The 119,639-nt window shown below is 35.6% G+C and overlaps 1 protein-coding gene and 1 non-coding gene across 6 annotated transcripts; one reads left to right on the forward strand and one right to left on the reverse strand.

Moving 5' to 3' along the window:
- Nucleotides 1–18,390: 18,390 nt before the first annotated feature.
- On the reverse strand, nt 18,391–101,042 carry Smarca1 (SNF2 related chromatin remodeling ATPase 1). 5 transcript variants are annotated; one of them, XM_027940048.3, is made up of 24 exons: nt 100,746–101,042; nt 95,613–95,699; nt 93,347–93,513; nt 92,920–93,020; nt 92,716–92,816; nt 89,662–89,841; nt 85,255–85,410; nt 83,976–84,107; nt 82,458–82,526; nt 78,034–78,143; nt 76,352–76,578; nt 75,204–75,325; nt 71,102–71,254; nt 69,875–70,007; nt 68,935–69,083; nt 59,336–59,455; nt 51,999–52,109; nt 51,636–51,749; nt 41,239–41,361; nt 36,902–37,034; nt 34,023–34,141; nt 33,702–33,914; nt 20,171–20,281; nt 18,391–19,088 (listed from the first exon to the last, which is right to left on the reverse strand). In XM_027940048.3, the coding sequence occupies exons 1-24, from the start codon at nt 100,917–100,919 to the stop codon at nt 19,017–19,019; spliced, it is 3,177 nt and encodes a 1,058-aa protein (XP_027795849.1). In that variant the 5' UTR covers nt 100,920–101,042; the 3' UTR covers nt 18,391–19,016. The 5 variants fall into 5 exon arrangements, with proteins under 5 accessions (XP_027795849.1, XP_034493107.1, XP_034493105.1 ...); XM_034637216.2 differs by having other exon boundaries at nt 18,391–19,157; XM_034637214.2 differs by having other exon boundaries at nt 18,391–19,157; nt 20,140–20,281.
- LOC114096542 (small nucleolar RNA SNORD112) lies at nt 95,828–95,899 on the forward strand. The gene has a single exon (XR_003583443.1). It is a non-coding gene; the product is annotated as a small nucleolar RNA SNORD112 (small nucleolar RNA).
- Nucleotides 101,043–119,639: the final 18,597 nt, after the last annotated feature.

Below are 119,639 nucleotides of genomic sequence, written 5' to 3' on the forward strand. Positions count from 1 at the left end.
CCTAACAGAAGAGGTGAAAGATTTATACAATGAAAACTACAAAACCCTAAAAAGAGAAGTAGAAGAAGATCTTAGAAGATGGAAAAATCAACAAATCAACAAATGGGCCAAAGACCTGAACAGACACTTCTCAGAGGAGGACATACAATCAATCAACAAGTACATGAAAAAATGCTCACCATCTCTAGCAGTCAGAGAAATGCAAATCAAAACCACCCTAAGATACCATCTCACTCCAGTAAGATTGGCAGCCATTATGAAGTCACACAACAATAAGTGTTGGCGAGGATGTGGGGAAAAGGGTACACTTGTACATTGCTGGTGGGACTGCAAATTGGTGAGGCCAATTTGGAAAGCAGTATGGAGATTCCTGGGAAAGCTGGGAATGGATCCACCATTTGACCCAGCTATCGCCCTCCTCGGACTATTCTCTGAGGATCTTAAAAGAGCGTACTATAGGGATACTGCCACATCAATGATCATAGTGGCACAATTCACAATAGCTAGACTGTGGAACCAACCTAGATGCCCTTCAATAGATGAATGGATAAAAAAAAAATGTGGCATTTATACACAATGGAGTAATACGCAGCACTAAAAAATGACAAAATCATGGAATTTGCAGGGAAATGAATGGCATTAGAGCAGATTATGCTAAGCGAAGCTAGCCAATCCTTAAAAAACAAATGCCAAATGTCTTCTTTGATATAAAGAGAGCAACTAAGAACAGAACAGGGAGGAAGAGCATGAGGAAAAGATTAACATTAAACAGAGACGAATGGGGGGAGAGAAAGGGAGAGAGAAGGGAAATCATATGGAAATGGTAGGAGACCCTCAATGTTACACAAAATTACATATCAGAGGTTGTGAGGGGAAAGGGGGGGAAACAAGGGAGAGATTTGAACAACAGCAGATGAGGTAGAGAGGGAAGATGGGAGGGGAGGGGAGGGGGATAGTAGGGGATAGGAAAGGTAGCAGAATACAACAGTCAGTAATATGCCATTATGTAAAAATGTGAGTGTGTAACTGATGTGATTCTGCAATTTGTATTTGGGGTAAAAATGGGAGTTCATAACCCACTTGAGTCAAATGTATGACAGATGATATATCATGAGCTTTGTAATGTTTTGAACAACCAATAAAAAAAAAGAATAAGCTGGACTTACACTGAAGTAAAAAAAAAATCCCTAAATCTCAAAGGCTTAACCCCAAAAAGTTTCTCATTCATCAAGTCAACTTGTAAACCAGCCAACTTTCCAAGGTAGTAGTTCTGTATGAGGTGATGCAGGAATTAAATCAGCTATGATTATTTGACTCCATTATCTCTACAGCCAACCTCCATACCCATACCCATGAACCAAGGTGGGGAAAGGGGCAGGGGGTTAGTGAGTAGAGAGGGAAGAAGGGAAGGGGGGTAGATAGAATACAGCATTACAGAGAATTTTCTCTGCCTCAACCAGGAGGTGGTGGCCCACATCACTTTTGCTCACCATTTTATTGGCCAGAATTAGTCATACGGCCATGAAAGGGGACTGGAAAGTATAATTTTCTGTTGTTCAGAAGCACCAGAGACAACAAAAGGCAGGGCTGAGGTGTGAAACTGACAATGCAATGATTAATTCATAGTCTAAACATGGAACAGTTGACTCTCCCCAACTTCCAATTCCTCATGCACCAGAATTCTAACCCAGACAAGCAAAAGAAGGCTTTTTTTTCACTGGAGAAATTAAATGGTATTCCATGCTTGTATAATTATATCAAAATGGAATCTACTGTCATGTATAACTAAAAAGAACTAATAAAAATTAGTATTAGAAAAAAGGTCTCTGCTTTCTGATTTTTGAGGACCTCTACCAGATCACCCTAAAGTGAAACATATTAGTTGACAAGCTTAACCCACACAAAACATTCCCAAGTGGAGATATATATATATATATATATATATATATATATATATATATATATATATTTTTTTTTTTACTGAATTATTCTTTCATATGCAGACACTCAGGGATCATTAGGTATTTGAGAAAATTTTGCAATAGAGAAGAGCTCAATAATGAACAGGAAAAAAGCTTCAAGAGTCAGTCATGGTGGCATACGCCTGTAATACTGGCAGCTCAGGAGGCTAAGGCAGGAGGATTGTAAGTTCAACGCCAGCCTCAGCAAGCCTCCAAGAGAAACAGCAATAATTCAGGGGGAAAAAAGAGAACTTAAATAGCAATAAAAACAAGAAAATTTTAAATAGTGTCATCAGAGATTCAAAATATTGCCTCCCTAAAATATGGACAAAATGCTATAGAAAAGAACCAAAAAAGAGTATGTAATTGAAAAAGTGATTTCTAAAATAAAATTTTGTGACAAATTTGAGCATCAAGTTGAGGAAATTTCCCAGAAAATAGAAGAGATAAAGAAATAGGAAATATGAGCAAAAATATAAGAGAGATGATCAATTAAAAAATTCAAATCTGATTAGTAGCAGCTTCAGAAAATAGAACAGAAATACAGAGGAGCAAAATTATCAGAATAAACCACACAAGATAATTTTATAAAACTTTATGAATAATAGAATTTCTATATCAAAAGGGCCCCTTCAGCATTCATTGCAATGAATCAACAAGCACAACAACACCCCACAATAAGCCATATTACTGTGAATTCTGAAACACCAAAAATAAAGAGAAGGTGTTAAAGACTTCCAAAAAGAACAAATTGGTGAACTCCAAAAACAGAGGAATCAGACTGGGATCATATTTTTCATTAGGAACACTGAATGCTCAAGGACAACTGAATCATTTTCAGTTCTGAATGAAAGAAAAATACTGTCAAATGAGAATTCTGCACCTATAAACCTATCAATCAAATGTGAGAATAGAATCAAAACATTTCAGATTCTTAAAATCACAAATTTTATCTCATAATATTTCTTAAGAAGTTATTTTTGGGCTGGGGATGTGGCTCAAGCGGTAGTGCGCTCGCCTGGCGTGCGTGCGGCCCGGGTTCGATCCTCAGCACCACATACAAACAAAGATGTTGTGTCCGCCGAAAACTAAAAAATAAATATTAAAATTCTCTCTCTCTGTCTCTCTCTCTCTCTCTTTCTTTAAAAAAAAAAAAAAAAGAAGTTATTTGAGGATCTATTCCAGACAGAGTAGTAAGCCAAAAAAGACACTGAGATCCAAGAACTAGTGGGTCTACCTGAAGAGTACAGCAACAGAAGTCATAGGATTAATAACAAGATCATGGCATTTGCAGGGAAATGGATGGAATTAGAGCAGATTATGCTAAGTGAAGTTAGCCAATCCCTAAAAAACAAATGCCGACTGTCTTCTCTGATATAATGTGTGTGACACAAAATAGAGTAGGGAGGAAGAGCATGAGAAGAAGATTATCACTAAATAGGGAAGAGAGGTGGGAGGGAATGGGAGGGAGAAGGGGAATTGCACGGAAGATGGAAGGAGACCCTCATGGTTATACAAAATACATGTATGACGATGTGAGGGGGAAGAAAAAAAAGAGAGAGAGAAATGTGTCACAGTAGATCGGGTAGAGAGAGGTGATAGGAGGTGAGGGGAGGGGAGGGGGGATAGGAAGGGCAGCAGAATACAACAGACACTAGTATTGCTGTATGTATAAACGTGGCTGTATAACCAATGTGATCCTGCAATCTGTACTCTTGGAAAAATGAGAATTCCTACCCCATTTGTTTCAAATGTATGATATGTCAAGATCATTGTATTGTCATGAGCAACTAATTAAAAAAAGGATTACTACTTTCCATTGGGAATGGAGAGCAATGAGGCCAGATTGGAGCAACATGATGGAGGATTCCAGTAGGGAGCTATCCATAGAAAACAACAAAAATAAGGAGATTTTACACCATCCTTTAAAAAATGAAACAACAAAGTGAATAAGACAGATAATGCCTTGGGGTTAAGAAAGAAACCATGGAAGCAAAAACTCAAGTAATACAGAGTCCATGAACCTTCTGGAAAGAAATGCTTAAGGTTGAAATCCATCCAGGCAAGAGACAAGCAAAATAAAAATTTTATAAATAGAGATTCTTTGGTAAAATAAACTGGTGTTCTTGACATTAAATCCATGTAAATATAAAACCAAAACCAAGCAACTATGGAATTTGAGGTTGCAGGAACTACCCACCTAAGGCACTGTGCTCAGTGGAAAAATTATTCCTCAGTCTCCCCTGTGGATGTGGTAGGCAATGAAATATAAAAGGCAGTTGGAACTACTTGAAGGCTTTTGACCTTCTCCCTCCTCTTCTTTCTTTGTTGCCTAGAATGTAGACATAAGCAGCCATCTTATGAATTTGAAAATGAAAGTCACACACTAAACATGTCAAATCTGGAAACCTGAGGAAGCTGGATCCCAAATGACTTAATGGAGCCCTGACCATGACTGATTGCTACCTCCAGTCGTCCGTTAGGTGAGAGACTAAATCTTTATTTGTTCCAGTCACTATAGTCATGTCTCTACTAACTGGCAGTCAAACCCAATTCCTAAATGACTGCTAGAACATTAAGTAAATGGTATAGACCTTGACAATGTAGTAAGTTATTATATAAAACAAAAATATTGGAAGGAAAGAGAAAAATGTGTGATTTCCTCATCTTTCAAAGCACGGAGCTGATTGATATGATTTAAAATTGAAAAAAGGAAGAAACAGAGTAACACTAACATCTTGGTATTTTTCCATCAATGTTTTTCCTAAAACTTGGAAGGATTTGTTAAAAACTAATATCCCTTATGGGGAATAAATTTTTTCCCAAAACATACAGTTCTTTCCATCTGGCATAATTTAATGTATTCTGTTAAATCCTAGTAAAATAAATTGAGTGATTTTTATTAAAAATATGTATAGTAGGAAAAAAAGTTTTATCAAAAATTGGATTCCTTTGATTTATCACCTATCTATAGGTGTGCAGTAAGAAATTTGGAATGCTGTTAACTCACATGATTGTTATCAGGGTGCTGGGATTTGGTGTGGTTTTAGCTCTCAACTTTTTACTATAAATCACTAGGATTTTTTAAACAAAACTGTACCATTTTTAGAAAAACTATAAAGTAATTTGGAATGAGGGGATTAGAATCAACAGTCTCCAAAGATATCAAAGCTCTAAAAATCTATGATTAAATGTTCTATGAAGATAACACAGATCCATAATTCAGTGATAAAATGTTCCATGATTTTTTTCTAAAAGAATATCATCATACTGACTCATTTAGCCTCCTTTGATCACTGATCTTTATCTAGACTCAAGACCTGTTGGAAAATCACTAGATGATCTCAAATAACTAACTTTAGGAAGCAGTGTGTGCCACAGTCTGGCTGGGCACAATCAGGAGCCACTTGTCAAAAGAAACTAACTTTATTTTTAGAACCACACACGCCAAACAAAACAGCCTCTCAGGAAAAACCCTCAGAGCCTCAACTGCCACCACTGGCTTTCCCCAAGCCTCTCTCTCCCCCACAAGCTTCTCTCCACCTCCCACAATCCTCCTGCTCTTGAGGCCCATTGGCTGGGTCACGTGCGCGGAGCCAAAAAAGTCCCCCAATGAGCAGCTCCGTGGTCTGAAAGGGCAGGGAAACAGCCCAATGAGCATCACCGCAGAGGAGCCAATCAGCTAGATGTTGCTGGGGCCGCTGTGAGCCAATCATCAGCCGGCAGCTGGAAGTTTGCTGGGGCCCCTTCGGCTGTGGCTCTCAACAAGTGTGTCCTCATGAGCTCAAAACATTTTTTAATGCAAATGAAAATTTAAAAAACAAGAAGCATGCTATTTCTTCCAAGAAAAAAATGAAAAACATTAATTTACACACAAAGTAGTTGTAACATTTTCATTATATTATCATTCCTCTCTTTAAATCAGAGTCCAAATATATTTTCTAGTAGGAGCATCAACTATTCCTTTAATCTCCCAGCTCTTCAATACCTCTAAGTCTTTGCACAAACCCTAATGCTTTCTCCTTCACCTGTAATAGGCTAAATGTCATTTACACTGAAAACTCAGTATCTTCTACCACATCAGGTATATAGATAGCATTTGGAAAATACCTCTGTTATAATGGCTCTCTAGGTCACCATGTGTAACTGTGTATGTTGTACACTACACAAGGGCACCCTGATGAGGGAGCAAGTGAAAGCTAAAATCCAGTCTGAGCTCAGCTGCCAACCCAGGCTATACCTGCCTAGAGGGGATCTCTTTACTAAATTTACACAAAGACACCTTTTAAGTTCATAATGATTCTCATAGTTGTTTGAATTGAAATCAGAGTCTTCTGCTCCTCTGAGACTGTGAACTCATCAAGGGTAGGGACTGTTCAGTTTTCATCCTTTAGCTCCAGAATTCCTCAATATCTGGCATAGTTTAAGAACTTAATGTTTTGCTTAATGTATGAAGAAATATAAGATATAAACAATTTCCTTACCCTCTTTACATCCCATGCTAAAAAAAATATATTTTTTAGGCACACTCATATATTGCTGGTGGGACTGCAAATTGGTGCGGCCAATATGGAAAGCAGTATGGAGATTTCTTGGAAAACTGGGAATGGAACCACCATTTGATCCAGCTATCCCACTCCTCAGTCTATACCCAAAGGACTTAAAAACAGCATACTACAGGGACACAGTCATATCAATGTTTATAGCAGCACAATTCATTAAACTGTGGAACCAACCTAGATGCCCTTCAATAGATGAATGGATAAAGAAAATGTGGTATATACACACAATGGAATATTACTCAGCATTAAAAGAGAATAAAATCATGGCATTTGCAGGTAAATGGACAGAGTTGGAGAATATCATGCTAAGTGAAGTTGGCCAATCCCCAAAAACCAAAGGCTGAATGTTTTCTCTGATATAAGGAAGCTGACTCATAGTGGGGTTGGGAGGGGGAACATGGGAGGAATAGAAGAACTCTAGATAGGGCAAAGGGGTGGGAGGGGAAGGGAAGGGGCATGGGAGTAGGAAAGACGGTAGAATGAGATGGACATCATTACCCTAAATTCATGTATGAAGACATGAATGGTATGAATATAATTTGTATACAACCAGAGATATGAAAAACCATGCTCTATATGTGATAATGCATTTTGCTGTCATATATAACAAATTAGACTTAAAAAATAAGAAAACGGTTTTTTAAGTTTTACAGGAAAAGGGGAATAAATTAAAAGTTCTATTTAGTGAGCAGCATCTACATGACAGTAACCCCGCATATATTATTTTGTGCTTCCAGTAACCCTACTCATTATGTCGTATTAGGAGTGATTGTCAAAATATTTAATAACCATTAAACATGGGCAACCACCAATCGATGCACACTGGCCCAGTCAGAATAAAGCTCAGCTGTAAATAACTGTTCCACCCATGTGTTAAGTGTCAGTAGCACATTTGCCCTGACTTTATCATCTCCACATTACATATGGGTAAATGAATGCTCACAGAAGTTACATAATGTGCCAAGCTCATATAAGTTACATAATGTGCCAAGCTCATATAGCTAGTTAAGTGGAGAGGCTTGGACTAGACCCCAGATGAATCTGGTTGCCAAAAGCTAAACTCTTCCCACCATACCATGTTGCCTCTACCTTGTCTCTAAATCCTGGGAGGTATGGGAACTCGGTATTAATTTCTTGACATCTAGTACAATATCTATTCACTGGACTATTTTACCTCCCCAAATAGGAATAATCAGAGTTTACAGCTGTAAGTTATAAACTAAAAGTAATGGTCCTCAATCCACAAGTCACACACAAGTAGTCATGTTGCTTTATAGTCACACTTGGTATTTTAATAAATCTGAGTGGTACATTTTTATTATTTTATACATTGAAAGGGTTAGCAACAGGAGACAATATTTGAATAATGCTCCTGCATCCCTCCACATTCCCTAAAACCTGTATTCTTTAAATCTAACTATATAATGCAGTTCCTTTCAGCAAATACACTTCAACTGTTGAAGAATATACCGAATGTAATTTTGTTCTTTGAAAGTCCAGGGCAATACTTTGCATCTGTACATTTTTCTATTGGTTGATGAAACCTAGCTTGTTTCAAGACATCATATGTTCTATGAATCATCATATGCTCATTTAGGGACCCTGATTTACTCAATGCTTGGATCAGCCACTGCATAGGATTATGGTTAGATGCTATACATCATGCCAAATTCCTAATAGGAATGAAAACATTCAACAATGTTTGGTTTGCTTTGAGGTTGTTTTCTATTATAGCCCTGTAGGGGATTCTAATAAATTTGTTTCTACTATGAAATAAAGTTCTTTTCTATAAAGCAAAGGGGATTTTTTTCTTTAGGTCAGTTTTACTGGAACATAGTACTAACCTACAGGCAATGTAATCATTCTGATTTGTGACCAAAATTTATTTCCATGGCAAAAGATAGTGAACCTAAAGAAAGATTATCACTTTGAAAATGCTTTTGTAAAGACACAAATTCTTGGTATTTTACAGAAATAAAGTTTGACTGCTTAAAAATGCAGAAATTATGAAAAGACATGTTGAAATTGTTTTAGAAAAAAATCAACCAAACTAAGAAACACATTATTTACAACCACACTGATGCAAGTACACATAGAACATATTGAACATGTGCCTTTTTTAAGCTTTGGATCCTCTTTCCATCCAAATCATGGGAGTGACTTTCAAAATATTTAACAATCAGTATGGCACAGACATCAGTGAATCAAAATAGAGGCTAACTTTAGGCCTGGAGCAGAAGCCTTTAGTTGCAGTATTCAGAAGATCTAAGGAGTCCTGGAATGAATCAGGTTAGTTGGGGTGAGGGGAGGTGGTCAAGGGGCTCAAAGAAATTGCTATTTACTAAAACTAAGTATCAGTCCAGCTCATTAATTACCAATACATATTATCAAATTTAATATTATATTAAATATTACTAGTAGTATTAAAAATAACCAATATGGTGGGTTATGTCTAAAAAAGCAAACCTGCCATTCAATCAATACACAGTACTCAAAACGTTCATCACCATCTACCAGATTCCAGGTTTTCTGTCCCATTACTCTACTCCTAGCCTTTACTGCCTAGGCAGTCATGTTATTTACCATATTAGTCTGCCCTTCAACTGGCCACAGCCAACAGAACTTAAGATGGATTCACAACCCAAAGGCTAAAAATTCATAGACTAGCTACCGACCCTTGTTACAAAAAGATAACTTGGCCAGCTAATCAGATCGCCAGTCTTAGGAATTTGGGTTAGAAAACATGAAGAGACTGATGCCAAGTGGCAGTTAGTCCTTTTAGAATGGGAGAAGTGTTGAAAAAGGTATCACTACATACAAAGAGCATGAGAGGAGCTGGTGCTAGACACAAGTGGAGCAGCTAATTACAGAAAAGAATGTGGACATCACAAACAGCACATAAGGGAGGATGGCAATCCAGGTGCCAGGAGGGACAGAACACAGGAAGACTTCTGTTTGGGGCTTATGAATTGAGGGGTTCCCAGGAACACAACTGGCAGATAATCTAGAAAAATTTTCTTGGTTTGAAACTACCAACAATACAAAACCTCACTTCTGCCTGACCACATAAGATCCAATTCAAGCTGGCACCCTAAAACAGCAGTTTTCAAAGTGTGATTCCTGGACCAGCAGCATCAAGAGCACCTGGATACTGGTTAGAAATGCAAATTCCTACTGAATCAGAAATTCTGGGGGTGGAGTTCAGCAGCTGTGTTTTAATAAGCCTTCCAGGTGAAATCAAAGTTCAAGTTTAAGAACCAACCCTGTATTTGGTTTCTCCCAGAGAGCCAGCATTACCTGGAAGCAGACTGCTGCTGCCCTCGAAGCATCTCAGGGGCAATCCTCTCAGAAGCAGATTCTCTAGTTGCTCTGAAGGGCTGACAAAGGAACTCATTTCTCTGCAATATATTTATGCCTACTGATTCGCAGATAATTCATCATCCCCAACCAGAGGCAGGATGCAATGTATACTCTGACCAACAACCACAGGCAGGCCCAGGGATTGAAGATTTTAAGACTTCCCCTAAAGGTTATAGATACTGAATCTGGCAGGCAGTTTTTAATGTGTTCCTTTCACATTGGCTCTAGATGAAAATGGGTTGTCTCTCTCCCGGAAGTGGAGAGAGTATGTATTTGTGGTTAACATACAATAAGTTGATTGTTTTAGGCAGAGGCAGGCATTACATATGGGAGAAAGGTTATTGTACTAATGGGCAAGAAACAGACTATAAAGTGATATTGGTCATAGCTAGTTAATCCACTACCTGACTGCAACCTGCTCCTCATGCTGCCAAGTTTTATACATGGCTTCACCCTCTAGCTATAGGGTGTGCCCATGATCCAGGAGTAGCTTAATCAGTAGAGCCACTTACCTACAATGTGACCTTTTGTGGAAGATGATCTGTACCTGTATGATTCTCCTGCTCAAAATTTGAAGACTGCAGCAGTTACAAATGAAAGTGCTTACCAAAAAAGTATGCCCTAATCTACAAAGGATGACAATAAAAGTAGAATGCATTTCACAACATGAAGTTCAAGAAATAAAATCGGCAGGACATCATTAAGACAAAAGACCCATCTAGACAGAAACCAAAGTTCTGAGAGAATGATAATGACAGAAACATCGAGAGAAACATCATGTAGCCTGGAAAGAAATGAAAAGCAACTGCCTACATTACTGTTGTCTGGTGCCCTTCTGATACTCACCTCTTCTTATCTGAGTAGTCAGATTAAGTCTACTAGAATGTCTGCAGAGGGGCCTTTTTAGTTTAAGAGCAAGTGAGGATGAGTATCAAGGTGACAGCATAAAGAGAGACAAAAAAACAAAGAAAGAAACAGACAGTCCCTGTGGCTACAAAGCTTGAAGAGTATTCTATCAGAGAAGGGATCATGACCACAGCTCCTTTTTCCAGGAGTTTAGCCTGAGGTCCAACTGAAAATGATGAACAAATGAATGAATTAATGAGTACACAAATTAATAAATACACTTAAATGAATACATAAAATTAACAACATTAATCAGGATGGAATGAGGTGACTCTGACCAAGGCCCAGTGGCAGAAAGTGCAATAAAGCTTCTGAGATCAAATCACTCAGAAGAGAAGGCACCAGGAGGCCAACCCTTGTGTGGAGCCATATAGTCAAAACAGGAACTGAAGGACTGGATCTATATAATGGCAAATCCAGCAAACCAGGTTTTCCTGTGTCTTGAACAAATTAATTGGTTTTTCTGAAGCACTCAAGTGCTTGAATTTCAGACGTGTTTTTGATGCAGCACATTTGTCTAATGGTGGTCTAAGTGATGATCTCACTCAGGGGACAGTGAGGTGGGAATTAGAGGCATTTTGCCCCAGACACATTTAGTCATATCAGATGACACTGAACAGTCCAGCACCAGCAATGGCAACAGTGGTAACTAAGGGAGCACAAACTTTAAAAACTCTGATGGCAGCAAAAGTAGTAAAAAAGTTTGTTTGTTTTTTTTCCTAAAGCAAACTACTTAAGCAGCAAAGAAGGGATTCTCCTGCCTCGAAAGGGCTTGTCTGAGTTCTGGCCTGGCTACAGGATCAGGGTAGTAGGACCTGGACCTCAGTAAATGTTGGATCTCAGGGCATTTCCAGACAACATACATAATGTTTTGATCTTATTGCCTATTTCTGACCCTGCCCCTTTGACCTCAAGCACATTTCTGTTCTGCATTTTGCTCTTTCCTCCACTCAAGACTACAGACTATTTGGGTAATAATAATTCAAATTTACTAGGAATTTAATTAAATAGCCCTATTTTAACTTACAAGGATGTCTTTGAATGCAAAGTAGGGATTTGACACCTTGAAAGCAGCTGAACTCATGAGATACTGAGTCCAACCAAACTTGCCAACCCACAGAATCACAAGTTACATGGCTGTTTTAAGTTTGAGGGTAGTTTGTTATGCAGCAAATGCTGATACAAATCATAACTAAATAAAGCCAAACAAATACAGTTTTTTTTCAATGACCAAAGCTAACAATTCTGAATACAACTCTGAAAAAAGTATTCCTTTAGCATAGTAATATCTACATTCCTGCATACTGAGATATAATCATAGTTCCAGTTCCACGAGGTTTAGGCAGTGCGGCAAGCCACAGCACAGGCCTAGCATTGTGGAAGATCTCCACACAAGGAGAATTATAGCATGCAAATTATTCACAGTTTATATTGCTTAAAAAACTACATAATAATACAGGTGTGGTGGCACATGCCAGTAATTCCAGTGACTTGGGAAGCTGAGGTAGGAGGATCACAAGGTCAAGGTCAGCCTCAGAAACTTAGTGAGACCCTGCTTCAAAATAAAAAAAAAAACTGAAAGGGCTGGAGATGTAACTCAATGGTAGAACACCCCTAGGTTCACTCCCCAGTACCAAAAAAAAAAAAAACCCTACAAAATAAATCTTAAAACAGTCCTTCCATACTCAAATTTAAGCAGATGTATATTTTATAATAGCTTATAAAACTATCTTTCTTTTCATGGTATCATGACCACGTTTCCATTTCTCAGAAAAGACTCAAAATACTTTGACACTGCTTTATAATAAACCACTGTTCTCAAGGACTCAAATTTACTGATAATGTCTCACCAATAATCACAAAAAAATGGATATAGAAACTGGCCAGGCTACATCATCTGAGCTGTCTAAGCTGCCCATATTGACTTCCAAAGAAAGGGAATCAAAGCTCCTCTCTGGTCTGTTCCCCAGCCTCCTACCCAAGTGGTGCAGGAGTGATGAATTGATGAGTCAGATTCCTAGGCACCACTGAACAACAAATATGTAATGGGTGGGGCCTTGAGAATATAAACAATCCCATATAGGCAGAAAGCCTCATTTTGGAGCTGGTATTATGACCTTTTTTCTCACTGAAATGGCAAATTCTGAAATTTGATTTTGGCCTAAAAGAAATGCTAAGCCATTCATCCTGTTTGATTCTCAGTTCCAGGCTATTTCTACCCTGGGTCTCTTGTGGTTGAGCTCAGCTCAGTGGAGTGCTAAACCCAGATTGGGGGCCATTGTCCCAGTTAATAAAATGTTCCTTTGCCACTCTTTAGGCATATCCATCCCTTGTGGAATACATAAGGGTTGTAGAGTTAAAGCAAGATTTAAATATTACCACTGATTCAGCCCTTAACAGCAGTTGGATCTCACAACTATCCCTAACACTGACATGGTCTCATGAGGTAAGAGCATCCATATGCCTCTGGAACTGACATTTGGCAAATAAAGTTCCACATAAGAGATGGAGGCTCAGTCCTCAAACTTAAAAGCAGTTGTACTGCAGGCCTGGGATAAAAATCACCCATGTGTAACTGGTAGATGTGGTTTTAGTGGAAATATTCATTTTAGGAGCTAAGATAGCCTTGTCTGTGACTTCAATCAGCAGAAGCACCAAGGTTCCAATGAGCTAGGTCTCCCTAGAATAAGCAGAATTCTAGTGTGTGACATTTTTGGTCTATTGGATCATTTAATCTAAATATCCACACAGCCAACTAGACAGTAGGCCCAGAATCTGTTCCTCTTAGTCTTGTTTTAACCTACATCCAGAAATAAGGAGAAAATGATAGTGATATAAAGGTCTGAGTTGATATGGGCCTACTCAAGTTTTCTAAATCCATTCCCTAACACATGTCCTCAAGTTGATGTTGATTTGGATACTGCATAAACCTTAATCTACAAATTTGTAGACAGAAGCTAGACAAAAAAAATAACCTTTAGTGATTTGTAAATCAGATAACACTCTGATTGCTTTCCTGACAAGAATCTTGGGTAAGTGTATAATTGTGTTTGTGGGTTTCAAAGACCTCAGAGTGTGGGTGCAATCATTGAAGGGAGGTTGGTTTCACTAATAAAAATAGATTAAGTTCTTTACTTCATGGAGAGAGTGGCTTACTCCTGGACTGAGGTAAAGAAGAAAGTTTAATGGAAGAATAAACAACCCAAACTCAAAAAGGCTTAAATAATGGCTATACCCAGCATGCCATGGCTTTAAAATTTGGTTGCCTTAGACACATTTAAAAGCCTTGTATAAAAAGGTAGTGATTACAGGATATTTTTTGAACTTTATTATTTTGACTATAAGATATTTTTTAAAAATTTTAGTTGTAGATGGATACAATGACTTTATGTATTTACTTTTATGTGGTGCTGAGGATCGAAACCAGTGCCTCATACATGCTAGATAAGCACTCTACCACTGAGCCACAACCCAACCCTGTAGAATATTTTATTTTATTTCTTTTAGAGAGAGAGAATGTTTTATTTATTTTTTAGTTTTCAGCGGACACAACATCTTTGTTTGTATGTGGTGCTGAGGATCGAACCCGGGCCGCATACATGCCAGGCGAGCGCGCTACTGCTTGAGCCACATCCCCAGCCCCCTGTAGAATATTTTAAATGAACAAAAACTCTTGTCTAAAAGATAGTGTCAGTTTTAGAAGTGGTGAGTGGCAAACAAGGAAATAAATAGGAAATGACAAGGGGAAAGAAAGCTTGTGATCTTTAAAGCCAGGATAGAAAAATGTGAAAGGAGAAACAGATATACCCACAAATATACACTAACTGCAATCAAGAGGGGCATCTACCCAACTGTAAACAACATAGCTAATTCATACCAAGAAACAGAAAATGGAATGCCATGGCAGTCTCCACACATAATGAGTAAATTGTCATATTCTGGCAATGCTCTGATTGCCAATACAAACCTAAATGATCAGTACAAAAACAATGACATCTGGAGATTTACAGTTGATTTTAGGAGAGGGATAAATAAGATACCAATCCTACTGATGATTATAGTCACACACCAAATATTCTAGCAAAGATGGGGCTTCATGTAAAGATATTTTGTCTTAGATATAAAGCAAAATGGTTTTGGTTTCTATCACTGAAGGAGATATTTTAATTCAAAACTGTATTCATGATTGGAGGTAAACAGTTTTCTTTGAATAGTCCTTACCATCATCAATCTCACAAAGATAATCAAAAACTGCTTATATAATCTGGTAGAACCCCAAATATTGATGAATTCTAACATCTATTATCACAGAAAGATCATAAATTAAGCAGGTCTTTGGGGCAATACGGAAGACCTGAAAAACCAATTAAACAAATATAGCTTGCTGACTACAATGACCTAAATGAAAGTTTTCCCAGCAGGACAACAATGTATCAGGAAAAGCACAAATGATCAGGTCACTAGAACAACAGATGTAAAAAGCGTAGCATCACCAGAATTCCATAATGGTTGTGTACCACAATATAGTGAGAAAAGCTGACACTTGGTTCAGCTCTCTAAATGAATCACTAGAGCAGGGAAAGGGTAACAGCACTGAGAACATAGTCTGGGAACAAGGTTTGGCCTTAACAAACACTTGGGAACCTTGTAACCTCTGCAGGAGAATTTCTAATACACATAAGCTATTGGTAGTATGAGAAAATTTTGTTAATGGAGATAAACCAGAACCTAGTACTTTGTACTAGTGCAGAATATCCTGTTTAAGCACAATACTAAGTCTTCATAGAGAGGTAGAACTTCTAAGAACAGATTAATGATATGCTATTCTTCAAATACCCTCTATCATTTTAGGAATTAACTAAGGGCTACAAAGAGCTATGCATACATGGGTGTCTTAATTTGGATTTCACCAGAAACAGAGGCTGAGACAAAGATTCTAATGTGAATAATTTAAGAATTAACCTCAGGAAACACCTACTGGGGAGTAGGAAATGATACAGGGAAAGGAAAGAAGCCAATAATGACTGTATTATTCAGATATCTACTCCTGTGGGTAACTGGAGTTCAATCACATGAACTCTGGGGAACCATATAAATCGTGTATCTTAGTTACTTTTCTCAAGGAGTGAAAGCTGGGGTACATACACACCAATTCCCAAATGTTTTTAGATGAGAGCCATTCCCAGAGGTGTTAACTCCCAGCTCTTACACCCTATCAAGCAGAGGTCAGAGAAGTCTTTCAGGCCTTCTGAGGAAGCCTCAAAGAGATACCAATAGTTAAAAATCAGCTGGTGTGCACAGAAACGATAAGGCCAAAGGATAGGGGACACAACAGACAGCATTTGCTACATAATATTTGAACCACAGGAAAATCTTACCCCTTGTCTATTGGGTAGGATAGTTTAGTTAGAATAAATGAAGAAGACATGGGATGAAATAATCATAGAAGTTTGAAATTGATGGCAACTTGATTTCAGGAGCTGGTAAGGACACCTAGCTGGAGAGAAACCAATGTGGACATCAGCATTAACCATGGGCCTTGACACTGACCTGGATAACTTAACTACTTCATTGGCTACCACACAACGGAGGAGGGACAACAGACCACAGTGGTGACCTTTGCCAGTAATTATGGGAAACATCACTTTATTTTAGTGACAGTGGGTAATTTCACCAGTTGAACATAGGATTTTCAAACAAAAAAACCTAATAAATAGGATACCTGCGAAGATTCTAGATCCGTAATTTATCTTAACTGGAAGGTCTCAAAGGACCAAATCAACCAAGGCAGATATTTTATGAGGGCCTCTCCAGAAGCCCTAGGATTACTGGGAAACCTGTTCATCTCTGATCTTCAACAGATAGAGGCTTTGAGTGAAAATAAATCCCTCAGTGTCCCTGTTCCTATGCTCAACATTCCTCCTTGCATTCTTCCAAAAAGTAATCAGATTAGGTCAGATTCCAGGACAACCATTGGACTGTTTTTGCTGGTAGGCAGGATCATTGTACTTTTACTCTCTTTTGCTTCCCCTAGTCTCTCTCCCCAACATGGCAGCCAGACCTAAGGATACTACCCTGTCAATCTAGGCTTCTTGTTTGAAATGAAATTTCTTTGCTGGAACTTTTGGGAGTTTAATTCCTCTGTGAAAATTTGACAATAAGAGGGGTCTCATATTCAGACTTAGGGAATTTTGTATCTCCAACATGGTATTATTTGGGCTATGTTATCATCTGGTGATTATTGTATGAGTCTTCTTGGTAGTCTAGGTTCAGTGATGTAGCTCTATATCCTTCAAGATGAGAAACAGGGTAGGTGGTAAATTTTTCGCCAAATATATAGTGTGATCTTTAATTCGAGTCCAGAGTAAAACCATTTCCTAAGTTTCTAAGGATGATATCACAAGCATTCATTGACAGCCTTGAGGGCGGGTGAATTTCACATCTCTTTGGTACAAGGAAGGCTCATAAGAACCAATGTATGGATCAGGGAAATGGCCCCAATGAAAAGGCTGGAAGAACTTACCTGTAAATTTCCTCCTTTAAGGTAGACAGTCACATACAGTTCAGCTATTAACCACTTTGGGTTAACAGAGAAAGAACAAGAAGTGAAGATTGTTAAATTTCCACCAAAGTGTTCAAAGACCCTAAAACTGTACCTGCTCCCACTCTCTATCTTTATTCCTCCCTGGGAAAAGAAAGGCCAAACTGATTGATCACAGTCCAGGCCATCAGTGAGTTGTTTTCTAATGCACAGAACTTGGGGGTACCAGCAAAACTCTCATAGGTATCATTGTATCCAGCTCAGGTTACTGATGGTAGTTTTCATCTCACTGGAGCAGGAAATTCTAAAATTTAATTTGGGACTTAAGAGCTCTCTATCAGCTGAGCTATATCCCCGGCACTAAGAGTGTTTGATTGGAGTTTGGAGCCAAGGAGCAGCGTAGTGAATGCAGTAATGTAAAACATTCCATTTGTTCACCTATATTTGTCAGCCTTCTTGCAGGTACACAGGACCATGTGGCTAGTTTGGGGGCAATGAAATGTAAGAGGATGTGACATGTGACACTTCTGGGCTGAGGCACTGAAGAGCCTACATGACATTATCTAGTCTCTCATTTATTTCCCATAGTGGCAGCTGAAAAGTGGAACAGCTACAAAACAGCAGATCATTAGTCAGTCTGGAACCTTGAATGACTAGGTAGAGTAAACCCCTCCCATCCCACATCTCTCTGACCTGCATGGGATATGTAGTGTGAACAAGAAATTAACAACTCTCAGTTTGTGAATCCTATGACACATTGAGATTGGTACCCAAGCATAACTGCATTCCTAATGAATACAGCTACCCTTCTTATGTGATGCATAGTACTTATTTCATACTTTTGATTTATTTGTTAATATATCTACATGTTACACCCAGACTCCTGTGAACTGGCTCTATGGGACAGAAGATGATGCACAAGTCAGCAAGCAAAGCTTTAGCTTTTGACCAAATACATAGTAGTGAGCAATACAATTGAATAAACACAACTGCTTTCTACTGCACAAAAAACAGGAAATAATTAAATTTCTTATAGACATTTCTTTATTATATTTTCCCACTTGAATATTTAGAGAATAATTTAAATGTAATGCATACTGACAGCAAGCACAGTATCAAATATTAGGGTTTTTAATATTTTTCTTTTCTCACCCTTTACTCCTTTAGGAAAAAAAAATATTTAGATGACCTCAAAGAAACAATTATTATGCTAATCACAGTATGCAGTAACACATACAAGCCCAGACTCAATAGAAAAGAAAGCAACAAAGAAGTGAAAAAGTCTTTCTCCTCAAATCATTTTAATTCATTTTCCACAGCCATATAAATTTAAAGTATGAAACAACAATAATACAGCTATAGAATCTAGGTTCTCTTTCAAAGCAGCGGCATATAAAACATAGAAAAGCTAAAACCTCAGCACAAGCTTCAAAAAAACAAGGACTGAGAGGATTTTGATGAAGACATGAAATGCACAAAATACAGTACACAAAAATACTAGAATGCATAAAATATAAAGCTACACATTTCAGGTAGAAAGCATTGTAAAATATATAAAATATGCAAGAAATCAAAACCAATGAAATTTTTCTTAGAGTACCATGAATACACTGGAACTGGCAATTAGCATTTGAAGATGGGAACAAGAAAATAGCAGTTTCCCATTTAAAACTTTATTTCTAGGCTTTAGGATTTCACCTTCTTGACATCCTTCTTTCCAGAGCTCTCAGTAGCTGACTCTGCTTTTCTTTTCTGTGACTAAAATGGAAACAGATTTAATGTTCTGCTCCAATATGCACATTTTTAAATGGCCCAACAATGTTAAATCTAGGATGTAAATGCATTAAAAAAAAATTTTAACATGAATATTCACTTCAATGTTATACTCACAGTTCATGTTCTATATAGCCCAACAAACTATATAACCCAAATGTAAAATAACCTTCAAAGATGTTTCTTTTTTATGAAAAGACATGATATCCATCAAAAATAGTCATCAAGTATCTACTTACACATGGTATTATAAATGTACTCTTATCTTAAAGAACTACTTAATACTTAAAATTTCTGGGCAAAATTTTATTTATGAATACTATTTTTAAAAAATTCACAATAGATTTTAACACACCATATTTCATATATTCTATGATGCACATTACTTTCACATTTTTGCATCTCTGAAATCAGGATGCATATTACAACTGATGACAAACTATACTTGGCAGCATTTTTTCTTAGTGATATGTAAACTAATGCTGTGTCTTACCAATGGAAGGCATCTTAGATTTGATGAAATATGGAATTTACTTAAGCACACTCAAATAATATGATCCACTAAAGAATATTTTTAAATTATAGATATACAAGTCAACCTGACTGGATTAAAATCAAGTTATCTTATTATCCAACAGTTAACTTAGTACCAAGTAAAGCTTTATCTGCTCAAAAATCTCATTTGCACTCATGATTCCATTTGATCAAATCAGAACTCCCAGTTTCAACTTTATTACCATCCCAACCCTCCTGTACCCTCCTCCTACCCCAAAAACAGCCTAGTCTCAATCCAAAGGATTTTACTAGCATTTTGCTTCTAGTTAGATTCATGAGGAATTTTTTAAATACTCAGACCTGTTACTAGGGTTTTCCTAACCATATTTTCTAAAAACAAATAGTAAACATTTGGTTGTGGTATAATTCTTTTTCTGTCCAAAACAAATTAGCATTTCATAAAAACAGTTTTTATAATATGCATCATTTTGGCATTAAACATAATATAGGCATTTTAATTATGTAAAAAAATGGGATCTACCTATAAGTTAGGAAAATGCTGAAAATTTTACCATTGGAGTTTTAGTAGCCCGTTTCTTCTTTTCTGCTCTCTCTCTTTCCTCAATTTCCATATTTTCTTTCTCAATCAATGAAATCAGAGTGTTACAGCGTCTCTGGAATTCCTAAAAAAAAATAATAATGACTTAATTTCCATAAGTAGTGATGATCTTTAAAAAGGAGACAATTCTTTAACTGAATCATTTCTATGGAAACAATTTTTAATCTAGCATTTTTTTCAGAACAATATTCACACAGAATATTAATAGATTCCACCCAACATAGGGGTGGAAGTAAATATCATTTCATGGATGATTGGTTAAAAAAACTATGGTATATCCACACCATGGAACACTACCCACCAATAAAAAGGAAAGAACTATGGATATATAAATTCACCTGAATAAACCCCAAGCAAAGATACTAAGTGAAAAAAAAATCAACCCCAAAAGATTATATATAGCATTACTCCATTTATATAACATTCTTTTTTAAAAAATACATTTTTAGTTGCAGATAGACACAATACCTTTATTTATTCATTTTTATGTGGTACTGAAAATCAAACCCAGCTCCTCACATGTGCCAGTCAAACGCTTTACCACTGAGCCACAACCCCAGCCCCACATAACATTCTTAAAATGACAAAATTATACAAATGGAGATGAGAGATTGATTGTCAAAAGTCAGTGGGGGGGAGTGGGCATGACTATAGAGAACATAATGGAGTACTGTGGCTCTGATGGTTACACAAATCCATTCATAGTAAAACTTCACTGAAACATACATACACCAACAAATACACGTATAACTGATGAATTCTGGATAAGCTCTGTGGATTATTCTAATGGCAATTTCCTAGTTGTCATGTAATAAATACTACTATAGTTATGCAAGATGGTATCACTGGAGGAAGTAAGTGAAGAATGCATGACAAATTATAATTTCTTGTGAATTTATAAATATTTCAAAATAAAAAGTTAATGTAAATCACATAAACAAAAAACTAAAGTAGGGGGATATATTCTATGGTCAAAATAAGTTTGGGAGACACTCAGAACAAATTTCTTTACTACAGGGTTTCTTAGAGCCTTTCAATTCCTGATGTGCACCATGAGTCATTATGAAGGGGACATAGGATGCAGCAGCTCCCAAAGCTACTTAACCAACAGAACTGTCTTCTTATCAGACATCCTGGAGGATCAGAGTTCTGGGGAGCACTGCTTTATTTACTAATTCAGAGTAAATAATACCTGAAAAGATTTTTGCATTAACCTTGCCACTTCTTATATTGCACTGCCAGCAAATCAATGCATCTCAACTATAAAAGTTTTTATGAATGTATTGTGAGCATTAAACATGATTCATTATTATGGAAATTCATATATTATTAACCCTGTATACTGTGCTATATTTTAAAGGTAAATAATGGTTCATACCAAATAATAAATAACATTTTAAAATATGATTCTTTTTCTGTGTAAGAAAAAATATCTGACAAAACTCAAAATAGTTAAATGAAAATGTATTTTTTATGGGCAAGTAACTTCAACAACAAAAAATATGGTCAAAGTATATGAATAGAAATCTCACAAAAATGTTCAAACATTTTTTTAAATGTTTCACTGAAACTAAGGATCAAAGAAATGCAAAGCTGAACAATGCAATTTCTATCAAATTAGCAATGATATGTGCATGCTTATGGGCGCGGGCGCGCGCACACACACACACAGTGTACATATTTGGTGCTGGCAGTAAGATGGTAAAAAATGTGAACTCTCATTCACTAATGTTGAATGTCAATGTTACCACCTGTTATGGAGGGTTCTGTGTCTCCTCCAAATTCATCTGTTAAAGCCCTAACCCTCAATGTGACTATATCTACAGATGGGATCGTTAAGAAGCTGAACAAGCTTAAATGAGATTAAAAGGGCAGGCACTTACCCAATAGGACTAAGATCAAGAGACATCAGATATCTGTCTGTTTCTCTCTCCCCCTCCCCCACCTCTTCCACACTCAGAGAAAGAGCCATGTGCATAAGGTAGCCATCTGCAAGCCAGGAAGAGAGGCCTCACCAAAAACCAACTCTGCTGGCACATTGATCTTGGATTTCCAGTCTTCATAACTGTGAGAGAACAATCTTCTATTGCTTAAGCCACCTAATCTGTGATATTCTGTTATGACAGTATTAGCATATTAATACACTACCTATCTAGAAAGCAAATTGGAAATATCAAAGAAATATTTTTAAAATATTATAGTCTCTAATAGTTGTGTTCTTAGAACCTTATTCTAGGAAATAACAGATATAAACAAAGATTTCAGAGTCATGTTTAGAGTAGTGTTTATAGGGAACACCAGGAGCTAACTGAGTTTTGGGAAACAATACACAGAATATTAACAACAATGTGACTAGTAGTTAACAGTAGCTATCTCTGAAAGTAGGACTACAGGTAATTTTTTTTACAGTACTGAAGATTGAACATAGGGGCACTCTACCATTGAGCTGTATCCCCAGCCCTTTTCATTTTTGAGACAGGGTCTCACTAAGTTGCCAGGCTGGCCTCTAATATGCAACCCTCCTTCTTTAGCTTCCTGAGTCACTGGGATTACAAATGGTGTGCCACTATGTTCTGATTTATTTAAAGGAGACAGGGTCTTGCTACTTTGCACAGGCTAGCCTGGAACTAGCTAGCCTGGAACTACTAGCCTCAAGCAATCCTCTTGCCTCGGCCTCTCAAGGAGCTGAACGGGCAACTTCTGTGTTGTTATTGTTGTTGTTTTGGTTTTTTTTTAAATTAGAGCTTTATAGTTAAGTTAGTAGTTGGGTTCATCCCAACATGCTCATACTGCATGGAATTTGATTTCAGTTCATGATCCCCCATTTTCCCTCCCATACTCTCTCCCCTCTCCCATTCTCCTTCCTCTATGCTACTAGCCTTCCTTTTGCTTGTCTATTTATATTTGATTGTTTTTTTTTTTTACTTATGCACAAAGGTGAAATTCTCTGTGGCATATTTATATATACACATATCATGATTCTTTTGTGTCTGTGTGTGTGGGCGTGGGTTACCAGGGATTTAACTCAGGGGCACTTGACCGCTAAACCACATCCCCAGCCCTATTTTGTATTTTAGTTAGAGACAGGATCTCACTGAGTTGCTTAGCACCTCGATTTTGCTAAAGCTGGCTTTGAACTCACGATCCTCCTGCCTCAGTCTCCCAAGGCACTGGGATTACAGGCAACCATCACTGCACCCAGCCATATCATGACTTTTAAAGAATTCATTCTGCACTGCCTCTCCTTACCCATCCCTCCACTCTGCTTCTCGATCTCCTTCTTTGACATTATTGATCTTCCCTTTATCTTTACATTTCTTTTATACTAAGCTATATTTTTCAAATTTTGGCATATGATTTTTTTAAAGTATAGTTTTTTATCTTTCCAAATAAAAAGCAGAAAATAGCATACAACATAGGAAATGCTACATTCAGAAACTTTAGCAACTATTCAAGCATTTTCTACTTTCTAATTCAAGTCCCCAAAGAGGCCAAAAATCAAATCAGAAAAAAAGTATTCATTAGCAAAGTACTGTTCATCAATTTAAGACAATCTTACATAACACAGGAATGTTCAAGTTTTTGTGCATCCCCAACTACCCAAGGTTAAGTAATTTAGGGGGAAATAAATCACACTCAGATTTTCCTTACTTACCAAAACAATGGTGATTTCTTTAATATGCAGACCAAATATTCTTCATAGCTTCATTCAATAATACACACACAAATTAAACAGCATGTTATTCAATTTATCTATTATATAAAGGGCTAAACTGAGCCTAATGAGATTTGATCATTGGTTTCTAGGGAGACTAGATAGAGTCTTTATATGAAGGTAATTCTTGAATCATTAAGCTACACCCTCTGGCTGTTATTGTTCTCAATAAGTAATAGTCACCCATGTCTGCAGATATATTCAAATACATATTCATGGTTTATATGAATGATTCAAGGAAAAAACTAATACTTTGAGACAGTCTCATATGCAGGGAAGTAGAAATATCTCAAAATGATTAAAAATAGACTGTATAATAAATTCTTACCTTCATTCCTTTTGATCTGTCACTAACTATTCCAGACAAAGAAAAATAATCTAATTCTAAAGGAAGGCATCAAGGAATGAACCAGTATGGATGTCACCTTCCTAGCATAGGTCATGTCACAATGTCTGAGATAGCAATGCTATTTCTTATCCACACACTTCAAGACTGCCTAATTAAGCAGATGACACCATAAACAGAACACCAGTAAAATATAAGAAATTACAAGGAGAAAGGCTAGATTATCAATAAAAAGTGACTTGCTGAGTAAGTGAGGATGAAATGACTGAGAAATTTCAAGTGAAAAGCACTTTCATTTTTCCTTTTCCATGTCATTTTCACTTTTACACATCATTTTTCCTCTTATATATTCGCCTAGAATTCTTATCTTCCTGTTTTCCTGGGGTTACAGGGAGCCTCAAACTGTGTGTACAGTTTTTTAGTTTAATTACTTCTCTCATCATTTAGGAATGAAGTCAGAGAAAAATGGCACACAACAGGAAGAGAGATGTAAAAACAATAAAGACAACAGAAGAGAATAGGAAAATGACAAATGGAAAACCATTCTGTAGTAACAACTGTGGCAAAAGAAAAAAAAGTTCAAACATTTGGAAAATGCTAGAGTTTAAAAAGGTTAAGTAAACTTATTCATGTCAGGACGTCTCAAGAATTTTTAGCATTATTTTTTTAAGAGAGAGAGAGAGAGGGAGAGGGAGAGAAGTTTTTAATATTTATTTTTTAGTTTTCGGTGGACGCAACATCTTTATTTTATTTTTATGTGGTGCTGAGGATCGAACCCAGCACCCTGCGCACGCCAGGCGAGGTGCTACTGCTTGAGCCACATCCCCAGCCCAAGAATTTTTAGCATTCTAATGTAGATTGGAAGTGTCAGTAACAGAATTCAGTGTCAGCATGTTCCAACTATTTGAAATCAGAACGCTTTTCTATACATCATTAATTTACATATTCTGGAACAATGTTTGGTAGAAGCCACCTTGACAAATGCTGTACCAGAGAAAAGTGATGGCTAAGGCTAAGATCCAAGTATGAAGAACCTAGGAATTAAGAACATGGAACTAAGGAATTTTTACATAATTTAGTATAAATATCACATTGACGATTTTTTGAGCACGAGAATGCAATCAAATGTATATTCAGTACTCAGAAATCTTTGCTTGATACAGATTCTCACTAGTGCACGTTCATAAAATCATAGACTCAAGATTGGAAAGGACTTAACATTAAATATCAAATGCATGCCTGGGTGTGGTGGCGCACAATTATAATCCTAGTAACTCAGGAGGCTGAGGCAGGAGGATTGCAAGTTTAAGGCCAGCCTCAGCAAGTTAATGAGGCCCTAAGCAACTTAGTGAGACCCTATCTGAAAATAAAAAAAATAAAAAGTGCTGGGAATGTGGCCCAGTGGGTAAATGCCCCTTGGGTTCAATCCCTAGTACCAAAAAAAAATTCAAATGTATGCTTGAATATGTTACTAGATACTTGCTGATGAGACATACAGTCTGCCTCTCTGAATTCTTTCAACTATGGAGTACTCACTACCTCCTAAGGCTAGCTATACTACCTCTGAACAATTCAGAAATGTTCCTTTACACAAAGGTACAACTTGTTACCTACCTTATGGTTTCCCACAGTTGGATCTATATCCAACTTCTAAAGTCACAGAGAATAAGCTGATTCCCTCTTCTGTGTGCCAATCCTTCAAATATTACAAGGATGCTCCTTTGCCTCCACCATAATCATCCCCTGGCCCACAAACACCCTTCTTTTAGGCTCAATATCTTCTGCCTTTATCCATCCTCCATTTAACCCTTTTCTCAAAGAACAGTGTAACATATTGACCCTTGGTCATAGTATTTCTTTCTTTCCACTTTTCTCACACATTCTTTTAAACCAGAGGTCAGTACATCATTTTCTTTAAAGAGCCACATGGTAAATACTTTCACCTTTGCAGATGACACACTGTTACAATTACTCAGCTCTGCCATTCTAGCATGAAAATAGCCATAGATAATACATAAATGTGTACCTGTGTTCCAATAAAACCTTATTTGGGGACACTAACACTGGATTTTCTACAATTTTCACATCCCTATTTTCTTTTGATTTCCTTCATGCATTTAAAAATGTAAAAATTATTCTTGGCTTACAAGCCACATGAAACAGGTGCTAGGCCAGTTTGCCAAGCCCCATTTTAAACTACAGATTTTAGATTTCCTTTAAACAAAATTGGGCTACCTCAGTTTTTCATACTTTCCTAATATCTAAGGAGTTTACTCAATGTGAAGTCACTCAAGTATCAATTTTTGAATGCCAGGATGTATATACTAGAATATCTTTAATAAATTATGTAATGTTTGCAGTGAGCAGTACTTCCCCTTAGTGTGTGATGAATATCAATTACCCTGGGCACCAAGTTCAAATATCCTTTGCCCGAATACTCAGCTTCAAAGTACCAATTCAAAAGACACAGAAAGCATCAGTAGACTTGAAGTGACTTACTGAAAGAGATTAAAGAGGCTCCACATTACATTTCCTATGTACTAAAATCCTAGACACTAAGCCTACCTAAGTCTGAATGACAGAAAGTCTGTGCCTATTACAATGGAAAGTCAAAAGCGGCTCAATGAGCAAAAAAAAAAAATGCACTCTGCATTTGTGCCTGTGAATTTGTGGGTAAAATTTTATAATGTCAGGGTAATTCTCTTACAATTCTTAGTAAAACAAAATGAGCATTTTTTTTCTCCTTTGCTCTTTTTATACACTACCTATGTTACCTCCTCCCAGATTCCAAGTCACTTTTGAACTTCTGTCACAGTAACAAAAAGCAATGGCAGTCTATAGTAGAATTCTTATAACCCAAGAACACTGGCAGTTAAATGGGAGTTAATATTCATATGAATATATCCTAAATTTCTCAAATAAGTATCCAATGTTATGATGCTTTCACATAACTGCTGCCACTTAAGCACTGTTATTTATAAAATATTATGTCATCTTCTCACAAGATGATGTGTAAATATAAATACCTAAAATGGACTCCTATTAGTGCATTAACTGTATTTCTGATTGTTAGAACAGTTCCAGGTTCTAAATCAAATACAACAGCTGTGTAATAAAACATGAAACTTCCAACTGGCTATTCAAAAAAATTTACTATGAATAAATAACAGCTTCAGGGATAACAGTCAAAATCTATCATTCAAAAAAGGTAGACTAAAAGGAACAAAATGAACTCCAACACACTGACATATTTCCTCACATTCTATCCAAATCTGGTGCAACTGTAGGAGTCTATAGGATAGAAGGAAACTAAGTATAAAAGTTCCAAGCTCGTGTGTTCACCAAATGCCTACTCTGAGCAAGGTGCTTTGCTGGTCTCTTTAAATACAACCAATTGTACATTAAGTTAAAAGGGCATTAGGAAAAAAATGACTCTGGGGCAGATAGAGGAATATTAGCTAAGGAAAGAAAAAAAGATGAACAGAAAAAAGGTAGAAATATAAATTTGAAAATCATTAACATTGATGATAGGTGAGGTAACCAACTTTCACCAGAATAGTATTTTTAAAAATGCAAATCTGATCATGTCACTGCCTTGTTACAATCCTTAAATAATTCCCCACTTTCTACGGACTAATGAATGACACATTTCAAAGTCTTCATGTGGCTGCCAACTACTTTTCCAGCCTCCTCTTCCAGTACTTCCCCACTCACACCATACCATTCCAGCCTACTTGTAGTTTCTGAATATGCTGGGTTCATTTATACCTTTGTGTATACTATTTCCACAACCTGTAATGTATCCTCATGGCCAACTCCTTCCAGTTTTTCAAGACTTAGTTCCAAGAAGGACCTCTTCTGTAAAGCTATTCTTTTGATTCCTTTGCTACAAGGCAAAGTTAAAAACTACCTCCTTTGTATATCCTTCTGTGACAGGAACTTTTCAAAATTAAGGTAGAAAAGGGACATTTTTAGTCTTTTTAAATATGAGTTTTTAAATATATTTGGTTTTTAGTATTTTAATTCTATAATCAAAAAGAACTTATCAATATATTTTACAGATTACCAATTTTACCAATGTATTATTCATATTTATCATATTTCATTAATAATGTAATGCTCTGGGGCTGGGCTTGTGGCTCAGTGGTAGAGCACTTGCCTAGCATGTGCGAGGCCCTGGGTTCAATCCTCAGCACCACATAAAAATAAATAAATAAAATAAATGTATTGTGTCCAACTACAACTAAAAAATGAATATTTTAAAAAAGAATGTATTAATGTTCTAATTGTTAACTACAAAATCATATGTAGTCTTTCTCTTGGAAATTTCCTAGACTAACTAAGCTTCATAACCAACAAAGAGAAGTTGTTATTATGACTATAGAACAAGTAGGTAAATTTTTAATTTCACTTTTGTTCTTCTAAAGGGCTGGGGTAGAATATTTACCTAACATATGTAAGTCCCTGGGTTCAATACTTAACACCACAGAAGAAAAAACAAAGAAAGAGAGAGAGAGAGAGATTTACTTTTATTCTTCTAAAATATCTACAAAAAAATCTTTTCTGACTGACAAGAAAATTTATAAAATATCCTGTGCTGAACCAATAGCCTAATTAACATTTACTAGCTGTTGTGATAAACCTATAAAATGAGAAGCAAGCTAATAAATAGTTATAGCAATATTTTCTAAGAAGTATTTTTTTCTCCTACAGTTCTAATAAGGAATGTCATTTTCTTACTTTTAAATAAGGAACGCGTTCATTAATAATAAAGTTGTGATTTGAAAACAAACAGTTATAACATGAAATTTTTATTATGTTGTATTCAACAGTGTGTGATTCTCTCTCCGAGATGCTATCAGAAAAATTCATTTAAACTACTGCAAAAGACAGGGTAATTGTAATGACTAATTACTAATACTCAGCTTCAACTCTAACTTACATGGCCACAGGCAATGCACACACAGCTTCTTGAGCTGGCTGAAGAGAAAAGAATAAAGGCTCCCCAGAGATTAAAAGGTAAGAATTTTAAAACTCAATTAAGAGTCAAAGCAACCCTGTAAAGGATATGGTACATGTTTTATCAAGAAATGTTCTTTTTTTCACAGAATTAAATACTGCTTTTTCTATTTTAAGTATTTAGAAGGTCCTGAAAATGTCCAGGACATTACTAATTGAACACTGGGGACCTCTCCCATGAGTGCTGTGCAGTAAAATGACTTTTGGACCTCTCAAATTCTCAAATTTCCCAATCATGTTAGTGTGTTGCTAAATGAACAGGGATAGTATCCTGACACTCAGTCCCTAAAGGAAATGGCAAGAAAATTAATGAGCTAATGTGGATAAAGGAGTTGGCAAGCATTAAATCAAAGACACTATACAAAATATTTCCCAGCACCATAAACATAAGTAAATACAGTTTTATCATTTCTTCTTATGGACATTTGGTAAAAGAAAAAAAATCCTTTTAATTCTGATAGGTTTTTATATACTAATACCAAGGCCCATTCTAAGATATTTTTCCTAAAGAGCTAGAGATGCAGCTCAGTTGGCAGAAAGCCTGCCTAGCAAATGTAAGGCCCCGAGTTCAATTCACAGCACTAGAAAATGAAAATACTATAGAAGATATTTTTCTTCATAAGAAAATGGTAGAGCAATTCATATGCTCTGAGCTGAAAACTCTGAGTTGAGCCTATCTTTCTTACTTGTTTATGTAGTTCAATAGAGACTGATTACTTGCTTAAAGACCACACAAGTTCTTAGAGAAAAAAAAATCACAATCTTTTTAGCACAGAGAAATGGAACTGAAACTCATTTTCTCTTTTGTATAGCCAGCATTTTTAAATGGAGAAGAGCCTCAAAGAAATCTTCAACCTTTAACTGAAAGCTTTCAAAGTGAGGCATATTTGGAAGTGGAGGTTTGTGCCTTTAAGCACTTTATGATTGTTAGTTAAGTCAGAAGCCATGAATTCAGTACTTTGAGATCCCTGTATAAAATATAACTACTAAGATTTCTACTTTTTTCTAATAAGTATTTCACACTACTTATTGGTGTCTCTGGGAAAGAAAAGAGCCATCTTTATACAAGATTATATTTTCAAAGATAGCTTTTTAAGTAAGCTGGGTTCAATCATTAGTAAGATTTTAATTGAAACACAGTGACACATGAATCAAATTACATCCTCTGTATTTCTAAGATGGGATTTTTAAATGAAACAAACTGTTTTTCTCTCAGAAATCACAGTTGCTTCTTTTGAGGGGGGAGGTTTCTCTTCCTAAATTATGAATGTGATTCACTATAAAGGAAGAGTTATTTTAAAAATGAGTAGGAAAGAGATCACCTAGAAATAATAATCTATTCCTATAATTCCCAAGTTATAGATATTATCATATTTTCCAAAAGGATGGTACAGAGGTATGCAAATTTTAAAATTATGTCATTTATACTCTAAATTCAGAAATATAAGCAAAAATTATCCATTAACTAAAAGGGAAATCAAATTGTAATGATAAAACAATAAGAAAAGCTTTCAATCAACATTTAAATATGAAATAAAATACTCAGTATTTTTAAAGATTCTTTGGATATCAGAAATTTCACCTTTTATAAGGTACTAAAGGAGAGATGTCTTCATTTCTAATAGACAAAATAAATATTTCATTTTGTTATCACCTATACATCTAATATCTGCTTTTTGGAAAATACACTAGAGATTCAAATCTCTGGGTAAAGAAAGTACAGAGGTAAAGGTTTTGTAAAAAGAAGATGGAGGAAAAACATATTCTTTACAAGGGAGTTCAGAGACATCTAGTGGTTGTTAATAATATACTGGGTTTTTTCTTGGAAAATGAAAGAAGGTTATGTAGTTCTATAATAATATTCATACTACTCATTCATCCTACTGTTTTAGTTTAATGATTTCACAAACTGAAAACAGCAATAAGCTCTCAACCTTTAAAAAAATTAGTAAAATACCACTGTAATAAAAGTCAGAATTCAATAAATGGTCCATTACTAAAAAGGTTATGTATGTTCTAAAGTACGATTCACTGACAAATCTTTACAAGCTGTTGATGCTGCCCTAAATTATGTCATTACATGCACAAAACCACAAATGGCTAAAAATTTTAAATGCATGGCTTCTGAAAAGAATTCTCTGCTAAACAAGGTCATAGATTCACTGAGCTAGATGGCACCTTAAAAGGTCAACTAATCTCACTGCCAAAATCTTCAGACAGTCAAAACAGAATCTCTTTTTCAAAGGATAAAAACTATTCTACATTGTTCTTCAATAATCTGTTGCAATGATCCAAAGGACCCTGTCAAACAACTCTTTCACTATATCTCACCTTAGTCTTTCATGCTATGGATTAACTATTAAATCTTTTTATTCTTTCCTCAATTCTTCCTATTGTATCTTGGTAACATATACTTCTTATTCTTTTGTACAAGTACAGCACTTCACATTTATCCCCAGTAAATGTCATGTTGCTAGATTGAACTGAATCATTATTCTAACTGCTCTAGTTTTACTTGTGGATCCTGGCTTAGTCTAAAGCATTTGGTAGCTTTCCCAACATTATTGCATCTGTAAATACGATGGGCACATTCAAAAATATTATAATCGGTGTACACTCTAAATTTTGCATTAAAGTCTTAAGAAATATCTGATTTTCAAAAGGCATCTGCCAAAATTACTATCTTCAGTAGAACGACTCATATTTTTCTTTCTATTCAACTTGAACTAAAAATATAAAATGGGTCAATTAAAATATGAAGCATTGTTTTATATCCCAATGAGTTTTGGGACAAGAAAATATTTATGGGAGGGGAGGGGAGGGGGGATAGTAGAGGATAGGAAAGGCAGCAGAATACAACAGACACTAGAATGGCAATATGTAAATCAATGGATGTGTAACTGATGTGATTCTGCAATCTGTATACAGGGTAAAAATGGGAGTTCATAACCCACTTGAATCAAAGTGTGAAATATGATATATCAAGAACTATGTAATGTTTTGAACAACCAACAATAAAAATCAAAAAAAGAAAATATTTATGATAGATAACAACTAAGAAAAATGTATGCTATTTTATGACTAGCCACAGAATCATTGTTTGGACTGTTAGTTTCTAATTGTTTTTAATTTTTAGGCTATGTAAATCTATTTTTGTCTTAATAACCTTGGCTGACAAAATACTGACAAATCCAACACCTAAGATGTGTTGCATGAATTTCAATATGATCATAAACACTACTACTAGGCAGCACCAGAATTTAACAGGAACACAATTCACATTTTCTAAGGAGGAAATTTGCAGAAGCTAAACATAAAATAACTCTTAGGTAATTATTCTCTATTTCATAGTTTTCTTATACAGACTTAATATAGGCAACAATTCCTTTTCATTAAAAATAAATCCTTAAGTAATTTGCATAGTCTCAAGTATTACCTGGTTAATAACAATGGGGAAAATGCACCTTAAAGTGGTGAGCTCTGGGGATCACAATATTAATCAACTGACAAAACTTAACATCACTAATAGTGTAACAACCTGACATGATATTTCTCATGATATCATGCAACAGATAGCACACCATATCACTTCTGTAGCATTCTTGCCAAAAACATTAAACCCAAATCTAACAGTGAGCAAAGGAAGAGAAGTATGGGGTATTCTATAAGACAGCCAGCCTAAACATCCTAAAAATGTCATTGTCATAAAAAGAGAAAGTTGTGGATTTAAAAAATACCAAAGAGGGCTGGGGTTGTGGCTCAGTGACAGAGCGCTTGCCTTGCATATGTGAGGCACTGGATTCAATCCTCAGCACCACATAAAAATAAATAAACAAAATAAAGATATTGTGCCCATGTGTAATTAAAAAAAATTTTTAAACATCAAAGAGACCCAACAACCAAATGCAATGTGTGAACCTTGCTAGATCATCAACTTTTAAAAAAGCTATAAAAGATATTTTGGGGACAACTAGAAAAGATTTTTCATGGATTTTATACTAGAGGACATTACTGAATCACTGTTAAAATTATCAAGTGGGATTGTGGCTACCTAGGAATACATACTTATTTTAAGAAGATACATGCTCAAGTACTTAGAGATAAACACTCATATCTGCCTGAAACTTATTCTAAAGTGGTTCAGAAATGTACTTATGAATATAAAATACAGATATGTATTTCTGAATTTAGAAATGCTTCCATATTTCTAAATATAAAATATAGGCTACACATGTGTATACAATTCTATGTATGTATGTATAAACATATATATATTTTCATAAGCATTTACAGAGCAAGAGAGAATATGCCAAGTGACAAAACATTAAAATTATAGAACCTAGGTGAAGATATATGATGTTTGAAACTTTTCAAAATGAAAAAATTGACCAAAGGAATACATACCATGGCTGTTCTAGACTTGATAAACCAGTCAAATCTAAACTGGGGAGCATTCCGTACACACTGTCTTAATTCTTCATACACGTTTTCTCTATCAAAGCCCATTTTGTGTAACATACAAATCAAAAATCTATCTTCTTCCTCAGTATAGTTCTTTCCTTTGCTGGTTCCATACTGAATACGTAACTGATGAAATGGAGCCTTATATCTTGCAATCTGTACATTTCAACAAAATAGCACTTTTAATGGAATGTGAAAAAAAGTCATAGTAACCACTACATCAAATAAAATTATCTATTAATAATTTGACATAAAATACAGTACTTTGGCATCCAGAGCTTTCTTAATACTGATCCTTCGCTGAATTCTTGCTTCCCCACGTTCAATTTGTGCCATAATTTTCTCAATATCCTGTAATTCATTGCAACGTTCCCAAAAAACAGCTGAAAAACAACCATTCCTTTAAATTAGTATCATTCAAGCAAATGAATCCAGGGGATTATAGAATAAAGAACTAACAGGAAGAATGGAGTGAACTTATATTTTTAAATTAATATTCATATTCATCTGTATACATAATATGCTAAATTGTTAAATGCTCCCAACTTTTCATTTAAAAATAAGACCAATGCCTTAAGTCAGCCATTTCCCTTTCATGAGATATAGTATTTTTAATTATCCTAAATGACTATGGTTTCAAATGATACTACAGATACTGATTTAAGCTAGGCTTTTTACTCAAACATAATACATAAAGGGCCAAATACATAAAGTGAAACAGGAGAGGGCAGCACATAAATGTGAATATAGCTTCCTAGCCAACAGAAATGAAAATGAAATCATTATCAACAGGTCATTTCAATTTTTCCTATGAAGTGGCAATTTCTACTGAAATTGATTTGCTTCTGAAATCACTCACTAATCTTATAATATTTCCAGTAACCTACTGTTTCTTTAAACCTCATTGAGATTTTAATTGGATACATGCTGAAGAATATTCAAATTACTGAGTTACCCAACCAAATTTTATAGATGAGCAAATAATCTGCTGCATTAATATGTCACATCTTATGACTTCAGTGAAGAGCAACCTAATGATATTCTCTACATTCTCATATTCCTCATTTTTAAAGCCTATCAGGAAAGGTATGTTAGTACTCTAATTTTTATAAGCACATGTGTTCATTTATTCATTCACTCACTTAATCATTCAACAGATGTTTAAATGCCTACTTTGTATAAGACACTGTATGCTTATGAACACCAAATTGTACTCATTTCTCCTCTTCTTGAAACAAACTACATAAACCCATTCTAATCTCCCCACCCTCTGACACAGCCCCCAACTTGGTTGGCAGCAATTAAAATAGTCCTGAGGTATTGCTACATGGCCAAACATCAAATTTGAGGGAACATACAACATGATCTTTTTGTTGTTTTGTTTTTGTGGTGCTAAGGATCAAACCTAGGGCCCCATTCATTCAGGGGAAGTGCTCTAATCACTCAGTTACACACTCTGATAGCTTTTTGAATCATTATTTACCTTGTAACTCCAAACAAACTGATGCTACCTTATCTTCTAAAGAAAATTCTTCAGAATCTCTGTCCATGCCCTTTACACTCTTTTCATTCAACTCTTGCTGCTACAATTTTTTCTCTCCCATCTATTGTTCCCCTCTCTAAGCTCCCAAATGCCCTCAACTTACATGTTAAACCTAAATGGAAATAGGAATGTCATAATGGTATCAAGGAAAAGGACGTTCAAAGACTTGATTATTATATGAAATAAAGACTCAATACAACCAACCTCTATAGTTCTTGGTAACCACTTGAAGACCCTTTTAAATTTCCAGGAGGAAAAACAAAGTATCTATTCTCTAATTAAACCTCTATTTCTTCTAATACTAGCACTAGTTAAATCAATAGCTTTTTCTAGTATGTATTAGTCTTGGGTTATTGTTATTGTAAAGTTTCTTTTCTACTGCTGCAAAAAACACAGAATTTCAGTGGTTAAAGTTAAACAGGCTTTGGGGGCTAGCAAAGAAACCTCATATACTTTTTAGCATTGTTTCTATATGATAAAAATGCTCTAGATTCTAAAATAGCTAATATTCAGACTAATTTGAGAGCTCAACCTATGCTATACATATAGAAAACAGATATACTGACCTATTTTTATATTATATATATATATATATATATGTGTGTGTGTGTGTGTATGTGTATATATATATATATATATATATATATATATATATATATTTAGTTGTTGATGGACGTTTACTTAATTATTTATTTATATGTGGTGCTAAGAATTGAACCCAGTGCCTCACGCATGCTAGGCAAGCGCTCTATCATTGAGCCACAACCCCAGCCTCCACACTGACCTATTTTTAATAAGATTTCTTTATAGAAGCCTGAGGTTGGATGTGTTGTGACATGGGGATTATTATTAACTCCACATGCTGCAGCAGCTAATTTGATTCTGTTTGAGACCAAAGACACAGCTGAGTAAGAAAGAGAGGGAGATGATTCAAAGACTAATGAAATGATTTAGATTTATTCAAGCAATTTTTTAAATCTATTCTAGCTTGCTTTGAATTAAAGAGACCTGCATGACCTGAGTGGAGTAGACTGGAACCCTGAGGATGTCTGAGCATCAAAATGGGCCTGACAGGGACTCTCTACTTCAAGCATGACCTAGAAAAAAGACTATTTCAATCCAGTGAACCTGAAGTCTCGGGACTAGATGAGAAAAAAACCAAACTGCAGAGGTGAGAAAGTAGAAAACTAATTCTGTCGGTGTGCATCCAATAGCCACCATTTTATCAGAGCTTCATTTATCTTCTATTAGCTAATTACTAGAGAAAACAATAGTTTATATGATAAATCTTATAATCTTTTCATAGAAATACAAAGTTCATACTTTCACCTATATCTTAATTGCAAAAGTTCTAAAAATCTGGGGCTGGAGTTGTGGCTCAGTGGTAGAGCATTTGCCTAGCATGTATGAAGCACTGGCTTCAATCCTTAGGACCACATAAAAATAAATAAATAAAATTATTGCGTCCATCTGCAAATTAAAAAAAAAAACATTATTTTTAAAAAGTTTTAAAAATCCCTCAACAAGGGCACAATTAAATTGATGGTGAGTAAATGAATAAGGTTAAAATAAAACATCATATTTGAAATTACATACAAACCTGAATACTCCATGACCTCCTCAGGAGATTTGCCTTCTACCTCTCGAGCTATATTATCAATGTCATCTCTTCCATACTTCTCATTAGCTTTAATAAACTGGTTAAAATCTCGCTTAGTCCAGTTTGTGAAACCCTATGAACAAAAAGTTGAGCATCATCAATAGCAGTTAAAATTAATAAATTCATTTATTGTTCTGATTACTTCTATATGATAGTACATTAAAAGCAGTTTAGACAACTTATAATGATTCTCATTTTAATTTTTTTAGTTGTTGATACACCTTATTTTATTCATTTATTTATATGTGGTGACACATGTGAGGCAAGTGCTCTACCACTGAGCCACAACCCAGCCCTGATTCTCATTTTTTAATGTTGGAATCAAAAGTTGAGTTAAGAATTGTTAAAGAAATAACTGCTTTTCTATTTTGAGGGGAACATACTCCTTTCCAAGTACTTAAAGTTGATTTATGGTTCTAAGACATCACATAGCTTTTAATCCCATATTTTATAGATATCTACTGTATTAAGATACAAATGCCTTAAATAAAAATGCTAATCTAAATGTTGAAGTTCTGATATTATACTACTTCAGTGATTTTTATCATATTTGTTTCTATGTATATTAAAAGAGAGGAATGTGAATGCATTAAATCAAAAGAACACTGAGGGATAATCAAAAGAGAATGCAGAAGAACCTTTGTAGCTCTTTATATCATTTCAAACTCCAGTGAATAAATGAGTTCTGTTCAAAATTGTATTTTCATAGATATCCAGACATGGTGGTTCATACCTATAATCCCAGGAATGTGGGAGACTGAGAAAAGAGGATTGTAAATTCAAGGACAACTTTGGCAATCTAGCAAGATCCTGTCTCAAAATAAAATATAAAACAGACCAAGAAGAAGCTTTTTAGTTTTATGCCATCCCATTGATTGATTTTTTATTTTATTTCTTGTACTTCAGACGTCGTATTCAGGAGGTCAGTTTCTGTGCCAATATGTTGAAGTGTTGGGCCTACCTTTTATTCTAGTAAATGCAGGGTTTCTGGTCTAATTCCCAGGTCTTTGATCCACTTAGAGTTGAGTTTTGTGCAGGGTGAGAAGTAGCAGTTAACTTTCTTTCTATTACATGTGAGTTCCCAGTTTTCCCAGCACCATTTGTTGAAGAAGGTGTCTTTTCTCAAGTGTATGTTTTGGGTGCCTTTGTCTAGTAATGAGGTAACTGTATTTATGTGGGTCTGCCTCTGTCCTCTACTCTGTTCCATTGGTCTTCTTGCCTACTTTGGTGCTGATACCATGCTGTTTTTGATACTGTAATTCTGTGGTATAATTTAAGGTCTAGTATTGTGATGCCTCTTGCTTTGTATTTCTCACAAGGATTGCTTTGGCTAAATGGATGGATCTGGAGAATATCATGCTAAGTGAAATAAGCCAATGTCAAAAAAAAATCAAAGGTTGAGTGTTTTTACTGATACATGGAAGCTAAACCATAATATGTGGGGGAAGGGGAAGAAGAGAAATTCAGTAGATTAGATAAAGGGGAAAAAAAGGAAGGGAGGAAGGATAGGGATAGGAACAGGAGAATAAACCTAACATAATTTTCCTATGTACATATAAGAAAATACCTAAGTGAATCCTACCATCATGCCCTCAAGAATGGGGTCCTAATTAGAATAAGACACATCCCATGCTTATAAAATTTTATCAAAATGGATTCTAATGTCATGTATAACTACAAAGAACCAATAAAATTTAAAAAAAAAATAAGGGCTGAGGGTGTAACTCAGTGATAGAAAGCTTCTGGGTTAAATCATCAGTACCATAAAAAATTGTGTTTATAAACAGAATTTCTATAAACAGAACATTATTGTACCCCTCAATTTCTTTACTAAAATATATAACAGTTAACCAATATTTTAAACCTTTTTGGCATTATTAGCCAATCTGTGAAGTCACAGACAAAAGAATGCTTTCTACTGCTCATGTCCCCATCTACATTAGTATGATACATATACATCACAATTTCCTATCCCAGGCTTTTTCTTGATAAAGATTTCAGATGACCCACATTTTGTTCCTTCGTGTTAGCATGATTTTTTTTTAGCAGCAGAGAAAGATGATTTAAAATAAATTCAACTGAGGGGATAAAAAAATCTGATTATACTTCTAAGTACAAACTAAAGCTTCTTCTGAGTTGAGATTGTATATAAGCCACATATTATTCAAAGGCCATAACTTTACTTTTGTGTTCAGGAAATAAAACTGTGAAATTAACATGTGAATACTTAAATGCTTCATTTTATTCTGTGGTAAGTCCTAATGCTTAGCCAACTCTAATTACATTTTCTTTTTTTATTTGCTCTAATTAGTTATACATGATAGTAGAATGCATTTTGACACACCATATATAAATGGAATAGAACTTCTCATTCTTCTGACTGTACATGATGTAGAGTTACACCAGTCACGTAATCATATATGCACATAGGGTCATAATGTCCAATTCATTCTACTATCTTCCTACCTCCATACCTTCTCCCCTCCTTTCACTCCCCTCTGTCTAATCTCAAGTACTTCTATTATTCCCTCGCCCCACCCCTTATTGTGAATTAGCATCCGCATATCAGAGAAAACATTTGACCTTTGGTTGGTTCTTTGAGATTGGCTTATTTCACTTAGTATGGCATTCTCCAGCTCCATCCATTTACTGGCAAATTCCATAATTTCATTCTTCTTTAAGGCTGAGTAATATTCCATTGTGTGTATATATCCATTCATCTGTTGAAGGGCACCTAGGTTGGTTCCATAGTTTAACTACTGTGAACTGAGCTGCTATAAACATTGATGTGGTTGTGTCACTGTAGTATGCCGATTTTAATTCCTTTGGGTATAAACCAAGAAGTGGGATAACTGGGTCAAATGGTGGTTCCATTCCAAGTTCTTAGGAATCCCTATACTGCTTTCCAGAGTGGTTGCACCAATTTGCACTTCCACCAGCAATATAGGAGTGTACCTTTTACCCAATACAATCAATCAACAAATATATGAAAAAATGTTCAACATCTCTAGCAATTAGAGAAATGTAAATCAAAATTACACTGAGATTTCATCTCACTCCAGTCAGAATGGCAATTATCAAGAATATAAGCAATAATAAATGTTGGCAAGGATGTGGGGGAAAAGGTACATTTTCAGGTTAAACTTTGTAACTCCAGGAATTTGGCTTAAAAAGTTATAAATTCACTTTGTAAAAACCCATTCAATGAAGTTACATGTTATAATAAGAAAAGACCTATATAAAAACATGTAAAGACTATTTTTCTTTTTTCCTTTTAAATGAAACATAATTGAATATATTCATGGGGTATAGTGTGATATTTTGACACATGTATACAATGGGCAATGATCAAATCAGAATAATTGGCTTATCCATCACCTCAAATATTTATCATTTCTTTGCATTGCAAACATTCAAAACTATCTGTTAATAATTAATGTGGAGAATTTCTTACTGCTGTGCTTTGCACATTTTTCAAAAATAATGTTAAATAAAAAAATTTTGCTGGCAGCTTCCTATACTAAGGTGGTGTCAAAGAGTACATATATTTTTTATTTTTCAAAAGTCTTTTATGTTGAAACATTTCTAGAGTTTATTATACTCACTAAAGCAACAATGACTTGATAGTATTAATCATTTGTTCAAATGGAAACCTCCTGTATTTAATAACTTAGCTTTCAGTTATATAAAAATCACCTTAAAAACATTCAAGTCTCTCATCATTGTATTAAAATTCTAAGAAGAGATAAAAGGACTTTTTTAAAATCATTAAATTATTCCATAAATAAAAGATTAGTAGAGGGCTGGGGTTGTGGCTCAGTTGTAGAGCACTTGCCTAGTGTGAGGCCCTGGATTCGATCCTTAGCACCACATAAAAAAATAAAGAAAGAAAATAAAGGTATTGCGTTTATCTACAACTAAAAAAGAAATTATTTTTAAAAAGATTAGTAGAATACAATTTCAGGGGACAATTAATATCAGTCAACAAAAGAATTCAAATATGGGCTCACTAAACTTATTATACTTAGTAAAAAGCATGTCATGGTTCTATTAATTGCCACTTACATTTTGCATATGTGTATTTTCTATTATTTCCAAAAAAAAGCATATTCTGTAAAAGGGATTTTTTTTAAATGAGGATATCTGATCTCTATGTAGAGTTTTTTTGGTGGGTCAAATCAGGACACTAAACCCATATAGTAAAAAGAAAGTGTTATCAATACTTTGTTTTTTCTATTTGTTGACTCGTGATATTTTAGTCACTTAAAATATTTTACTTGTGTGAGAAGCTTTTCCTTTTCTTCAGTCTCTTCTGGTGTAAGAGGTTCAGCTCCATCAATCTTTTTTTGCTCTTCTCTTTGAGCCAGAGCTGGATTTGGGATGTCAGGATTCCTCGGGACCTATAAATCAAGAGATAAGTGATGAATGAACTGATGAGAAAAATTAAACAGTAAAGTGCATATTCACATATCAATCTTTAGAGTTATTTCAACAGTAAAAAATGTAAATTTATAACCAGAATGACACAGTCCTCTCCACATTTCTACTACTAAGATATTACCCAAATAAAAATCAATCTTGTGTCACATGGTATTTAAAGTTAAAACCCACTGGCAAATTAGTGCCATACTGCATTTCAAATTTCATTATACTGTGGGAAAAAAGCATATCATTATAATATTATAGTATATGGAATAAAGAAAAAGTTTTGCAATAGAGTCCATATACCTCTAGTACTATACAGTGCAGTACAGAAGTGCCAATACACCTAAAGATAATATTCAATGCTCCGATCAACATGTGAAAAGAATTGAATGCCTTTATTGCCTGCCATGGTCTATAAAGGGAGAACGTTTCTATATAAAATGGAAGATCTAGAAATGACAAAACAATGAAGAAAAAAGGAAATAGAGAATTAAAGAGGGAAGGAAACAGAAGAGCATACCAACAGCTGTGATAGGATGAGCAATGACAACTACAGTAGCAGTGACCAACAGAAATTATAAATGGTATTTGGGATACAGAGTTGTAAACACACTGAAACTCATAAAGAGAGAGCTTAAATCCAAACCACTGAGTACAGAAGCTCAGTTCTCCAAAAGTAGTCACCTATATGTCAAAAACATAGCCCCAGGACCTCAGGGTGTCATGATGAGCACATACAACCAGTATGGTTCAGCAATATAGGGCAGCATTCATTGTACAAAGGGACAAACCAAGTCTCTTGGCCCAAAGCATCATACCACCACTATATGTATCAGCAGCTACAATTCAGCACAATGATTTAAGAGGGCAGTTATAGAACATGTATAATATATTTTATAGCATTCCATTAAACATAAAAATAAAGGGATTGGCAGTTAAGTCTACTGTTTGGAATGTACATGTATCATCAATTACTTATTCCCTAGGGGTATCCGATAGTCATAATTTTACCATAATGTAATTATAATACATATTAGACTACATTTTTCTCAATTTTATACATATTTCATAGATTTTGAAACTATATCATAGAGTTTGGAACTATAACTTAAAAATAGCTTCTTTGAAAACTATTATAGCCAATAGTTTTTCAGATACAAAACCTACTACCTAGGCATTAAGAAAACACTGAGCATTATTAAAAAGCAGATTCATTTGTAATCATCAGTATCAGACAACCAAATTAGTATGTATTACCTAAGTATCTCTTATGTCCATAGCACTATAAGTACTGATTGGAATATAAAAGAAGTATTGGATATGGCTCTTGCCCACAAGGAGCTCACATATCAGTTGTGGAATTCTGAGCTGTACCTTAAGAATCCTAAAGTTTTAGGGAGATGGGAGGGGAAGCATATTCTAGGCTAAAGAAGTATGAGCAAAAGCATGAAGGCAAAAATGTACCAGAAAGCATATATAGGATTTATACTGGTGCTGTATGTAAGGCTCAGTGGTAAAGTGTTTGCCTGGAATGTGCAAGACCCTGGGTTTCATCCCCAGCACCAAAAAAAAAAAAAAGTTAGATACAAAAAACAAAGCCAGGTGCAGACAGATTCAGATACTGAAACTATATAGTAAGCACTGGAGACTTTTGAACAAGGGAGTAAAGTGTCAAAACATACTGCTTTCACTGTAACCCTTGAACAGGATGGACTCAATGAAGGAACCCACTAGAGAAAAGAAAACCTGCTAAACTGTCATAACTCAGAAATGAAGTATGACCACCTGGGCTAGAATGGTGACAATGGAAATGGAAAACAATGCATAAAACCAGGTATGGTGGCACACACCTCTAATTGACTCAGGAAGCTGAGGCAGGAGGACATTAAGTTTGAGACCAGTCTCAGCAACTTACTGAGATCCTGTCTCAAAATAAAATTTAGGGCTGGGGTTGTGGCTCAGCGGTAGAGTGCTCACCTAACACATGCGAGGCCCTAGGTTCGATCCTCAGTACCACATAAAATTAAAAAATAAATAAATAAAATAAATGCATTGTGTTCAACTACAACTAAACAAATAAATATTTAAAAAGGTATCCCTATTAAAAATAAATAAAATAAAATTTAGAAAAAAAGAAAGGCTGGTGATGTAACTGAAACATAGAATACTCCAGGGTTCAATCACCAATACCACAAAAAAGGAACAAAAAAATATAAGGCATAAATTTAAAATGAAAAGTAATCCAGTGATAAGACTGATTTAAAATAACTTTTTCAACAGCTAAACTCAATTATAAAATTACAGACACATCAGAAAATTCATTCTTAGCTATTCAAATAAATGAAAGCTATCTAGACAGTCTTACAAGAATATTCACAGCAGTTTTACTCATAATGGCCCCAAACCAGGAAAAAACCCAGATGTCTGCCAATTAAAGAAAGGATAAGCAAATTGTGGTCTATTCATACAATGGAGTAGTGCTCAGCAAATAAAAAGGAATGAACCACTGATACATGAGACGATATGGCTGAATCTCTAAAACATTATGCTAAGAGAAAGAAGCCTTGCAGATGCTATATGATTCTACTTATATGAAATTCTTAAACAAAAACAACCCAACTTATAGAGGAAAGTAATATAAGAACAGCTGTTAATCTATGGGGGTACTGACTGAGAAAAGACACCCAGTGACCATAATGTTCTTTATTTATTTTTTAAACAGATACAACATTTTTATACCTTTATTTCATTTATTTATTTTTATGTGGTGCCGAGGATCGAACCCAGTGCCTCACACATGCTAGGCAAGTGCTCTACCACTGAGCCACAACCCCAGTCCCATGTTCTTTATTTTTATAGGGGTATCAGTTATGTACACATATGCATTTGTCAAAATAGACTGCATGATACACTTCAGATTTATACATCTTACCGTATGTAAATATAATCTTTAAAAAGAGGATTACAAACCAGGTGTGTTAGTGCCCACCTGTAATCCCAGAGACTCTGGAGGCTGAGGAAAAAGCGTTGCAAGTTCAAAGTCAGCCTCACAACTTAGCGAAGCACCTAGCAACTCAGTGAGACCCAGTCTTAAATGAAATATAAAAAAAGGGCTGGGGATGTGGCTTTGTGGTTAAGCACCTCTAGGATCAATCTTCAGTACCAAAAAAACAAAAGAAATCACAAATTAATATTGGACTCTAGCTAATGATATGCATAAAGAAGTGTTTCCAGGTAAAATATATTCATGACTGCAACTTCTTCTTTTTTATAAATATTTTTTAGTTGTGTATGAACTCAATGTCTTCATTTGTATTTTTGTGGTACTAGGATTGAGCCCAGTGCCTCACACTTGTGAGCCAATTGCTTTACTGCTGAACTACAATTCCAGCCCCTGCAAGTTCTTTTTTTTTTTTTTAAGCAATAGCCTTTACTTGTAGGTTGATTGGTATTTATTTTTTAAAATATTTTTTAGTTGTAGATGGACACAATACCTTTATTTTATTTATTTTTATGTGGTGCTCAGGATTGAACCCACACATGCTTGGTGAGAACTGTACCACTGAGCCACAACCCCTATAACTGCAACTTTGAAATGCATAAGATAATGATATGATGGAGAGCTGGAGTAATGGGACAACATGTGAAAAAGCGAGTATAATAAGGTATAAGTTACAGCATATACATATGATGTATCTATGGATATTCACTTTACAATTATTTCAACATTTTTTGGTTTGAAAATTTTTATTATGTTCAAAAAAAGTGCAAAGATACATAGTTTCAAAAGTTTAATAGATCCCTTAAATTGTTGATATATAAAATTACTTTGGGTTCAAATTCTGGGAAAAACTTTGATTTTAAGATATTTCTCTATCAAAAATCTCCAAAACTTCCATGTTCAACAAACATATTCTAACAAAATGAAATATTTTATAAATATCTCATTTATGACAGATAATAGATAATATACCTACATGTTAACAAAATGTTTATTCCTACACAGATATTTCTAACTAAAGATTTCCCTTACAAACTTCCAATAAAGGCAAAATCACAATATTTTATAAGACCTTTAGATTTTAGGATCCACTGCAGACAATTTCTTCCAATCCGCTGGTCATATTATTTACGACAATAAAACTTAAGAAGAACTTCATCAATGCTGAACTTACTATTTTATTTCTAGCAATTACTCGAAAACACAGCTATTAAGCCTGGTGTGGGGGTGCATGCCTCCCAGTGGCCCAGAGGCTGAGGCAGGAGGATGTGAGTTCAAAGCCAGCCTCAGCAACTTAGCAAGGCCCTAAGCAACTTGGCAAGACCCTGTCTCTAAATAAAATATTAAAAAGGTCTGGGGATGTGGCTCAGTGGTTAAGTGCCTCTGGTTTCAATCTCTTGATACCAAAACAATAACAACAAAAAAACCACAGCTACTAAAATATTTGGAACTTGAAATGTTTCCTAATTCCTAAATTTGTTCATCTCCTTCCTACCAAAAAAAAAAAAAACCTCAATAGCCATCATTAAAAAAAAAAAAAAAAAAAACACTCACTAGTATAGCCACTATAGAAAACAGTATGAAGATTCCTCAAAAAACTAGGAATGGAACCATCATATGACCCCGCTATCCCACACCTCAATATTTACCCAACAGAACTAAAGTCAGCATACTATGGCAATACATGAATACCCATGATTATAGCAGCACAATTCACAGTAGTCTAATTATGGAACCAGCCTAGGTATCTGTCAACAGATTAACAGATAAAGAAAATATGTTATATATAGACAATGGAGTTTTATTCAGCCCTAAAGAAGAATAAAATTATGAAATTTATGTCATTTGCAGGAAAATGGATGAAATTAGAGGCCCTTATGTAAAAAGGGAGAACAGTGGGGTAGAAGAAAAGGGTAAAGGCGAGGGCAAGGGGGGTACTGGGGAATGAAATTGATCAACATATGTTATGTGCAAATATGCCACAATGAAACCTACGATTCTGTGTAATTATTAAGCACCAATAATTTTTTTACATAAAATTTAAAAAAGAACATTCACTTTTTATTTCATGAGTTTCCTTATCAACAAGCTTCCTGGAATGATTTCAAAGTGCTATATAAGAATTAAGTTGACAAATTATAGATCAACAGTTCTGAACAGATACCCTGAAGGTATCTGAAGTACTCATACTCCATGTCTTATTATGATGCTCAAAAATATAATATGTACATTAAAAGCTCTTTCAAAAGGAAATGTTTCAATTATAATTTAGATTTATAATAAAACCCTAAGAAATTTGTGATTAAGAACTGGATTTCATGAAGAGGGAAAAACGTTTTTTAGGTCTTATTTCTTAGGAGTTTTTAGCAAGCATTTCATAGAAACATGGAATACCAAATTAAATATGACAGCACACAAAATGAAAGTAGTAACCTGAAATCAGCTCACTATATTTTAGTTCTAAAACTGCAAATTAGGTGGCCCACAATAACACACTACCAAAATTTACAAAGATTATATCCCATTTGTCAAATATTTATACTTGAACCTAAAGAATTCCTTGTTGGTCATAAATGTTAAAATGTTCTACAGCAGCTTCAAATACACCAAAACTCTTTCACTCCAGGTCTTAGATTTGGTGAAAACTCCAGATACCCTACATTTTTAATACTGCAATCCAAATTTCAATTAAGTCATCCTCTTCCAATGTAAAGATTTTAGTGATAAGTAATTAAGTGCAACTCCTTAACTACTCCTTTAATCAACAAGAACAATGAGGCTTGTGAATATGCCTAATTTGCAACAAGGTCAAATCTTAAGAGGGAAGAATTGACACATAATGCACTGCTAGCCACCAGTGATTAGAGCAAAACAAATACTTTTCTCAGCTGCAAATAAAACAAAACTCTTTAACTCTGGATCTTATTATCAGCAATATTGCTGTGACCTTGTTGTGCTGACTATGGAAGGAAAAACAAAATAGAAAATAGAAATGTAAATAAGCAGGCTCTCAAAAAACACCCTTTACTGAATGCTTCAAAATTAGTGATCCCCTTATTATCCCACCACAAATCACTACAAAATAGAGGACTTTGGGGACTCAAAATAGATGAAACATTACCATGAACCACAGTGCCTCCAACTATGAATAACACTCATGTCCAGTTAGCCAACGATCATTTAAACAGAAAGAGAGCAGGAGAAAATCATTTTTGGGAATCTGACTGTATATGAAGAACACCAGGTAACTCCACTACAGCAGTTTTGTTCATCTGAGAATAAACTAGTGCTCCATTCATTCTGTGGCCTTTATGAGTTTTCTAGAGGTATAGGGGGAAAAATCAATGCTGGATATCCCCTGAAAAGATTATGTCTAACCATTATATATCCCATCATCCTTGAAGCTTCTGCAGATGATTATCATCCCATGCTGATCTGTCTATACTCTGAACTCAAACATGAAACTCACTCAATTGAAGAACTCACTTTACCTCAGGTCTATAGTTCATGGTAAAGAACAGAAGAGACAAGGTTCAGAAAGAACCAATATCCAGAACATACTCTTGTATGTCTTTTTTTTTTCAGTTCCATATAGCAAAATTTATTTGGATGACAATAAATTTATGATATATATGTATTTTTTATTTATTTCTTACATACATGACAATAGTGGAATGTATTACATTCATAATTATCCATTCACAGCACAATTTTTCATAACTCTATATATGTCTTATAAATCCTCATCTAAATATGTATACGGGGGATCATGGCAAGTCTTGAGACAACAGAGAGTCAATCCAGCATGAGGCTGAAGAGAGCACAAGGCTAGGAGCAAAGATAGTAGGGTTCCAGTTCCCGTGCTACCACTGTCACTGCCACCACCATAGCCCAAATTGTCACCATCTTCTCTCATTTTGATACTTCAATAGCCCCCCCTCCACTAGCTTCCCTAAATAAACTTGCCATTCTCTGCATTGCAGCCCTAGTGATCTTTTAAAAAAAAATCATACTTTACCAATTATAAATGATATGATCTTGAGCAAATTATTCAACCAATCTATGCCTCAGTTTCCTCATCTGTAAAATAGGATTCAATTCCAGGGCTATTTGAGGATAATGAGCTAATATTTATAAAGAACTTGAAACATCATATAATACAAGTAAAGCCCAAATCAAAGTATCTGCTATTATTATAATTTTACATCCCATCCACCCATCTCCCTGCCTTAAGAACATCTTAATGGTTTGCCTTGGCTCTAAAGCTAAAGTTCAGCCATATTATATGACCTATAAAGACTCCATGTGATCAGACTCTACTTCCTCACCAGACTCTTTTCCACTCACTCTCCTCCTTGCCACCCCTAGCAACACTGGCCCTCTTGCATTTCCAGATAGTGACCTCCTCCTTCCAATGTCAACACCTTGGCATAGGAGTTGTCCCTTCCTATGATTTTCTCTCCCATGCTCCAGGTGCTCATTCATATCTCTGATCTCAATTTAAATGACACGTCTACAGGGAGCACTGCCCTGATCTCCCAGTCCACATTAGATACCCTTATTAGATTCCCTAGCAGCACACTTTGTTAAGGTACCAGAACACACAAGTAATGACATCATTACACTGCAGTATTTGTTTCATGTCTGTCTCTGTCATTAGTATGTAAATTCTGTGAGGTGAAGGACCTTTTCATATTCATTGTTTTATCCCAAGTAATTGGCAAAGCACCTGTCACACAGCAATGCTCAATAAATAGGTAGTAAATGGCAAAAAGTCCTCCTTTCACTCATTCTCCTCCTGACACTTCTTTCTGAGAGGTGAGGAAGAACAAACAGTACAGGGCAATAACATAAATTCCAGGCCATCTTCCTTTCTCCACTCATCCCTTTTTTTCTCATCTTACACCTTGTTCTTCTCCCTCCTCCTTCCTATCACCCTCTGCAGCTGTCCCATCAGTCCCCATCTTCTGAGGTTTACTCTGTCCTCCATCTTCTTCCAGCTGGCCACAACCCAAAAAGTCATTCTAAGCCCTCATCCCTAACCATGTAATGAAAGTCACTGTTTATATTCAAACCAGATCTGTGGCCAGAAAATGGTGGGCACTATAATAATCACAGTAAATTTCAGTATCTCCAAACAGACCTAAACAGTTCTATCATTAGAGATGATTTTTTTATTGCCGTTACTTGACTACTACTTGGCCCGCTTCCCAAATGACATGTCATACTACTATCAACACAATCCTTATTTAGGACTGCAGAAAGATGCAGGGTTATATCACATGCAGAAATAGCCCAGAACGTCTGAGTGGAAAGAGTACAGCACTTGAATACTGAGATCTGTGTTTGAGACCAACACACATGGCAACCTTGTTAGCTATGTAACATTGAACAAGGTTATTTAACCTGTCTGAACTTCACTTTCTATATCTATCATATAAAAGATAATACCTACTTCATGAGATTGTTAGGAATCAAATGAAGTATTATTAAAGCACTGTTTAAATAATTAAAAAGTACACAAATATTTGGCTTATTACTGAGGTCTAACATTTCAAGTCTCACTAATAACAAACAATAAAAGTAGAAGAAAATAATATTATAAACCTAGAATTATTATAAACCTTAATGAGATGTGTATTTGTTTATCTCATGAAATTAACTACCTTTTACTAATTTATTATTATTATTTATTATGAATTTATTGTGCATTTTGAATCTTCAAAATGCATGCTTCTCTTGGCATATCACTGTTTTCAATTTCTTTGAAACTGGTCGTAGGCCTATCTCAATATTCAAACATACTTTAGTTTATTCTTCTACAATTTCCTAAAGGAGGATTTTTTCCAGGACTCTTAGTTTAAATAGATTCAATTTTGGTCACATTTCTCTAATGACATCCTAACTAACCACTTTTAGTTCCCTTAAACTTTTCAATCTTACTTGTGTATTTTTTAAATCATAATACATATATAGCAAGAAAGACCTTTCTTATTTGTTCTGATTCAAAGAGTGAAGTTCTCACTCTGGACAAATAGTATAAATACTCCAGAGACCCACTCAACTTCCAAAATATAAACAAATAAGTATTTTATATACATAGAGCTTCTATAGGCACATTCCAGCTATTAATCAAAATAACTGACTGTAGTTTCAATTGTGATAAAGTTTCACAACATAAATTTTAAAATACAACTTCCAATTCATAAGGCAGAAAACTTCATAAAATTATAAGTGATAATATTTTTATAATTCTGTTGGTATTTGTCATTTTTATACCTTCAATAGTCCCTCTTCATTCACTAGGTCAATTTTCAAAATATAGAAATAATTCTGTATGCTTTCTCTCTCAGTATGATGTAGTATGACAAACATTAAATTGCCCTCACTAAAATTCATTTCCTACTTACTACCTATACAAATAAGAATTTTGGATTCTAAAAAAAATCACTTTAAAATTATACAATTCATTATTATATGTTTATCATATTTTTAATACATAAGTGACCATAATCTACTAACTACCAAGGGGGTTTTCATCAACCTATGAGTAATAAACACAAAAATACTATTTCTTGGTACTATCTAGGGAAATGATGAAACATTTCCTATCATATATTAACATTCATTTCTAACTGAACACATACATCATTCTTTCTACATATTATTTCACCATTCAAATGCCAGCTTATTAAAAATAACGTTACTACATGTATTACTATTGAAATATTGGATAATTGTCCATTAACTCCTTTTAGTGATGATTCTTCTTCTATGATTCATAGTTTGATGCTTTGCTTCTACTCAGTCCTCCTCTTTGTTTTAAAAACACTTTTTTAATATTTATTTTTTTATTTGTACACAATACATTTTTTTTGTTTTTATTTATTTTTATGTGGTGCTGAGGATCGAACCAAGGACCTTGCACATGCTAGGTGAGCGCTCTACCGCTGAGCCACAACCCCAGCCCCTAAAAACACTTTTTTTATTTACTCATATTCTCTCACATTAAAATGCAACATCTACTCTAGCTTAATGGATTACAGTATCTTAAAAGATATATTACACTAATCTAGGCCTGGGGTTGTAGCTCAGTGATAGAGTGCTCGCCTAGCAAATGTGAAGCACTGGGTTCAATCCTCAGCATCACATAAAAATAAATAAATAAATATATATATTGTGTCCACCTACAGCTAAAAAAATTTTTTAAATATTATATTATACTAATCTAAAAAAATAAAAACTTACCTTGTAACCTATTGTCTTCCGGTAATAAAGAATTTCCTTTTCCAGGAGCTCAAATAAATGAGGTGGGAAAAATTGAAAATCCTGAACATTTGGCTGCTTTGGAGGCCGTGGAGCCTGTAAGGGGAGAATGAATTACATATACATTTGTTTTCATGAATTATATGAAGTGAACATATTATCTTTCACTGTTTTTCATACATGGGAAAATAAACACAATGGAATCCATTTATTTGATTGGGCTATCAAGTACTTCTTTGTATTGTTACATTGTAAGAATTATGATTTGGAGTAATACAAGTAAATTTGAATCACAGACCATGAACTCCACAATATGACATAAAAACTGGCCTTGTACTGTTTTACCTTTGGAATCTTTGGCTCACTGACACGCAAAGCCTCTCTAAAGTAGGCATCCACTGCGTAGTTTGCTTTACGTTCTCGTTTAGGAGGTTCAATCCATTCCACCATACCAAGCTATACACAACAAGCAAGAACAGGGGTTTAATTATTCCAAACTGTTAATCACCTCAAGTACATAAGGCTGTAAAAACATGAGAAAACCAAAGGAGTCAAAAAAACTCAAAAACTTGTTTTATAAATCCCAACTACACATGTCCAAAATTCCACAGTCTTGACCTTGTACTATACACCAAGTTTAGGTTCAAAGATGGTTTTCTTCTCATTTTTAAAGTAGTTTAAACATTAGTTCTTCCTTAGTGATTCGAGAATGATGTGCATAATCTGCTGAGTATTTTATGTTGCTTTAAATAAATATCTAGTAACTAACATAGAAGAAGGAATAATATTGATTCTGGCAACTATGTGAAGTATATGAATTAGAAAATACATGAGAGGGGTAAATGAGCCATATCAACATAACAGACATATATTCCCCCTTTAAATCAAGAAAAATACTAAAATGAGACCTCCTGGAAAAGTAGTTTTGCTAGAGAAGGAAAAGTTAACAGAATCAGAAAGACAGATTTGAATCCAAATTCTACTACTTTACCTTTATACAACTGTTATTTTCTCTGTCTTTAAAATAAGAAAAATAACACCTACCTTGAGGATTAAATGTGACCATTAGGGGTTGGGAGTGTAGCTCAGTAGTAGAGTGCATGCTTAGCATGTGCAAGGTCCTGGGTTCCATCCCCAGCACCAAAAAACAACAAAAAAGTGACCAAATATATGAAAACATTAGGTAAATGACCAAGAGTTAAATGTGAGGTATTATTTAAACTTTCAAAGTAGTATGAAAAAATAATCTGTTAACATTATAAAATTTTATCCCATTATCAGCTAGAAAATACATTTTCATAATTAACAGACAACACTGAGAATACAAAGTTCTGGAGTCTGGGGAATGGTTTTCTAAAATGTTTTTCTTTATTTCACAGTGCCTAGCCTAGTGACTTTACATAAAATACACCAGGTATTGGCTCCATCCTGATCTTATCTAAGGGTTGATTTCCAACCTTGGTATCATGTTTTAAGAGTGGAAGATAAACTGGCTGGGTGGTGCACAACTGTAATCCCAGCAGCTTGGGAGGTTGAGGCAGGAGGATCATGAGTTCAAAGCCAGCCTCAGCAACTTAGAGAGGCCCTAAGCAACTCAGTGAGACCCTGTATGCAAATTAAATATTTTAAAAATAGGGTTGGGAATATGGCTCGGTGGTGGAGTGCCCCTGAGTTTAATCCCCAGTACCCCCACCAAAAGAGTGGATGATAAACTAAGATGACTAGAATGAATAGAAATCTACTCTTCTGGAAAAGTAAAGACTAAAAAGTCAGGCATAATGATGACATTCACATGTCTAAAAGTCTATCCAAAGAAAAGAACATAGTTCTTGTTTGTTTCATAAGATTAAAACCAATGTGGCAACTTTACAAGGAAGTAGATCGCTACTCAATATAATTTAATAACCATGATTAAATACCTACTGTATTGCCCCAAAGTCACTATCAGGGATACAAAGATGAATAAAATAATCTCTTTCATCATCTCAATTGAAACAGCAAAAAAAAGTAAAAGGAACCATCCTAAGAGGGTTAAAATTCCCAATACTACAGTGTTCAGAGTTGGATATCTATCCTAGATGTTATATAAGTAGAAGTTCTTAGTTACAAGAAAATTAGAGTAAATGAACTTTAAGGTCTCTTCTAATTCTAAAGGACTATGAGATATGGATATTAAAATGTGATATTTCAGTAAAATGAGAAATATCCACAGCTGGGACTTGGGTGTAGCTCAGTGGTAGAGCACATGCCTAGCATGTGTGAGGCCCTGGATTTGATCCCCAACACCAAATACTTTTTTAAAAAAAACAAATACCCCAAGTACTAAATGAATTTTGCTTTTGATCCCAGATTGTGAAATGATTCTAATAAAAAATATTTTATAAATAACCAATACTTTATCTGTCTCAATTGAAGTAAAAATAAATTAGTAACAGTTTAAACTAACTTTCTAAAATTAATGTATTTAGCCACTTAACCAATACTTGTTTGAAGGTCTTTGGTATTCAAATTTGAAATAAGTGTTAAAGGCTAATTCCTGAACTTTCTGTTTTTTGGTGGGGGGTGGTGTGCTGGGGGTGTTACCAGGGATTGAACTCAGGGCCACTCAACCACTGAGCCACATTCCCAGCTCTATTTTGTTAGACAAAGGATCTCACTGAGTTGCTTAGTGCCTCACTTTTGCTGAGGCTGACTTTGAACTTGAGGTCTCCCTGCCTGAGCCTCCCAAGCTCTGGGATTACAGGTGTGCACAACCACACCCTGAACTTTCAAAAAAAGAATAAATCTTGCTGTTAGTTTTAGATATGTTAATACTAACTTGTTAAGTTACTTTCTTAAGGATTAATGTCAATCATCACTATTTATTAATGTGGTAATAAATTAATGAAACTGGTTCAATTAATCATGTATGAAAGTCTACCTCAACATACAATTTCCACAATTTACAAATATTATTCCTTCAGATTCTCAATTTTCTTCAAAGGATAATTTGAACAAAATCTAAGAGCTTATCTACATAATATGAATGTACAGAGATAAAATATAATCTCAGTTTCAGAATATTCAATTTTTTATTTTGGAGATTATTATTACTGTCAGGATTCAATTATAAAAATACAAATCATCATAATTATTAAAAATTTTTGTGTACCTGTACATCATTATTTTGCTAAAATTAGAAACATAGGAAAAATTCTCTTAACCAATTTTCCTCTAAAAATGTGGATGGGACTAGGTATGTTGCTCAGTGGTAGATTGCACGCTTAGTATGCAAGAAGCCCTGGGTTCAGTCTGTAGCACTACAAAAAACTGTGGATAAGAAACTCCAATAAGGGGCTGGGACTCTGGCTTAGTGGTAGAGCATTTGCCTAGCATGCGTGAGACACTGGGTTCGATTCCTGGCACCACATACAATAAACAAATAAAATAAAGGTATTGTATCCATCTACAACTACAAAAATATTTTTTTAAAAAAGAAGCTCCAAAGAGTGCTAGGGTTGTGGCTCAGTGGTAGAGCACTTGCCTAGCACATGTGAGGCACTGGGTTCGATCCTCAGCATCACACAATTTAAAAAATAAATAAATAAAGATATTGTATCCATCTGTAACTAAAAATATTTTAAAAAGAAGAAGCTCCAATGATATTTAAACTATTAATATTTTTCCACTTTATAAAGCATTCTTAGTACCAATAAGCCCCCAGGAATAATTGTAAAATTAATAAAATTCTTATCACATAATTGGATCTAAAAAGCATATTAGGAAGGCAATTTTCACCCTGTGCAGACAGGCTATCACCTCCATCTCAGCAGGATAGAACATAAGCAGTCTGAGTTAAGATTAGAGATAACAGACAAATATAAAAACAAAAAACTTATCAGAAGCAAATGACAACAACAAAGCATTATCAATATACTAGCTTCCATGCAAACTAAAATGGTTAACACATCATATTTTTCAAGACCTAAGAATGGAGCTTTTCCATTTTAATAAAAGTCATAGAGATCAGCTCAAAAATGTAATAGCTTTATGGCCCAAGTTGAGAAATAAAATAAATAATGGTAGAATTGGATCATAACTTGAAAAAATAAACATCCATAAGTCCATTTAGGTGTGGTGGCACATGTCTGTTATCCCAGCAACCCAGAAGGCCAAGGTAGAAGGATTGCAAGTTTGAGGCCAGCCTCAGCAATTTACTGAGATTCTGTCTGAAAATAAAAAATAAAAATGCCTGGGGATGTGGTTTGATGGTAAAGTGCCTTGAGGTTCAATATCCAGTAGAAAAAAAAATCTGAGTCCATACTGATAAATAAATAAATGCATAAATGAATGGGAAAAAGGGATAGTTGCTCCCTATAGAAAAATTCCAATTGCCCAAAATATAGATAGAATAAGGGAAATTAAAAAATGCCATTTGGCAAACACCATAATAATAACTGTTGCAGGCAGACTCCAACAACAGATGCTAAGATCAGTGAGTAAACATTTCAGAACATCTCCCACAAGATATTTATCAATTACAAATGGAAATACTCAGGGCATATATGATATTGGTATATTTTAGACTAAACAGACACAATTGCAACTAAGTCAAGAGGGCTAACATCACCAATAATAAAATATACCAACATCATATATTCTCTGAGTACACAGCATCCCTTCTGTGGTATTCTTGCCAAAAAAAATGCATAATCTCAGTCAAATCATGACAAAATGTCAGACAAACCCCAAATGAAAGACAAACTACAAAATAACTAATAGTCTTCAAAACTGTCAAAGACAAGCAAAAACTGATGAACTGTCATAGACAAGAAAGACAGAGAGCAACAAAATTGCAATGTGGCCCAAGAGAAAGAGAAACAAGCCACAGACTTGGAGAAAATATTTACAAAAGACATATCTGATTAAAGGTCCATTCTCCAAAATATACAAAAAACTCTTAAACTTCAAAATTAGGAAAAGAGGCTGGGCATGGTGGCAAGTGCCTGTAATACCAGCAGCTCATGAAGCTGAAGCAAAGCCAGCCTCAGCAATGGGAGGTGCTAAGCAACTCAGTGAGACCCTGTCTCTAAATAAAATACAAAACAGGACTGGGGATGTGGCTCTGTGGTTGAGTGCCCCTGAGTTCAATCCCCAGTATCCCCCTCCTAACAATTAAGTAAAGAACCCAACTAAACACTGGGCAAAAGAAAAAATTGAAAATGGGCAAAGACCTGAACCTAAGAAAATATACAGATGGTAATTAAGTATTTGAAAATATGTTAAAATATGTCATTAAAGAATTACAAATTAAAAAACAATAAGAAATTTCTACACACATATTATAATGGTGAAAATCCAAAAACACTGACAATACCACATGCTGGCAAAGACACTAACAGGAACACTTACTCACTGCTGGTGGGAATGCAAAATAGTATAGCCACTTTTGGAAGACAGTTTGGCAGTTTCTTACAAAACTAAGCCTACTCTTACAATAAGATCCAGCAACCATTCTCCTTGGTATTTACCCAAAGGAATTAAAAACTTATGTCAACAAAATATGTGCACACTGATATTTATAGAAGCTTTATTCATAACTTCCAGAACTTGGAACTAACCCAGATATTCTTCAGTAAGTAAATGGATAAATAAATAAACAGTGTTACATCCAGACAATATTTCTCAGTACTAAAAAGAAATGAGCTATCAAGTCATGGAAGAAACCAAAATGCATATTACTAAGTAGAGGAAGCCAATCTGAAAAGGCTACATATAACTATATGATATTCTGGAAAAGAGAAAACTATGGAGACAGTAAAAAAAAAATCAGTGGTTGGGGGGGGTTGAGAATAAGGAAAGGTGAATGGGCAGAGCACACAGGATTGTTAGGTCGGTGAAAGGACTCTGTTTTACAATGGTAGATATATGTCTATGCATTTATCAAAACCCATACAGTATGTCACACCAGTAGACAGCCCTTATTTAAATGATGGACTCTGGGTAATAATGATGTATTAATCTATGTTCATAAGTATAACACATGTACCACCTCTAGTGAGGATATTGATAGAGGGTAGGAGGTCTGTATATGTGGGGAGGACAGGGGGTATATAGGAACTCTCTGTACTTTCCTCTCCATTTTGCTGTGAACATAAAACTGCTTTTAAAAATAAAGTCTATTTTTTTTTTGAAAAATGCAATGTGGGATCCTAGGCTGGATCCTCTAAAGCAGGAAAAGGACAAAAGGGGAAAACCTGGGGTTCATTTCCCAGATTCAATAATTAAAACTAACACATAAATTGTTACCATTCCAGAAAGCTAAAAGAATATATGTGAACTCCATTCTTTCTTACAACCATTGTGTAAGTCTAAAATCATTTCAAATAAAAAAGCTTTAAAATTACTGCCTTAATTTCAGTTTAAACAAACAAAATTAATAAACCCCACTTCTTCAGCAGGTCCTTTATGTACATGCTGTACACTACAAGAAATTATTTTTTCAAAATAGACCACAAACAACAAAGTCCTTCAGACATTTAATTAACAAAATATCAGTAATATTATTCCTCATATAGTTAATACTAAATTTCAGGCATTGTTCTAATTGCTTTATGAATATTAACTTATTTCATCATCATGATCATTCTATGATGTAACTACTATAACCTGCACTTCACAGATGAGAAATCTGAGTATCCAAAGTCATTCATTTAGTGAGACATGACATTTCAGTCCAAATTGAGAGTTCAACCACAATCTTATACTGCTTCTCAATAATAAAAGTAGTAGTACAGGTTCAGCACACTAATCTGAAAATCTGATATCCAAAATGTTATAAAATTCAAAACTTTTAAAAATTTTTGGAGTGAGGCTGGGGCTATATAGATCAGTGGTATATTGATGTATTGTCTGTATCTTTTTTAACCTATAGGTTCCCCTCAACTTCTCTATTTTTCTTTGCTAATGTATTTGGTGAAGAAATCGCATTGTTGTCTTTTAAGTTACTCACACTATGGATTTTGTTGATTCTGTGTCCAGGGTGCTGTTCAACATATTCATGGTTATTTTAGTCCATTTTGTGTTGCTATCATAAAATACCTGAGGCTGGATGCTTTATAAAGAAAAAAAGATTTATCTGGCTCATATGTTTGGAAGTCCAGATATAAAAAATTATCAATACATTACTTGTGAAAATATGTGAATTCTCTACCTTTTTTAAAGTCAGAGCACCTGCCTCGCACATGCGAGGCACTGGATTCGATCCTCAGCACCACATAAGAATAAATAAATAAAGATCTTGTGTCCACCTACAACTAAAAATTTTTTTAATAAGCTTTAAAAAAAGAATTTTTGGAGCATTTCAGATTAAGGGTGCTCAACCTGTAAAGTTTAGGCAAATTTTCTAAAATTTGAAAAACTCCAAAATCTGAAACATCTCTAATCCCAAACATCTCAGAAAAAGGAGACAATATGCAGTGGCTATAACAAATATGATGATGATGATGATTATGATGATGATGATGATGGAGGAGGAGGAGGAGGACCTAACCAAATATATGAAAGGTATCCCCTGCCTGAAATTTCTTCATCTACATCAACTTTATATCAGAGTATTTTACTGAACAGTGATTATGTTATTTTATCATCATTACGAGAAGAAATGCTGATTTGAGGATCTAATGATTGAGAATAAAAGTTACCTTCTGTTTTTCTCTATAGTCTTCTCCTTCAAACTTGTACAAACTTTGCTCAATATCCATTCTAAAATTTCTTAAAGAAGATTCTCCCATTTTCTGCAAACGTTCATTCATCTCTGCAGTCTAAAATTGAATACATTGAAATGAAAAAATTATCAATATATTACTTGTGAAAATATATGAATTATCTACCTTTTTTAAAGTCAGATTTTGACATGAAATATCCAGTCTGTTAATTTACAAGGTAAGAATGCAATGCTAAATAAAACTTGAGTATGAATTTGACTTGTCCTGGACTGGGAGTATAGCTCAGTGGTACAGCACTTACCTAGCATGTGGGAGGCCCTGAATTCCATACCTAGCACCACAAATAATTATAATAATCATTATTATTACTTAACTAATCTCAAGTATTTTTAATATTTAAATTGTGCTTCCTAAGTATTCTTACTTAGGTTTTTTTTTGTTTGTTTGTTTTTTGTAGTTGTAGGTGGACAGAATACCATTTACTTATTTATTTGTTTGTTTGTTTATTTATTTATTTTTATGTGGTGCTGAGGTTCTAACCCAGAGCTTCACATATGCCAGGCAAGTGGTCCGCATCTGAGCTACAACCCGAGCCCCTAGGCTTTCTTTAAGATACTTTATCACCAAAGATGTAGAAGCTACATTATAATTTCCATTATATATATATATATATATATATATATATATATATATATATATATATATATGAATGATTTTTGGCAGTACTGGGGATGGAAGTCATGGCCTCATGCATGCTAGGTAAGCAATCTACCACTGAGCTATATTTACAAACCCTTTTTAAAGTCCCATTTTGAAGCAGGGACTAAGTTGTCCAGGTTGGCCTCAAACTTTGATCTTCTTGGCTCAGCCTCACAAGTAACTGGGATTACAGGTGTGTGTCTACTGTATAATTTTAATGAGATAAATAGTTAATGCTAAAATAAGGGCAAAGTTGAACTAAAGCAACACATTTTGCATACTGATATGAGACATACTAACACAAAACTTTTCAAAAAGTTGGATATGACTCCAAAATCAAAAATCTTCTGAAAAACTAATTCAACCAATTTATAGAATACATAGTTGCTAAGGTTTAGATACAGTTTGTCCCCCAAAGGTTCATGTGATGAAAGTCTAATCCCCTGTGTAATGGTAGTGAAGTGGTAGGACCTTTAAGAGATAGTGATTAGGTCTTTAAGGGAATTAATGTATTTCTTTCAGGAGTGAAATAAGTCTTACAGAAGTATACTCTTGCTCTTACAGGGACTAGAATGAGAGTGGGTTGTTCAGCTTCTCTGCTTGCTCTCTTGTTTTCTCTCTTGCCATATGACTTTTCTTCTCTCGCACCATGTGTTGCTAGCTGCCTGCACAGAAGCCAGCGCCAGTACTATGCCCTGACTTCCAAACATCTGAGCCAAATCTTTTTTTCTTCATAAAATATCCAGCCTTAGGTATTTTATAATAGCAACACAAAATGGACTAAAATAACCATGAATATGTTGAACAGCACCATGGACACAGAATCAACAAAATCCATAGTGTGAGTAATTTAAGAGGCAACAATGCAATTTCTTCAGCAAATACATTAGCAAAGAAAAATAGAGAAGTTGAGGGGAACCTATAGGTAAAAAAAGATACAGACAATACATCAATCAATGGCAATGTATAGACCTTATTTGCACTGATATTTTTAAAGAAAACTTTTTTAAAGTAAAACTATTATTAAACAATTAGAAAATTGACCAGTTAAAAAATATTTTGGAACTCCAAGATGGCGGAGTAGAGGAGAACCAGTTACTGGCGTGACTCCGAGTGAGTGGTCGGACACTTTCCCTCACAGGGGCTGTCATTCACGAATTTACGCTTCATACAGCATGTGACAGGATTTTAAATAGCGGTTTGTTGCAAGCCCAGCCCAGGATGCAGGTAAACCAGGGTCGCTCTTTGCTACGGAAACTGGCCCACAGCTCCGCTGCCACAGACGGGCAGAGTATAAGCTCTGCACAGTTCTGGTAGCGGGGAGACACAGTGTTACTGATCCTTCAGGGCTGTAGCGGGTCAGACTGCAACCCAAGTTACCACAGGGCACTGGACCTAGGACCAAATTCTGGACATAGCTTAGGAACAGAACAGCCCAACTTCCTCCACCTCACTGGACACCCCAGCATGGAAATGAGTGGTCGCCATCTTGGAAAATCTACCTGATCAACTTTTGGCGGGTGCAGCTGACAGTGCAATGAGCGTCTGAACACGTGTGTGATTCCCAGCCCCCCCTCCACCCAGCTGTAGTAACTCAAAACGGTTCTCGACAGCTCTCAGTGGGCATAGCTATCAGAGCCAAGTGCAAGTGAGAAAGTGCCTGATCTCCAACTCCCCCTCCCCCAGCTCTGATAACCCAAAACCTTTCTTGCCAGCTTTCGGTGGGCATGGCTATCAGAGGGAATACACAGAACAGGTTGCTGGTTTCCAACTCCCCCTCTCCACAGCTGTGATGACTGGGTGACTACCCAACACAGAATAGCGCTCAGTGGATCAGGAGCGTGGGTGGCCAGGGCCCCGCATGCCTAGAGTGAACCCAGGGCTGCAGAAGAGCCTGGGGGGCAGAAGAGGTAACGGGGATAGAGACAGGGAGCAACCCAGAGACCAGGATTGGAGAGGCACCTGGCAGGGGAGGGAGAGCCACCTCACATGGATTGCTTCCCCCACCCTGAGGGCAGAGACTCAGCCTGGAATGCACAATGACACCTACTGGAAGAGAAGAAAACAGAATTCTAAGAGTGCATTTTTTTCTTCTTTTTCCTTCTTTCCTTTTTTCATCTTTTTTTTCTCTTTTCCTCTCCTTTTTCATTCCTTTCTCTGTATCTTTTCCCCCCTTTTTTCTTCTTTTCTTTTTTTCTTCCTCCTTCTCTTGCTCTCTCAACCTCCCAAGTGATACTATTTCTACTACATGTAATTTACTAAATGCAAATAGGTTTTTGTTTCTGTGCTTCTTATTGTCCTCCCATGTACTTAACTACCCTAAAACACCTCCTGTCTATTCTCCTTCTAATAACCCCTTCATTAGAGTTCTCCTCCAAAGTAGCTCAGATAGATTAACCCCATACCCTCACATCTTTCCCCCTTAACATAAAGTCCTACACCCAACACTTAGTCCTCTATATGCCACCAGAAACTGTATGCCTTTTATGAAGCTAATGAATATATTTAAATTATAATTGAATCCAAAATCTCTAGACAGAAGGACTAACTATAAATATATTAATAATAAAAACTAGCTAATAGATGACTTATACTTGATATTGGGAACTGTTTACATTGTCTCCCATCACAAAGGAGAGATCTCGGAACTATACAAGAGCAATGCAAATCTATAGGGGGAAAGCAATAACACAACAGTCACACAGAGCTGGAAAGAAACACGAGCAATATGAAAAGACAAGGAAAGAAAGGACCACAAACAATGCAGGATAATTCAACATTAGAGGAGATAACAGCTACAGCAGAAAGAATGTCAGATAAAGATTTCAGGATAAACATGATTCAGATGATCTCGAGTCTCAAGGAAGACCTAAGACAGCAAATGCAGACAATGAAAGATCACTTTGAAAATGAATTACATAAACAAATCCAAAAAGAAAAAGAAAAACTCTACAGGAAAATAGAGGTTATACAAAAAAAAAAAAGAAATTCTGGAAATGAAGGAAATACAAAACCAAATTAAAAACTCAAATGAAAGTATCACCAGCAAAGTAGAACAATTAGAAGACAGAATATCAGACAACGAAGACAAAGCATATCATCTCAAAAAGAGTATAGACAGCTCAGAGAGACTGATAAGAAACCACAAGCAGAACATCCCAGAAATTTGAGATAGCATAAAGAGACCAAATTTAAGTTATTGGGATAGAGGAAGGTATAGAGGTCAAACCAAAGGAATGAGCAATTTGTTCAATGAAATAATTTTAGAAAACTTTCCAGACATGAAGAATGAAACCGAAATCCAAATCCTAGAAGTCTACAGAAAGCCGAATGTGCAAAATCATCAGAGATCCACACCAAGACACGTTATAATGAAAATGCCCAACATACAGAACAAGGAGAGAATTTTAAAAGCCACAAGAGGAAGGAAGCAAATTACATTTAGGGGTAAAACAATTAGGTTAATGGCTGATCTTTCAACACAGACTCTGAAAGCTAGAAGAGGCTGGAACAACATATTTCAAATGCTGAAAGATAATGGGTTCCAACCAAGAATCTTGTATCCAGCAAAATTAAGCTTCAGGATGGAAGATGAAATAAAAACCTTCCACCATTAACAAAAGGTAAAAGAATTTGCAGCTAGAAAACCATCACCTGAAAACATCCTTGGCAAAACATTACATGAAGAGGAAATGAAAAATAACAATGAAAATCAAGAGTGGGAGGAAAAACTAATCAAAGAAAAACAAATCAAGTTAAATAACAGAAATAAACAAATATGGATGGAAGAACAACCCATATCTCAATAATAACCCTAAATGTTAATGGCTTAAACTCACCAATTAAGAGACACAAGCTAGTAGAATGGATCACAAAACAAGACCCAACAATATGCTGCTTACAGGAGACGCATTTGATAGGAAAAGACATACATAGACTGAAGGTGAAAGGTTGGGAAAAATCATATCACTCATATGGGCTTCGGAAACAAGCAGAAGTATCCATACTCATATCAAATAAAATAGATTTCAAGCCAAAGTTAATCAAAAGGGATAAAGAGGGACACTACATACTGCTGAAGGGAACCATACACCAACAAGACATAACAATCATAAACATATATGCCCCAAACAATGGTGCAGCTATGTTCATCAAACAAACTCTTCTCAAGTTCAAGAGTCTAATAGACCACCATACAATAATCATGGGAGACTTCAACACACCTCTCTCGCCACTGGACAGATCTTCCAAACAAAAGTTGAATAAGGAAACGATAGAACTCAATAACACAATTAATAACCTAGACTTAATTGACATATATAGAATATACCACCCAACATAAAGCAGTTACACTTTTTTCTCAGCAGCGCATGGATCCTTCTCAAAAATAGATCATATATTATGCCACAGAGCAACTCTTAGCAAATACAAAGGAGTACAGATACTACCATGCATTTTGTCCAATCATAATGGAATGAAACTGGAAATCAATGATAAAATAAGGAAGAAAAATTCCTACATCATATGGAGAATGAACAATATGCTACTGAATGAACAATGGATTACAGAAGACATCAAGGAGGAAATTAAAATATTCTTAGAGGTAAATGAAAACACAGACACAACATATCAAAATCTCTGGGACACTATGAAAGCAATACTAAGAGGAAAATTCATTGCATGGAGTTCATTTCTTAAAAAAAGAAAAAAAAAACAACAAATAAATGATCTCACACTTCATCTCAAAACCCTAGAAAAAGAAGAGTAAAACAACAGCAAATGTAGTAGAAGACAAGAAATAATTAAAATCAGAGCTGAAATCAATGAAATTGAAACAAAAGAAACAATTGAAAAAATTGACAAAACTATAAGTTGGTTCTTTGAAAAAATAAATAAGATCAACAGACCCTTAGCCATGCTAATGAAGAGAAGATAGAGAACTCAAATTACTAGCATACTTGATGAAGAAGGCAATATCACAACAGACACTTCAGAAATACAGAAGATAATTAGAAATTATTTTGAAATCCTATACTCTAATAAAATAGAAGATAGTGAAGACATCAATAAATTCCTAATGTAAAATAGACCACAACAGAATAATCATGGGTGATTTTAACACACCTGCCCAGATTGAGTCAGGAAGGTATACACAACTTAAACAGACCAATATCAAGTGAGGAAATAGAAGAAGCCATCAAAAGATTACCAACCAAGAAAAGCCCAGGACCTGATGGATATACAGCTGAGTTTTACAAGACCTTTAAAGAAGAACTAATACCAATACTCTTCATCTATTTCAGGAAGTAGAAAAAGAGGGAGTACTTCCAAATTCAATCTACGAGGCCAACATCACCCTGATTCCTAAAAAAGACAAAGACACCTCAAAGAAAGAAAACTTCAGACCAATATCTCTAATGAATATAGATGCAAAAATCCTCAATAAAATTCTGGCAAACCAAATACAAAAACATATCAAAAAGATCATGCACCATGATCAAGTGGGATTCATCCCCAGGATGCAAGGTTGGTTTGACATATGGAAATCAATAAATGTAATTCATCACATCAATAGACTTAAAGATAAGAACCATATGATCATCTCGATAGATGCAGAAAAAGCATTTGACAAAATACAGCACCTCTTCATGTTCGAAACACTACAAAAACTAGGGATAACAGGAACTTTCCTCAACATCATAAAGGCTATCTACGCTAAGCCTCAGTCCAGCATCATTCTAAAAAGAGAAAAATTGAAGGCATTCCCTCTAAAATCTGGAACAAGACAGGGATCCCTTCTCTCACCATTTCTATTCAACATAGTTCTTGAAACACTGGCCAGAGCAATTAGACAGATAAAAGAAATTAAAGGCATAAAAATAGGAAAAGAAGAACTTAAATTAGCTCTATTTGCTGATGATATGATTCTATACCTAACAGACCCAAAAAACTCTACCAGGAAACTTCTAGAATTAGTAAATGAATCCAGCAAAGTGGCAGGATACAAAATCAACACCCATAAATCAAAGGCATTCCTGTATATCAGTGACAAATCCTCTGAAATGGAAATGAGGACAACCACCCCATTCACAATATCCTCAAAAAAAAAATAAAATACTTGGGAATCAACCTAACAAAAGAGGTGAAAGACCTATACAATGAAAATTACAGAATCCTAAAGAGAGAAATAGAAGAAGACCTTAGAAGATAGAAATATTTACCTTGCTCATGGATAGGCAGAATTAATATTATTAAAATGGCCAAAAAAAATGGCCATATTACCAAAAGCACTATACAGGTTCAATGCAATTCCGATTAAAATCCCAATGGCATTCCTCATAGAAATAGAAAAAGCAATTATGAAATTGATCTGGAAAAATAAGAGGCCCAGAATAGCTAAAGCAATTCTAAGAAGGAAGAGCAAAACAGGTGGAAAAATAAGAGGCCCAGAATAGCTAAAGCAATTCTAAGAAGGAAGAGTGAAACAGGTGATACAGCGATACCAGACCTTAAACTGTACTACAGAGTAAGAGTAACAAAAACAGCATGGTACCGACACCAAAAAAGACATGTAGACCAATGGTACAGAATAGAGGACAAAGAGACTAACCCACAAAATTACAACTACCTTACATTATACAAAAGTGCTAAAAACATGCAATGGAGGAAGGATAGCATCTTCAACAAATAGTGCTGGGAAAACTGGAAATCCATATGCAACAAATGAAACTGAATCCCTATATCTCACCATGTACAAAAGTTAACTCAAAATGGATCAAGGACCTAGAAATTAAACCAGAGACTCTGCATCTAATAGAAGAAAAAGTAGGCCCTAATCTCCATCACATGGGGCTAGGCCCCAATTTCCTTAATAAGACACCTATAGCACAAGAATTAAAACCAAGATAAAACAAATGGGATGAATTCAAACTAAAAAGTTTTTTCTCAGCAAGAGAAATAATATGTGAGGTGAACAGGGAGCCTACATCCTGGGAGCAAATTTTTACCCCTCACAAATCAGATAGAGCTCTAATCTCTAGGTTATATAAAGAGCTCAATAAGTTAAACACCCAAAAAACAAAAAATCCAATCAATAAATGGGCCAAGGACCTGAACAGACACTTCTCATAAGAGGATATACAATCAATCAACAAATACATGAAAAAATCCTCATCATCTCTAGCAGTCAGAGAAATGGAAATCAAAACTACTCTGAGATACCATCTCACTCCAACAAGAATGGCAGCCATTATGAAGACAAACAACAAGTGCTGGCGAGGATGCCGGGTAAAAAGGTACACTCATACACTGCTGGTGGGACTGCAAACTGGAGCAGCCAATTTGGAAAGCAGTATGGAGATTCCTTGGAAAGCTGGGAATGGAACCACCATTTGACCCAGCTATTCCTCTTCTCAGACTATACCCAAAGGACCTAAAAACAGCATACTACAGGGACACAGTCACATCAATGTTTATAGCAGCACAATTCACAATAGCTAAACTGTGGAACCAATCTAGATGCCCTTCAATGGATGAATGGATAAAAAAAATGTGGCTTTTATACACAATGGAATATTACTCAGCACTAAAAAATAATAAGATCATGGCATTTGCAGGGAAATGGATGGCATTAGTGCAGGTTATGCTAAGTGAAGTTAGCCGATCCCCCAAAAAATAAATGCCAAATGTCTTCTCTGATATAAGGGGGGTGACTCAATGTGGGGTAGGGAGGGAGAGCATGAGAAGAAGATTACCTCTAGATAGGGAAGAGGGGTGGGAGGGAAAGGGAACAAGAAGGGGAATTGCATGGATAGTGGAAGGAGACCCTCATCATTATACAAAATACATGTATGAAGATGTGAATTTGGTGTCAACTTATCTTGTATACAGAGATATGATAAATTGTGGTATAAAGGTGTATTAAGAATTGCAATGCAAAAAATAATAATAAGAGAGCTCATGTAAAAAAATAAGAAAATAAAAATTTAAAAAATAAAAATTAAAAAAATGAAAGAAAATTTACTATTTACTAGATAATTGATGTTAATAAAGAATTATTGAGGGTTTTCAGGTAGGAAAATTACATACTAAAGTTTCTAAAGAGACCCTATGTTTTAGAAATACATTGTGAAATATTTATAACTGAAATGATATATTTGAGATTTACTTCAAAATAATCCAGCAAAAAAGAAAATGAATTGGAAATATGAATAGGGCAGGACTGGTTGACAGATGTTATAAATGAGTAATGAATACATGGGAACCTATTATACTATTCTGTCTACTTTGGCTTATACTTAAAGTTACTCATAATTTTTTAAAACACACATTAGGGGCTCAGATTGTGGCTCAGCGGTAGAGCACTAGACTAGCACATGCAAGGCCCTGGGTTCGATCCTCAGCACCACATAAAAATAAATAAAATAAAGATAAAAAAATTAAAAAATAAAAACACAATTAAACACAAAATTGTGATACTCTGAAAATAATTTGTGATATTTTAACAAATAATGCTTTACTATCTCACTCATAGTTTTCAAAAAAGATTTTCAATTAACATAACGTATCAGATTAATTAATTGCAAAAACTGAGAGACCTTATACATGTTACGAAACACAAAATATACTTGGTTTTAAGTAAGCACTATTTTCAGTAAGCACTATTTTCCATAGGTAACTTAATTTTACATTGTGGAATGTAGTCTTTTTCAGCAAAATATCATAAAAGCCTAATCTGTCCCTGGAAATAAATCTACAAGTTCTTAAAGAGTATGAGTTATTTTAAACACATAGTTCAGTACAATGCAAATGCAGTGTGAGAAATACATTGGTTTTAAAGCAATCCATTATAGATATGAGATGCTATCTTAACTAACCTTCTTTTCCCCTCTTTCCAGAATAGTTGTAATGTCTTCCTCTGTTAGTTCACTTTCTTTAGAAGCAAAAACATGAGTGGCTCCATGACGTATCATTTGTAACATTTCCTCTTTTGCAAGCTTATTAGATTGTTGGTCAATGAGTCTTCCTAATAAAAAAATTAAAATTACATTCTATCAGTTATATTTCAAAGAAAGCACTGTATAACAGTTAAAATCAACTGAGTGCAGTGGTGCACACATGTAATCCCAGGGGCTATGGAGGTAGAGGAAGGAGGATCACGAGTTCAAAGCCAGCCTCTGCAACTCAATGAGACCCTAAGCAACTTCCTGAGACCTTGTCTCTAAATAAAATATGAAAAAAGGACTGGGGATGTGGCTTAGTGGCTAAGCACCCCTGGGTTCAATCCCTAGTTCAAAACAAAATAGTTAAAATCAGTCACTATTATGTAAACAATATATTAAGCAGCAGCTTTATAAAAAAAAACATGAGTTTTAAAGGTGTTTGTTTAATGAATAACCTACAAGTTTTTCTTCTACCATACTTTCTATTTCACTATGAACTTCTTTCTGTAAAGTTCATTTAAAACCCAGAAGGACAGAAACATTTTTTGTATACAAACTTTTGTTTTGAAAGGAAAGGTACCCTCTAATATACTTTTTTAAAACCTTTAGAAACTAGACATTTTATCTGCTAAATAATATCCAGTACTTTAAAAGGTATGCTATTGGCACTCTATTAATCATAAACTAGTAATTTAACTAATCCATATGTCAAATGCAAGGGTTTCAATTAGGAATATTTCAATTAGCATTTTAATTGATTTTTTTTCTTTAAGTTTTCAAATTTTGGTCAACCTTTATTACTAATGATCTCTTTTGAAGGAAACTGTATGTGTTTTAGCAAAAATCACCTAATTAAGTTTATTCATATAAATACCTTGTTGTATAACAATTGAATCAAGTCGCAGTTTTATCTCAGCTCTCTCTACAATTCTTTCTTCAACAGTGTTGTCAGTGATGAGACGGAACACGCGTACTGGCTTCTTCTGACCAATTCGATGTGCTCGATCCTAATAAAAAGATTCCTACTATAAGACACTAGACACTCTAGATAACATTTAGAGTATAAGTACTAAAACACCTGCTATACTCTTAACACTTTTAAGGAAATGAAGGGCTATCACCATTAGGTTTTTTAGTACAGAAATGCTGTAATTTACTGGAGCTTAATCCATCTTAGTTATATCAAACGTGTAGGCTGATATCATGCTAAAGTAGTGATGATCATGACTCAGCATAATGATTTAAAATATCCCAAAGGTTAAGTATTTTTTAATTTCCTATTATAAAAGGAAGGACTTCTAAGCAAAAACCTAACTGGCATATGACTTTGCATTGCTTCCAAATAAAGCATTATCCCATGACTTTCAAAAAACAAGCATCACTCTCCAAAAAGAAGCATTAGCCCATTATTCCATTTCTTCTTGGGATTCTGCATATATATTTTAGCAATTTTGCATCTTTTAACTTCTGAAATTATGGTCTTTTATCTTTAAATGTGAATCATATTGAGAGAAGTTGTAGCTCTAGTTCAATAAATGAAACTAAAATATCAAAAGGATTGCCTTTAATGTCATGATGAAAGGTCAGAAAAATAGGTTCCTAAAAATAATTTTAGTTGTAAAATAGTTTTTGAATGGTGTCCTTAAGCAGTCCATGTTTTTCTGGAATATATTCCTTTCATTCCTTTTTACCTTCTCTCTCCAAATGTCTTATTTTGAAAGTTAAAATCCAACCTCCCAATACTAATAAAAGACTGTCATTTTTGTCTCTTGATAAAAGACAAAATTGACAAATACTGTAGTTGAAACTTCAGTGTTATTTATTTTCATTTCTTTTTTTTCAATTAGCACAGTAACTTTATTTCCTAGCATAATCTAACTTTTACAAAACTTCCCCAAAATCATTACCCTTTAATGATAAATAACATATTTGTCCTATATAAATACTAATAGTATTCTGAGCTATGATAAATTCCCGATTTGGGGCTAGGGATATAGCTCAGTAGTAGAATGCATTCCTAGAATGCACAGGACCTGGAATCAATTCCCAGTACCACCAAAAAACCAAAAATAAATTCATGACCTCATTAAAAAATACTAACCATAGCTTGTAGATCAACCTGTGGATTCCAGTCTGAATCATAGAGAATAACCACGTCAGCACTTGCCAAGTTAATTCCAAGACCTCCAGCCCTAGTACTCAGCATGAAGATGAATTTGCTACTATTAGTAGCATTAAAGGCCTCTATTGCTTCCTTTTTTGATGAACAAAGGAACAGAAAAAGAAAAAAATCAAATTATAATACCAGAGTCTTGAGAAACAAACATTTTAAAATGGATACAGAAATTTTATATACTTTATAATAATCTCTATGAATATACTTAATAATATTCTTCCATTTTCATTTAAGCATGTTTCTAAATACTGTACTTTGTGAATGGCTATAGAAAATGTATAACATAAATGAATTCCCTAATTTCTAAAAGCTTATACCAATAGAGACAAACTTAGAATGATGACATAGATAAATTTAAGCTAGTAATAATTTATTTACATTCTAAAACAATAGTGAAATGTCTTAATTGACTAAAAGCTAAAATATATTTGGGGGGCAAAAATGTCAGAAATATCAACTTCATTCCCATTAGCTCATGAAGGATTGATAAAAGTGTAGCTTAGAAATCAACCAAGAAAGTTTAGAAATGGAATGAGAGCAATAAATAAAGGGCAAGGCAAGAAGATTTCTATCAGTATGATAACAAGGAATAAATAGGTAAATAATGAGGAAAATCAGGCAAATCCAGAGACAGTAAAAATCTTAGAAGTTAATAGCATGTTAATATCCTCTACATAAACATCTCATACAAATTGGAAACACATCAAGATTCCAATAGAAAAATAAGCCTAAAAGGAACAAATGATTCACAGAATAAAAATGGATAAAAGTATAAGAGTATGTTTAATCTCACTAGTCACGAAATAAATGCAAACTAATAAAATACCACTTTTGAAGCTTAAAAATGATAATATTCAATGTTGATAAGTGGGCAGGGAGACAGGCACTCTTATACATTGCTGCTGCGAGTGAAAATTAGTACCTCTCTGGAAAGCAATTTGGCATTGTGCATCAAGACCCTTAAAAACGTTCATACCCACTAACTCAACAATTCCACTTCTAGGAATTTATCCTAATAAAATAGAGATCTGCTCTAAGTTTTATGTATAAGGACTTTCACTACAGCAGTACTTACAATAGCAGTACTTTCAATAAATTGAAATAATAAACAATAAGGGGTTACATTATTTATAGTACATGCAGAGGATGAAATAGCATCCTTAACTGGCTTTTATAATAGTTTTACTGACAAAGACAAGTATAATATAATATGGAGTAAAAAGACTCAGGGTAGTGAACTTTATGTATAATATATATAGTATGATATCAATTACTTATATGTACCATATATTCATAAAAAGGGTGGCCAGAAATACTTCATTTTCCAAACTTCCTTCAGCATTCATATATTATGTGTATAATCACAAAATGTAGGAAGGTATTTTTTTAAGGAATGGGCTGTTGTGGTCAAAGTTGTAAGCAGAGAAAGTGATTCCTGCTTCCACAGTCAGCAGAGAAGGTAAAAGGGGCAGTATAAAAAGCAGCATGGTATAATGAGAAGTACCTTAATGGAGAACAAAGAGCAAAAACCTGAGTGTGAATCACAACTCTACCATTTATTACATCTGTGATTCTGGGCAAGTATTTAACCTCTCAGACATAGTTTCACACGGAGAAAATTATCCCAATACTTCACCTGGGCTGCTGAGAGAATTCAATTGGAACTTTAAGTTGCCTAGCTTATAGTAGTTGCTTGACAAATGTTAGTTTCTTTCCCTATAAAAGTGAGGAGGACAATTAAGTTGGAGGATGACCAGAGGCTTAACTACTGGAATTTAACTATAATAATGGAGAAAGGGAAAATCTGAGAATTACTGAGAAAATGTACTTCTTCTCAGTTGGCAAACAATCAGAGTAAGGAGTCCAAAGGGGTCTTCTCTTCATTAGGACAAAAGATGAAATGATGGTGGGGCAACAACACAATGGGAAAGGAGGACATATCCAAAAAATAAAGAGTATCTCTGACTTTGCTATATTTAAATTAAAAAAATAAATTCAATACACATAATTCAGTCTCTAAAGAGAGAACATTATTTCAATTTAAAAAAAAAAAAACTAAATTGGGACAGAAATAGGTAATGAACACAGAGATTGGTTCTTGAAGTCAGAAAGTACCTACTATTCTGCCTTGGTATCCTCTTCATTATTCCAAGAAGGATCATCTTGAATGGCACTAGAGGGGCTATGCTTAATGTAGATTTGTAGAAACTGGTTCTCAGGAATAAATCAGGAAAGGCCCCGTAGGCTTCAAGTTATCACCTCAGGGAATTAAAAACTATAGGGCAAGGAATAATATAAGCTTTGAAATGACCCCAAGTGTAAATGTTAACCCAATTGTTTCTGTATAGTAGGTAGCAGAAAACCCTTAATATGAAAATGGTGTGTGTGCTGCTGTGAACACTGTTCTATGCTCAAGACTGACTTCAATAAGGAGACCTGCAAGAGACAGAGTGCTAGTGCTGCTATGGAAGGAGAGAGATGCAGATGAGAGTTCTTGTAGCCTGAAAAGGAGTCCTGAAACTGAAATATAGAAAGACCTGTGTTCAATTTCATAGCATGCAGCATATACTACAATATGCAGTTTAAAACTATGTGTGGGCTGGGGATGTGGTTCAGCAGTAGAGTACTTGCCCAGCAATTCAAGGCCCAGCTTCAATCAAGCACCACAAAAAAGTTACTCAAATTTACGTTTGAACCTATTATATCAACTGATTCTCACAACAATATTGTCAAATAAAAAGCCTAAGTGTTAATTTTATCCTTACGCTATAATTAAAGATACAGAGGCTAAGAGAATTACATGGCTTACCCACACTGCAAACTGGTGGTGTTGATACTAAAATTCAGATGTTCTCAAACTAAGTTCAGTGAATTTTCCCCTATAACACAAAACCAAGATCAAGGGCCTAGAGTTGTGGCTCAGTGGTAGAGCACTTGCATAGCATGCGTGAGGCACTGGGTTCAATCCCTTGTACCACATAAAATAAAAACAAATAAAATAAAGTTATTGTGTCCATTTACAACTAAAAATAAAAATAAAAAACAGCATCAAACCCAGAACATAAGTATAGTCTTAAAACAGAAGCCAAAGGAAAAAACCCTGAAGGATTACAGGAAATAAAAGATAAAATTATCAAAACCTACCCCCAAAAAAGTGCTTCAAAGGATGTAAAATTCATTGGACCCATGAAATCTGTGAGGGATAATCTAAAAACCTATAAGAATTTCCAAATTTGAGAAAGATACTGGGTGCTAGATAGACTTACTAAGCAACTTAACCCTACACACAAACCTTTTAGTGTCCCAACATTCAAAATTCATGATAAACAACTATACCTATGCTGTCATATTTCATTTTTACAAAAGCTCTATAAAGCCAAGATTATTCCCTTTCAGATGACTACATTCCATGAGTTTTAAGGTTGCTCACAAACCTGTAAAATCTCAACTGTTAAACTCATAAATGGCAAAGTTCTCCTTTAGTAGATCAAGAGAAGAAAATGACACAGAATCAGAGGTCAGAGAGTAAGCTGACAAACAATAATCAAAAGAATCATAGAACACGCACGGTGGCATGCACCTATAATCCCAGCAGCTCGGGAGGCTGAGACAGGAGGATTTTGAGTTCAAAGCCAGCTTCAGCAAAAGTGAGGCACTAAGCAACTCAGCGAGACCCTGTCTCTAAATAAATACAAAATAGGGCTGGGGATGTGAGTCAGTGGTCAAGTGCCCCTGAGTTGAATCTCTGGTACCCTATTCCCCGCAAGAAAAAGGGTCACAGGTAGCAGGAGTTAAAGGAGATAAGGATGAAATGGTGTAGTGTCCTTTAGCTAAGTGTGTCTTTGAAGACCTTAGAAAGAATAATTTTTTAAAGTTGATAGAAAAGACACCAAGTTGAAAGCCAGAGAGATGGTAATGAGAAATTCAATGCACCTTAGTTAAAGAAAAGGCAAAAGTTCAAATGATGAAAAACACTGCATAATTGAACTCTGGTTTTTGAAGTCTTGTTTTATTTTCTCTTACTCACCTCTCTTTCTTCATGTGGAGTTTGTCCATCCAGTCGACAATACTCATAACTACGCCACATACAATAATCCTCCAAAATGTCCAGCAAGCGAGTCATCTGACTGAAAATGAGAACCCTTGAACCTGAAACATTTTGTTGAAAAAAAAAAGTTACTCAACCGGTGTAAAAACTAACTTGAAAGTTACAAAAATAAAATTAACTATTATATGGGCTGGGGTTGTGGCTCAGTGGTAGAATGCTTGCCTAGCATGTGTAACACACTGGGTTCAATCCTCAGCACCACATAAAAATAAACAAATAAAATAAAGACATTCTGTTCATCTACAACTACAAAATTTTTTTAATTAACTACTATGTACAATATAAACATACAGCACATAAATACTGCACTAAATACATACCATCAAGGGACGCTACACAGAATTAGGCATTTGTTGAGTTAGGCATTTTTAATGTCTTCAAACATGCTCTACACATTGAAATGACTTAAAGCCCACCTTTACTTTGTCCTGAGGATAAGCAATGGATCCACATGATCTCTCACAGGACAACCGCAATAGTCTCCCAACTAGTCTCCTGGTTCTGGTCTTTCATCCTCAGTAGATCCCCCACACTGCTTCCAAAGTTGTCTAACATTTCACTTGCCACAGCCAAATCTTCTATGACCCTCCCTCTGCCTTTAAAATAAAAAAGACTAAACTCCTAAAGGCCTTCCATAATGTGGTACCATTCATCTTCCTAGATTTCACTAGCTGCTGCTCTATGCCAAATACCATAAGCTCTCCCACTTTCCTTCTTTCACATCTGATTCACTGCCCTAGAGAACTCTTCCCCTCCTTTTACTAATAGCTCACTCCTATACTTTCTCCAGCACTCACCTCAAACATCATCTCTGTAAAGACTTTCCAACTCCCAGTTCCTTAACATATTATAGCACTCATCACAACAAACTGTTCCTCCTCACTACACTATGAGCTTCTCCAAGGCAGAGACTATTATTCATCTCTGAACACTGAGCCTATAGGACAATTCCTGACAAATATTAAGTACTCAATAATGTGCTGAGTGAATAAATATGGAAAATTTTATTCATATACAAATAATTAATATGAATTTATTCCACAGTAATATAAAAATTCATTACTCACCCTGTTCTTTGAGTTTGGCCAACAGTTTATCCAGAACAACCATTTTGCCACTGTTGCTGACAATATGCTCATCCGTGGTATAAGGTGGACCAGGCTCAGCACCATCAAACAAATATGGATGATTACAACACTTCCGAAGTTGCATCAGAATGTTTAAGAGTCGCATCTTGTCCATTTTGCCAGCAGAGTTTAAAACATCAATATCTTTCATCAGGATTTTTGTATACCTAAAATTTTAAACTATAATTAATCATCCATTATTAGAACGGTTAATGTCATAAAGAAATGTTCCTTTGGCAATCAGATTCAGTTTTTGTTTATAGAAAAACAACAAGATTTAATTTGAGGGCTGGGAGTGTAGTTCAATGATAGAACACATACCTACCATATACAAGACCCTGAGTTCAAGCCCCAGAACCGAAAAAAAAAAAAGATTTGAGTTCAGACTAAATATCAGCAATACCAAGATTTGAACATTTTAACCCATGTTTGTTACAGACCTGTATTATCCTTCTCCTGTTTTACTCATTATTACCAACAACTTCGCTCAACTGACAATTACTCAGAGAATTATATCTGATGGTTACTCAATAACTACAATATTGACTGAAAACTGGCATCCAACTTTTACTTGAGTTAAAAAAACATGTTTGCACTAAAAATTTTAAATGTTTGCACTCTCAATTTCTTATACCTGTCTTTACAGGTCTTTTGTTGCTGTTGTTCTGTTCCTGGAAATATTCTGCATTATCTTTTCTAGAACTTCACTTAGGAAAAAAGAAACCTATGTATATACCTGACCAGTATTTAATAATAGCAAACTTTTACTAAGTGCCAGGTATTATGTCAAGGGTGTTGAGTGAATGATCTTACTAAATCTTCACAACTCTAAGGTATCTACTGATATCATGCCCATTTACAGATGGAAATTCAGGCAGGTAAGAGAAGTTAAATAACTTACTCAGGGCCACAGCAAGGGACAAAGCAAAATTCAATCTCAGGTCTGAGTTCAAAGAATCTCTCTTCATACTGGCTTGTATAGTAGATAAATAATTATATATTTTTATATGCTCTAATTTTTAAATAAGCAACATTTACTTCTTTTAGCAAAATTATTATTAACATGTTCTATTTATAATTCCTTATGACTCCCTGTCAATTTCTGCTTGCTTGTATTTATCAAACCATTCAAGCTTCTCTTTTTTGTAATAAATCATTGTTTTAATCATCATTTTCATCTTTATCCAAAATCATTGTTTTAATCATCATTTCCATCATTATTATAGTTATTACTATTTTCACTGATAATGGAAAGCAAAAGTAACCAACAAGTCTACCTGTAACATTACCCCCTTCAATCCTAACATCATCTTCATAAGCTAAGTATTAATATCTCCATTTTACAGAAAGATCACTTAGGTTATTTAACTTACCCAAGCTAAACAGCTATGAAGTAGAAACAAATGGGATTCAAACCCAGATTTATAGACTACAAAACCATTACTCTTTCCAAGGGTTAAATAAAATATTTATCTGTCTTCTATTAAAGTATATGAACTACAAAACTTACCATTTAAATAAAAAATGTAATTTTGAACTAAAGGCATAATTAAATAACTACAAAGATAATTTTTAGTAAATTTTATACACAAATAAATGATAATGGAAATAAAAGAGCTCACCATTCTCGTTGCATCTTACTCAGTCCCAAGTAAATCTTGATTTCCTTTTTAGGAGGCAGACTCTTTTCTACATCAGTTTTTATACGACGTAACAAAAATGGTTTTAAAACCTAAAACATGATAGATTTTATAAAAATGTATTAAATGTTAAATATTAAAAATATGCATCTTATTAACAATATTCTAATGTGTAATTTACTTCCCATTTTATAATATTATAAACACTACCAACCAAGTAATAGCCAAGTAGAAAATCAGAATAGAGGTTATAGCTCAGTGGAAGAGGGAGTAGATAGCATTCATGAGGCCCTGAGTTCAAGTCCCAGCATCATCCAAAAATAGGGAACCTAAATTAGATGGTCATGATTGATGGCACAAAATATATTAAAAATTAAGACAATAAGACTATTGACTATTGAATAAGCACTGAAGAACTTGTTTAAAAAAAAAAACCTGCTGTGATATAAGATTTTTGAACCTGAGAGGAAATCTGGGGTCAAGAGTTCTAATCAAAGATTCTCCAAAAATGAAATCAAAATGCTGGTCAGTTCAAAGTATTTAAACAAATAAAAGCAGAAAAAAAAATGGTTCAATGTTAAGGAAGTCTGGATGAAAAGAGAAAAAAGTGTACACATGGAAGACAGATACTATCAAAAGAAAATAATAATGTTCCAAACTGCAGAATATCTACCTACATTGTGCTAGACATGGAGCCATGAACTTTCTATATAGTATTTAATACTTAAAATAAATCTTTAGGTAAATGTGATTATTTCAATTTTCATAAGTTCATAGAAGCCATTTGCTCATTAGTGGAAGCAGAATTCAAATCCAAACTAAGCTAACTTTAAGATCAATTCAGTTCCTGATTAGCTGTAACAAATCTGTCCAAGTTCTTTAATTTTCCCAACTCTGTTTCCTCATTCATTCCAAAAAATATTTTTGGTTAGCATAAAGTTAAGTATTTTACAAAGGGGATACTGATACCTATCTCCAAGGCTGCTGTGGAAATTTGTGATAATACATGTGTAGAGATTTATCATGGTAGACATTCAATAAACTATAGCTGTTTTTATTTAGAGATCTATGGGGGATAAGGAAAAGAGAAGAGTAAAAATAAGACTTGTGGTTTCAAGCTTGGGGTTCTTAACCTTATCTAAGAGAGACTATGAGGAGTAAGATATTTTCAGCAAAAAGACTCAGAAGGTAGTAGAATATGAAAAGTGTAGTAGTCCCGCTGGGCATTGGTGGTATCAGCCTGTATCAGCAACTCAGGAGGCTGAGGCAGAAGGATCACAAGTTCAAGGTCAGCCTCAGCAACTTAGGGAGACCCTGCCTCAAACTAAAAAATAAAAAGGACTGGCAATGTAGCTCAGTGGTAAATACTCCTGGGTTCAACTCCCAGTACAAAAAGAAAGAGAGAGAGAGAGAGAGAGAGAGAGAGAGAGAGCAACCTGTTGTTTCAGGCAAAACAGTGGATGCCTGAAACAACAGGTTGTACAGGATCCTATGTAAACTGTTTTTTCCTATGCACACATACCAATAATAAAATTTAATTTATAAATTGGGTGTAGTAAGAGATTAACAATAATGAAATAGAACTACTATAATAATATATTGTAATAAAAATTATGTGAATGTGGCTCTCAACACTTACAAAATTTTTGTTTCTAGAATTTTCCACTTAATATATGGACTATGGTTGACTGTGGGTAACTGAAATCACAGAAAACAAAAGTGACAATAAGGGAAAGATACTGTACAGCTCAGGAAAGAGATACAAGAGGTCAATTTGGTAGTTACCAGTATATAGGCAGAAAGTGAAACTATGGGAGTAAATCTCTAGGGAAACCAAGCAGGAAAGAGTTTTCAGCATGAGGAGTGGTTAGCAATACCAAATACTACAGAAAAGCTAAGATACTCACCAAAAGGTATACCCTTAATTCAAACTCTGGAAAGTCACTTCAAAAGACTATGTGATCCCAGTGGTTCAAGAGGCTGAGGCAGGAGGATTAAGAGTTCAAAGCCAAACAATGAGTTGCTAAACAACTCGGTGAGACCCTGTCTCTAAATAAAATACAAGATAGGGCTGGGGATGTGGCTCAGTAGTTGAAAAAAACAAAGACTGTGAAATAGGTTTCAACTGCATGGAATGGATTGAAACCAGTGGTCAATGGGTTCAAGAGTGAATAGGAGATTAGGTAGTACAGATGGAGAGGAAGAGGTTTACTGCTCTTTCAAGAAGGTTGGCCATCAAAGAAATAACAATCAGAGAGCAGTGTCATATATTTATGTGAGGGTTAGGTGGGTGTGGGATTAGAAAAACTGAGCTCTTGGCTCAATGGACTACAACCCATCTACTGGGCATTTACTAAAAGAAGGACTTCCAATTGTAAATATATGTCTTCTGCAACTCAGAAGTATCTATCAAGGACCTGACGGCCATTCTCAGGAATGTAACCATCAAAGAAATAAGGCCTCAGTCTCCAAGATTCCATGGGAGGACAAAATCCTAACTTTGATAATTAACCAGCCAAGAGACACAGCCATGTATTATTAGGCTCCCGCTAGCTTTGTTGTAGATACACGAGTTATGGTGATAATGGTTGTCTAGGTTACTTTCCAGTTGAAAGCTGCTTCTGTCAAAACCACTGACTCTTCACTTGGGCCTGTTCTGGTGTCCAATGGGTGACCTTTTCACATCAGGAGGCCCAAAACTCTACCTTCAGGTTATTGTAATGCCACCGTTTTCTGACCATGGGTCCTCTGAAGAGCCAAGAAGTCTGATTATGTATGCACAGATCATTGATCACTTAACCTCCAATCACCTTTCCCCACACCTCAGAATACCCTGCTTCTTTATCCCACAAATATTCCCAAAACCCATCCTCAGAAAGGCAGATTTGAGATTTGGGTCTTCTACATCCATGGGCTCAGCCATCTTGCAAATAAACTCCTTCTCTTTTGCAAAATTCATTGTTGCAATGATGGGCTTACTGTGCAGATGGCAAAACAGGCTTAGTTCAGTAACACTGGGTTTTTATTTAATAAGGGAGATATCATATAGGGTTTATGTGTTCCATCTAATATAGAGAGAAAGGTAGAAAATTTAGTCAATTGAAAGGATAAATCAGAGGAGAAAGACCTTAAGGAAGCAGAAAAATGTCCATAAGGAAACAAGAAGAGGTGAGATCCAAAGTTCACATTAAAGAATTATTCACTGACCTGAGAAGGTTAACACATATGTAGACATCCTGAAAGATACACATCCTTAAAGGAGTTCTTACATAATGATTTCTATGTTCTCTTTGAGAAGAGAATGAATCTACTTGCAAAGAGAGGCAGAAGGCAGGAGATATGTAGAATAGAAATCTTGAGGAGACTGGGAAAGGTCTGAAATATCTGTCAGAGCATAGATGATCATGTTGAAGAAACACCAGTATCATGAAATCCCAATTTGTTAGAGGACATGAAATCACAGCAGTTTCAATCTGTAGAGCTGTAAAACTTCTTTATCAATATTGAGAAAGCCCAGTATGAAGAAGATCACTCTGTTAATAAGTGGTAGCAGAAATCAAACCCAGAAGAAAAAGAGACAGTTACATTATTCCAATTCACAATTTTGGGGGCAGGTATGAAAGACAGTCAAGGGAGCAAATATGTTTGGGAGAACTGGCCAAAATAAGAGTGGTTCAAGTTACATAAAATGGGCTTATTAATGGATACATAAAAAATCCATAACAGAGGACTGGGATTGTAGCTCAGTGGTAGAGAGCTTACCTAGCTCATGTGAGGCACTGGGTTTGATCCTCAGCACCACATAAAACAAACAAATAAATAAAGATTTTAAAATCTGTAACAGAAATTGGTTGATACATAGGAAGAAGTAGCAGGGGTCCACAGATGGGAGGTCTCTGTAAGGTAATCGAACAGGTACAAAAGACATAACATGAGTTAAAGACGTAGAAATATATGACGTTGCTATCGAAGAATAGAAAACTGGTGTTCAATGAATGTAAGGGAATTACCTGTTGATAAATGATAAAGAAGAGAATGGGTATAGTGTGAAACTGAAAGATAGCTTGAATTTCAAGGGAAGAGTTTTATACATGAAGGTGAAGAAGGATTGGCCTTGGGGAACCAGGAGAATACTGATGCCATCCAGAGGACCGATGGAGATGAGACAGTAAAGAGCCTCTACTGGAAAAGACTGCACTATCACAGAAGAGACCAAGGCAAAAAAGCTATTTTGCAGAGGCAGAGGATATAGTGAAGTTTGCTAGCCAAAGAGGCTATCAGCAAGACTGAGAAAGAAGCAATGAAACTGAGCCAAAAGACAAACCCAAAAGTTCAGATTCTATGGCAGTTTGGTTCCTGGCTCAGTTATATGTAATTCATTAATTTTCTTGTCTGCTATTACTTACTGCATGAAGTCTTTCCACGAGTTTTTGATCACCAAGGCAATTTTTAGTGTCAAACCATGAATCAAAGTCCTGTGGAGGGATAAAAATTCAGCAATAAGTACACAGGTTTTCTTTAAATAAACTAGATTACCGTAAGTTCTTATGCAGTCAATACAGAAATAATTCACTTTAAAAGTACTTTCACAAATGCATTGGGTTTTTTTTTAATTTTTTTAGTTATAGATGGACACAATACCTTGTATTATATTCATTTATTTTTTATGTGGTGCTGAGTATTGAACCCAGTGCCTCACACATGCTAGGCAAGCACTCTTCTACTGAGCCACAGCCCCAGCCCAGAAATGTATTAACTGTGATGGCCAGTATTACTTCTTTTTTAAAATCATTTTTACAACTTTTATTTGTTTATTATTATTTTTATGTGGTGCTGAGTATTGAACCCAGTGTCTCACACGTGCTAAGCAAGCACTCTACCATTGAGCCACAACCCCATCCCAGAAATGTGTTAATTGTGCTGGTCAGTATTACTTACTTCTGAAATAGGTAGAATACTGGAACGGTTACGAAATTTGGATCCCATTTTAGAGAAACTTGGTCAATTACTTACTTCTGAAATAGGTAGAATACTGGAACGGTTACAAAATTTGGACCCCATTTTAGAGAAACTTGGTCAACAAAATTTTTCCTTAAAAACATTAGACTTTCCCATACTGTAGTAATATTATATCTAGTTTAAAAGAATAGGAGTTAAGAATAAAAAAATCAAGCTCCAAAGTTCACTTGATTCAGTTTGCTGCCCTGTGGTAATGTTGTGTTTTGTAAATACACTGTTTTTAAATCACATGTCATAAGTTGTTTAGCACTCACCAAATGTTAATGCCTACAATGCCTCTTCTCTTTGAGAAGAGAATGAATCTACTTGCTAAGAGGGGCAGAATGCAGGAGATACCTACAATAATCAAGGGAAGGTACAGAGAAATAAGATGGTTGAAATTATATTATGTGCATATACAATAACGGCATAATGATTCTCACTATTTTGTATAATTGTAATAAAACCTTCCCAAAAAGATTACTTCTGCCACATCATATACAGAAATATGTTTTAAGTCCCCCAACTTAATTAAAAGAAAATGTTGAATGTACTATTCTGAACTCAGTTTATATCATAAGTTGTGGTAGCAACATGATATAGGCAAAGTTGAACAGGCAAGTTAATCTCAAGAGAAAGTATTTCCCTAAATACCATCATTTTAAAATTTGGTACCTGAGAATTTTCTCCCTGAGAAAAACCAACACACAGAGGTAAAGAATTACAAATGAAAAAGAATTATGAATTTTAATCTATATTCTACACTTTGAAAACAGGTATCTGTGAACAACAGAAAAATATATTTAAAATAGTCCTTGGGACTGAGGATGTAGCTCAGTGAGGGATAGGAGTACATATAATCATACTCGAGACCCTAAGTTCAACCCCCAGCACCATCCCCCCAAAAAAGTATAATTTACACTTACATCTGCAGAATTAAAGACATCGGGCAATAAAAAGTTGAGTAATGCCCAGAGTTCATGCAAGTTATTCTGCAAAGGTGTTCCAGTTAGAAGTAAGCGGTTAGTTGACTTGAACTCACGAACAATCTCTGAAAGCTAGAAAAATAAGACTTATATAAGTGTTGTTTTATTTGTTGTAATGTTCAACATTTGGTTATACTTTATTTAACCAATGTTTTCTGAATACAGTATAATTCAAAAATTAATTATTTATGGGGAAATATCCTAGTTCAGGTGACACTCCTGCAGTGAAGCACAACTCAACAAAATATTCTAGACATTTCTATGCTGAAAGAATGCAGATAGTATTTATACTTAAGACTCCTCCCCTACTTTGAAGAATTTATTTTTTCCAGTTCAATCCCCAGAAAATAGTCAGAACTTCTCCATGGAATCCAGACTATCACCTTATATAATACAATCTCCTTCTCCCCACTAACCACATTCACCTACATTCCTAGCCAAATTCTAATTTGACCTGGTCACAATTTTTCACTACCACAATTAAGCTCATTTTCCCAGACACTGTTTATGCTCTTTCCAAATTTAAGACCACAAAAATTATGACAAAAAACATAACAGAATGGTAATCTTAACAAAAATCTTTATTTTTATAATACACTTAAATAATAATTATTCTCTAACATGCGTCCTCTTATCAGGTTATTAGTTCCAATTTGAAATTAGTATGATCCACCTGGTGGTTTTGCTCCAGTTCTGTCCCTGTTTCTCCCAAAGTAGCCCAGTGATCCAAAGACAGGCTCATCATAATAACTGAAGTTTTTTCTACTGTTGATGGAGTTGAATGGCAAGAAATATTGATATTTTTCAATGTTAACACCACACTCTAATTCGCACAAGTCAGATAATTCCAGGAAATTCTTTTTTTCTAATCCACATGAATACACACAAGGTAGCTCCTCAATAAAAAATAAGTCAATGCAAAGGACATTTGTACACCAAATATTCTTACAACAATATTAAAATATTGTAGCATTACAGAGTAGGCTGTAACAGGAGGCACAGTAAATGAACACCTAATTTTCTTTAAATTAAATTATACTTAAGTTTCATCTGTCTTGTAGTCAATAAATGTAGACTTTAAAACCATTTTAAAAACTGATTTTCATTCACCTTTCATGAATAAAACCACAATCTTCCATTACTTTTTTATTTCAAATACAGAAAAGTGAATAAACCTGATAGATAAATAAAAACGTGAATAAAGATATTGAGAACTTACCTTAGATTTTTCATTTTTTATTCTGTGAGCTTCATCAATGACAAGGTATCGCCAATGAAACTTTTTGAATACAGACTTTTCTTTAATCACCATCTCATAAGAAGTAACACAAACATCCCACTCTCCGGGCATCATTTCATCACGGATAAAAGCAGCCTAGTAGTGCAAAATAAAGTTCTTTATATTAGAAAATGCTGAAAAGATGATTAAAGAATAGAAGTTTCAAGATAATACTAAAAGTTGTAAGAGACCCTGAGAATCAGTCAATCTCATCCATTTTAGAGACTGGAAAATTAAGGCCCAAAGATATCCTTGTCCTCAATTATCTAGACACAATGCTGATATATTCAACAGAAAAGAAACAAAGATTTCCCTTACATGATTACAGGATAGCCAATGAACTAGAAAAGTTCACATCACCAATCACTGAATTACAAAATTCTGACTTAATGGATAAACTAAGTCTTTCTAAACACTATATTCTTAACAAGGTTCAAGCATTAGTAACATAATCTAGTTTCAACAAAAAGAAAAAACTCAATATACATTAATGCTTCTAACCTTTCAAGAACTCTCATATATTCCTTCATTTCCTAGCAGGGATGAGTTGTACATTTTTTTTAATATTTATTTTTTAGTTTTCGGTGGACACAACATCTTTATTTTATTTTATTTTTTATGCGGTGCTGAGGATCGAACCCAGCACCCTGCGTATGCCAGGCGAGTGCGCTACCACTTGAGCCACATCCCCAGCCCCCCCAAATTTAACTTGTTTCTGGGTGGGCACATGGTGTAATCTCAGTGGCTCGGGAGGCTGAGGCAGAAGGATCGCCAAGTTTAAAGCCAGCAAAAAGCAAGACACTAAGCATGTCAGTGAGACCTTGTCTCTAAATAAAATACAAAACAGGGCTGGGGATGTGGCTTAGTGGTTGAGTGCCCCTGAGTTCAATCCAAAGTACCAAAAAAAATTTAACTGTTTTTTACACTGTTGGTGGGATTGTAAAATAGTGCTACCACTATGGAAATAAGTATGGAGGTTCCTCAGAAGACTAGAAATTGGACCACCATATGACTGAGCTACACTACTCCTTGGTATTTATCCTAAAGAAATAAAAAGTCATCATACCACAATGATACATGCATAGCCATGTTTATAACACCAAAATTCACAATAGCCAAACTATGGAACCAGCCTAGATGTCCACCAATGGAGAAATAAAATGTGGTATATACTACCCAATGGCAAAAAAATAACAAATAGAAATATTTTTCTCTCTATTATGTATGTGCTTATAGTCTGTGTATTCATTCAAGCTGTGAATATCATCTGCAAACTGGAGTCATACTAAGCATTTTGAGATTTTAAAAAATTAAACGTCTGTCAAAATATGAAGTAAATAAAGTGTGCTATATATGCTCAAAGGAGTTTTATTCAGCCATAAGGAAGAATGAAAATATGTCATTTTCAGGAAAAGGGATAGAACTAGAGAACATTATGTTAAACAAAATAAGTCAAATTCAAGAGAGTCAAGGGTTGTACATTTTCTCTCATATGTGGAAGCTCTGGAGGAAAAAAGGTGGGGGAAAGAGATCTCATGTAAATCAAAGGAAGAACACCAGAGTAGAGGAAATGGACCAGGAGGAGGGAGAAGTGGCAGAAATAAGAAATACTGGGGAAAGATATTGCCCAAACTATATTGTTATCTTGTGTGCATGTACAAATATGTAACATCAAACCCCACTATTATGTATGACTATAATGCATCAATACAAAATTAGAGAAATAAAATGTCTATAAAAAATTTCAAAAATAAACTGTCCACTACAAAGTTTTTATTTCATAATTCACAGCTATGCACCAAAAACAATGTGAACTCATTCAAGAAATATTTACTAAATGTCCAATGTGTGTTAGATTGCCTGGACTAAAAGTAGAGGACAGCAAAAAAGGCATTTGTACTAATCTTAGTTGCATCTGGGAAATTATCACATATTTGGAGGTGCCAGACCTCATTTAGTCCTGCTAAAACCTTATCATTGTTTGATTTTTGTGAACACTCAGTTTTATGGTTCTTTCTACACGTTTCATAGAACATATATATACTTTAACTGAAATTAGCTCTGTTTTGAAATTTTGTAACTACTGGGTAGACTGAGAGTTAAATATCCTGATAAAATATTAAACGTCACATAATCAAAAAGCTCTCATTTTGTAGGTAATAAAGTTCAGGTCCTTTGAGATTCACTCTCACCATCATTCAAGCAATAGCAAAGACAAAACTAAAACTACATCTGTTTCCATGTCCATTACCTTTAGATACCTCAGGGACAGACAAAGGTAGGAGTCACAAAGCCATCTTTGGGAATCACACCTCCATATGCTTCAGGACCACTTTAGTATCAGAGAGAATCAAGAGTATCTCTAATAACTTCCCAACTCAATTAAATACCCATTATAACCTACATCAGATTTTTATTACTAAAATATTGACCTTACAATGTTTACAGAAGGCCACAATAATAGAAGGACCCATGTGGTATCAAATCTGTCTACAAATAATGATCTGGACTTTATCTATCTCAACATTAATCTCTAAGTACTGAACATGGTATATTAATTACTTATATGACTGATAAACACTGGTTTTGAAACTCTTCTTACCATGGCCCAGTGTAAAATTACGTCTTAAGTTGCAAACCAGTATACACATATATGTTTCAGTATTTTTACATAGAAAGAAACAACTTAAAGGCTCCTCAAAACCATACGTACTCTAGTATGAAAGTCTGCTTAATGTTCTATTTTTTCTCAATTTTTTTTAATTTTTTTTTGAGAGAGAGAGAAAGAGAATTTTTAATATTTATTTTTTAGTTTTCAGCTCACAACATCTTTGTTTGTATGTGGTGCTGAGGATCGAATCTGGGCCGCACGCATGCCAGGCGAGTGCACTACCGCTTGAGCCACATCCCCAGCCCTTTTCTCAATGTTTTAAAAAACTTTTTTTCACCACTCACTAAGCTGAATTTACAACCCATTAATGAATGGCAACTCACAATGTGAAAAACATTGACTTTGAAGAATATTTTTCAAACTTAAGAAATTTCTCCAACTACCAGAATCCATGGGTAGACATAGGGCAGTAATGAATTAAATACATCCACTGTCTCTTTAAAAACTTCCACAGATACTTCATGAAACTCTGGATTACATAAAACAGGTAAAGCTGCTGAACTGCATTTTTACCAAGCCATTACAAAAAACAAAAGCCTAGATATTTCTCTTTTCTTTATGATCTTCAAGAAATAATTTTAGCAAAAGATCAGTATTTTGTAAATATAAAATCTTATAAACAGTGGTATTATATTGAATAACAGCAGTGACCAGAAAGAGTTCTTCATAGTGACAAATTTCCTATTGGGAAATATTAGGCATAGTCAAAACAAGCTGTAATTCTAAATTTATGAACTCAGCATTTCACTATTTAAATTATTTATAAGTTAAATTCAAATAAATTTAAGTACTTTTTCTTCAAGAAAAATGACGAGGATAAAATTACATAATTCATTATGATACTATTCTTTTGAGACTATCTTTGGATAACCTATCTAAATATGTAAAACAGAATAACACTTTCCTGTGTTCTCTGGAGGCAAAATAAAGACAAAGTTTAATAATATGCTTTCTAAGCTGATTATTCATTCTATATATTTGCATAATTTAATATTTTTAGATTAATTCTACATCCTAAGATAATTGTAGCCTACAAGATTGATGAATGGCTAATTTAAATACCTCCTCCCAAAACGCAAGTTTCTAATATTATCTGATAATATACACAGATATGTATATGTCTTGCATAAACACAAAATATAAGGCTCTTGGTACATATGAAAGATTCCATTTGTGTATGTGTGTGTACTTATGACTATACCAAGACAAAATTTGAAAGTTTAAGTTATACAAATTTACACATTTCTGACTTCAAAATAACACAAATGATAGACTCAGTGAGAACACAGACTACCAATAAAATTTTTTAAAAGTCACTTAAAAATAAAATTTTAAAATGCTTAAGTTAATAAACTAGTTATAAGTAAGTGGGCTGGGGATGTAGCTCAGTGGTAGAGCGCTTGCCTCGCATGTGTGAGGCTCTGGGTTCGATCCTTAGCACCACATAAAAATAAATAAATATATAAAAAATAAATAAGTCCAGATGAAGCATAATAATAGATTGTCTGTTGTTAATAGGTAATACAATCAACCTCATAGGATGTTGTGATAATTAATAATTTATGCAAAGTACTTAAAAATTATTCATTAGTAGTAGTTGACCTAAGTCTTTAACAGCAATACTATATATATGATGTTATTCTTGACTGCCCTTTTTAAACTTGTTTCTCACTTACTCTTGCATCTTTGTCTCCGACGAAACAAATAACACGGAGAGACGGGACCCATCGTTTAAATTCATTCATCCAGTTGTGTAAAGTAGACTTTGGAACTAAAACCATGTGAGGTCCAGGAATGTTTCGGTAGTGCTTCAGGTAACCAAGCAAAGCAATCGTTTGTAAAGTCTTACCAAGTCCCTGCATTATCATCACAAGGGGGAAAAAGATCCATAAATGTATTTTCTTTAGTGAAAGAATTTGTTGGTAACATTACAAAAGATAGTTGCCAACTGTCTCACAGTGAGAATTATGTTTTTACCAATGAAAGGAAAAAGGTCTTTTTATAAAGCAACCCCCCCAACACACAAACACACACACTCACTCTCTCTTTTCAATTTAGTACTTACTGTGAGGATAAAAAGAAACCAAGAACCTGAACTTCAAATGCTGCTTAACCAAGTAACTTTCTATTGAGGGCATTTTTTTAAACATTTATTTTTAGTTGTAGTTGGACACAATACCTTTATTTTGTTTATTTATTTTTATGTGGTGCTGAGGATCAAACCCAGGGCCTCGAACGTGCTAGGCAGTGCTCTACCACTGAGCCCCAGCCCCAGCCCCTATTGAGGACATTTTTATTCCTAAAGGAACAAGCAAGCTAATATGTAATTTTTCTAGTAATTTCAAAGCTAGGAATTGTGCGCGCGCGGGCGTGTGTGTGTGTGTGTGACAAAGACAGATTTTCTTCAGCAGCCTGCTTAGATATCACTGTTTCTTTCTTATTCTCCCCAACATTATCACAGCCCAGGCATTAAATATTCAGGCTATGCATCTCCGAGGACTTGCAGCTCCGTCATGCCACATTCTTAAAGATGTCAAGAACCACAAAAGAACATAGATTTGAAGCCAGACATTTAAAGATCACTAGTCTAGTGGACAATTAAAAAATACATATCGAACTTGCCACCTAACCCATGAGAAAGGTAACCACACGCTATACTGTTTGGCCTTTTAAATCAGCTTTTTGGACTGGAATTATAATTCAGTAATAGAGCACTTGCCTAGCTAGCATTCATGAAGCCCTACATTCAATCCAGGATTCAATGCAGGGCTCAATCAATCAATAACAGCTTTTGGCTTTATCTCTGTATAAAGTACATACTTCTCTTTATAAACTAAGCTGAAAACAATTTTTTTGTAGTTGTAGATGGACAGAATGCCTTTATTTTATTTGTTTATTTTTATGTGGTGCTGAGGATGAAACCTAGTGCCTCATACATGCTAGGCAAGCACTCTACCAATAAGCTACAGCCCCAGCCGTGAAAACAATTTTAATAGGGTTTATCTTATCTGATATGTCAATGAGATGGGTCTCATGGACAATATGCATCAAAACCTTAAAATGGTTACACTCCTTAACAAAGTAATACCACTTTCAGGAATCCTATGGAAATAATCTGAGAGATACAGAAAAACCAAAATTTTATTCATACTACATATCAAGCAATTAAAATACATAGTAATAAAGGTGGAATAAAATTATGGTATCTCCCTAGGATTGTTCTGCAGTAAAAAAAGTTATTTTTTACAAAATATTGTAATTACATGGAAAAATGTATAAATGTGAAGAAATCATAATCCAAAATTATTTATACAATGTGATCTCAACTATGCAAAATAAACATATCCAAAAGAAAAAGACTAAAAAAGGAATATGGCAAAATGTCACTTGTCGTTATTTCTAGACATCATAATTATAATTTTATTTTTTCTTTATTTTTTCAAATTTTCTATGGTCCTTTTAGGTGACTTTCTCTTTTTTTACTTATTTTTTAGTTATAGGTAGACCCAATATTTTTATTTTATTTTTATGTGGTGCTGAGGATCAAACCCAGTGCCTCACGCATGCTAAGAGAGCACACTAGGTGAGTGCTCTACCTCTGAGCCACAACCCCAGCCCAACTTTCTCTTTTTTAATAATTAAAAAATATATCTGGTGTTAACAGGATCTTTAAACATCTCTAGAGCCTTCACCTTATACTAGTTATAACTACAAAGTGTTTGGGGCAAATAATCTTGGTCCTCCCCTATTGACATATTAACTAAGTTTCTCCACCTCTGAGCTGACTAGAGTCCCCAAATCAGAATATGTACGTATAAGAAGCTGCTGACCCTTTATTAAAGGATCCTGTGCCACACACCTAATAGATGCTCACCCAGGGAAAAATACCTATGGGAATGACGACTATATAAGACACCATAAGGCAAATGTTGGTACATGGCCCTTTAGTAAGTGACTGCAAGTGTGACTCCAGAGTCTCATAAATATGATGTTGTTGGGTTAAACAGATCTAGAATTTCCTCTGTTCTCTCTTAAATCCAATTTTACTAATTTGGTCTTAAAACACAAATCTAGGTTTTCATATACTCCCTTTATCTGCTTAAGTAGCATCTTCCATGGCTTTACTTCTTCCTCTTTGGTTATTTTACTTATATGTCCATGATTCTTTTAGCTTATTTCTGACTTCCACCTGGCACTCCACTGTTTCAAGACTTAACATTGATCTTGACTTGCTCCTTAGTCCATGTAGTCTTTTTCTGATTACTCATAAATCTAGACATTTACATTTATTCATTAATCAATGTATTCATTCATTCACTTATTGTTTGGTTTATATACCCCACATCATTCCCAAAAAGATGTCAGGTAGCCTACAACGAAAACATGGTACACAAATTAACAGTAAAACAGGAATAAAGTAGTACCAAGGAAAATAAGTAATTCTAAAGGTAAAGAAAAGACACAAAGGGCAGACCATCAAAGGGTACACAGATGATCCATGTGGGAATTCAACTTGGCTCTGTGCTTCCTGGAAGACAAAGTACAAACAAAAACAAAAGTACAATGGTTTTTGTACCATTTGACAAAAATCTCCGTAACAATTTTGTGCTCAGCAGTTACTTAAATAATTTCATCATAATAACTAAATAAAGTTTCTGGGTGTGTATGGAAGTTAGGAGCAGGTCAACTTAGGTATTTTAAACTTATACTAAAAAGTACCATCTCCTTACCATTTCATCAGCCAAAATACCATTGACTCCATTTTCATATAAGGAGATCAACCAGTTTAGCCCTCGAATCTGATAATCTCTCAGGGGTCCTCCTTTCACATCTGAAAAAAATTAAGGATGTCTCATGCTTTCATTAAAACAATCAAGTAAAACTTTTCTAAAATCAAACTGAAAAATAAATCACCAAGGTGATGAAGTACTTACACGAAGGGGACACCTCAAATCTCACGCAAACATTCGATGTTTTCCGACTCTCTGACAGTAGCTCTTCATCTTCTTCTTGTTCAGTGCGCCTGTGGCGATAGCTGAATTGAAAAAAAAAAAAGAAAAGAAACACAGTCACATTCACCTCAAATGCTAAGGTGTCAATTTAGTCAGTGTGCACTGCTAACATCTTTCACAGAAAAAGAATGAGTCATCTAGGGTCTTGTTCAGAATTAGATAGAACTGTCCTACATTGGTACTGATTTATTTCTGGTGAGAATAAAAAATGTTGTTTATCTCTAAAACACATTTACATTGGCAATAAACTCATTTTTAATATAGAATACCAAATGAAGGAAAAGGGAGGGAGGAGGAACAGAAAGCAGGGGAAGAGAAAAAGGAGAAAGAGAGAGGAATGCCAACATACTCTCCAGCAGAAATTAAGTTCTGTTTCTCATCTTTCTTTATTCGAGGACGTCCCAATTTCATGTTCAGAGGAGATGTTGGAGATTTCTGTGCTGAAGGTTGAATGAAATGTGCAAAAAGTTCTGTCTGCTTCAGTAAAAATTCAAATCTCTTTGCTCGGTCTGCTTTCTAATTCACAAAACAAAAGAAAAAGTGAAGATTTTCTTTTTTATTCATTCAAGCTACTCTGCATTTATATTGCACTTACTTTGTACAATACTCTGAGTGCTTTAAACATATTTTGAATTTCTTTAAGAAATCTATGAGGTAGTTACTAATGTCATCCCTATTTTACAGATGATAAAACTGAGGCACAATGAGGGTAAGGAACTAGCTCAGGTTTCCACAGCCAGTAAGTAGCAGAATTTGAAAATGTTTTTACAAATAGTTTGAATAGAACCCAAATGATCTGACAGACAGTAAATGCCCCCAAAACTACCATTCTTTTGGGCTGAGATTATAGCTCAGTAGTAGAGCATGTGCCAAAGTCCTGGGTTCCATATCCAGTACTCCCCCAAAAGAAGTACCCTTCTGGCTGGGTGCAGTGGCAATGCCTGTAACCCCAGCAACTAGGGAGGCTGAGACAGGAAGATCATGAGTTCAAAGCCAGCCTCAGCAAAAGCAAGGCGCTAAGCAACTCAGTGAGACCCTGTCTCTAAATAAAATACAAAATAGGGCTGGGGATGTGGCTCAGTGGTTGAGTGCCCCTGAGTTCAAACCCCAGTATCCCCCCTCTAAAAAAAAGAAGTACCCTTCTTAAACAGTTCAAATTAGAAAACAAATCCTCTTTCCAAAGCATGATTTTTCCTCTCCTAAATAGTAAGAAAATTAAGCATCAAATATATAATATATCCCAAATATAGAAATACAAATTAACTATGATATACACAAACCATATTTTCAAGTTTCATCTAGAAATTAAAATCTAAGAATACAGTACCATCTTTTCTCAAAATATTTTAATGTCATATACAATAAATAATAAACATTCTTCTCCTCCATTACAGTGATCCGGAAAATTTCATTTTATTCTAGCAGTATGTAAAGTATCTCCCCGAAGGGGACAGGATTGAGTAAAAAGAATACCCACACATACACACACATATACACAAAATCATTAACATATATTAACTACTTAAAGCTGATATGTTATTATAAGTTCTCAATAAACTATAAAGGACATACAACTTGTACAATATAGATACAATAAACTTTGAGTCAATCAAAAATCTTAAAAGATCAAAAGACACATCATTCTAGATAAAGAAAAAAAATGAAGATGAGTTTTTTTTAAACTCACTTTCTGACCACAGGATAGAGAATAGCTGATTGCTAATGAAAGATGCATAATTAATACCACCAGAAACTTACAGAAGAGTTCATTAACATAAATACAAGGGTTAAGACCAATATATTCAGACCTCTAGCTGGAAGGAAGCCAAAAACTTTCCATTTTTATGTCATCCACACTGGAATGTTGTTTTTAGAATTGTTAAAACATTAACTGTCTCATTAGAAGTGGCCATAAACATTAAGGGATAGAGTCTTATGGAACAGCTAACAACAACCAAAAAACACACTTTATTTCTATTTATTTTAATAACACGGCTGCAAAAACAACCCCTTAGGGGGAAAATCATTTTCAACTACCTGTTAACTTCTTAGCAACTAAAAATTAAATAATTAAATGAATAGCAAAGCAATATGTAGGTATAACCATTATATTTTTAAGTAATACTTTCAAGAACTGTGCAAATATACTTTCCTTAAAAAGTGCCTTATCATATTACCTATTTCTTTAATGTATAATATACATTCATATACCCAAAGCAAGGAGGAGATAGAAATATCAATCCAGCTTTCTGACTGAATTTCTCTCAAGTCACAAGGCTACAGTGATAATGTCATTGATATTTTCATCACCCAGTGGATAAAATACTTCTAACATAAAACACCTTATTATGGGATAGATAGCACTAAACAAAGTGAGATGTGGCTTCTAGTTTCAACTATTCCATATAGTTTCCCTGATCCTTTATTACCTCATCTGAAAATTAGATTCATTTACTTGAAAAAATTATTATGATAGATTAATATATGAAATTAATTTTCAATTCTAAAAACTGGTTCTCTATACATTATAAATATACATCTGGTTTTTCATCTTTCATATCTCCTCTATAAAAATTAACTATAGCATTCGCTATCCTACCCAAGAGTCTATTTACCATTTTCTCTTCATATTCTGGGTCCATTTCCTTTTCAGATTTAGAAGCTTTAGTACCAAGTTTGAGTTGAAACGGAGAAATGTTTTTCTAGAATTTCAAAGGAAATAAATATCATCAACTTGCAAAGCAAGGTCTTTAAATTGGTCATCATTCTCGCTTGAAGAAAGTGAAGGGTAATTAAATAACTTAATAAATAAATCAATGTGGGACGTGCATGGACCAGTGATGAGATCATGTTATGAAGCAGAGTTTATGATTAATCCAGTTCTGTGCACCTGAGGTCCAATAAAAAAAATCTGAAAAGCCAGAGAAATGACATTAATTAGAATAAAAACCAAAGGTAAATCATTGAGCCTTTTCATCCTTTTTTAATTTAAAGCATAAATAAATGTGCAACCATAAAATAAGATTTAATTTTTTAGAATAGCCTCATATCATCAACCACAAACCAAGAATTAAAGAAAAGTAAATACTCAATTCTCAGAAATACTTCTTTGTGTAATGGAGGCAAACCAGACTTTCAGAAGAAAAGAATGTGATTTATTTTCCTGAAAAGACATCTTAAGATTGTTTTCATAGTCTAACTAGAACATTTAAATTTTTGTGCAATGCAATGTGATCATATATATTTTAAATGATTTAATAGTAAAGCTTTAAACTACTGGCAAACATTTGTTTTCTCTAACTAGAAAGAAAACTATGTAAAACTAAGTTGAATAAATAATTTATAGAAGCAGTTTATCAGAGCTATTAACTATTAACTACTGATGTTTTAAAAGTTGCAATTTAGGGAAAACAAACATCAACCAATAACTTAAAAAGACTGAAATTATCTGGGTGGTGGAGGGGTTATCTCACTTGCATTTACAAGGACCTGTAAAGAATAAATATACTCCCCTCTAAGAAATTAAGACAACAAAAATATACCCATTAAGACCAATACCAGGGCCAGGCATGGTAGAATAAACCTGTAATCCCAGAGACTTGGGAGGCTGAGGCAGGAAGACTTTGAGTTCAAAGCTAGCCTCAGCAACAGCCAGGAGGTAAACAACTCAGTGAGACCCTGTCTCTAAATAAAAAATACAAAATAGGGCTGGGGATGTGGCTCAGTGGTTGAGTGCCCCTGAGTTCAATCCCTGGTACCAACCCCCCCCCCAAAAAAAATAAGACCAACATCAAGAGTATTTATGTTTTAACAAAGATTTTGTATAAGTCAAAACACATCATTTGGTGAAAATTAATATGTCAATTTTAACATGGCCTTTGCCAATCTGTTTCTAAAGTCCTATATTAAAATTAATAACAGAAGAGGACCTTAAACATAAAAAAAATGGCTCTAAGAATTAATGAACATGTCTTCCAACATTTATTAAAATTTCTACTTTGAGGAAATCCAAACTAAGATTATGAAATTTGACCTGGTTAGAGTTGTACTCTGGGGTGTTGATCAGAGAACAATCACCTTGATTTATAGACTTTCCTATGTACAGATCATCTATGTAAGATGTTTCAAATGTTTTAATCCCGGATGGATGGGAATAGAAATCTGCAAAAGATTACCTTGAACCCACACTTTCAAACAATAATCTATGTCTCATTTTAATTTTCAAAGCAACAAAAAAAATGGATATCAAAATCCACAACTTCATCATTCCTTAAAAGTCTATAGTTTTCAAGTTTCCAAACAGTGACAATTACTGTATCGCTTATACATGAGTATTTGTGAGAAATAAGCTTCACTTACACAAAATTAAAGCTTCAATTTTAGGAAAAGATTTTATTCATTACTTCTTTGCTTACCTTGTGGTAGAATACCATATCCCTAATTTGGAGTAGTGTTATTAAAAGCTATGGGTAATAACTTAATTGGCACTATCTTCCATAACAAATTTTAATATACCTACCTTCTAAACCTTCTCATTTGTCTATGTGCATATGTTTTCAAAATGTATTTCTCAAACAGGAAAAGATAAAAGGTGAATAAAATATTCTAATGAGGACTGGGTTGTGGCTTAGTGGTAGAGCCCTAACCTAGCATGTGTGAGGCACTGGGTTCAATCCTCAGCACCACATAAAAGTAAAATAAAGATATTGTGTCCACCTATAACTAAGAAATAAATATTTTAAAAAATATTATAATGGATCCCTTATGGTTTTTATCATCTGGTAGTGTAGATGTCATGAAAATACAACACAAGGTCATGAAAAGACCTTGTCTTAAAGACCATGACCTTTTTCTTCAGTTTCTCACTACTCATAATATCATCTCCCAATTTGTATCATGTTAAATTATCACTTAAACCAGTTTTAAGGGACTGGGGATATGGCTCAGCAATAGAGCACTCGTCTAGCATGTGTGAGGCACTGGGTTTGATCCCCAGCACCACATAAAAAATTAAAATAAAGACATTGTGTCCCATTACAACTAAAAAAAAATTTAAAATAGTTTTAATAGAATTTAACCTGGTTTATTGATACTTAAGCCAGGTTAAGTCCAAGAACCAAAGTAAGCAAAAATATCTTTGAATAGCCAAATGTAAAAAGTCAATTCATGCTGGGCCCAGTAGTAGTACATGCCCAGAAGGATGAGGCAGGAGTATCGAGAGTTCAAATCTAGCCTCAGAAACGGTGAGGTGCTAAGCAACTCAGTGAGACCCTGTCTCTAAATAAAATACAAAATAGGGCTGAGGATGTAGTTCAGTGCCCAGAGTTCAATCCCTGGTACAAAAAAAAAAAAAAAAAAAAGAAGTCAGTTCACTAAATCTCATCTACTTTGTTCAGCATTAAAGTATTCTCATTCTGAAGCCTATTTGCTTTTATTTGATATACAATTCTAGCTAGTTTGATAATCTGATAATCTGGTTTCCCATTCCCCAGAGAATAAAAGCAGCAGCAAATGAGGAGGCAAAGACCACTAGAGAGAGGAAGGCACTTGATCAACAGTAAGAGGGATAGTAGAAACCCAGGAGTAAAATGTGTGCTCTAGTGCAGTAGCATCCCTTATCCTTGGGGTCAGCACCACTGGAATTTTTGTATTTTAGAGTTGTTTTAAATGATTTTATGATTTTGTTTCATCTGTGTCCTATTATAAACTAACCAATTCCTTCTGATGAAAGTAGATGACGTGATAGCTATCAGAAGGGCAATTGAGGGAACAGACAGAAAATAATCAGCACAATATTCAAAGTGTCTGGGAAGTGGTTTTTTAATTGAAGGAAAACAACCTGCTGGATCTCAATTGCCTTTGTGTCACTGTAAGAACATAACTGATGGTCATGAGGGAAAGGTTAATCTAACCTTTTAGTACACCCTTTGAGAATTCAAGGTAGTATACAATTATTTAGATTTTTCCAAAAAATAAAAATAAGAAAGTTATAGTGATTAAAGTAATAAACCTTAGTAGTCTAGGAAGTTCCTGACATATAGTACCTCATTTCCCCATCCTGTGTAGACAAATGAAGTACCACTGGGGCAATTTTAATGAGGCTAAAGCTGTTCATGAATATATAGTAATCAACTCAGTGCTTAATATAGGTTTTTTTTTTTTACTCCCAAGACACTTCACAATTCAAAAAACTTATAGAATCTAGAAATTCCACAACATTTATACAAATGAGACTTTCAGCACTTACATTTGCAGAGTCTAGGAAATAAAAGGTTACCTAGAAACATTTCTGATTTCACATTTGATTTATATTGATGCTTGGTATACGGCCCAGTTTTAATCACCAATGTTGTATTACTGCTCCAGGTACCTCGTGTTTTCCACTTAACACTACAATTGTCTTTCTGTTTAGTCAACCTTGTAACAGTAAAATATGTCACTTAAGCAACTGCTGAATTTAAAACTACTCTTTTAATTCATGGCGAAAGATGTTAATTTCATGCAAAAGCTTTTCATTTGGTCGTAAGTATCATATAATGATTCAGACAAAGCCACTCGAGATCTCTAAAGCATAATTTTAATTACCCACCATTTTTTAATTGTGATATGTCTACTCGTAAACGGGAAAAATCCACATATAAATGATCCGTTCTGCAATTTTATTATACATCAAAGCACCTTATGTTCCATCCTATTTTTAATATCAATTTTTCAAAGCTTTTCATAGTTTTATTTGCATGTCTTGCTCGATCCAAGTGAATTATGTCTTATGGAAACAAACACATTTTTTAGAGTTGGCTTTAATAGATGGGAGAACAGTCCCCTAACATGTTAGTAGCAACTCATCCTGGCTACGCTGGGTTTAAAATTTAATAAAAAATAAAAACCTGCGGGAACCAGCAGCGCCCACTAGGAGAGGGAGGTAGAAGCCTGGAAGGCTTGGGGCCGGTTTGGGGGACCATTTGGGTGGCCCTGGAGTGAAACACTATACCGTCGGGGGCGGGGCCGGAGAGGGTGAGGGTGCAGACGTTGGAAATTTTCCTAAGCCAGCATGCAAGGCTTCTCGGTGTGGGATATGGTTAGTGGGGTACGACGTGGAGGGCTTGTTTTCTCGAGGTGACATCCCCCCCACCTCATCAGGAGGGGATCAAACGAACAAGGGAGATTTTTCTTTCTGCAATCCAAAAGACCTACATTGCCAAAGAAATAAATGTCTTCCCTATCATTCTCCATCCCCCGCAACCACCAGCACCTTGAAATTCAAATTACAAAAATAAGCCCCAGACAAACCCCTGTAGCGCGAATGTGGGATTGAAGGGCCCAGATTTCCCAGGCAGAGGCCTACTGGAAAGGGGGGAGAGCGAGCGAGAGGGAGAGGAAGAGGGAGAGGCGGAGGCTTTTTCTTGCACGATCCCATCCCCCACCCTTTACCCCAGTTCCGGGAAGGTAGAGGGGGCCTGGGGCTGTGGAGGGCTCCCGAGCCCTGGGATAACGGGCACCCCTCCACCCCTCGCCGCGCCCGCCCGCGCCCCAGCCCCGCCCCCGCCCTCCAGGCGGCGAGAAGGAAGGGGGAGGGGAGTGAATGCTAGACTGTTCCACCGCCCCCATCCCTGCGCCCGCCGCCCCCACCCCTGCAGATCTCTGCTGGTACCTGTCGGCGCCGAAAGGTCAGGGTTTGGGCCCCTCAGAGGGGCCAGGCACTGGATTTGTCCACCACACACACACATACACACCCCCTTCCTATTTACCTCCCTCTTCTTCTCGCCCTTCTCCGTGGTTGCGGTGGCTTCAGTGGCCGCGGTGGCCGCTCCCTCCTCCTTAGAGGTGGACGGCCCCGGCTGCTCGTCCTCTAAGACCACGATCGTGGCGGTCGCATCAGCGGCTGCCACGGTGGCTGCCACTGCGGCGGTGTCCGGCTCCATGGCGTTGGAGCGGGACAGCTAGGGGGACGGCTGGGAAGGGGATGAGGGCTCCTGGGCGGCGGCAGTGGCTGCACTGGAAAGAGCTAGATGGAGCAGGGGTGGGGAATCACTCTGCTTCCAACCCCTTCGCTCGGCCCCCCCTTCTTTAAATAACCCTCAACCCTGCCCCACTTCCGTCCACCCACCCTACGTCATGGCCTCCCCCCGTCACCCTCCCCCTTTCCTCCACCCCCCCTCAACGATCGCGAGACTCCCCCTCCCCACCCAGAGCCCGCCCGGCCCCGCACGACCAACTGTTGCCTGAGTGTGGGGCGCGGACAGCGGCGGAGGCGGGAACCCACAGCCTGCAGCCCCCTGAAAATCTATTTTCCCACACGCCCCCAACAGTGAGCCTGAGCTCCCCTCCTAGATGTGAGCAAAAGGAATCCTCTTTCCCTTAAATCTGCTCTTTGTACCTCGGGGCGCTCTCCCCTTCTTGCACAAAGAACTTTTCCTCGCGTATAACTGTACTGTAGAAGGTATTTCTCACCATTTGCAAAGCCCAGAACCCCTCTGGGGACTGCCCTTTTCCAGGTCTCTAAAGGAATAGATCAATGGTGCTGTTCCCACCTTCCTAAATTCTGCACAATGGTAGGCACTCCTTGAATCTCTTGATTGCAAACATTCACTTACAAGGCAAAACCTGACTCTTGGGTTTTATGTATGTTTGTTCTATTTTCAACTCTGGTACGTTTCAGATGGCCAATGTGCAGAAACCCTTATTTTGCTTTCACCACTGAATTTTCAAACTCAGGGTGGGAGGGACAAAGTCAAGATCCTCCACAAAACTCGGGACAACACATGGTAGGTTCTTAATATTAGTAATTGAATTTAATAGCTGTGATTTGTTGTAGGTGGTGGTTCATGTTCTATTCACATACTCATTATTTGGTCAAATTCAATGCCAATGATGTGCCTAACCATGGATGTAAAAACATTTTGTAAAGGGTGCAAAAGCATGCAAATATAATTATTAAACATTACTTTTATTTCTCATCATTTAATCTGATCAATAATTGGAAGATTTATATCCTAGCCTTTAAAAATTCAAATAACCAGTAAGCGTACAATTTCCAAAATGAAGCAAAGTCGTGATTAATTTCCTCAGTATACCTTGGTAAATTACCAATCTGAAATAAAGTGTAAATTCTGCAAGTAGCAGGATTAGCACACAGTTGACCCCAGATATATTTTTTCTCCGGTGATACCACCCTAAATTTCTTTTTGTTTAAAACTGAATCCTCAGCCAGGCACTGGTTGTGCACACCTATAATACCAGGGGCTTCAGAGGCTGAGGCAAGAAGATCATGAGTTCAAAGCCCACTCAGCAATTTAGCGAGGCCTTAACCAATTTAGTGAGACCTGGTCTCAAAATTTAAAATATATATATAAAGGGCTGGGGATGTGGCTCATTGGTTAAGTACCCCTGGGTTCAATCCCTGGGACAAAAGAAAAAAAAATGAATCCTCAACATGAAAAAACCTTGTGAGGTTTTAGCTATTCTTGTTTGTTTGCACCTCAGTGTGAATGAGTGTAGATCCTGTCCAGAGATTGGTTTTGAACAGGGAAAAAGAGACAGAGAGGCACTGGTGACTAAAGTGGTGTACCAATGAGTGATGAAAGGAGAAACTGATGGCACTAGCTTTGTTCTGAAATTACCTTCATTATGTTCTTTTCATTTACTTTAGATTCCCCATCCCAACCTCACTCCACCCTCCAGTGCCTGTGTTTCTCATCTTGAAGTGTATCCAATGGGCATAAGGTGTCTCCATGTAAAAATGGCTTGTATTTCTGTAGCATCAATTTCAGTAAAACATGGAGAGGAGGGATGATATGGAATTAAGTCACTTCAATGATCATTTAAATGTTTTTTTTTCTATTAAAATGTGCAGATATATTAAGGAATGGACTATAAAATGTGAAGCATCTCCAAAGAGAAGCTTGGGACCTCCAGTTAAATATCCTACTCCTTCCCCAGTACTCATACAGTCTCCTCAGATGTTAACAGTTCTTTGGTGGAAAAAGTTCTAGAAGCACTGAAATGCAAGGATGCTGCAATATGTGCATGCACCTGACTTGAGAAGGACCCTTACAGATGGCAGCAGTGGAAGGTTTCTTTTTCACCAAACTGCAGCTGAGGGAAGATAGAATTCCCCTTTCATTGCCTGGGGCTGTAAAAGAGAAAAACTCAAAAAATATTGGTTATGTATTGATGTGTTTCTGCTTGTAAAGGAACTTTTTCAACCGTATTTCTCATTGCCAAGGTGCAGTGTTTCTGTGACATCATGGATTAAATGCAGTTTTGTGAGGAAGTCTGGGAAACTCATCCCATTGTAACAATTCTTCTGTGGGAACATGTATTACAGGTTCCAAAACAAGAAATTAGAAGTTGACTCGGAGGACATAACATATTTGTACGTTGGCAAACTTCCATGTATATAATGTGATCTTTCCTTTTCAAGATGAAATGACTGAAAGTGCTACCAAATATGTGAATTTGACTGGAAAAGTTGATGCTTCTAATAGGTCTTAACACATAATTCATGTAAATATTACCCTTTGGCTTGTGGCAACATCTATTTACATAAAATGTGCTATCACTATTTGCAAATCTTCCTAAAATTTATGATCTGTAGACTTTGTTCAACAATTTACCTCATTCTTGATTCTACTCAACACTCTATCTGCTACCACTTTACCCTCTTATGTCCTTTCATTTGAAATGGTCTTTAATTGCTCTACTCCTTTGGAGTTGGAGAACAAAGGAAACCTTGGGATCTTGGGCTGGGGTTGTAGCTCAGTGGTAGAGTGCTTGCCTAGCATGTGTGAGGCACTAGGTTCGATTCTCAGCACCACATATAAATAATGTCCATTGACAACTTTTAAAATATTTTTTAAAAAACCTTGGGGTCTTATTTGGGATCCCTGAAACAAATCTCAGCCTACTGTACAACATGTCCATTTTAGCAGATTGTGAACATTGTAGAGGTTGTCCAATAATTATTTTCACATAGCCAAATTTGTTTAGTTGCTACTGGAATGAGTATCAACTGGTGGCATTAAATAGTCTTGTAAAGTTCTTTAAGGGCAAGGTCCAAGACTTGGTGTTCCTTGTCTTATCGTATATCTGAAACTTGTCATTGAAACCACAATATGACTTAAAACCACATTGTTATCCGAGTTGATCAATGTTCTTTCGAAACTGGTACATAAGACTCTGGTTGCAGTATCTTGCTTACAACTATAATACCTATTCTGCTCATATAAGTAAGCTGTTTCACCACTTTTCTGAGAGGCATTTATAATAGTAGCATTTTTGAAAATGATTTTTTTTGGTGCTCTCTATGTTAAGGAAAAGGTAATGGTACTAACTGGTATATTCTATCATTTCTTGAGCACCTACCATGTTAACAGGTACTGATATGACATCGCTAATCCTCCAAATAATTCCATGAAATAAATATTAATTTCCTATTTTAAGATGATAAAATGGAAACAAGCTAAATAACTCATCTGAGATTCCATAGCTAGGAAATTACAGAAGCCAGATTCAAATCCCAGACTGGCTAAAAATCTCATCTTTCCACTTCATTTTTATTGAGTTCCTTGTTCTTCACAAGGCCTCCTCCTTTTTTTTTTTTTTTAAGTCCTCCTCCTTGACAGTAGAAATCATATCAAAAATGACTGAGAAATATTTCTGCCATCTGTCTTCATGGTGTTCCATCTAATGTAAGTTCTCAGCCAGGCATGGTGGTGCATGCCAGTTCTCCCAGCTACTTGGAAGGCTGAGGCAGCAGGATAGCAAGTTTGAGACCATCCCTGGCAATTTAGCAAGACCCTATCTCAAATTGTTAAAAAAAAAAAAAAAGGTTAGGGATGTAGTTCTATAGTAGAACACCCCTGGTTTCATTCCCAACTACTGAGCAAAAAAAAAAAAGTACATTCTCAGAAAAGTAATGGTTCTTAGGATAGCTAATGCAAAGAGAGGAGACCATATAGAAAACACTTAGATGTCCAAGAAGAAAGGATTGGCAACACATTGTATAATACATTTATAAATGGAATATTATACAAGCACCAAGAATGATTATTTAAATAGACCTCTGTTGACATGGAAATATGCTCCTAAAATATTGTCGAATGATAAAGGGCAGGGAAAATAAATAAATAAAATGATTCTGTTTTTTGCCAAAGGAAAAAATCTTATTACATAAATACATTCCCACAAAGGAATAAGCCTTAGAAGGTCTACTCAAAATGTTATCAGTAGTTATAATGTGGTAGAATCATGGATGAGTTCTTACTTTCCCTGTCTATCACTTCCTGTTTTCTCAGTGGATGTGTTTCTTTACATAATTAACAAACAAATAACATTTTTTTAATTTTTAAAAATATTTATTTTTAGTTGTAGTTGGACACAATACCTTTATTTATTTTTATGTGGTACTGAAGATCAAACCCAGGGCCTCACACATGCTAGACGAGCATTCTACCACTGAGCCACAACTCCAGCCCAAACAAATAACATTTTTAAAAGGTGAATGGCAAAACATTGTTCAAAGTTTGACAAGTTGAAGTAATCCCTAACAGATGAATGAGCTAGTAGATAAGGTAAATCTAAAAAAGGAAAAGAACTATTTTAGACTGAGGGGATCATATAGTAGTAATGTGTAATATAATGGAAATAATATGATGTATTTTACTGTTTACAATAAGATTATATAGTAGAGGAATTGCTTCTTTTATTTATTTTTTTTTCATTTTAGATGGATACAATTCCTTTCTTCCTTCCTTCCTTCCTTCCTTCCTTCCTTCCTTCCTTCCTTCCTTCCTCCCTCCCTCCCTCCCTTCCTTCCTTCCTTCCTTGTGCTGGGGATCTAACCCAGTGACTCACACATGCTAGGCAAGTGCTCTACCACTGAGCCACAAACCCGGCCCCTTGAGGAATTGCTTTTAACCATTGTCATTTTATGTTGTATATATGAGGATTATTTTTACTTTTAAAAACTATCAGAGCTGGTTGCAGTAGTACATGCCTGTAATCCCAGTGGCTCAGGATGCTGAGGCAAAAGGATGGCAAATTCAAAGCCAGCCTCACCAACTTAGACAGTACCTATCTCAAAAGGAAAACAAGGCTGGGGATGTGAGTCAGTGGTTAAGCACCGCCGGGTTCAATCCCTGGTACCAAAAACATAATTAATTACAAACCAAAAACATAATTAATTAAAAACCATCACATAAAACCTAACTCAGGAAAAAGATATAGCAGATTTTTAAAAGTGGTCCTAGCCTCAAAATACTATGTGTCTGTGATACCCTAGAACATGAAACACATGTGGGCTGGGGTTGTGGCTCAGTAGTAGAGCACTTGCCTAGCATGCGTGAGGCACTGGGTTCAATCCCCAACACCACATAAAAATAAATAAATAAAATAAAGCTATTGTGTCCAACTACAACTAAAATATTTTTTAAAAACATGAAATACATGCTAAATAATCTGAACTGGATTTGCTAAAGGCACAATATCATCCATGATAAAAATCATTAGAAGACAAATAGTGGGTATTACCAACTTTGGCTCTGTAGTCAAAAAGACTTGGAGTTCAAATTCTACCAACTTATTCTACCTCTCCTACCTCAGATTTGCATGTCCAAAGTGGGTATAATAATACCTAATTCAAAGTGGTTTTATGAAGATTTAACGTAAAATATATGTAAAAATTTTAGCATGGTCTAGGAATGTAATGTAAACTCAGTGGATGTTAGTTAACAAAAAAGAAGAGGGGAAAGGGTGATGCATTGAGCTTTAGACTGAGCCAAGGAAAAAGTCAAGATATGAGAAAGTTCCCAGTGACTCAGGAGGCTGAGGCAGGAAGAATATAAGCCTGAGGCGAGCCTCAACAACTTAGGGAGACCCTGTCTCAAAATAACAATAAAATAAAATAAAAAGAACTGGGGATGTAACTCAGTGGTAAAGTGCCCCTGAATATAATCCTCAGTACCATGAAAAAGTTAGAAGAACATAATTACTGAAAGTCAGTCCTTCTAAAATAAGAAGAAGGCAAAACTGTGTTTGCCAAATTAATTTACCCTGTTCATTGTTGCTTGTTAGAATCAGCAGTTGGGTGCAATCACACTTTCCCAAAGGTAGGTTCTGAAGTAAATGAATGAGAAGAGGGTCAGGAAACTTCCCTGCTTAGACTGTGACCTCTTTTAGGATAGGGACCATATCTGATTCATCTTTGTTATATGTTGTCCTCTTGTGGTTTCTCCCATTTTTCCTCCTTCAGGAAAAAAAAAAAAAGTTTTTGCCAGATTTCACATGCATACCAGTTTTTAAAAACACTTTGGGTCTCAATTCTAAATATTTTCCATTATTTATAGTCAGTTTTGAAATACAGTTTTAGCTCAAATAAAATGTTTTTCCTCACTGAACCCTCTTCTCAGATAATGTCGTGTTATCATGATCACAAGTTGCCAGGAATGTCAGTCTAGATTTTCCTGGTTCTTCTCTTTCATTTTCTAGACATCTGGGATGCTCTGGTTTGATGGGGATAGTCTTCATCCGTCATGGGTCTGCTCTTGGCTCCAATTTTAAGATCACTTCAGGTCTGGTAATTTGGTAACCAAATGATTCCAGGCTGCTGGAGGTCGCTAGCATCATGTCCCTGTGGAAAGTACTCTTGAGTACCATCCAGGTCCTTCCACTCTTCCTAGGTGAATCCACAGCCACATCCTCAAACACCAGCCCCATACATATGTTCGTTCTCTTTGCCCTTGGAAACACAGAGGAATCTGGAATTTTAGCTTCAGGAACACAAACTCTAAATCTAGAGCCCAGTAGCAGCAAAGCGAGAGCCAAAGGATCTGTCATTTCCACACTTACATAATATTTTTCAGGACTCCTTTGCAGTTAACCCATTGGAACAAGATTCCAAAGACTATGATGACTTGCCAAAAAATGGATACTTGTATATCAGTATCACCTGGAGGTCTTGTTAAAACACAGATGGTTGGCCCCACTCCCAGAGTATCTGAATTGGTAAGTTTGGAGTGGGACCAAGAATTTGCCTTTCTAACAAGTTCTGAGGTGATGTTGATGCTGCTGGTCCAGGGACCACAGTTTAAGAACCAGTAACCTAGAAGAGGGACCAGCAGGTTTTTCTATAAAGGGCCAGAGAGTAAATATTTGAGGCTGTTTACAGAGTATAATGATTTTGTCTCAGTGACAAGGCTCTGGTGTTGTTGCATGAAGGGTGTCATAGACCATAGGTAAACACATGAGCATGCCTATGTTCCAATAAAACTGAATCTTACCTAGCATGTATGAGTTCCTGGGTTTGATCCCCAGCGCTTAAAAAAAAAAAAAAAAAAAAAAAAAAAAAAAAAACACCCACATATACTATATAGTGAAATATTATTCTTTTGACTTTTCCAACAATTTAAAAAAGTAAAAACCAATATTAGGTCAGTGACCACACAAAAATGTGCTCTGAACTGAGTTTGCAGGCCCCTGCCTAAAAGATATTGATCTAAGGAAGACAAAACAGCTAGCTGTGGTGGCACATCCATGTAATCCTTATGGCTTGGGAGGCTGAGGCAGGAAGATTGTGAGTTCAAAGCCAGCCTCAGCAATTTAGCGAGGTCCTGAGCAACTCAGTGAAACCCTGTCTCTAAGTAAAATATTAAAAAAGACTACGGATGTGGCCCAGTAGTTAAGTGCCCCTAGATTCACTCCCCAGTACCAAAAACAAAAAAAGAAGACAAAGCAAATAAAAGTTGACAATGAAGGAATAACAAAGCAATATGAAAAGGTGTTTAACCTTAGCAGTCATCTGGAAAATGCAAATTAAAACTATAATGAGATTTGAATTGAATACATTCAAAAAATGGAATAGTATACATCAATGAAATTTAATAGCATCTATGTACAACCACATGCATGACACATACTATTGAGTGAAATAATGTGGGCACAAGTGCATGGAGTACTGTATGCATGGCATACGTTAACAGTGTCTGAGTAGCAGGCCATTCCCCTTGTGCTATGTTCGGGAATGGCAGGCCGCTTGCCCCATTGGCACAGCCCTGGGTGTGAGGCCATGTGTTGCAGTTCCTGCGCTGGCTTTACACTCTGATTGGTCGCTGCAAATACAGTTGGCAGAAATTGCATTGGTGGCTGCCTGTAATCTGCTTAGCTACTGCCTGAGTATATATACACGGTAACTACACAGTAAAATCAGATGTGCTTCCTGCTTGGTCTCCGGAGGTCTTTTTTTTTTTTTTTTCTACCATGAACATTTATTTTGGTAGAGCAGATTATAAATTCTCATCAGTACAAATATATATACTTACATTTGATTGTAAGGTCAACATTCAAAAGTAAAAATGAGATGGGATCTCAGTTGTTACCCGAGGTCAAGTGGCTGCAACTGGCAATGGGATGATCTGCTCACCATAAAGGAGGTGAGGAGGAGTGAGCACATACACAAAGCTAATAAAACCAGAATACCCATCCCCGCAAAACTCGTGGGAACAAAATTTAAAGGGCAAAACCCACCAAGACCCACATCACAAACCAACACAGTAACCTGTGTTCCCTTTGTGGATGATTATGTCATTGTCACCTTAGTGTTAAAACAGTAAAGAATTAACATAAGGAAATTGCAACAATATATAAAATAAATATTTTCTAGAACATATTTAGATTGATTCCATTCAAAGAATGACATTAGAATTTCAACAGAGGTTTAAAACCAGGACAATACTGCTTTCATTTTCTTTTAACTACAGTCTAGTGAATGTATTGATCATAAGCATAATTGTTGTTGCAATGTGCTACTTACAATGAATGATAGCGAACAAGCTAGGGATCCTGTCTGCAACTTCCAGCCCTTTCTCTTTTTACTTCAATAGGCATCAATGATAAATCAATCTTATGTACAATTTCTTACAACTAACCCTTTTTACTTTTGGCAAGATTACTTACAACTCATACAATTTTTTAATATTGAAAACTCTAAAAATATTTTAAATGCATAAAAATAAAGATTTTGGCTTTTTGATATATATATTTATAATATTTATTCTGTTACTCAAAATGGAAGCTCAACTTTACCCCCAAAATATAGCTCTTCTGGGCAGTTGCTGATGTGCCGTCCCAGGAATTCTGGCAGCACCCTCTGCCTCTCTTCCCAGCCTGAGCACAGACCACTCTTCTTGATCTTTAAGACAGGTCAGTACTGACTGGGAGGAGGCAGGGGAATGGCCTGAAAAGTAAAGGGAGATTATTTTGCTTTTATTCCAGTAAATGTGCTTTGAATACAGATTCCTGTTCAGATACTTCTGCCTTTCTATTGTCAGAGATTTGTAAGGGGACAAAGGAAGGGGGTTTAGAGAGCACAACATTTTCTTGATTTCTTTGGCTTAGCTGCAAGACAGTCTTTGCTAGGAATGGCTTTCTTCACTTCTTTCAAAATCACCCCTCCCTGCCTGGACTTGTTCCTTGGGACCTTTAGGATTAGTGAAAAGTATACTGATCAGGAATACAAAGTCTCTTTGCTCCTTTGACCTCCACCCCCTGCTTTTACCTAGGTACAAACAAGACACATAAGCCAGAGAGATTGCTTAAAGTTCAATTTCAAATGTCTTCTGTAAATCACTGGAAAATGGATTGGTAGGGGAGGGATTAGTATGCTGCTTGGATTTGCTTTCTAATGCAGCCCACTGTGCTTCAAAAGGATCCACTGGGCAGGTGCCTGCAGGAACCTCTGTGTGCTTGTCTCCTGAGACCAACGATGGCAGGTTGGCCTCCGGAGGTCTTGATTAGCGACTCTGCAGCCACATTCTCCTCTACCCTGTTCTGTGGACCTCCTTGCTGGATGAGAGAGAGACCAAGCAAAATAAACTAGATATAAAAGAATACGTACTATATAATGTCAAATAGGCACACATATTTAGGCTATATTCATAAGTGATAAAACTAAAAAGAAAAAATAAAGGAAATTATTATCACAAAGGCCAAGATAATGGTTATATCTTGAGGTGATTTTTTAAAATTGTTTTTTCAGTGCTGGGGATGGAATTCAGGGTCTTGCACATGTTAAGCAAGTGCTCTCCCACTAAGCTACACTCCCAACCCAATCTTCAAAAATTTAATGAGCAGTATAGCACAAACCTTGACTAAACCAACAGACAAAAGCTTTTATACTTCTCCAGAGAATGGTGGCTCAATACTAGTTCTAGTTTAATTCTGGGTTGGAAGAAGGAGTGATTAGAGAGAGGTGCCTGGTTTGGGGGTATCTTTCCAAAGTGTTAACAATGTTCAATTGTTTAACTCAGGTAGAGGTTACATGTACAATCATCTTATAATTATTTGTTAAACTGCATGTATATTTTATGCACATTAAAAGTAAAGTAAGTAAAATAGACATGCCATATGAAAATATAAACAAATGTTTTATAAACATTCACTTTAAAATATGTAACTATAGGGCTTGGGATATAACTCAGTGGTAGAGCACTTGCCTAACATGCCTGGGTTCAATACCCCACGCTGCAAAAAAAAAAAAAAAGTGATGAGATGGTAGGGCAAGTGGAGATAAGAATAAACAAAGTTCATCATGTGCTTTTTCATTCTGTAACAATATGAAACAAAACAGACCTTGAGAAGTTTCAGAAAATTCTATAAGAGGTACAAAGAGACACTATTGTTCAGAAGTTAGAGCATTCCTTTCCAGCTGAGAGGTGACAGGAGAAAAACTTCAAAGAAGAAGAACCAACTGAGGTGAGATTGAAGAAAAGACTATTCCAGCAGGTACAGTCACAGAGGAGTTTGGGGGAAAGGTATAGCATTATAGCATTAGCACCATGAAGAAACTGAGAATAAGTAGCATGTGGTCAAACAATTAAACAAATTGATTAGAGCAGCATTTCCCAATTTGGTTTGATGCTTAAAATCTTCAGGAAGATTCAAATCATTATTTTTTGCAAGGAAAATAATTCTGCAAAATCAATGTTTTCTGCAAGAAAATATATCTTTATGTTCCACAGATACCTATCAAAATGCTACTTGCTAGGTGCTAAGCAATTGCATGTTATCCAGTCATAAGCAAGCAGACAGGTTTCTGGACTTTACGCTGGCTAGAAATGGGCTTCATTTCTTTCTTTTGGCAAGGTTGTTCCTGAGAAAAACAATCCAGCCTCATGCATGTAAAATTCAGGCAATTCAATGTTTGGGGCTCTTTTAATAATTTCATATTTAAACTTAACCAGATTTAGGATTCATCTCCTCCCTCCTTCATGATCCTTATGTTGATTTTGAACTCCAGAGTTTATGTAAGACTGAAATAACAGTGGTGGGTAGAAGGGGGCCACTTCTTGGGTTCTTGATGTAGTCTGCACTGGCTCTTCAGTAATCCATCTATGCGGCCATCCATGTAATGTGGCTAACTCCCTATCAGGCCTCTAATGGCATGGTCCTTATAGCTCCCCAGCACAGCTCCATTTTGTCATGACCACAACATTTCAGCTTTTAAATTCCCTTTTTCTACTTGCCTCTTACCACTTCTGAGGCTCTTGTGTGTTGGAGGTGGAGGGATGATGTAAAGAACATAATGTCTTTATCAGCAGAGACTCTTCCCAAATCTTTCTGTCTTACACCCTGGACTGAGATTAAACCAATAACCTAAACACGAAAACTATGTCCTCCTTCTCCCTTTATGAAACCTGCATTGGAGATGAGACCAGCGTTACTCACTGCCTACATTGAGGAAGGGTCACAAGGGTGAGGGTAGAGAGGCACTCAGATAGTCTTCATAGATCATCCCCTTATATCCATCACCATGTAGACCTCATAGAACTCACAAATAGACAAAAACTGCTTTCAAGGCCTGATGTTTGGAATTCTTGAATTTAGTGCTTTAAAAGACATCAAATTGCTTACTTTAATAATTCTTGTGCTTTGTTTCTAAGTGATGAGATTGAAGACATCACCATTTTACTTTATAGATGTGGGGTTTTTTTCCAATAAGTGAGAAAGCAAAATGAATTTAACCATAACCCTATTTTCTCCTTTAGGATTTCCAAAATACTTGAGAAATGTAATGTGCTATATGAGAATTTGAATAAGATAAATGCAGCTTATGGGTCTGATGAGTGTCATCTTGAAAATTTGTAGAAATTTTACCACTTTTTAAATGTTTTTTTTTTATTTCATCATCATCATCTCTCTAATTATTTGTGGATATATATTCAACAGCTTATGACCTTTTTTAATATTTATTTTTTAGTTACAGATGGACACAATATCTTTATTTTATTTTTATGTGGTGCTGAGGATCGAACCCAGTGCCTCACACATGGTAGGCAAGCGCTCTACCACTGAGCTACAGCCCCAGCCCATGACCTTTTTTTGTAATATAACACTATATAAAGGTCAGGACCAAGATGGCAAGCTAGCAGTGTTCTGCTGGATGATCAAGTGAGTACTTGAGTCATGGGTACACATATCTGATTGCCACTAAATGCTGCACATGTGCAGTTCCAAAAGGAATTGAGAAGGGTCACAAGGGTGAGGGTGAGTATAACATAAAGTTTGTATAGAGTAGTCTTAGGTGATAACTCTGGAAAGACATATTCAGGAAAGATCCTTGGAGTATTAAAGGTCAGACTGACTCCATATTCTTTCAGTTTGGCATCTCCAGTTTCTGAGAGGAAGAAGCAAGCAGGCCTGGGCAATGCCAGGCGTGGTTATGGGATTCATTAAGTAGAAAGGAGAGCCTAGCCAAAGAGAATGACCTAGGAGTAGAGGGTGAAGGAAATTAAGAAACTAGCCAGAGTAGGAAAAAAGTAGCAAAGGGAAGGTGAGACTCAGAGGGTCTGGAAGGCATCACATATACAAGGAGGCCAGTTTCTCCTGCCTGCTGGGCCTGTGATAGACTGTGGCCCCAGGAAATGAGCCTTTCTCACCCCAAATTCTACAAGGAATTAAAATAAAAACACATTGATGAAATGTAAAATAGAAATATGTAAATAAAGTATGCTTTTCTGGATGGAAAACAATATCGATGTTGGATTTGTGTTCATGTAAAGCATGACTTTTCAACTGGTGGTGATTTAAAAATCAATAAATCATTTATGCCTCTGTTAAGCCTGCCTTCCAGTCTCTGGCTGCTGACTCACCTACTTGAAATCTTCCCTCCCAGCCTCATCTGTGTCAGGCAGGCCTGTTTTTGCCTTCACAAGCCCTAAACAATTTGACTTGTGGAGGCTTCAGCCAGTGTCATATTAAACATATTAAAAGGCATCTGCATTCTGCATTAAACATTCATATTTTTGCCATAAATTTTTGAAAGGGCTTTTGTAATCTTGCCTTTGAAATTATTTGTCTGCATGTAAACTAAATTAATTTATAATGGCTGTGATTTATCCATAATAATTATGCAGATTTGAGAAGTGAGAAGTTCCAACCTAACCTAAAATATCTTTTCAAATATAATGAGTTTTAGGACTAGGGATGTAGCTCAGTGGTAGAGCTCTTACTTAGCATGTATGAGGTCCTGGGTTTAATGCCCAGCACCACAACAATCAATCAAACAAATATAGTGGGTTTTGAAATAAATTTAATGATTAATGAATATGGTACATTATCTTATTTTGTGTCCATTTAAATATTAATTACTTTTAAGTTTGTTAATTTCTTTTAGTTTATAGCCTTGTTATCTTAAAGATCCCAATTTTTTCTTGTGATACTGGGGATTGAATCCAGGACCTTGAACATGCTAAGGAAAGCATTCTACACATTCTACTACTGAGCCACATCCACAAACCAAGGTCTTAATTTTTATTTTGTCTCTGAAATCTTAGTTTCTAGACACTTAGTGATTATGGCCTAATGGATAAAAGACAGGCATTGAGCACTCACTTAATCCCATGGGGGGCGGGGTGACAAAGATAATGAGCTTTCTGTTTTCTTGAAGCTAAAGTTTCATTTATTTGCATTGTGTTTAGTGATCATTTAAATCTTTGCATTGGATTTTTGTTTTGGGGGATACCAGAAATTGAACCCAAGGCACTTAACCACTGAAACCAGCTCCCCAGCCCTTTTTATTTATTTTTTTTATTTTGAGACAGGGTCTCACTAAGTTGGGTTGGCTTTGAACTTGCAATCCTCTTGTCACAGCCTCCCTAGCCATCGGGACTACAGGTGTGTTTCACCATGCCTGGCTAGATGTCTCTTATATACAATCATCATTTCCTCTGGTAAAGACCTTAATTTTTAGCATCCTTACCTCAATATATTTCAGTTTCTACATAATCTCTTACTCTTCATTCAAGAAATATTTATTGAGTATCCACTGTATGCCAGGCATTGTTTTAAGTTCTGACACTTGGAGGAAGATATATCTTGCCTTTTCTCTAAGACAATTCCTCCATTCTCAATTTGGATCCTTGCTTTTCTCAATTACTGGGAATGGGATTTTGCTTGCAACCTCTCACTTCTAGCATCTTAAAAACCCATTCTTTGCTGGCTCTTTTGCATTTGCTTTAAAGTGGCTTCAGGCTTTGTCAAGAACCTTTGTTTGACCCTTCTCACTAATTTACTTAAAATTGTATTTTGCAAACAAATAACCTAATCAATAAATGGGCCTAGGAACTGAACACACTTCTCAGATTATGATATGCAATTAATCAAGAAATATATGAAAAATGTTCAACATCTCTAGCAATTAGAGATATGCAAATCAAAATTACTCCAAGATTTAATCTCACTCTAGTCAGAATGGCAGCTATTATGAAGACAAACATCAATAAGTGTTGGCAAGGATGTGGGGGAAAAGGGCAAACTCATACATTGCTGGTGGGACTGCAAATTGTTGCAGTTCATATGGAAAGCAGTATGGAGATTCCTTGGAAAACTGGGAATGGAATCACCATTTGATCCAGCTATCCCCTTCTCAATTTATACCAAAGGACTTAAAAACAGCATACTACAGGGACACAGCTGCCGCAGTCTGGCTGGGCACAAAATAACCGAGCCACCACAAAAACTTGTAGATTCCAACAGCAACTCTTTATTCCCGAACTCTCACCGGCCCTCTACACGCACGTTCTGGGAAAATACACACACTCCACCAGGCTCTGCGAACCAAATTCCCTCTCAATCCCGCGACAACTCAAAGGGAACTCAAGGAGCGGGCGCCTGAGGCAGCAGGATATGCCCTATTCCCAGCAGGATCCACCCTAAACCTGGAGCCACCCTATTCCCAGCAGGATCCACCCTAAACCCGGATCCACCCTGGTCCTTGAGCAGGGTCACCTTTCTCAAACATTCATGCAATGTCACTGCAAATGACCTGGGTCCAAGGCAAACCCATTTCCACAATGGAGAGTCCTCCCTCTAAGCAACATTGGGTAGGCTGACAAGGAAATTGCCATGCGCCATTCCTACTTGGCTATGGCTCTCAGCACACAGCCACATCAATGTTTATAGCAGCACAATTCACAATAGCTAAACTGTAGAGCCAACCCAGATACGTTTCAGTAGATGAATGGATAAAGAAAATGTGGTATATATACACAATGGAATATTACTCAGCATTAAAAAGAATAAAATCACATCGGTTACACATCCACTGTTTTACATATTGCCATACTAGTGTATGTTGTATTCTGCTGCCTTTCCTATCCTCTACTATCCCCCCTCCCCTCCCCTCCCCTCCCCTCCTATCTTCTCTCTCTACCCCATCTACTGTAATTCATTTCTCCCCCTTGTTTTTTTTTTCCCTTTTCCCTCACTTCCTCTTGTATGTAATTTTGTATAACAATTCTGCAATCTGTATACGGGGTAAAAATGGGAGTTCATAACGCACTTGAATCAAATGTGTGAAATATGATATGTCAAGAACTATGTAATGTTTGAACAACCAATAATAAAAATTTAAAAAAAAAGAATAAAATCATGGCATTTGCAAGTAAATGGATGGAGTTAGAGAATATAATGCTAAGTAAAGTAAGCCAATCCCAAACAACCAAATACTGAGTGTTTTCTGTGGTGTAAGGAGGCTGATTCATAATGGGGATGGGGGCCATGGGAGGAATAGACGAACTTTAGATAGGGCAGAAGGGAAGGGAGCAGGAATGGGGGTAGGAAAGGCAGTGGAGTGAGACAGACATCATTACCCTAACTACGTGTATGAAAACATGAATGGTGTGACTCTACTTTGTATTCAACCAGAGACATGGAAAATTGTACTCTATTTGTGTAATATGAATTGAATTGCATTCTGCGGCCATATATAACAAATTAGAATAAATTTAAAAACAAAAAAAGTATATTTTGCTTCTTTTTTAATTTCTAAACTTCTTCAATATGTGGTCTCCTATTTCCATTTTCTCATGACACAGCCCCTCCCCACCCAATTCCCTTTATTCTTGCTTCTATCCTCATGGCTTATTATTATTATTTTTAAAAATTTTTAGTTGTAGGTAGACACCTACAACTAAAATATCTTTATTAAACTGAAATATCTTTATTTCATTTTTATGTGGTGCTGAGGATCAAACCCAGTGCCTCACGTGTGCTAGGTGAGCACTCTGAGTGCCACTGAGCCACAACCCCAGCCTGTGGGTTATTATTTTTTTTAAAAAAATATTTTTAGTTGTAGATGAACACTATACCTTTATTTATTTATTTATTTATCTGTGGCGCTGAGGATTGAACCCAGTGCTTCACACATGCTAGGCAAGTGCTCTATCACTGAGCCACAACCCCAAGCCCCTCGTGGCTTATTGATAATACATATTGAACAGTCTCCAGTAAACTCCCTGACTTATCCAAAAAAGTTTCTTGAGGCCCATTTTCCTTGGCCTATTGTCAGCATTTGACACTGCTAATCCTCCCCCATAGATATATTCTTTATTTTTTTATTTCATCAATTACAAACAATTCTAATTCAGGAAAGCACACAGAATAACATAACCGATAAACATACCTACCACCAAGTTTTAGCAAATCTTGTAACATCAACTTGCAAGAAATAAATATTACCTGTATAATCCTCAATCTCAGTCTTCTAACCCTTCCTTAAATTTGGTGGTTGTGCCCTTCATTTTTTAAATTTGGTCATTATATATCTATGTAGCCACTGGCAACTGATGATATTTTCAAACTTATAAATATTATATAGTATATGTTTTGCAATTTGCTTTCTGCTCATTGTTATATTTTTGAGATTTAACTGTTACTACATATACCTCAAACTCATTCATTTTAATTTCAAAAGAGTATTTAACTTCATCAATACCATGGTTTATTTATCCATTCATATGCCAATAAGTATTTAATTTGCTTCCTCTTTTGAGATTACAAATAATATAGCAATGAACATTATTTTCTTTGTCATTTTGTGCACAGAGATTAGAGTTTTCCCAGGGTCTATACCTAGAAATGGAATTTGTGAGTTGAAGGGTATTAAATTCTCAACTTCATTAGACATTTTTTATATTGCTGTTCACAGCAATTATACCAACTTATACTCCTTCTAGCATCATATTAGAGATCTATCTGTTCAACATCCTCAGAAACACTTGGTGTTATCTAACTTTAAAAGTTTTTGCCAAATCAATGGTTGTGGAATGATCTCATGATTTCATTTTTAAATTTCCCTGAATAGTAATATAGTTAATTATCCTATCATGTCTTTATTAACCATTTGGGTTTCATTGACTATGAATTGCTTATTCATACATTTAGTCAATGTTCCTACTAGGTTTCTTTCCTTTTCTAACTTATTTATCAGAGTTCTTATATAACCTGAATACTAATTCATTCTTTTTATCAATATTTTTCTAGCATCTACTTTACTGTAGGAATGGTTCTAGGCACTGATAACAAAACAGACAAAACTATTTACCCTCATGGAACTAATGTCCTAGTGGAGGAAGTTAAATGACCAACAAGACTGATTAAAAAAAATTAGAAAAGTGGATAGTGATAAATCTTTTGAATAAAAATAAACAGGGAAGAAGGATAGGGAATGTGTTTATGGAACTAGAAAGAGGGGATTGTTGATTTGTTATTTTAAGTAAAGTGGTCTAGGAAGACCTCACTGACAAAAGTGACATGTCAGCAAAGAGCCGAAGGAGATGAGAGTGCAGCCAGAGTAAACAGAAAGTTCAAAGGCCCTGAGGCAAGAGTGTGCCTGACAAGTCCTAGGAAAAGCAAGGAGCCAGTATGATTAAGCACAGCAAGTTTGAAGGAGTGGAGGGAGAGCAAGTCAGAAGGTGATGACAGATATATAGGACCTCATAGATTACCCTTTGTTGAAAAATATCTTCTCCCACTCTGTGGCTTGTCTCTTGTTTATATTGTCATGAAACACATCCATTTTGAAATTTAATATAACTGAAGGTATCATTCTCACTCTCTATTTCAAGATCATAAAAATATTCTACTTTCTTTTTCTTTGTTGGGCAGTGGGATTACAGGGCCTTGTGTATGCTGTCACCAAGCCCCCTACCATTTTCTTCTGAAACTGGTAAAGTTTTGCTTTTAACATTTAGATCTTTTAAACTACCTGGAATTAATCTTCCCTCTATGATTTGAGGTAGGGATCTAATTTCATAACTTTCCATATGAAAAATCTGTAGTCTCTTGCTGGGTGCAGTGGTGTATCCCTG

The sequence above is a fragment of the Marmota flaviventris genome, chromosome X (assembly GCF_047511675.1).
Source record: "Marmota flaviventris isolate mMarFla1 chromosome X, mMarFla1.hap1, whole genome shotgun sequence".
Classification (NCBI taxonomy): domain Eukaryota; kingdom Metazoa; phylum Chordata; class Mammalia; order Rodentia; family Sciuridae; genus Marmota; species Marmota flaviventris.

Coding starts and splice junctions, on each gene's coding strand:
- Smarca1 (XM_027940048.3), bottom strand. CDS start 100,919: ATGGAGCCGGACACCGCCGCAGTGGCAGCCACCGTGGCAGCCGCTGAT. Junction 93,514..95,612: donor CAGAATATGAAGAGAAAATG/GTAAATAGACTC, acceptor TTTGTGAATTAG/AAAGCAGACCGAGCAAAGAG. Junction 76,579..78,033: donor AGTAAGATGCAACGAGAATG/GTGAGCTCTTTT, acceptor TTAAAATTTTAG/GTATACAAAAATCCTGATGA.